Source organism: Vicia villosa, linkage group LG4, assembly GCF_029867415.1.
Source record: "Vicia villosa cultivar HV-30 ecotype Madison, WI linkage group LG4, Vvil1.0, whole genome shotgun sequence".
NCBI lineage: Eukaryota > Viridiplantae > Streptophyta > Magnoliopsida > Fabales > Fabaceae > Vicia > Vicia villosa.
In genome coordinates, this window is record NC_081183.1 from 87,903,975 (window position 1) to 88,048,153 (window position 144,179).

The window sequence follows — 144,179 nt, forward strand, 5'->3', positions numbered from 1 at the left end:
TTTAGTCTGCACTGTGTTTTGTTAAATAAATTTAGAAACACTGAATCTTTAAATGTTTTCCAATACACACTAAATCATCCACTACATGCACTCATGCCTGGAGATTCAACTTAGACCCAACTTAGACAATTGTAATTTTATTGAGTTTTAGTCACCTGCAAGATTTAATTTCATGTAACATGCAACCAACTTTTGGATGGATGCATGGTCTTGGATATAACATTATGACGAAAGTTGATCCATGCAGCCGACTCCACTTAGTGGGATAAGGCTTGCTTGTTGCTGTAAGATGCAACAAACTAGAGGCCCGCTCAACATTAAAAAATTCAAATGAATATGAATGAACTGGTATAAACTTTTCTATGTGTGTTACTTGAAGAGTGATTATAGTCACAGTGATGGATATCAGTTAATTGCTGAAGTGATGCTTGTTCAAATTGCAGTTATGGTAATTTTAGACTCGTGGTTTATGTTATTGATATATTTATGCAAAAAATGCTATATGTGATGATATTCACCAAGTCAATCACAAATCTTTTGGCAAACACTTGACTTAATTTCTCCATTTTTTGTTGTTGAAAATTACATAAAGTAAAAGTACTAGACGGAACGACACTTGTGCTAAGCTATTCCTGTGGGTTTACTTGAAATGTTTTGATAGCTGTAGTATTTTCCTTATTCAAATACTGGGACTGCTGAGATTTACAGTTCCAGAACCAAGACAATAACTACATTTATAATGAAACATGTTTGCACTTTATGATCATCAAGTTTTGCTTGTCATCAATCTCTTATGTGATAGATACATTATTTCTGTTTCTGTATTAGTGTTTTGAATCTGTTATATTTGCATTTTCCTTGGTTAATGCTCTCGTCTCTGTAAAAGATGGCAGTTATACCACGCAATGCTCAGGGACAAGGGTGGCTGAGACCTGCAATTGGTGTTGTTGAGCTTTCTCAATGTATCATCCAGGTACTTAATCTTAGTCAATGCAAATTATTATAACTGAGTTATTTTAACTTCTCAATGTATCGAATGTTTCATTGTAAGCCCCATAGCTAAGGGTTGTGGTGTTACCCTGATCTAGGAACGAGGCCAAGTCCCCTTCTCCTATACTTTTTTCTTATCACAGATATGGAATAATATTTAATTGGTTTTAACGAAAAATGTTATGTATAATGACTGATGAATATTTTAATTACAAATTATAAATCAACATTTTCCTTTGTCTATGGTATAATTTATAATTACATCTAATTTAATTGGATATACCCATGCACAAGACCATTAATCAATCTAGTTCCTCCATTCAATTCATAGTCTACTATTATAGGAGAAGTTGTCTTAAGCTACGGGTGTGCTATTTTACTTAATTAATACAATTTCTATTTGTAAATACTGTTTAAAAGTGCCCGCACTTGTTAAATGCTATCAATTTTTTTTGGATGTTTTCCTCTAGCCCATGTTGATTCATATTCTGATACCTTTTGGGTTATATGCTGCACTAATGCTGCACATATTGATATGTTCTTATTTAAGGAAGAAAGGCTGTCTGGTTGGTTTAATTTTATTATATGTTATTAAGTTGTGCAACTTTCATTTTTGTTTATGTTTGTTTCTTTGTTCAACTAAGCCTTCTAGCCGCTTATTTTACCAACTAATATTTTTGCTTTCTCTCTTTTTTTTAGTTACAACAAAATTTAGATGAGTAATAATTCTGCTTTCTCTATTTTAAAACAATTTTAGTGAGTTTATATTTTGATTTATGAGACCTCCTTTACAGGCTGTTCCTCTCAGTGCTAGAAAGACTACTGGTGGATCACCCGAAGGCATTGCACCATTTCTGCAGCTGCCACATATTAATGAGACCGTTGTTAAGAAGGTGGCCCGTAAGGTGTGTGAACCGACTATACTCATCGTTAAATAACCCTGCTCTAATCACTCGTGTCCATGCTATTTTTTGTGTAGTTACATCTCTAACACGCAAACCATTTATGCACATTTTTCTATGGAATCCAATTGTAGCTAGTACTCATTGGATCCAGTTCAATATGAATTTGATTTATGCCAAGTGTTCTATAGCATCGATACAGATTTATGCTAGTTAGCTAATTCTGTGAAACTGCTATCTCTCTCATTTTACTATAAAAATAAAACTGCAGAGCTATCTCTGTTCTGTACATTTGGTTCGAATTGTGAATTTGTGACTGATGGTTGAAATTTTAATGTCGGATTTCCATTTGACTTGTCATATTGATTTCCAATTTGATCCCATGCCCGTGAGTGTTGGAAGTTGGAACTAAGCATTTTCCTTCATATGCAGAAAGTAAGAACATTTCAGGAACTTTATGACATGGACTCACAGGAGCGAGCTGAGCTACTTACTCAAACAGCAGGGTTATCTTCTGACGAAGTGCAAGACGTTGAGATTGTACTGGATATGATGCCTTCCTTGACCCTTGACATAACTTGTGAGACTGAAGGAGAAGAGGGTATACAAGAAGGCGATATTGTTACTATCCATGCTTGGATTAATATTAAAAGGGGTAATGGCCTTGTCCCTGCCCTTCCGCATGCACCCTACTACCCATTTCACAAGGAAGAGAATTTCTGGTTTTTGCTTGCGGATTCTGTTTCGAACAATGTGTGGTTTTTTCAGAAGGTTAGTTTCATGGATGAAGGTGCTGCTGTAACGGCTGCTTCTAAGACAATTGCAGAATCTAAAGAGGGTTCCGGAGCAACTCCGAAGGAGACCAGTAGGGCAGTTGCAGAAGCAGTGGAGAAGGTGAAGGGGGGCTCTAGATTGGTAATGGGCAAGTTCCAGGCCCCATCGGAGGGTAACTATAATTTGACTTGCTATTGTTTGTGCGATTCTTGGTTGGGCTGTGACAGGAAAACTAATTTGAAGTTCAAAGTTTTGAAACGCACTCGGGCTGGCACTAGGGGTGCTGTTTTGGACGAGGGACCTATCATGGAGGATGGAATTGAGGAGGAAGAGGACAATGAGGATGAAGAGTATGATGATGACTATGAGAGCGAGTATAGTGAAGATGAAGAAGATGATCAAAACTCAAAAAACAAGCAACAAGCTGCTAATGGAACCGGGAATAAAAAAGGCAAAGCTGCTGCTGAAAGTTCAAGCTCTGATGAAGAATGAGAAATTTTTGTTTTTTTCAAAAGATACTAGAACTATAATCTCATCTTTTGTTCCCTTTTGGGTGGTAGAATATGAATTGTAGCAGTAGTCTTTTATACTGTCCATCTTAGTTTATCACTTAGACTACATTTATACTCAGACTTTTGTTCTTACCTTTATTCAGCTGTGATATCATGGTTAAAATGTCATTTTATCTAAACTTTTAAGTTTGGAAGATGAGTTTAAAGATTAAATTTGGATTCAGTTCCAGTTTTCTACATTTTGAAGTTGTGTTGGAAAGTTTTAGTTTTGAGGGAGTCCTAGCATCAGAGTGGTCGTATAATAACTTGCCATCTACTATTTGTAGTTCTGTTTTTGTTTTTAGAATGATGCAATTTTTAAAGGGTTGTTACATGTTAAAGGTTTCAGTTATGGCTGATAACTAAGTAGCCCTTCGGTTTTGCATAATAAGGTGCAAGAGTAGCATATAAATTCCATAGCGTTTCTTATGTGATGCTTTATTTTGTGAATGCAGTGGAATTATGAACGTCTAAATAGGGACTAAAGGAGGACATACTTTGTTGGATTAAAAATGAATCTTGTAACATTTGAGGGGAAAAAACGTATTCAACCGACATATCTAGGGGTGTAAGCGGATCAGAAAAAACCAATTAAACCGACAATCCAAACCAAACTAAATCGAAATAAAACCGATTGTTTATGGTTTGGTTCTAAAACTGAACCGAACCAATGAAAACCGATGTGGTTTGGTCCGATTTTCGGTTTAAGTTTTTAAGAACCGCCAAACCGATGAACCGAACCAATTGAACTAATTACGCTCTAAATTTTTATTCCACTCATCATTAAGCTCAAATTTTGTATCGATCCAACCATTCTCCATCTTTGATTTCACTTTCTTCCTTTTAGCAAAATACACATCTAGAACCAAACTCCAAAACATATAAAGTAGAAATCATAAGTCACGAAAACTTACTTTCACTAAACTACTTCTCTAGCCTCCCTCCTTAAATGTTGCTCTCACTATTGTCATTATGATATGTTATGGTCTCGTTCTTCGTGTGCAAGTTTTCTTTGTTAATTTTCATACTTGTTTTTACCTTTTTGGTTTCATCTTCTTCAACAAAACTCCTTTTAGTCTTGTTACAAAATAACTTTGATGTGTATTTGAGGGGTGAAACATGTTAATTGATGCTTTTTTCGTTTTCTATTTGTTAAGCTTTCAAATCTATTTCCAACATTTTGATGCCAAGTGTCAACTTTCTATTTTATAGTGAATTTTTATTTCATGATGCAATGAAACCATGTCACTATTTCATATGGATTACGAGCAACTTGTAAGTTGTTTGAAAAATAGAGCATGAAATAAATGACATGAAATATATTATTTTAAAAAATAATAGCATAAAATACATCGAAAAACATGATAGTGGAGAATACATTAACGAATATAATGTTTGAAAAAAATCATTGAAAACCGACCAACCGAACCAAACCAAACCGAACCAAACCGGTTAGTTTGGTATGGTTTCATTTTTGAAAAATGTTAAAAACCGAACCAAACCAAACCGATGAAGATATTATCGGTTCGGACCTTTTTTTGACCAAAAACCGGTCCAAACCGATCCTATTACACTCCTAGACATATCTTTGATTGCTAGAATAAAGGCATTTCAAAACTTATCCCACACCACCATGAAAAGTTCATAATATGATTGAGGGCCCGTTTGTTTTGGCTTTTTTTAAAAATGATTTTTATAGTGTTACATAATTTTGTGAAATTTTTTTTTACAAAGGAACTCTTTATAAAAGCTTCAAATGAAAATTTTGTTTGAATAGTTATTCTTAAGATGTGATTTTAGGTATTTCATCTATTTATGGAGAAAAAATTTGGATATCAAAATTTCAAAAAATCACTTGATTTTAAAGCTATTTCAAATAGATTTTCATAAAAATCATTTTCGAAATACAACTTTTTGAAAAAATTGCGATTTTGACTAAGTTTTGGTCTCCAATATGTATGTTTATATTATAAGATGTCAAAATTAGTGTTTCATTTTAGAAAAAACGAATATAAAAAAACTTGTAATATTTTGAAAAACGGTTTTGGAAAATCTATTTTCAAAAATACAAAGAAAAAATCCATTTTTTTTAAAGCTGAAACAAACTGGCCCAGAATCATATGCTTAGCGTATGGAGATGCATCTTGATACATATTTATTTTAGTCATTTTTAAACTAAATTGAAGAGACATTTTGATTATGTTAAAACTTAATTCGGAGATGCATCTCCGTATACGTAAAAATAACGTTCAAAGTTGCATATCTGTAAACATATCGGTGGTCAGGAGATGCATCTCTAGACGTTGTTGTCTCATCTTGCGCCAAACCCTTTCCTCTTCCTCTTTAATTTTCTCAAAAGTTCTAAGTTCTCAAAAAAAAAAAAAAAAAAAAAAAACAGCAACAACATTTGACCTCTCACAACCAGTGAAGCATCTCATCCTTTTATTCAAACTTATATTATGAGAGCTCTTTCTCCTTCTTTCCAGCATCTCATAACATTCAAGTTTCTCCTTCTCATCGATTAATTTTATTTGGTAAGTTTTTCAAATTTTATTTTCTTTTTATGTTTTGATTTGTAGTTAGTTTTTTAAGTTACATTAGATGTTCTAGGTACATTAGGTAGTAGTGTAAACGAAATTGGTAGGTTAGAAGAACATACATTGAGATTTTTTAGGACATATAGGTCAGAAAAAGGGGTTGATACAGCTGAAGCCGCACAGGAGGCACATGACACTAGAGATATGCCCCTCAAATTCTACTTGTAAATCCTCTCCAAGTTCATGAAGTATTTAATGTAGACAACATCGACATAGACCGCAATTTGTTCACGAATATGCTTGTGCTAACCAAAATCAAGAAGTATGTCCTCAATGTACATACTATATGATAAACAACTTGTGCCTCATAACCCGCAGCATCTATAACAACATTCAGGTGGTTAATATAATTTTCTTATAGGAAAGAATCTAGCATGACATCCCATAGTGTCTTCTATCTGTCCTTGGGCTTTACTTGAATCAGCTCCTAATTGTATCCCAATCAGGTCGAGGACCTCAATCTATGAATTCTAGAGTGATCCAACAATCTTCCTATGATCGGAAGATGTAGGAGACGTGATATACATCATCAAGATAGTTGTGTCACCGATTGAAAGATGAAATGATAACGTCTCTATGTGTCATCTCTCAATAAACGCAGACAATAGATCATTGCCAATATAACCATATACAGTCCTATTGAAGTACTTTAACACATATAGCTCAAAGGCTTCCTCAAATCATAGTTCATTAGACTACGACATCTTTGATATCTTTCTACTATGCATTAATTTTAACGTCTCACAGTGCTGTAAAATAAATACATTAACGTCGGAAAATTTAATTAGTATAAAAAATCTTTAAAATATTAAGTAACACAATTATGCTAAACCCCCCACCCCCAACCCACCCATATAAACTGCAACGTTATGTGTATATATAGCATATATAAAGGACAATCTTTAAAAAGTTAAGTAAACATAACCCCCCCTCATATAAACTGCAGTATTATGTGCATATATAGAGGAAGTGGTGAAGTGTCTTCAGGACCTCCTAGAAAACTATCAGATGCATTAACATCAGATTCGACTGCAGGACATGGATCATGTACATTTACATCAACATGAACACAAGGGTATCAGGTGCTTCGTCATGAGCCAAAATACATTACCCTAGGAAGTTGAACCCTCATCAGCACACAAAGATTCTTCAAATGCAGGTCGCGAGCTTTATTCCGGTGCACTGAAGCATGTTAGGCCATATGACCATGTATGTATATATGTTGTTCGTCGACCATTTTTTCTATAATTAAACAAGAAAAGACATATCATAGTCAAAGAAGCAGAAATAATATATTAGCAAACAAAATTAAAGAACATAATGAAAAACAGAGAAATATGGATTTTGATATCCATATAAAGGGCTTGGATTTCAAAGTCTGGACTAAACGCGCCAGAGCAGAACTGTTCATGCACGTACGACCTAACCCTCAAATATCCTAAATTCATACAAATCTTATTAGGAAATAAAAACATACATTTCTATTGGATGTATTCTAAGGAATTGCATGCATCACAAATAAAAAACAAGGATATGAGAAACTTACCTAATGTGAGAGATGAATGTGCTTAACTTGAATAGAGAGGAGTAGAAGTTGATAAAGATTCTAATTTTGAACGAATATGAGTAGAACTTGAGAGAAAGATTAGAACATTGTTGGAATAGGAGTAGACAATGGTGAAATCTCTCTTTTACATTATTTTTTTAAATTTAAAATGGAAGGGAAAGAAGAAGGAAAGACAAGGCGCGGTTACTTAAATTACAACTTCCAAATTACCGCTCTGCCCCAAACATGTCTGGTATCATGCTCTAGATACAGAGGCAACAATGATAAGTCATACGATTCTCCTCATAACTCCTCAGGAACGATAGTAGTAGGTGCATCAATATAGACTAGTGGGGTTCCGGGGCAATATCAGATGACACCTGCCTCTTCCGGTAAGACGAAATCGGAGATGCCAGAACCTTAGAAGTTAACGCATCCGCGTCAAATGAACTGGCATTGATCAATATTCCCGAGAAAGTCAAACTCTTTCCCTGCAAACTGGTGCATGTTGCAACATTCTACCGAGCCTTAATCGATCTTGGTTATCAACCATTTTATGAAGGATACAAAAACACTTAGAAAGGGGGGGTTTGAATAAGTGTGACTTTAAAAACTTGTACGATAAAAACAATGAACACAATTATTTTTATCCTGGTTCGTTGTTAACGAAACTACTCCAGTCCACCCCCTTAGAGTGATTTACCTCAATTGAGGATTTAATCCACTAATCCAACTGATTACAATGGTTATCCACTTAGAAAACTTCTGTCTTCTAGAGTATACAGATCACAACTTGATCACTCTAGGAAATCACCACTTAGAAAACTTCTAAGTCTTCTAGAGTCTACTGATCACAACTTGATCACTCTAGGAACCTTTTACAAACAATGTAAAATAAATGTTTACAAGAGTAATATTGCTTCTTATAAAGATATAATCACAACAGTGATATTTCTCTTAAGTTCTAAGCTTAACACTCACTAAATATTACAAGAGTTTGTGAGGTTGAAGATGAAGTTCGTGAGCTTTGAATTTGACAGTGTTTCAGTATTTTGCACAAGTGTTCTCATTGCTGCTTCTGATCAGAACTTCTATATATAGGCGTTGAGAGAAGATGAATGTTGGGTTGCATTTAATGCTTTGCGTGAATAGTACAGCTTTGCATTTAATGTTTCACACTTTTGTCAACTACCTCGAGCCATGCTTTTGCTGCTTTTACTGACTTTGCCTTTTGTATCTTCTAACGTTCCTTTTGTCAGTCAGAGATTAGACTTAATAGCCTGTCATCTTATACTTGCTTATGAACTCAGATTTGTAGATAACAATGTTTGAATTTCAGAGTCAACAGCTTGGTGCAGAGCATCTTCTTGTCTTTTGACTTTGAAGAGCTTGAGCGTGATACCATTCAGAACTTCAGTGCTTCTGCTTCTGACTTCATGTTCTTCTGATGCTTCATAGTTCATGTTCTGATTCTACTTGACCATCTTCTGATGTCTTGCCAGAGCATGTTCTGATGTAGCCATCCAGAACCTTCTGAGTCAGTGCTTCTGAGCGCTGATTTGTGCATACTCTTTATGTATTTCCTGAAATGGAAAATGCAAAGGATTATAGTACCACATTGTCTTATACAAAATTCATATATAATGTTATCATCAAAACACAGAATATTGATCAGAACAAATCTTGTTCTAACAATCTCCCCCTTTTTGATGATAACAAAAACATATATAATTGATATGAATTTGTAACCAGAATGTCAGATGACCAAAGACAATTACACAGTTATAGCATAAGCATATAATCCGAGTGTGTGAATATGTCTCCCCCTGAGATTAACAATCTCCCCATGAAATTAAGACTAGAAGAATTTTATAAATAAAAGACTTCCCTGAGTATTTTTCCATTTCAGTCGAGAGTTTCACTTTACATAGAACTTCAGAACATTCAGAGCTTCTGCTTCTTGCTTCCATAGGACAGCTTCAGAGCTTTGAATTTCTCCTTTGTAATCAATTGAGTCAGATCATACTTGATTCTATCAGAGCATTCTTGAATGTATCAGAGCATTCTTAAAAAAAATTTATCAGAACATTCTTCTTGCTTCTGATCTAGAAGCTTCACAGCACTAAGCTTGCTTCAAATATTTAAGAACATGTTTCTTCTTAGAATTGCTTTTCCCCATTTATTTGCTTCTCATGTTGAGTTTTTTCAGAATATCTTCAATTTTGCAAAAACTATCAAAAACATAGAACTTGCAAATAATGTTAGGAATGTTGAGACTTAATCCCAGCAACTGATATAATAAATCAATTTCAATTATCATGTTTCTCCCCCTTTTTGTCATAACATCAAAAAGCATAAAAGATTCAAATGAAAAAGACACACAGAGTGAAGAAGATAGAATTTCATTGATTAATCTGAAGATACAAAATGATAGAAGCAGATGCAGAAAACAAAGAAAACAAGCTAAGACCAAAGACAAACTACGACTGGCTAAGCCTAGAAGCTAAGACGGCCAGAAGGTTCTTAATCTCAGCAGAGTCTTCCTTCTGATCCTTGATGAAGGATCTGAATTCCTCATGAGTATCCTCATGCTTGTCCAGACGGGTAGCCAAATCAGCTTGATTATGTTGAAGAGCCTTCATAGTGTTTATCAAAACAGAGATAGAAGGTCCAGCAGAAGAAGCATCAAAGCTATTGTCCATAACAGGAGGATTCTTAGCACTGGTTTCAACCATGAGAACATCTCCAGGATTTTCCTTAACCGAAGTTTTCTCAGCAGGATGATTCTCAACATCAGAGGGATCTCAGCATCTGGATTTTCAAGAGCAAGAAGTATTTCAGCCAGATTCTCAGGAGGTATTGGAGCAACTGGTTCTGGTGGGTATTCAACTTCTGGATATACCATATTTGGTGCTTTAACAGAGGGATTCTCCCTAAGCCAGTTGAATAGAGACTGAAAGTCGCCAGTCAGAACATTGTATTGAGGCTTCCACACAACCTTAGCCAGAGGCTGCACTTCTTCAAGCTCATCAACAAACTCCTTCTCTTCAAAATGTTTCCTGCTGGTGATGGGATAGAAGTAGCTTTCTTCAAAGTCCCGAAGGAATCCAGAGGGACCAGGAGCATCAGCCAAACAAGCTTCTTGAAGCTTCAGAAGGTCAGATTGAATTTCTCTTCTGAAATCTCTCTAGAGATTCCCAGTAGCTACATAATCCGTCTTGGCATTATGTGCAACCTTCAGTGCATCTAAACCGGCCTGTACCTTAAATTTTACAAATTCAAAACGAACACCAACAGAAAGTTCAGAAGGATTGGTTTTGAATTGAGTGGTTGAAGAGTCTCGATTAAGAATGCAGTAAGGTTCAGGTTCTCTTTCAAGAGAAAGAAACGATTCTGCTTCGTTGTCAGAGTCCAAGACTACAAAAACGAGGTCAGGTTGAGGTTTATAATTACAATCATGCAAGAGGTTGTTGAAAGAATCGGAATCAAAAGATTCAGAAGCGGTGGTATTGCAGACCTCAGGATTGTCTACAATAGTGGGATTGGAATGTGGAGGAGGTTGAGAAATGGAGATAGTGGTATGAGGAGGAAAGAGGGTGTTAAGAGGTAAGATTTCAAGGATCGGTTCAGAAACTGGGTGGTCAGAACCAAAAATAGGCGCAATGCCTTTAGTCTTGGGTGAAGGAGGAGGGGTGAGAACTTTGGTGGTTGGAGGTGATTTAGCTGGGGCTTTTTATGGTTGAATATCTGGTTGAGAAATTTGGGGAACTTCTGTTGATACAAATTTTGAAGGTAAAATAGGTACAGAACCACATTCAGAAATAACAATACCTGGAGATCGCTTCTTGAGAGGCCTTTCAGGTTCTTCTCCAACAATCTTCCTCTTCTTCTGAAGCACCACCTTCTGCTTTCCTTTTAACACTTCCTTCTTCCTTTCTTCTTCCTTCTTCTCTTCTTCTTCCTTCTTCTCTTCTTCTTCCGTCTTCTTTTCTTTTTCGACAATTTTCTTTTCTTCTTTCTTTTTCTTGTCTTTCTTCTTATCTTTCTTCTTTTTCTTCTTCTTTTCTTCTTCCTTCTTATCATCCTTCTTCTGATTTTTCTTTTCTACTTCTCCTTCTTTCTTCTGTTCATCAGCCTCCTTTTCATTTCTCTTCACTAATTGATGGAAGGTCTAACCTTCTCTTTGTTCTCCTTTCTTGCACAACTTCTGGAACTCCATCCTTAGTAGTCAGAAGATTTTGCTTGCTTATCCAGATATGGTCACATTCAGAACCAGCTTCCCTGTGCATAGCAAGGTAATGAACCATAACTTCTGGTCGTTCATTCCTGAAGAACACCTCAAAATCAGCCAAAACATGACCTCTTCTGGTTTTAACATTTGGATTTGTTTGAGGAGTGGAATCAATAGTCTGGATAATCCCCATCTTCTTCAAAGTATTAGCATTCAGAGTACTCCCAATAATGGTGTAAGGATTATTGATTATACCAGCAGACTCTAGTTGTTCAACAATTTTAGCTTGAACCAGAAGGTTGGTGATGATCCTCCCAAAAGGAATAATATTCCTCTTTTTGTTTGGATACTTCAGCCTGTTTTCATCTCTAGAGTCATTTACAGCATTCCACAAGTGATTGAATATGATGTAAGGAACATCCACCTTTTTCTGAGTACCAAGGCAATACATAATGTATTGTTGGTCTTTGTTGACGAAGTTTGATGAACTAGTTGATTTCCTGTGGTAGAAACAACCCAGAATAATCTTAGTCCATATCTTGTATATGGTTTTTCAGATCTTTAACCTCCTTTGATTTCTTCCCATTCTCAAAAATTTCTGAGTAGACAGCATTCCAATCAGTTCTTGGAGTTGCTTCAGTAGCACCTTCAGCATTCATCAACCCAAACAACTTTCTCAAAGTGGTTTCAGTGATAGGGAAGAATTCACCATGAACAAGAGAGATAATAGCCTTAGGCATTACGGTTGCATGAATCCAAAATTCCTTCACTAAGTCTGGATATACTGGTCCACAGAAATCATAGAACATTGGCGCCTGTAATACGGTGAACTGACTTTTTATTAATCGGAATGTCGCGGTAAGCAAGAGTCGCCACCGACTTTTATTTTATCCAAACAATATTCGGAAAGGCAAAAAGAAACAGAAAAAAACCTTTTAAGAAATCTAAGTTCGGGGGGTAATTTATGCAAAGGGAAGGTGTAAGGCACCCTTTGCATCCATGGTTTTCCATGGGCTCTTAATTGCTTTGCTTGCTCGTTTGTTTAGAAAATGTAGATGAAAGAGATAGGGACTTTAGCTCGTAAATGAGCGTAGCCCTTTTGAAAAATTATGAGAAAAAATATAATGAAAGTTTGAGCATTGCAAGGCAATTAGGGGCAATTACCTTAAACTCAGATGATAGGTCTCTTTTTAGCCTTTCAGAATGAAAGGGTCTATCCTTGCCATAAGAGGGCAGGAAGCCTTTCGTTTGGAGGTTGAAGGGTCGTCGAAGCATCCTTTGCCATAAGACTGTCTCATGCCATAGAAGGGCAGGTAGTCTAAGGCAAGGATCAGAATAAGCCATTTTTCCGTTAGGCAACCAGAAGATACCTCAGCCATTTTCCGTAGGCAACATCCGAGGGTCGAGGTCATAATTGTGTATCGAAGGCAGCATCATTTAGGGTCGCATGACCTTTTATTATCGAGGCAGCATGGCTGAGGTATCCTCATATTCGAGGGACATAGCTTATTCTGCAAAAACACAAAGGCAACAGGCAACAGGCAACAAGGCAACAGAGAGGTTACCCCAAAAGGGTGCGTGTGTGCAACAATCACGTGGTTAATTCAATATATTATCTTGTAAATTAGTGATTCTAGGTTAATTACAATCTTGCACTCCCTAAATTACTAACCACACAATAATATAAAGCAATAAAGGGGGCGGGAAATTGTAACCAGCGGATCCCTTATCAGGGTTTGACACAAGTAATAATAATAAAAGGCACAAAATAAAATGAGGTTTAGGGTTACCAACAACGTAGCTTTGGCAATTGATAAACCCTGAAAAAGAGAAAGACAATACAGAAAATATATAATGAGTGCATTATCAAATTCTAGAGCAAACCTCATTCACTATAAAAAAAATAGAATAATAAAAAAAAGGGAGGAGGTACTTAGCTTGGCATTTGCCTGACAGGGTTGAGGGCAAGGGTTTGCCAGAAGCGTCGACTTTAGCTTTCGAATTTGATCTGATATGGTTGCTAGGGCGCTTTCCTGAAATGAAACAAGGCAGAAAAAGATGAAAGCGGAACAAACCTAATTCTAAAAATAAACCAAATAGAATTTTAATTAAATTAAACAGAGTACTTAACTTCGTATTTTGGATCAGGCGCGTAGTCGGAAGGAAACCCTGTTGATAACCCTGAAAAAGGCATGGCAAAAGAATTCTCAGTGTAGAATAAATCCTGGTTCAAATTCAAATAGAATATAATGATAAATCGATTTAATTAATTACTGGTCTTGCGACCTAATTAATTAAATCGAGGCAAAAGACTAAATCGAGTGAAAAAGAAATTTTTTGGATTTTTTGGAATTAAACTAAAATACATATGAATTTTAAAAGATTTAAAGGTAAATTAAAAAGTAAATAAAGTGATTAAAAAATAAATAAATAAATTTGAATAAAAAAATAAATATATAAAAGTTTTTTTTTTATAAAATTTTTATAAAAAATTTTATATAGTTTTTACATATAAAAAGGCTATTTAATCAAAAAAGCACAAGTATATATATATTAAAATAGTAAAATAAAGGCTGTGTAATTGAAATTAAAAAAAATTCTAAAATACTTAACTTTCGTTCCAGTGTGGTGCTGCGCGTGAGGACCACTATGCGCCTGTGCATCTAGAGACACCAGATCTATCTGGCAGATGATCAGACGGCTGGAAAGAAAGAGACGCACCGTACGTACGCATGCGAGGAGCACTGAAGTAGTCTGGGTTCAAAATCCCAAACGCGCGCGACTGGCCCCAATAGGAAGAAGACACGTCATCGTCTTCTTCCTCTAGAAACATGAAACACATTTTTTACAGCGTTTCTCGCTGGTGCGCTATAAAAGCTTGAACTTTCCACACCTGTTAATTGCTAAAAACCACCAAACACGCATAAAAATTGCCAAGAAGACCATGGTTCGATTCAGTTTGTCATTGCGAACTCAACCATGGCTTTATCTTAACCTGATTTCACCTGTAACAGAAAACCCTAAAAACAAACCTAACATCCAATAATGGCAATTCATGATACATGCACGAAAAAAAAGCAATTAAACATCCAGAAACACTCTACACACCATAATAAACAAGATTATGCCATTGAAACATGATTATGCATTGTGAATTGAAGCAATCGAAGGATTTTAGAGTTATGCAAACCGTGGCTTTTTGAGGACGAATCTGAGAGGTTCAAGGCCTGGTGATGATCGGTACAGCTTCAGTAATACTCTGAGAATATGTTGGAATCAATTGCACGCCTTGAATTGCCTTACAACACCAATTTGAAGTTTGATTTTTTGTGAATTTTTGTGCTCGGGTTAAGCTCTCTTTGGCTGCAGATTTCCGTCCCCTTGGCATCTGAATGGTTTATGTATATATATTGGTTGATTTTAGGTTAACAATTGTGGAGAAAATCCAATTGAATCAAAGATTGCCATTAGAGAAAATTTGATTGAAAATTTCTTTCTTAAAGTTTCCAATTTTGGCCTAAACTCAATATTTTTCTTCACAAATTGCCTTGCACGAATTTTAAATGAAAATTGGAATATCTTGGTGATTAATGATGATTGAATTTGAAGAGAAAACCAATCTTTCCAATTTTTCATTTAATTGATTAAATATATGATTTTAAATGAATAAAAATTCAAATAAAATCAAATATTTATCATATTTTCGTGGCAAATAGATTTTGGGCTCTAAATGAATTATGGATCAAGATTGAATCAAAGTTACTTAGGCCCATTTGCAAAAATTTTCAAGTTTCTTCACATTTTCCCTCCAAAATAACCTAACTTTGACAAGGCCTATCTCCCCCAATTTTTGAGGTATGGAAGTGTTCTAAGACATTTTGGAAACCTTAGAGAGTCCTCTAACCAATGTCTTTGGTTCCATATCAAAATTATTTTCCATTCTCATTTTATGCCCTTTTGAAAAAAGTGTCTTCTTGTTGACTTTTGAAAAGGACCTATAATGTATGAAGCCATATCTCTTAGATCATTGACCTATGAGCTCTGATTCTTGGGCCATTGGATAGAGGAATGAATTCCCTTCAAAATGAGCTTTGGTGGGAATTTTTCTGATGAAGTATGAATATTTGGTGAATTTTCAAAGTTTGGTTGACTTTTTCAGTTCATGCCCAAAATAGTAACTTTTGACTTTTGACTTTTTCTGATCTTTCAAATCATCATCATGATCAATCCTTGATCAAATGATGATTTTAGGGTTATGAGGATGTTGTGGACCAAATATCTTGAACTTTGACTGTATATTGACTTGAAATGACTATTTTGCCCTTGAGAGTCGACTGTTGACCTAACCAAGATTTGAGGGACTCAACTTGCTCTGATTGATTTGAAACTTTACATGGAGATTCTTTGGGATGTTGGTGACCCTATGGAACCACCTTGAGCCATTGATTCAGTGATTTTCCTTTGAATGACCCAAACCCTAATTCAGGGCCTTTTATAGGAGAGTGTGTCTATGAGCTTTTGCCTATGGACTTGAAGCTTGAATAAGAGAAATAATGTGGGCAAATTTCGGGGTATGACAGCTGCCCCTGTTCAATTATCTTAAACCTGAAGATGTAGAGTGGTTTGTGTGCCAGTCGGTATCTGAAGGTGGAAGATGATTGAACACTAGAATACCAAGAAATTTGCCCTATTTGCAGTAGGGACTTTTTGTCGGAGATGGGCTTGTAGATGCCGTCTGGTAGTTGTTGAAGTATGGATTGTTGCGAAATTTCTGCTTTTGCCGTCTTCTCTTTTTTGTTTGAATGTTGAGGAACCGCCAAAGGTGTCGACTCAAGTCTGTGTTGGGTTATTTAAGGAACCGTCAAAGGTATCGACTTAAATTTGAAATACGTCGTTAAGGAACCGTCCAAGGTGTCGACGTAATTCTTGATGTGGGTTGTTAAGGAACAGTCAAAGGTGTCGACTTAACTTTGAAGCATATCATTGAGGCACCGTCAAAGGTATCGACTCAGGTATGTAGATAGATTGTATAAGGAACCGTCAAAGGTGTCGACTTATATCTAAAGTATGTCGTTAAGGAACCGTCAAAGGTGTCGACTTAACTCTTGATGTGGGTTGTTAAGGAACCGTCAAAGGTATCGACTTAACTCTGAAGCATATCATTGAGGCACCGTCAAAGGTATCGACTCAGATATGTAGATAGATTGTATAAGGAACCGTCAAAGGTATCGACTTATATCTGAAGTGTGTTGTTAAGGAACCGTCAAAGGTGTCGACTTAACTCTTGATATATTAAGGAACCGTCAAAGGTGTCGACTTAACTCTTGATATATTAAGGAACCGTCAAAGGTGTCGACTTAATACTTGAAAATAGAGGTAGTAGTATCCTGAAAAGTAGAGGTTAGTTTTCTTATGTCATGATGCATGTGTTTATGTAATGAGTATCTCAAAATAAATGAGAAACTTTATATGTTATGGATTTGTTATGCAGTGATGTATGCGATGTATGTTTGTGTTAACAGGTAATTGGTGGAACAAGTTATTGATCAGGTAATTGGTGGAAAAAGTTGTTGCTCTTGTTCTTGTTCATGTTGTTGCTGAGAAGAAGAACCAACATTCTGAGTAGAAGGGGAAGCCATGGAAGCTCTTCTGATATTTTTGGGTTTCTTTTTAGGGTTTGTGAAAAGAGAGAAAAGGTTGCAGAAACGCATAAACTTAGAGAGAATGAATGTGTGAAAAGAGAAAATGAGAGTATGAGAGATGTTTAAATAGACACGAATTTGAAACAAAATGCAATTAAGTACTGAGAATGAACAGTTACAGAATGCAGAGAATCAAATGCATTTAATGTTGAGTGACGTTAGGGTAAAACGTGATATTTGAAATGATTTGCACAGTTACCTAGGGCGGCGTCTCATCAACTGCACGCATGCTTGTCCCTTTAGAGTGAACACGTGTTCATCTTCTGGAATAGCTGGTGACAGCTGTTTTGCTTTAAAAGAAATTCTGAATCAACTTAGACATATGTTAGTAATAATAGAATCAGAATATCTAACAGATCAACATATTCAGAACTTCTGATAAGAAAGTAAATAATCATTTCAAATCTAATCCATATATCAGATCTTCTCATCCTTTCACTCTGGGCATAAATCTATACTGATATTCTTTAGAATGAACTTAAACCTATCTTCAGCAAGGGCTTTTGTAAAGATATCAGCCCATTGATGGTCTGTATCAACAAATTTTAAAGATAGAACTCCCTTCTGAACATAGTCCCTAATGAAGTGATGTTTGATCTCAATATGTTTAGCTTTAGAATGAAGAATTGGATTCTTAGATAAACAAATAGCAGAAGTATTATCACAGAAGATAGGGATGTTACTCTCATATATCTGATAATCTTCTAGCTGACTCTTCATCCAGAGCATCTGTGTACTACATCCAGCAGCAGCAACATATTCTGCTTCTGTTGTAGAGAGGGAAATTGTAGCTTGCTTCTTGCTGTACCAGGAGATCAGATGACTTCCAAGAAAATGACAGCTTCCAAAAGTACTTTTCCTTTCAACTCTATCTCCAGCATAATCAGCATCACAATATCCTACTAAGTTGTATTCTTCAGATCTTCTGTAGACTAAACCAACATTAGTAGTACCTTTCAAATACCTCAGAATTCTCTTAACAACTGTTAAGTGAGATTTTCTAGGATCTGATTGGAATCTTGCACACAGACAAACACTGAATAAAATATCAGGTCTAGAAGTAGTAAGATATAGAAGAGATCCAATCATACCTCTGTAAAGCTTCTGATCTACCTTCTTACTTACCTCATCCTTACCTAAAACACACGTTGGATGCATAGGAGTCTTTGCTTCTTTGCTTTCTGAAAGATTAAACTTCTTCAAGAGTTCTTTCACATACTTGGTCTGATGAACATAAGTTCCTTCAGAAGTTTGATTGATCTGGATCCCAAGGAAATACTTGAGTTCTCCCATCATGCTCATTTCAAACTCAGCCTGCATAGACTTAGTAAACTCCTTTCCAAGTATAGCATTAGATGTTCCAAAGATTATATCATCAACATATATTTGAAAAATTAAAATATCCTTTTTAAAGGTTTTACAGAAGAGAGTTGTATCCACTTGTCCTCTAGTGAAACCATTATACAGAAGGAAAGAACTTAATCTTTCATACCAAGCTCTGGGAGCTTGCTTCAGGCCATATAATGATTTCTTTAATTTGAAAACATGTTTTGGAGACTTAGAGTCTTCAAAACCAGGAGGTTGGTGGACATATACTTCCTCATCTATATAACCATTTAAGAAGGCACTCTTAACATCCATCTGATACAAAGTGATGTTATGTTGAGTGGCAAAAGAAATTAATAAGCGAATAGATTCTAACCTGGCCACTGGTGCAAAGGTTTCTGTATAGTCAATGCCTTCTTGCTGACTATAGCCCTGAGCAACCAGTCTAGCTTTGTTTCTTACAACTTCTCCTTTTTCACTTAGCTTGTTTCTGAAGACCCACTTAGTTCCAATGATGTTAGATCCTTTTGGTCTTGGAACTAGATTCCATACATCATTCCTTGTAAACTGATTAAGTTCTTCTTGCATGGTAATTATCCAGTCAGCATCCTCTAGAGCTTGATCAACAGAAGTTGGCTCAATTAAAGATACTAGACCAAATTGACATTCTGCATTGTTCTTAAGGAATGCTCTTGTTCTGATAGGATCATCCTTCTTTCCAATGATAACATCTTCTGGATGAGCAGAGTTGAGTCTAGGAGATCTTCTGATAGTTGGCTCTTTAGAAATTTTGAGATTCTCTAATGAAGCAACAACTTGATCTTCTGACACTTTTCTTCTGGGTTCTTTAGAGTCTGAATTAGAGATTTCTATATCTGCAAAATTCTCAAACTGCTTTGGCTTTTCAAGACCAAGCTTATCATCAAATCTGATATTGATTGATTCTTCAACTACAAGAGTTTCAGTATTGTATACTCTGTATCCTTTAGAGCGTTCAGAATATCCAAGAAGGAAACACTTATGTGCCTTAGAATCAAACTTATGCAGATGATCTTTAGTGTTCAGAATATAACATACACATCCAAATGGATGGAAATAAGAAATGTTGGGCTTTCTGTTCTTCCACAATTCATAAGGAGTCTTATTGAGAATAGGTCTTATAGAGATTCTATTTTGAATATAACACACTGTGTTAATTTCTTCTGCCCAGAAATGCTTAGCCATATTGGTTTCATTGATCATGGTTCTGGCCATTTCTTGTAGAGTCCTATTCTTTCGCTCTACAACTCCATTTCGTTGTGGAGTTCTAGGGCAAGAGAAATCATGGGCAATACCATTTTATTTGAAATAAATCTCAAAGAATCTGTTCTCAAATTTGCCACCATGATCACTTCTGACCTTTAAGATTTTGCATTCCTTCTCAGATTGGATCTGAGTGCAGAAGTTAAAGAACACAGTATGAGACTCATCCTTGTGTTTCAAGAACTTTACCCATGTCCATCTGCTATAGTCGTCTACGATGACTAATCCATATTTCTTCCCTCTGACAGATGCTGTTTTGACAGGGCCAAACAGATCAATATGCAGAAGTTCTAGCGGCCTAGAGGAAGAGACAACATTCTTAGACTTGAATGCAGGTTTTGAAAACTTCCCTTTCTGACATGCTTCGCAAAGAGCATCTGATTTGTATTTCAGATTAGGGAGTCCTCTGACCAGATTAAGTTTGTTAATCTAAGAAATCTTTCTCAAACTAGCATGACCTAATCTTCTGTGCCAGACCCACTGCTCTTCACTAACAGACATAAGGCAAGTAACCTTCTGATTCTTAAGATCTTGAAGATCAATCTTGTAAATGTTGTTCTTTCTCTTGCCTGTAAATAGGATAGAGCCATCCTTCTGACAAATAGCTTTGCAGGACTTTTGATTGAAGATTAAGTCATAACCATTGTCACTTAATTGACTTATGGACAATAGGTTATGAGCTAATCCATCTACTAAAAGTACATTAGTTATAGAGGGAGATTTACCAATACAAATGGTTCCAGAACCAATGATCTTTCCTTTTTGGTTCCCTCCAAACTTGACTTCACCAGCAGATTTAAGCTCCAGGTCTTGGAACATAGACCTTTTCCCTGTCATGTGTTGCGAGCACCCAGAGTCCAGGTACCATGACATGTTTTCCTTTGTCTTCTTGGTTGCCAAGGATATCTGCAACAGGGATAATCTTTTCCTTAGGTACCCACAATTTCTTGGGTCCTTTTTTGTTAGTTCTCCTCAAGTTCTGATTGAACTGAGGTTTAGCATGAAGATTAACAGGAGGTACAACATGATATTCCCTATTCTGAATAGCATGATATTTTCTAGTGTGTGCAACATGCTTCTTGGTGTGTATTAAATGAAAACTCTTAGAGTTTGATGTGAGCTTTATATCATGAGAATGACCAAACTTGAATTAATTATACAGAGGTTTATATGTGATTTTCATCTCATCAACCGGTTCAAGTTTATATGGGGTTTCACCCTCATATCCCATGCCAACTCTTTTGTTTCCACTAACTGCATATATCATAGAGGCAAGTTGACTTCTTCCAATACCTCTAGATAAAAATTTTCTGAAACTCAAGTCATATTCCTTAAGAATATTGTTTACACTTGGAATGGACTTTTATGAACTAGAATATGAATCCGCATCTTTAGATAGCTTTAAAACTTTTTCTTTGAGTTCAACATTTTCTATTTCAAGCTTCTTAGTTTCAGATGCAAAGAGCTTTCTCAGCTTTTTGTATTTGATACTAAGTTTAGCCTTGATTTCCAGAATTTCAGTTAAGCTGGAAACTAGCCCATCTCTAGAAAGTTCAGAAAATACCTCTTTAGAGTCTGAGTCTGATTCTGATGTAGATTCTGATTCATCATCAACAGTGGCCATCAGCGCTATGTTTGCCTGCTCGTCTTTTGGGCCTGACTCTTGATCAGAAGAATCTGAGTCATCCCAAGTAGCCATAAGGCCTTTCTTCGTTTCAAACTTTTTCTTGGGCTTTTCCCTCTGAAGCTTTGGACACTCATTCTTGTAATGTCCTGGCTCCTTGCATTCATAGCATGTCACCTTCTTCTTGTCAGATCTTTTGTGTCCAGAAGATTCTCCTCTTCCAGGCCTTTTGGAACTTCTGAAGTTCTTGAACTTTCTTTGCTTACTCTTCCAGAGTTTATATACTCTTCTGGAGATCATGGAAAGTTCATCTTCTTCTTCTTCTTCTTCTTCTTCTTATTCTGATTCTGACTCTTCAGAATCTTCTTCTTCAGCCTGAAAAGCGTTAGTGCATTTTTTATTATTAGATTTTAATGCAATTGACTTACCTTTCTTCTGAGGTTCATTTGCATCCAGCTCTATTTCATGACTTCTTAAGGCACTGATCAGTTCTTCAAGAGAAACTTCATTCAGATTCTTAGCAATCTTGAATGCAGTCACCATTGGGCCCCACCTTCTGGGCAAGCTTCTGATGATCTTCTTGACGCGATCTGCCTTGGTGTAACCTTTATCTAGCACTCTTAATCCAGCAGTCAGAGTTTGGAATCTTGAGAACATTGCTTCAATGTTTTCATCTTCCTCCATCTTGAAGGCTTCATACTTCTGGATTAATGCTAAGGCCTTTGTCTCCTTAACTTGAGCATTACCTTCATGAGTCATCTTTAATGATTCAAAGATGTCATAAGCAGTTTCTCTGTTTGTTATCTTCTCATATTCAGCATGAGAGATAGCATTTAGCAATGTTATTCTGGACTTGTGATGATTTTTAAAGTCTTTCTTCTGAGCATCACTCATGGCTTGTCTTGACACCTTGACACCTTGAGCATTAATAGGATGTGTGTAACCATCCAACACTAGATCCCATAAGTCACCATCTTGACAAAGAAAGTAACTTTCGAGTCTATCTTTCCAGTACTCAAAGTTTTCACCATCAAAAACTGGTGGTCTATTATAACCATTGAAATTATTGCTTCCATTACCATTGTTGTTTTGTTCAGGTGTAGGAGTAGATGTAGCTGTTTCAACCATATTGACTTTGTGTTTTTCTCCCTGAATCTTTTATCTAACACGGTTAAGTGCTTGCACCTAGAACCAAGCTCTAATACCAATTGAAGGATAGAAAAACACTTAGAAAGGGAGGGTTTGAATAAGTGTGACTTTAAAAATTTGTACGATAAAAACAATGAACACAATTATTTTTATCCTAGTTCGTTGTTAACGAAACTACTCCAATCCACCCCCTTAGAGCATCTCCAATGATGCAACTTACATTTGAGTTCTTTATGGAACCCACTAAGTCACATCATATTAAAATAATTTATTTAATTTTAATAAAAATTTGATATGGGTCTCACAACTTTACCTCATAACTTGATTTGATTGGGTACTACAATCTCTTGGTTGTTGCATTGCAATGCAACTCTATTATGACATGGCAAATGTTTTAAATATTTAATTATTAAATTAATGGTCTAGTTGGAGAACTCAATAAAAGAAACTACCATTGGAGATGGTCTTAGAGTGATTTACCTTAACTGAGGATTTAATCCACTAATCCAACTGATTACAATGGTTATCCACTTAGAAAACTTCTAAGTCTTCTAGAGTATACAGATCACAACTTGATCACTATAGGAAATCACCACTTAGAAAACTTCTAAGTCTTCTAGAGTCTACTGATCACAACTTGGTCACTCTAGGAACCTTTTACAAACAATGTAAAATAAATGTTTACAAGAGTAATATTGCTTCTTATAAAGTTATAATCACAACAGTGATATTTCTCTTAAGTTCTAAGCTTAACACTCACTAAATATTACAAGAGTTTGTGAGGTTGAAGATGAAGTTCGTGAGCTTTGAATTTGACAGCGTTTCAGTATTTTGCACAAGTGTTCTCATTGCTGCTTCTGATCAGAACTTCTATATATAGGCGTTGAGAGAAGATGACCGTTGGGTTGCATTTAATGCTTTGCGTGAATAGTACAGCTTTGCATTTAATGTTTCACACTTTTGTCAACTACCTCGAGCCATGCTTTTGCTGCTTTTACTGACTTTGCCTTTTGTAGCTTCTAACATTCCTTTTGTCAGTCAGAGATTAGACTTAATAGCCTGACATCTTGTACTTGCTTTTGAACTCAGATTTGTAGATAACAACGTTTGAATTTCAGAGTCAACAGGTTGGTGCAGAGCATCTTCTTGTCTTCTGACTTTGAAGAGCTTGAGCGTGATACCATTCAGAACTTCAGTGCTTCTGCTTCTGACTTCATGTTCTTCTGATGCTTCATAGTTCATGTTCTGATTCTGCTTGACCATCTTCTGATGTCTTGCCAAAACATGTTCTGATGTAGCCATCCAGAATCTTCTGAGTTAGTGCTTCTGAGCGCTGATTTGTGCATACTCTTTATGTCTTTCCTGAAATAGAAAATGCAAAGGATTAGAGTACCACATTGTCTTATGCAAAATTCATATATAATGTTATCATCAAAACACAGAATATTGATCAGAACAAATCTTGTTCTAACATTTTAACCATAATTAAACCAGACAAACAATACAAAATAGAAAAAATCAACCCCAGATGAAAATCAAACCAAACAATGCAGATAGACAAAATACAAAAAAGTGCTTCCGTACTCTTTAAAAATCAATTTTCGAAAACATACAGAAGTGCACGTTCGTATTCTTTGAAAATCAAATTTTTTTTTTTGACAAAATTGAAAATCAATTTTTAAACAAATACAAGAATGCACTTCCGTGTTAACCTATAATTTTTTTTTAAAAAAAAGGCAAAAATGCATGGTATAAAAAATGCACAAAACGCATTGTTCAGTTACACTACCTAATAATGACTATAACTACATATATATCTATAATATAAGAAAATAAGTGGCTCTGGTTTTTACAAAATTACCCATCCTTACTTTTTGTACGCCTATTAAAATTGTTGGTTTTTTGGTCTATCCACACAATTGTCCATTATATCTTAATATTTTATTCAACTATATTATAACTTATTTTCACCATTCTTTCTCTCTCTTCACCTTTTTAGTTTTCTACCCCAATCTCTCTATACTCCATTTACTCTTTAAAAAAAATGGTATTTATGATCCACAAAATTTTAATAAAAAATAATATAATGGAAAAAATTATTATTGATCTAAATATTTTTGTATACAAAAATTTACTATTCATTCAGATATTTTTGTAAATGATACCTAAACATAAATAATATTTGCATCAGAAAAATCTATTATTGATCTAAATATTTTTATATAAGAAAAATATTATTTATGATTAAAAAAAAATTTATTCAAAAATGGTATACAGGAAAAAATCTATTATTGATCTAAATATTTTTTATCCGAAAATTTACTATTCACTCAATATTTTTATAAATGATATCTAAACAAAAATAATATTTGTATACGGAAAAAATTTATTATTGATCTAAATATTTCTATATACGGAAAATGATATTTATGATCTAAAAAATTTTATTCAAAAATGGTATACGGGAAAAAAAATCTATTATTGATCTAAATATTTTTATATACGAAATTTACTATTGATATAGATATTTTTGTAAACATTACCTAAACATAAATAATATTTGTATACGGGAAAAATCTATAATTGATCTAAATATTTTTCTATATGAAAAATGGTGTTTATGATCCCAAAAAGTTTAATTTAAAAATGATATGTGGGAAAAATTTATTATTGATCTAAATATTTTTATATACGAACATTTACTATTGATCCAGATACATTTATAAACGATACCTAAACATAAATAATATTGTATACGGGAAAAAATCTATAATTGACCTAAATATTTTTCTATATGAAAAATAGTATTTATGATCCAAAAAAATTTAATTCAAAAATGGTATACGGGAAAAAATCTATTAATGATCTAAATATTTTTATATACAAAAATTTACTATTGATCCAGATATATTTATAAACGATACCTAAACATAAATAATATTGTATACGGGAAAAAATCTATAATTGACCTAAATATTTTTCTATATGAAAAATAGTATTTATGATCCAAAAAAATTTAATTCAAAAATGGTATACGGGAAAAAATCTATTAATGATCTAAATATTTTTATATACAAAAATTTACTATTGATTCAGATATTTTAGTAAACGATACCTAAACATAAATAATATTTGTCTACGGGAAAAGAAAATTTATTGATCTAAATATTTTTCTATATGAAAAATGGTACTTATGATCCAAAAAATTTAATTCAAAAATGGTATACGGGAAAAAGTCTATTATTGATTTAAATATTTTTATATAAAAAAATTTACTATTGATTCAGATATTTTTGTAAATGATACTGAACATAAATAATATTTAAATACGGGAAAAATATATTATTGATCTAAATATTTTTATATACGAAAAATGGAATTTATGATCCAAAAAAAATTTATTCAAAAATGATATACGGGAAAAAATCTATTATTGATCTAAATATTTTTTTATACATAAATTTACTATTCATTCAAATATTTTTATAAATGATACCTAAACAAAAATAATATTTGTATATGGAAAAAAATTATTATTGATCTAAATATTTTAATATATTAAAAATGGTATTTAGATCCATAAAAAATTTATTCAAAAATGGTATATGACAAAAAAAATCTATTATTGATCTAAATATTTTTATATACAAAAATTTACAATTTATCCAAATATTTTTGTAAATGATACCTAAACATAAATAATATTTGAATAGGGGAAAAAATATATTCTTGTCTACATATTTATATATAAGAAAGATGATATTTATGATTCAAATATTTATGATCCAAGAATGATATAAGAGGGAAAAATATTATTATTGATCTAAATATTTTGATATACGAAAAATTTATTATTGATCTAAATATTTTTTCATTTTAAATATTCTATTTAAAATAAATATATTATGTAAATAAATGCGCGTATCAGACCAGAACCCGTGCGTATGCACGGGTTTGTTACTAGTTGATGTATATTACACAATCTATTCCTATTTCTTAATGGATGTATAAAAGATCAAATGTTAAAACAAATTGAATAGTTGATGTTGAACACTTCAATTGATTGAATGTTGAGAATAAAAATTTTTAAGTGACTTGAGAGAGTGAGGGAGTTTGCTGAAAACGAGAAAGGGGAGGAGAGTTTGACGCGTTTTTGATTAAGAACTCATTCGAAGGTGCACTTGCGTAGATTAAACGGAGCTATATTTCCTTGTTAGTTTTTGTTAAAAATGATGACTCACTTATGAGTCAACTAAGTGTGTGTTGGGGTATGTTCGTAAATATATTTATAAATTTTAAAAATGTTTTTAATTTTTTACAAATGTAAGGACCAAAAAGAAATGTTTTCAATCCACTTCACATATCTTATTAAAAATTTAATTGTTTTTTTCTTACAGAATTCTCTGAGATGTATTATATTCATAAATTTTTTCGAAATAGATAAATTCACAATAAATAAAAAATTGTAGATAAATTTATAATTCATAATTTTAAAATGTTAAAAAATTATTAACAAAAAATTATGTTTTTAATAATTATAAACTAAAATATACATTAAACATTAAAGTAATCTCTATAAAAAATCATGTCAAGATATGTAATACAATATTTGGAAACACTAATAATATTTACAACGAAAGATAACATAAATTAATATTATAATTTATTTAATTCAATTTTTACTTTAAAAAAAATAAAATAATATAAATCAAGTGATTATCTTTAATTATTTAATTATAACTATTATTAAAATTTTGTATTGTATTTAAATATTTAGTTTTTTATATACTAAGATTTTAATATAGATAATAATTCATAAACGTTAAAATATATATATTTTTAAAACATTTGTTTGTATTTTTATATAATATATTAATATAAATTAGTAATATTTATAATTCAGTAATTTTATAAATAATAATAATATATATTTTATAAACTAACTACAAATCAAAAGACCGGTAGGAATTCACAGAAATTTTTAGTTATTATAATATTTCTCATCTTAATCTCAAGAGAGGAACGTGTATTACTTTCATTGGCTAAAAGTTTTTGTAAATTTTTTTAAAAAAATTCCTAGACATGACAGTGTTCGTTTAAAAAAAAAGTAAAATCACTCTCATTTCATTTAATAAATTTCATATGAAAGGGTAAAAAACCTATACTTCAATTATCAAGTTGCTTAGGACACAAAGGGGTGTGATGAAGTATGGCAGCAGGAAACACATCCGGGCTGCTGAAAGAGTTGATCCTCGGAGGTTTTAGTAATGGCTCCGTATGTAACCCCGATGAATAAGATCTTAGTTCCAATGATTATATTTGTTCTTCTAGCATGCAAAATATCATGCAGCAATAATCGGTCGCAACACCATCAATCTTCATGAGTTTACAAAATGCTTCTGGGACTATTATCATATATTCAAGTAATCATTCTAGTTCCCTGCTCAATGAAAAATTCAGGTTCCCAGGCCAGCATTCACTTTGAGAAGGCAACACCAAATATGTGCCACCAAGTTTGGGGAAAATTTTTTCGGACAAAATTACTTTACGAGCTTTAACACTTTACCTAGGTACCTTTACATCGCGGGGTTTCACATGGAGGAGGCGGTACACCAAAAACCCAATCGAGAACGTTCAAATATTTGGATCTGAACACTTCCCTCTCCTGTGCATAGCAGTGCATTATGATGGCTGTTGACAAGCTGAAAACTACAACATCAGCTCTCTTGATCCTTCTAGACGGTGGCAGATACCCAGCATCAGCTATGCATGTGAAGAAACTCTCAATAGCTCGGGCAAGGCAGTATAATGATATTTCCATTCGCCTGCTTTTCTTTTCAATAGCTAATCCAAGGCCAGGTGGGAACTGCAAGAGAATGCAAAGTCAATTTTATAACAAAAAAATTATCATATAATACTGTTTGAATTATTGCTAAGCAACATACCGTTCCCATGGCCACCATTGGAATGTTACATCTTTTGAAGATCCTAAACAGAAAGCATGTCCACATCCTGATTTAGAATAGAGCCATCCATATTATACATGTCAGTTTCAAGTTTCAACTAAATTGATACTGTCATAATAACAAGGTTAAGCAAAGAAGAATGAGAAAATGAAAAGGCTACCAGGTGCATAGAATAAAAAAAATTGAACATAAGAAAAGAAAGCAAGTGGTTAAAATAAAGTGGTACTGTTTCCTCTCTTAACAGAATCATTGTAGTTAAACTTTTTTGTTAAGAAAAATAGTTAGAGCTAACTTTAAGCTGGGGTAAAGCAATCATAAAAAATTACTTCAAATCAACCTAATTTAGTAGCAAGACAACCAGCAACAAAATAATAGTGCACAGAACAAGATGCTAACCAGGCAGATGTACAGTATACTGACAGAAACAAGCTTGATCTTGCAGTGCCAATGAGAACCTTTGTTAATATTGTAAAAGGCCTGCAGTTAAGAATTTTGATAACGGACAATGAGAAAGTGCAAAACAATGTAATCTCATAATTATGAAGCACAAAACATGATTTTCAATTAGTGCTAGAATTGAGAGAATGAAAAATATTAAATGGATATTTTAGAATTGATCTTCAATTTGTCCTGAAAACGCCTCTTCATTACAAAATCAGTATATGCGCGCTCAATGGTAATGTATTCATTTTGAAAAACCACCATAAACAGATAACACTTCGGTCATATGAAAAGTAGAATGGTTGCAATGGATTCCAATCAGATCACCTTTGTAAAAGTCCTTTTCTGTGAACTATTAGGGCGGGTATCAGATAAACTGGAAGATAAACAGGTAACGCTCTTTTGTAGGCTTGACCGAGAAAAGAAATGACGTGCCCACCGCATGATTCATTCCCATGTACAATCTGCCAAATTCAGTGATTTGAAACACCAAAAAAAGCAGCACAGGTCACAAGTTTTGTATAATGAATTACAATTTAAATATTGAACAGAGATAGACGAAATGTTTTAAACATAAATTACAGTGTTATACAGGTCAGTCATGAAGAATCATGCAAGAATGCCATAATTGAAACAATCCAAAAGAGAGAACAAGAACTGAAATTCAATACTATTAATATGATTAAACTTGAATGGATAATTTTATTATGGCAAAGCAGACAAACCAGTGTAAAAAAGGATGCTACTGTTATGGTGTGATCAAATTCAACTTAGTGTTAACAATGGCAGAGAGCCAAAAATCCGACATATGGTGCCATGGCGCTGCCATTCCTCACAAATCTGACCATGGCAGAGCCGCCACCGATATACACCATAGCACCACCATGACCAGTATTTGACAACACTAATTCCGCTTCCAAATTTGATATTGAACACTGTTTAATAAGTATGTTTCTTCTAATTTATTTTCTATGGGTTAATTAATAATTAGACTGAGATTAAGAAAAAATGACAAGAATAAGAAAAAAACCGGTATTTCATACCGAGCATGGGACTTTCATATTTGGATCTAATTTCACGTCGACACCCATGGTCTTGTAGTATTTCTTTACTGCATGCAGATTAGTAAAAGGCTTGCCACTGGCTATATCTTTTACACCTTGTAAGATAACTGCATCCTTTCCACCATGTTTATTGAGAAAGGATTTATATGAAGCAGGTAAACTGTCTTGGTGTAATATATAAGCAGACCTGAAATAAAAAGATTCTCTATCATCATTAATCCTTGTTTTATAGAAACTCCTTCAATAATTATAAAAAGGGAGAAAAGAGGGGGAGGAGGAATCATGAGGGACTTAAAATGTGTCTGTACTGTATATGGGAAACATGGCCCCAAAGTGAAACTATCAATGGTGAATCAGCATTTGCACAGTCATGGGTGTAAAACTGGAGCCATTATTTATTTACATGAATGTGTTAGCATTGTATTACACTTATGCATAAAGTATTGAACTTCAGTTGAGCATTCTGGTCACACAATTCTCTAACAGCTTCCGCTGTCTAACTGCTTCTAGTATTGATGTCGAGTATGTCATATTCTGTTATAATTAGCTAGAATCAGTAAAGTGACTAAGCTTAAGTTTGTCTTATAAATAGAACTACTTACATTCTAACATGTAATCAAAGAATTCAGAATTCATTTCACATAAAATATCTTATACTTTATAGCTGTTTTCTTCCATTTTCAATTATATACTAAACTTCCCCACTCACTTGTTTTCCCTTATAATTCTAGGTGGCATCTCAATCTCTCTTATTAAGTTACTAAATCGCGCTAAGATACAACCAAATATTATGAGATTTTTCATATATTTTGACATTTCCCCTCAAGCTATAGCTTAATAAACTTTAAACTTGTTACAAATAAACCTTTTAAAAAGGAAAATATGATACGGAGTTCACAAAACATGGCTATAAAGGCAACATGAGAATGTTGGAAATGTCAAAAAATGAGCGTTTCTGGAAAGACATATGGTTGTGATGATCATCAATCTCAAAGTTGCATGAGCAAGGAAGAAGAGACTTACTAGAATGATCATTAGTTGAAATTTCCTAGCAGACAATTTTACACAACAATGAACTAAAACTTTTCCAAATTCACCAACAATATATGATATCCTTAAAGCACAAGAAAATTTAGGATACCACATAAATATAAATATTAATTAAAACTAAGGATGGTGCACATCACAAGCAAGAATAATTCAATATGACATGACTCGTCAATGAGGTAGGAGAAATCACATTAAGTAAAATTCATTATGGGAGGTTAATATGAATCACAACTTTGTTACTAACCTAGAATAACCAAGGCAAGAATGTATCTCAGATAGCAAGGGCAGAATCAAATTTATGTGAGATAACCATAGAGTGCTGAACACATCATAGGGAGACAAACTGGTTTAAAGCTTCTGAGAAAGGTTGTGTAAGCGGCTGACACAAAAATGCATCAACAGCAAAACAGTGACAAGACAACTGACAAAAGATGATTGTAAATAACGAAGGAGGAAAGAGAAAGAATTAATACTTTTGAATTGTGATTATGATTTCATTTATGAAAGATTAAGCACTAGAACTTATTTCTACTAATACCAGGTTCATAATTCTAATTAAACATGGAAACAAATCATGAGGTATATAAGAATTTCTAACACAATTCTAGGATATAATCTAATACACATTTCTTATTCTAACAATGCACACACACAAATCCAGATATATTCAATCGTATGAGAAATGCTATTGTGTATGAAAATTGTCATACAAAAATAGAAAAAAAGAGCAATTCACAAATTACGGTAGGGGATATACAACTATTCAAAAGCAAGTAAAAGCAATCTAACATGATCCTACAGTAGCAAGCACTTTCATGCAAAATTGTGTGTTTTCCTTTCATACTAAACAGCATTTTCCTAGTAAGATAAGTAGACAGGAAAGAGCCCTGCAGCTTCGGTCCCTATTAGCAAGGAAAAACTAATATAGGGCGAGTAACTAACCACAAATTGATGAGTGATAAAATCCAAGTTCATAGGTAATGGCCCATTTAGTGAACAAGTTCAGCCACTCACATTATGTGAACTATTTAATAAGGCAGGATATGGTTTTACTGAGCACATCAAACTTAAATATTAGCATTTTCATGTCTCGAATTTGATAGCTATCTATTTTAATACATGCATATTTATCGGTGACCTGAACATAACAACAGGAATAACATCATGCATCAAACTTAAACTGTAAAGCCATCAAGTGAAAAACAGACTATCTATTATTTTAAGAGAACCGAAGGTACTGCTATGAAATTCAAAAGACAAAAGAGACTGAGCTAAAAAAAGCATAAATAGCATTGTTACATACAAAATTTGGGAAGATGAGAGACACATGAGGAAAATGTCTCCGTGCTTCCATGTGAGAGGCTTACAAATTCTCCCAAATCGTTTGCTCTTAATCCCACAACGAGATGCTAAGACAGCAGCACGCATGAGAATGTAAATGGCCAAGCTTGTGTGCTGTGCTTCTAACCCCGTCAGAAGCATAGACTGCCCAGCAACTGCCCCTGCAAACAGCGCTCTCCACCTTGCTGTCCTGAACTACAAACACATCAAATAATCAATCACACCAACTCCACAAACCCATGAACACAAACAACACTTTGACAAAATACTTTCCATGATCATATACTTAATTAATCATTTCATTTTATTTTTTGAATATAATTTTTTTTCATTAGAATATAACTTGAACAATATAATAAAATTTAAACAGAAATAGAAGGAAAACGGGTAACAAACTGCGTCGCTACTCCTTTTTTGGATGACAAAATCAATCCTCTTAAAAATTACATTCTTATACCTAAGAGATACAACATTGTTGTTCATAAGTCTTTAGACTCTCTATAAAAGATCAAAGGCTTCGGGTGAATCCTTGAAAGAAAAAAATTGCATAACATATAATTAAACATTTCTTTTGGCTAAAATCTACATGCATGTTAATCTTAGTACTTGAGATAATCCTGATTGAAACTGACAAAATCAATAAGGGTAGGAATAGAACCTCTGTCGAAGGAGTTCACTTAACTCTCTTTCTCTATACAATTCCCCCCATGCAGACCCAAACTTCCACTATGTCAACCGCCTTAAAGAACCATGCCAATTGCTTAATTTACACTTATTCAAATCTTTTACAACACAGTTCAAGGATTCATGTTATTGAGCTTTGAATCACTTCACTTCTAAAAATAACTTTCCAGTTACAGAGCTTACGTACATTTCTATAATAATAACAATAACAATAAATCAATTGCCAGAAAAAATCAAGAGAAAAAGAAGAACATGCCTACGGTGACCTCCAAAAGCACCTATAAACTCATCCATTGAAACAAACGTTCCGGCGAAGGTTCCAAGAAACAAACCATATCTCAACGTTTCCTTCAGAGCCGTAACAATCACTTCACCGTTCGTCACCACAATCTCTTTCCTGAAAAAACAAACTAAACGAAATCAATCATCACTAAACGAAATCACTCAGTACTTCTTCGAGTTCGAATTATTTTTCTCACCTTGGCGGTTTTTTTCGTGCGAATCGCGCCAAGATCGCGAACAGAGCGAGACCGCCTTTGATACCAGCTCCAACCGAGAAACCTTTAGCCGAAGAGAATATGATTCTCCGGAGAATCTCCGGCGGAACTACGATAAACGCGTCGCCGAACGTACTCGGAATCGGCGGTGCCACGGAATTAGCTTTCGGTTTGGAGGATTCGGCGTTGCCATTGTGAAAACCGTTGGTGTCCTCCGGAGTGTAACGGCGAATGACGCCGGAATCGGCGGTTGGCGGCGACATGTGGCGGAGGAAGGGTGAAAGTGGAAAAGTGAAGCTTGGTGGGAGTTATTTCAAAGAGACAGAGCAATGAATGAAGAATAGTTTTTCGTTTTGAGATTGCGATATCGCGTGACACGTGTATGGTGCATGATTAAGTCGTTTTTCATATGCTTCCAAAGAAAAAACTAACTACTCTCAGAGTTAGTTCTTTCCCCATTGATTCAATCATTGTCATGTATCAACTTTTTTTTATTGTTCGAAAATATGGAGCAAGCCTAATACATAGAATTTTTTCAAGATAATACAATGACTCTTGAATAATAATATTGAAACACATTGTTTTTTCTAAGAACTCTATCCTTACAAAATCATTAATATAATAATCAGCAATCCTATGTGGACACTAAAGTGTACACCTACACCGTATTGGTGTATGTACGAACGACACTGTTCATGTACGGACGGTACTATTCACCGTCCGTACATGAACAGTGCAATATTATATTAATTATTTTTTTTTACGTTTTTTATTTATTTTTTTAAATATTATTATTTTTTAAAATATGTTTTTATATTTTTCAAAAATATATTTGACAATACCTGCAGATATACTTCCGGATTTACCTGCATGTGAAATTATTTACGGATTTACCTAAATTCGTAGGTAAATTCGCAAGTAAATCTGCAGGTATTGTCAATTTCGTAGGTAAATCCGCAAGTAAATCTGCAGGTAAAATCCACAGGTATTATCAAATCCGTAAGTAAATCCGAAAATAAATCCGCAGGTATTGTTAAATATTTTTTTAAAAAACATAAAAAAAAATATTTTAAAAAAATATAATATTTAAAAAAATTAATATAATATTACACTGTTCATGTACGGACGGTGAATAGTACCGTCCGTACATGAGCAGCGTCGTCCGTACATACGATGTAGGTGTACACTTTGTTGTACAAATAGCATTATTGTATAATAATATATGAGTCATGTTAACGATTTCTTTGATAGCATTTTTTTAATTATTAAATAAAAAAATATTTTTTACAAAAGTCAATATTTTAATTATTATTTTAATTAAAAAGTAATTTTTTTCATGAACACTAGTTAATATTTCTCTTAATATAGTATGTATTTATTACTTTTTTTTATAAAAAAATTCAATATGCAAAATAGATGTTAGTATTTCTCTTAATATAGTATGTATTTATTACTTTTTTTTTTAATTTTCAATATGCAAAATAGATGTATAGATCCATTATTATTTTTCATAATTTTAATTTTACATAACTCGTTTATATATGTGCTAACAAAGTACACCCTCCGGTCACTATTATAAGCAAAAAAAATGGTCTAATTCTTGGTCACTATTATAAGCAAAAATCAATTATTACTAAATCATTTAATGATGTAATTCCTACGATACCCCTATATTTCATTTTCCAATACTTCATTAAATTTAATAAAGAGGATATTATAGTAAATTTAATCAATATTTTCTCCGAAATCTAAAAAGTTAACTACACTTAATTGAATTTCTTAATAATCGTGAAAACCATTTTTTTTTGCTTATAAATGTGACCGGAGGGTGTATTTGCGTTGGGATTGCTTCGTTCACAAGTTAATGCACATAACGGAATTTAGAGAATTGCAAGAAATAAATAGGAAAAAGAGGCTTAATGATTTAAGTGAATATAATAATATAAAAGAGTTTATATAAAGGAAAAAGTAATTAATTAATTGGATTTTAAAACTGTGATTTTGAGAAAGTTTATTTGTGTTGTAAGTCACTTGCAACATTATTAAACTGTCACTAATTTTGAATTACAATGTCAATACTAATAATTCAGACCAACCAGCCTTCTCATTACCTCAATCTTTTAAGACCTTCAAATCTTGCTTTTTTTCAATGGTTTCATTAGAATATCTGCAAATTGTAGCTTAGCTTTGCAATATTCAATCTTCATCATATTAGCGCTAACTTAGACGCTTAGAAAAAAAGATATTTCCTTTCTATATGCTTTCTCTTTCCATGGTTCATGGATGATTTTCCAAATCAATTGTTGATTTGTTGTCAACTAACAACCTAATCTTCTAAATTTTTTTAAACTTCAATTCTTCCAACATCAATTCCATCCACAATGTTTGGCAAACCGCATAAAAAGCTAGAACATACGCTGCCTCACAAAATAATAGAGTTGTTATTCATTGTTAAGCTCTATGAAATTGGAGTTGCTCCATTCATGAACAAGTACCATGGTGTACTTTTTCTACCATCTTGATTTCTTGCCAAATTTGAGTTAGAATAGCCATAAGCATTGTCCTCCCTCATAGTGTTCCTATGATATGGTATAGTTATATACCATGATCTGTAATGTCTTTAATGGATATGAGGATTCTTTAAGCTTTAAGTAGATGACATGATCTTTGTTTCTCCGTGAATCTACTTACTAAGCCAACACTATAGAAATTATCAAGTCCAGTGTTGCATAGGTATCTTAGTGAGCCATTGATTTGCTTATATAAACAAGGTTGCATCTAGAAGTTCATCACTTATGTCCTTCTTCAAATTTGTATCAGTTTCCATGAAATTATTGTACGGTTGCAACTGCTCATCTTAATGTTTTTCAAGATATCTTCTGCATATTTCTTCTAGTGCAAGAAAACTCCAAATTTTATGTTCATGATTCCCATTCCTAGGAAATAGACCAAATTTCCTAGGTTTAACATATCAAATTCATTTTTCATGATGGCATTGAGTCTTGCCACACCGGCTTCATTTGGTTCGTTTACCAGTAGATCATCTACATATAAACATATAATAAGTTTGTCATCTTCACTATAATCTTTCACATATGCTCCATGTTTTGATGTGCATTTGTTGAATCCTAACTTGATGAGAAAATTGCCATTTCTCTTGTTCCAAGCTCTAGGTGCTTGTTTCAATTCATGCATTGATTTTCTCAGCACGTACACCTTTTTTTCTTGCCCTTTAATTTCAAAACATGGTGGTTGTTGTTGACCAAGTGACTTAAAAAAGAAGAGGTGAGAGGGGTGAGTTACGATATTCAGATTTCCATTTTTTTTTTAATTAAAAACACTTTGATTTAAAATCATTTATGTTAAAGAGATAAATTAACATAGATAAATCAGTGGAATAAAATAGAAGAGAAAAGGAAAAGAGATAAGCAGCAGAAAAGATAAATATTACAAATAAAAAATATAAGGGATATAAATATCACAATGAAGATTCATTCTGGTTTGGGCTAAATCACGTGACCTACTCCAGTCCGTAAGAGTTTCCTCTAGGGATTTCCCCTAAAACAATTTTGAGCTTTTATATAAGATCAGTTCAATCAACCTTAAATACAACTTGAGCTTTTGCATAAGATCATCCCATAAACCTTTTACAAGTAACCAAAGCCTTTACACATGCTCAACTTAATAACCTTAATCAGATCTTTTACACATGCTCAACTCAATAACTTTCACTCAAGTTTTTTTTTTTTACAATTTTAGCTTGCAACCCTCAAATATATTACAAAGAGATCACAAGAAAACTATGGTCTTGAATAAGCAATTACCACATAGTACTAGTATAACATAACTCTTAGATAATTTTTTTTCACTTTTTTTGCTTTAAGGAAACTCTAGTGAAAAAGACTTTTATAAAAGACTACGAGAAAAAAATAGTAGAAAGTTTCTATTTCAGAAAGCTGGTGTATTTTAAAATGAGGAAAAGTCTCACTTATAAAGGAAAAAATATGGCTAAAAAAGGAAACAATATGTAGGACTTTTCACACTTCTAATCGATTAAAAAATGCGTTAATTGATTAACTTAACCAAAAAATAATACTTTGAATTTTGACATTACTTAATCAATCGGGAGCCATTTCATGTTGTTTTAATCGATTAGAAGCAAGGCTTAATCAATTAACCAATGTATTTTTTGTTCCTAATTGATCAACTAAGCTTCTTAGTCTTTTAAGAACTTGGCCATATTGATTTTAAGAAGTTTTATAAAAAAAATTAGAGGTTTGAAAATATGTGTGTGTGTGTGTGAGAGAGAGCTTTTCCATATTACCTTAGTGCTTACTCTTATTTCATTTACAATAAACTTAGTAGAAACTAGATAAAACACTACGCGTAAGGTTAAACGAGTTTTCACACTTTCACATCTTCAAGTTTATAACTTCAAGATCTCAACTTCATATCTTCAAGTCCCTTTACTTGATTAACCGTTGTCTAACACTTTCAATTGGAACTTAAAACATTTGTCTGATGATTCTTGTGATATCTCTTTATTTGATTTAATGTCATTATCTTGAACCATTTGAAGAGTTGTCATCATAAAAACCATTTGAAGATGTTACCTACATAGCACATAGAACCATATTCTCCCTTTTTTTAAGATGATATCACATCTTTAAAGAGGTGATAAAACAAAAAAAGATAGATAAAATATTTGGAGTAGTTAACCCACCCTAAAAAAATAAAGATAGTAACTTTATTCCTGTTTCACGAGGGAACCAACAATGATTAGAGATCTAAGATTGTGGATTGCAAAGATGAACTCGAGCTTCTGGTGCGAGGGAAAGGGGGCTGACCTGCTAGGTTATCACTCTAACACTCAATTTAGTATGAGAGTAAGATGAACAAATGAAGTTTGAAATCAAAATAAACCTGGAAATTTTATGTGCTTCGGTCTTATATAGTAGGGCAATTTTAATGGTTCAATAATCTCCGGCACGGAATTTTGGGATATGTATCACGGATCTATGGTTCATATCACCTGCACTCTAGACCAACATACACTGTGAGTGACGTGATATATCTTGGGTAGACTCTGATGTTTCAGAAATTATTTATATCTTTACTCGCAAAGGTAGTATTAAATAACGATTTCTTTAACACGAGTCCTTCTTTAGAAAGAGGCGTATTGATCTTTGAGGAAGATAAAAGGATTTGCAATGAATATGGAGAGTGTATTATCTCTTTTTATGAGCACATTTATTCAACTCTAGGCCTCAGATTCCCCCTCAATTATTTTGAATTAAAGGTTATTAACCATATGATAATTTCCCACTTGCAATTGAACCCGATGAGTTAGGCCTATATCAAAGTGTTCAAGTATTGATGCGAATATCATGGTGTAAAACCATCCTGGTTGCTTTTCTTCTATCTTTTTAGGGTACAACGAAGTGTAGTGAATTGTGCTCAAGGCCATGGTTTGATTACACTAGAGCAGGTCACCTGATAATTTCCATATGTAGATTTAATGAAGAGTGAGGAAATAATTCATCAAATGAAGATGAGAGTTCAAGTTGTCCCGACGATTACAGGTCCCTCAAATGCTCCAACATCGACTAATGTTCTTGCTATGCTTGGAATGACAGGGAGTTTTACCTAGTCTTCTCAGTCGTGTTTTTGAGGAGGAATTTCCCCAGAGTCAGCCTTTGGTGTTAAGATTCTTGGTATACCCTAAGGATGTCGCATACTTCGAGCCTTTTGACTCCTGTCTTCTTGGCTCGGCCGGGACCTCGTACTCCACAAGGGACTGCTTTTACCTCTCCAATATACTTGGCGAAGCTCTTGAGAAGAAGTTTTCAACCCTAGCATATTACACCCGCCGAACTGCTGTAGTTCTAGCCATTATGGGGTTGTTCGCTGGAACGTTCTTTTAGTTGATAGACATTGTAAGGAGAGATAACAATTGTAGGATAATGTTTGTGATCTGACGCTTTAACATGATACATAATTGTAAGAATTAAAAAGGATTATGCTTCTTTTAACAGGATAGGTGATGCCTTGAGTAATTTCAATTTCCATGGCTCGTTTATTGACTAGGTAAAACTATTAGTGAGGTAAGTGGAAAATAAAGATAAGTCCATGACTTGTGCTCAGACTTCACTATATGGTACGAAGGCTTCTCTTTTAACCGCTCATGAGGATTTTGAGAATGTGTGCCTTGAGAATGTCTCTCTGGCCCAAAAACTGGATGAAGCGACTGATGTTAGCCTCACCACCGTTTCTGAATATTTTGAGAATTCTATACTACAAACAAGGATCATTTTTACTTTCCTTTTCACATCTTGAGGTATCAAGTATGACCATATCACATAATTAAGGATGGGAAATTCGTCTTTCTCAAAGATTATTCATGCTTCTATTTTTTTTAAATGTTCCTACTTAGTTTGCTTAATAAATGTAACACCATGCATTATAGATGCGAATATAAGAACATAAAATTTTGATATCGACATTACCTGATTAAAGTGTGCTTTAGATCCCGAGATGATTGCTTGGGGATTTGCTTTAACTTATAAGGTTTTCTCTTGAATTTTATTGGAAGTCACAACCCGCCATCGCCGCCATTTAGCTTCTCATATTTGGTTTCTGAACATAACAGGTATTAAATTATATAAATTTATCAACAATGTAAATGAATAAACAAAAAAGTATATAAATAAATAAATATAAAACAAAATAACCCGAATGAATACAAAAGAAACAACTAAGTTAAAAAAAATATAAAAATAACTAGGGATAAATAACCTTCACCCCCTGCCATATGGGCGAGTTTTGAGTTTGCCCCCTATTAAAATTTTTTTAAAGGATGCCCCCTTATAAAACTCAGATTACAAACTCACTAACCCCTACACTCATGTTACGCTGAGTTGGCTAATTTAGATCCTTGTTGGCATTTAATTATTTGCTGAAATGGAATTGAATTATATATTGTTGGTAATTGAAAAATTAGGTTACATATTCATTCCCAAAATTGTGTTGTTCATTGTTCATCGTTGTTCTACCTCAACTATCCTGTTCTTCCTCTTCTTCATCGTCTCAGCTGCAATCAACATTGTTGAAAGGATTATGTCGTCTAGGAAATCGATTGGAAGCAGCACAAGCAATACATTTTCGGGTCCCCCCAGATGCGGCTGTGACCTAGCTATGAAGATGTGGGTTTCGTCGACAGCTAGAAACCTAAATCGCAAGTTCTGGAAGTGTCGCAATGCTGGGGTAAGTTTGAGTTTGAATTTCTAGCATTTTTGAACATGTTTCTTTCTTCTCCCCAATGTTTATAATCAGTAGGCTTTGGGTTGTTTATACCTGTTTCCTTTGTCTTTATGCAGAATGAGAATAGCTGCGAATTGTTTATATGGGATGATGAATATGGAGACTCACTAAAATGGAATGGTAATATTCAATGGGACTGTAAAATGTGTGCCAAAACGGAAAAGGAGTTACAAACAGTTTTGAAGAAATTATCGAAGGCCAAGTTGAAGGTTGAAGAAGAGAGGAAGACTGCTGTTAAGCTGAAGATTGCTCTTGTTTTATCTTGGCTATTGTTTGCATTTATGTACAACTTAATGTAATGGTCAAATTTATCTTAGCTTGAAGTTTTATGTAACTGTCAAACAATTGATGTATGAGATTAGCTACAATGTTATGAATGAAATTGTTGATTTATGTTCATTCCAAATTGGTTGAATAATTTGATGACTGTTGTTAAGCTGTTAAGCTGTTGATTTAGTGCACCAAAAGTGTGCAATTGTCATTACATAATATTGTACCAAAAGGTAGATCCAGTCATTACAAAACAAAGCACCAAAAGTGTGCAATTCAAAACAAAGCACCAATTTTACTCATATTCCATGTTTCCATTTCTTGCTTATAAACTGTTGTCGAAGAACCACCCCTGTATACGACTTCACCATCACCCATTCTTACAAACTCTCCCCATGGTGGAATACAACGTTAAAAAGTGACAAATTCTGAAATAAAATGCGAAACTATTAAATATTATTTCAGCGACTCTAATCAATATCCAGTTTAACGATATTTTGAAACTAACCTGACTGTGTTCCCCATCGTCATCGCCGTTCTCAGTCGCCGTCTTCACTTTCGTCTTCTGCGAAGTCTTCGTTTTCTTCTTCGTCATCGTCTTCGTTTTCTTCTGCATTGCCTTCGTCTTCTTCTGCATTGCCTTCGTCTTCTTCTGCATTGTCTTCGTCGTCCCCAAATTGTGTTCTTGCAAGAAATAGTAACCCTAACATTCACCGGGGGGGGGGGGGGAATCAGAAAGTTTATTGAAAAGTATGAAATGTGTATGACCTGGCAACAAAGATAAACAAATTATTTCCATGTCAGGAATTAATTAAATGCCAACAGGGATAATACTGAGCCAACTCAGCGTAACATGAGTGTAGGGGTTAGTGAGTTTGTAATCTGAGTTTTATAAGGGGGCATCCTTTAAAAAAAAATTAATAGGGGGCAAACTCAAAACTCGCCCATATGGCAGGGGGTGAAGGTTATTTATCCCAAATAACTATTGTAATATCTTTACCCTAACTAATCTACTTAATATAAATCTAAGATTATCATGATGGCGACCTAGAAACATGTCATATTGGTAGTGTCATACCCCAAAATTTCCCCGCACTTTTCAAGCTATTTAAAATTATTTTTAAAATTGGATTTTATAAAATATTGGGTCCATTTACAGTGATATCCTGAATTTTATAAATATTCGATTTAAAGTCTATTTTAAAATATAATGATTTACTTTTAAATTATTTATATTTTAAATAAATAGAAAAATGTTGGTCGATTCTTCATATACTTTCAATTGGCTTTTTATTTCAAACAAATAACATAACACAATTGGTAAGGAAGTAAGGCTTGCAAACAAAAGGTCACGGGTATGAATCCCGCTTGGTGCACTTTTGTCATTTTTGACTATTATTTTTATCTTTTTTGCACCTGGACGTACCTGGACACAAGTACGTCCAGGTTCTTAATCTTGGTCATCAAGGAAGGTCCATGGGCCTTTGAGTTGGATCATTTCCTTTTTAGGATTGGTTTTAACCTAATTCTCATCCTATAAATAGAGGACTCTGTACACTCTTTTTTATCAACAATTATCAAATCACTTACAATTCTCTTTTTTTTACCCACACATTCTCTCATAATTTTATAAAACTTCTTTCATATCTTTTTTCAAAACCTCTGTGTTCTTGGCCGATGATTTTAATATGAGGCACCCTTGCATTTTTAATGTTGTCTTGTTTTTTTTTTAATTTAATTTAATCTATTTCTCGCCAAATGATGAATGTCTGATGGTTCAGTTTTTTTTTACTACTAGTTTCAGCTAACAATTTCTTGTTAATACGTTTTTTTGCACAGTACATATACGTGTATATATTTATCAATTAAACAACCTAGTGATTTTTTGAGACATTCAAAAATGTTTTTATCCCTGATTTTTTGAGACATTCAAAAATGTTTTATCCCTGTACATAAAAAGGGCCGATTCACCATGTACAAATTTTTTCCAAAAAGGGAGAAGTCAACTTTTATTCCATTATCAAATTAACACCAATAGGTTCTGTTTTATTTACTAGAAATATGATTTTTGTTAATCTTCTCATGGTTTCAGCGCAACCATTGCTTAAGCATGCGTGAACTTCACGGAACCTCATTCGAATAAATTCACGTCTCAGTTTATCATCAGCAAGAATATGTAAATGGAAGCATAAGTTTTACTCAATAACAACAATATTTTGTTTTCATTTTTTACAGTGTAACATCATAAAACGGAACGAGAATGATAAAGGAAACATCGGAAGATTGATGCCGTCTCAACTGCTCCGCTGTAGAATGATTCTTAAACACTGCCAATCCTCTTTGATCGTGAACCAGATTCAACGATTCTTACACTCACAGAAGAAAAACAAATCGCAACCCAGCAGAACCATTGAACAACCATCTCAGAACAAGAAGGATTGAAATCAAGAGTTGGAAGCCAAAAGCTAAGAACTGTTGCAGCGCGTCACTCCGATGCCGATGATTCCCTCTATTGCAGATCCGACGCATCCGACACATCCGACGCAACAACATCGCCTCCCGGTGCTCATCGTGTCGTCTCCACCTCACCCAGCCGCGCCTCCACTTCAAGCACAACTTCGATGCCCCCTTGTTCCGATTCGTTCCCGTGCGCATCGTTTCCAACTGGTAAATTCCTTTTAGCTCTGATCTTTGATCGATTTCATTATCTGTTGATGTTGGAGGTTTATAGGAAAAGAGATTAGAGTGAAGATCGTGTTATGAGGATTGATGAACGTTTGACTGTAACAGAGGAAGGTTTGAGTGAAATTTTTTATTCTCGCATTTTACCAATTTTTTTTATCTGCTTATGGGTTGTAATAGTAACTAGGACTTTTAATTTCCGCACCTCCTTATTATGTATCTCTCCCAAAGCCATGTAATAGCTTAGGATTTTTACTTTCCGCTTTTACTTTCTGCACCACTTAACTGCTTAGATGTATGCTAATTAGGGTGTGTATGGCAAGATAAAGTAACTGAACGTTAGCTCGCTAATTTCAAGATTAAATATTTGAATCCAACACACTTGCACCCACTCACCTCTAGGGTACGCCCCTTTTGGTTGCCTTCGATTATAAGGTCGTGTCCCTCGAAATGTAGAGGTACCCATTAGCAAAGGTCCCCCGATTCAAAAATCATCACAAAGATCATGGTCCCTCGATGACCCTCGATGTTGCCTACGAATACATGATCTCGTCCCTCGATGGTTGCCTACTAAACGATGATTGTCCCTTCGAATTTGCTAAAGGTACCTCTACTTGTTGCCTTCAACGACCTCCGATGACCCTTCGATTGTCCCGCACATCCAATCAATAGGACTACCTACCCCGAATGGTAAGGATAGCCCTATCTCTCTTAGGAGAGCAAAAAGCATAGAAAAAGACTAAACTTATGGTAGTGTTCTTAATTTGCTTGCTCAATTAAAAAAGCTTTTCACATCTCTCTTTTCAAAGACTAAGGCTATGCTTTTAAGATAAAGTCCTTAAACTTCTTTCCAAAACAAACAAACAAACATGAGCTAAGCAAATTAAGAGCCCGTAGATAACTACGGATGAAAAGGATGCTAATACCTTCCCTTTTCATAATCTACCCCCCAAGCCCGTTTTTCTTAAAAGGTCTTTTCTATTCTTTTTTCCCTTCCGAGTTATTGGATAAAATAAAAGTCGGTGGAGACTCTTGCTCACCGCAACATTGTTGCTTAAGTAAAAGTCAGTTCTCCCAGCGTATTACAGGTAGAAACTCTTAATTCAAACGCTACTTATATTTTTACTAATTTATCCCTATATTAAAAATAAATAATAATAATAATAATAATAATAATAATTTAATATTCATCTATCAGTACTACTATTACATAAATCCAAAGTTGTCATAATGGCAACCTTAGCCACATGTCACATTGGTAGCAACTTTCAGCATAAACCCTATTATATTTTTACTAATTTAACCCTACATTAAAAATAAATAATAATAATAATAATAATAATAATAATATTAATAGTAATAATAATATAATATTCAATTACCAATATTAAAAATCTCTAAATAAAAATCATTATTAAATAAATATTTCAAATCTTAGCTTTAATTCTTACTTTTTAAATTTAAAATTTCTACTCAACAAAAATAAAAAATAAAAAAAGTATTTTTTATTTTAAATAAGTTTTCAAAACATTAAGTGTTTTTTAAATGAGTTACATAATTTTTGTTTATAATAAAAATTTAATAATAAAATATACAATATTTAAAATGAAAGTTATTAGATACAATATTTATTAAGTATTATTGTACTAAGTTTTTTTACAAAACTATTATGACAATCAAAAGAAAATAATTTTTTTATCTATATAATTATTTTTTCCATATTGATTATAATTACTTTAGATATTTCCTAAATTTATTTAAGTATAATTATTTTATATTAATACAATATTTAAATATTAAAATTATCAGTGATAAAATTTATTGTTTTACTAAAAAGTTTAATAAATCATTATGATAATGAAAATAAATTTTAAAAAAACTATAAATCTACATTTTTGCTTTACTTTGCTGTATTAATTTACATACCGGACTAAAATATATTCTATAAATATTCACTATTTGTAACATCAAAAAATATTATAATTAAGAAAATTTTAAGTTTTAAATATAATCATTTAAGAAAAATATCAATTTTATATGAATAATATTTTTATTCTTTATTGTACTAATTTTTAAATATTCTTTATATATTAAATAAATAACCATCACTCAACTACAATAATATTAATTAATGATAAATTATAATTATTAAAATATAGTTTTTTTTATAATTCCATTAATTATTATGTGTTAAAAATTTATTTGTTAATTTTAATTTTGAAAATTATTTAAATAACTTATTTAAATGAAGAATAATTTTATTATATTTAATAATTAAAATTTAAGTTTTATATATATATATATATATATATATATATATATATATATATATATATTTATATATGATTTTAAAATATAAATAGTAGAGATTAAGTGTAAATGAGAATGAATCTGAACTATTAGATTTTAAAATATAAATAATAGAGATCAAGTGTAATTTTTTTTTCTCTCTACTCCATTATTAAAATAAATTATGGAGGAAAGAGAGAAAATATTGACATTTAATATCCACCATTTATTTTAAAATCTAATGGTTCAATTTCATTTTCATATTCTCACATAAAAATGTCATTCTCATATGATATATATATATATATATATATATATATATATATATATATATATATATATATATATATATATATATATATATATATATATATATATATATATATATATATATATATATATATATAATATATATATATATATATATATATATATATATATGGGATAGGATCAAATGACACCAAGGTGTCAAAGTTTAATTTGACACCAAATCTCAAACGTTAAAAGAATTGATCCAACGGTGATACTAAATGAAATAAAATAATAATAAAAAAATACATAGCATATTTTTCTCCTAAAAATAGGCTATCTAGTATCACCGTTAGATTAATTCTTTTAACGGTTGAGATTTGGTGTCAAATTAAAGTTTGACACTTTGGTGTCATTTGATCCTATCCCATATATATATATATATATATATAGGGGACGACTCAAGTGAGAACACTTGGTTATTATGAGAAATGAGAACAATGAATCACGACCGTTAAATTTTGATTTTGTTGATTTTAATGGACTAGATTGATTTCTCTTTCTATGATCCTTAATATTTATTTTAAATCAATGTAGAAAGAGAAACCAATCAAGTCTATTAAAATCAACAAAATCAAAATTTAATGGTCGTGATTCATTGTTCTCATTTCTCATAATAACCAAGTGTTCTCACTTGAGTCGTCCCCATATATATATATATATATATATATATATATATATATATATATATATATATATATATATATATATATATATATATATATATATATATATATATATATATATATATATATATGTGTGTGTGTGAGAGATTTAATCACTAAATAAACTAATACAAAATCACTATAATGAAAATTACTAAAAGTCAAGACAAAATCACTGTAATGAAACTCTGTTAGTTACAAATAGAAATATCAATCCACAATACACAATATCAATTCCATTAATTTCCTTTAAGTTTTTTAATTTCATTAATGATCACGCATTGAAAATATGTCGCTCGATTGAGCAAAAGAAATATTTTTATCTGTTACTCAATCTTAAAAATCCTTTTAAATTAATTCATTCACTCTTTCGTATCTTTGAAGAATTCATATCTACTTAATATAAATCTAAGGTTGTCATGATAACAACCCTAGACACATGTCATCCTAATAACATTTCTAAAACCAACCTAAAAATATGTCATCCTATTAACTACTCTAACATTAACCCTATTTTTAATTCTTTATCTTATGTATCATATAAAATTTACATATTTCATGATCTACTTAATATAAAACTTCAATAATATAAAATTTAAATTAATATATAATAGTAGAAAAAAATATTATTAACATTATTTTTATATACTAAAATAATTTTTTAAATCGATCAACTACTAATAATATTAATATAATATTTATATGTTTCATGAATAATATAAAATTCTTAGCATTGTATAATAGAAAAAAATTATTATTAACAATATTATTACTATTATTATTATATATTATTAATAGTGATCTTTTGATTTCTAAATAATTAAATTAAAATATTTATTATAGTTAAATTCGCAAGACCAAATACCAAGATTTAAAAAAAAAACAAAATTGAGATATTTCTTCAACATTTTCTATTCCATAACTACTTCATCACCCACTAAAAACCTTTTTCTTTAAATAAAATAATAAAATTTCACTATTTTTTATTCTATTTCAATGTAATATTTATAAATATACAATTAATATAATATAAAAATAAATTATAATTATATACACTTAATGTAAAAGTAAATATATTTAAATTAAAATACAAAAATGTTAAAAAATAAATTTATATTAATAATAATCATTATGCTCTAACCTTTAAATATTTTTCATTTCATATTCCATAACTACTGCATAATACTAACTAATGATAGATTTTAATCATTGAAATTATAAGTTACAAATTTTAATATAATTTATTATCATTTTATTAATTATTGTTGTTGTGTATATAAATACATAATATATAGATGATTTTTACATATTTTCATTTTTATCCTTCAATTTTCAATTTTGTATAAAATTTTAATTAATAATATAATAGTAGAAAAAATTATTATCAACAATATTATTATTTTTCATATATTATTAATAGTGATCTTTTGATTTCTAAGTAATTAAATTAAAATATTAATTATTGTTAAATTCGCAAAAAAAAATACCAAGATTTCAAAAAAAAATTGAGATATTTCTTCAACTTTTTCTATTCAATAACTACTTTTCATCACCCACTAAAAACCTTTATCCTTAAATAAAATAATAAAATTTCACTATTTTTTATTCTATTTCAATGCAATATTTATAAATATACGATTAGAATAATAAAAAAATCAATTATAATTATATAGAATTAATGTAAAAAATAAATATATTTTAATTAAAATACAAACATTTAAAGAAATAAATATATATTAATAATAATCATTATTCTCCAACCTTTAAATATTTTTCTTTTCATATTCCATAACTACTCCATAATACTAATTAATGATAAATTTTAATTATTGAAATTGTAAGTTACATATTTTAATAATATTTATTGTCCTTTTAATAATCATTGTTGTTGTGTATATAAATACATAGTTTGTATATGAGTTTTTAATATTGTCCTTTTCATCATTCATTTTTCAATTTCGTATGGATACTTTTATTTCTTTTTGTACTCTATGATCTAACTATTATTTGATTTATATCTAACTCAACTTCTATTATATTAATTATTATCTATATTTTAGGTACACTTTTAAATTTTTGATGGTAGATCTTTGTTTTTCTTTAAAAACAATGCAAACAAGGTACCTATTTTTTTTTTTTTATTTTGTATTGATATTTTTATTATCTTTCTTAATTTTTGACACATATTTGTAATATTTTTTAATTTATGTGGAAGGTTTATGGCTTAACTTACTATATTATATCCATTACCTAAATATTGTAGCTATACTTTTTTAATAATTTTCTTATATTATTTCGTTATCTATTTTCATAGATTTATCTTCTATTTATTGGTTAATTTCAATATAATTATTTGTATGTGAGTGTAAAGAAGAAAGCAGATTCGCATGGTTCCTTTTGCATTTTTATTAATTGAAAATCATGTGAAAAATGAAAATTCATGTAAATAATTGTCTTTAAATATAATGTGAAAAATGAAAATTCATGTATATTAAAAAATATTGCATTATTTTTTTTAAATAAAATCTCTAAACTTTAATCATAATAGTTTAGATATACTTTCATTTATTCTTATAATCTACATTATGTATATTTAATTAAAAATATAACTATCAAATTAAAAATGCATAATATTGAATAATAAATATATATTATTATAATGATGATAAAATTAAAGTTATGCATAAATGAATAGAAGCGTTATGTTAAATTCCTATAATAAACTAAATTGATAATAAAATGGTACCCTTCTATATTTTTTTATGGTGTGTAATTTAGTTTTTGATGTTTTTTTATAATGACAAATTATACTAACCCTTTCAATTTTGTCAATTAATAAAAAAAATTATTCAATATAAATAGGTCTTATCTACCACTCCAATCTATATGGAAATGAGATCATCTTTTATTTCTCTTATCTTTTAGCTATCTTTTGATTTATGTTATAGGCTAATGATCCTTTATTTATGTTGTATGTCATTGACTCAACTTAATCTATGTATCAATTATTTTAATATTTTATCATTATTATTGTGATAGTTCATCTTCAAATTTTTTTAACATATTTTATCATTTGGTAAGATTGAAGTTAATGGATAAATTGTAAGAAAATTTTAAATGATTTACAAATTTAGGTTTTTAATTCTTATAGTGAAAAAATATTTAAATATCTTAAAGAAAGGTGTGAAACTTAATCAATTTTATACCGATAATAATATTTATTCTTTATTGCACCAACTTATAAATATATACATTTTTATAATTAATAACTACTTTAGCACTCAAATTACTATAAGAATAATTAATAACAAATATTATTGTACATATAAATAGGTACTTGATGAAGGAGTTTTACATATTTATATTATACATTTTGGCTTTCTATGATTTAAATTTTTTTTCGGACTTCACATTGAATAAAAATAATTTCTTAGATTTTGTAAATATAGACTAAACACTAAAGAATAATTTAAATTTAGATTGATCTACACTTATATGTATTATGAATTTAATGATTAATCATAAATATTATCTACATATAATTTAATATAAAGTTTTTATAATATTGCATTATTCACGTAAAAATGAAAAAAAATATAATTTAAAAAATATAATTAAAATTATATATATATCGATATAATTTATAAGGGATTCTCATTTTTTAGAATTTTATTTATGTTTTATATAATTTTAAAATACATTTAAACATATGATATAATTTGTATATATAAATTTTTAAAATAAATTTTTTAATAAAACCCGTGCAACGCACGGGCTATAAATTTAGTTTTTATAATTTCAAAGAATTTTAGGTTAACCAAACTCATTCATATCTTTGAGACATCCACCATTAATTCATTCATAAAAATTAGTGTTAGGTATAAATTTTTATATTACTGTTTTTTTCAAATTCTTCATACTAACTCATTAATCAAATCATATAAACTAATATAATATAAATATAAATTCATATATTAATTAATATTTTATAACACCCACGTATACATTAATTTAAATTAATTATTTTTTATTCTTTATAAATACAAATTTTATTATCTCTATTTGGTTATCTAATCACACACGAGTTTATGTTTGGTCATTTCATCCCACAAGGTAATTTTACAAACAATTATATTATCAAAATTAGTCAAAATGACTTATAATGATTAGTATTGAAAACATATCTTCAATATACTATATTTTGTATTTTTATTTTACATGATTAAATTTATGTTTTGTTGTTATTTTGTTGTTTGTAGGTATTATTTTATGATAACTTTTTGGTTGGCAAGATTGAAATTAACTTGAATGTTGAAGTAATATATCTATGAATTATATATGATCACACAAATCCAGCATAGAGTGAAAATCTCGATATGCTTTTACATATTTATACATATTGTAAGTCCGTGTTTATTCATTCAATAATATTAATTTTTATTTCCTTATTATCTCTTTTCCTCCTCATTAAAAATGTCTCACGCACTAATAACTCCGTAGTGAATATGAATGAAGTGTCGATATAATACTCCACGATTTTAATTTTATATATTATAAATAGATAAATAAATTCTCCGTCAAAATTTCTTGGAATAAAGTTATGAATTTTTCGATTCAAGCATTGAACTTTATGTTGTATACACAAAAGTGCTACATTTATAAAAAAATAAAATCAATTGTACAATCCCAAATTAGCTGGAACACCAGTACCATTGATCCATGTTCCTTGCAAGAAAGTTTCCACAGTATAAGTCATAGCCTCTTCCCTATTAATATCTTTGCGTCCAATCCACTTAATTCTAGCATTAGTGTTAGCACCAGCACCAACATTGTTATACTCACCATAGTACAAGGTTTTTAGTGCAAAATCACCTTCCCAATGTAACCAACCATCAGGATGAATCAATCCACCTATGTCAGATTCCATGATAATTGTTCTTGAATATTCTTTCCATGGTCTTCCAATGTAGTTCTTGGTTGTTGGAGGAAGGCCATCTTCTCCCTTGATCACACATTTTTGTAGAACAAATCCGGTATTTTCTGTTTTCTCGATTCTTCCTTGCGCTGTCACAATGTTTTGTTGGTTCTCCAATGGCTTTCTAATGACCATTTCGCAGTTTTGGAACACTGCTGAAGCGTCTCCGAAGATGAAATCGATTGTGCCTGAAATGACACAGTCGCGGTAGAATTGTCTGTGAGTTTGCGCGTATAACGTGTCTTGGTAACCCTCGAAGTTGCAGTTGACGAATACAGCTTGATCTGCTTGGACTCTGGCGGCCACGGCTTGATGCTTTATTGCACCGGCCGTGTTTCTGAATCCCATGTCTCTTCCAACAAATCCTTCTCCAAGTGCAACTGCATGGGAAAAAAATTAGGACTTATGCAACATAATATATAAAAAAATTGTCAACAACTGCAATTGCGGCCGCAAAATAAATATTTTAGAGATGTATATCGATATGTCATAAATGTATATACATACCGAACGATGCAGTTTGGAAAGTTCTAACTCCATCGACGTAATTTTTATTTCCAGTGATGATACTCTTTAAACCTCCATCACCATACATGGTAAGGTTCGCCATTTTCTTTGTAACTGTAACCAACTCATCATACACTCCTTCCTTAACATAAACAACATACCTACATGTCCAAATTTGAAAATATATTCTTAGCATAATCATGAATAAAAACCCAAATTAAAAAATTATTTATCATCTTTCTAAAAAAATTCTCAACCAAAATGGTTGAATCCTCAACAGCCGATTGTATGGTGCAGCCTGACGTAGACGGTTAGGTTAAGAGACATAAGTTTGATATCTCTCTTAATCTAACAATATACAGAGTGCATCATATAGTGGCTCTAGAGGATCTATATTTACGAAACAAACAAGATTATGTTAAAAAATATAACTACAAAGGGACTTATATTATACCTTCCTTCATAGGGTAATGGAATAGCGGCCAAAGCTTCGGAGATGGTTTTGAAGTCTCCACTACCATCTTGCGCAACGGTGACATTAGGAGTAGGTTTCTCAGTTGTTCCAACATACTCAAGAACCGGTGCAGCCCAAGCAGGAGGAGTGGCAGCATCAATGGGAGCAGCGCCAGGAGCACCAGCAGGAGCTTCAAAAATTGGATAATCCACGGGAGCACCAAAAGGTGCAGCACCAGGCGAACCAGCAGGAGCAGCAGCACCACGAGCAACAAGGGGAGCGGGAGTTGGTGCAGCAGATTTACCCCAAGGAAACTTGAATCCAGAAAGTCCACCTTGGAATACATTAACAATTTTTGAAATTTGTGAAATAATAGCAAGTGTATTGCTCAAAAGTTGCCTTGATTCAGTAAATATCTTCTTCAATTTTTCCTTAAACTCTCCTTCGGGGAAACCATCAATGCAAGTTTGTTGGTTAGATATAACAGAACTAAGCCAGTTGTTCAATTCAGCTTCTTTTTCAGCTAATTTGGACACATCAACTTGACCAACTTCATTCATTGAGAATCCCATATCTTCTTTAGAATCAGCAAACACTAGTTTACAATCTTCATAAGCTCCCTTTTCTTCCTCGTTAGCGAATTTCAAGTTCGCAGTTTCGTTAAATGCCCTGTTAATTTCATTCTCGGCGAGTACCATAGAAATCATTAGAAGATCCTTTGGTTCTGTCAACTTAGGATCTTTTTTCAATGCCTCAGTAAGTGTGCTTTCACATTTTTCCTTGTAACCCGAATTGCTACATAACATTTTCACAAGCCTAGAGTATTTATCAATATGCGCGGTTTCTGAATCTGCGGTCGGAACTTGCTTCATATTATTGTCAGATCCTGAATGTCTCACGATAACAAAAGCTGCAGCTGCTACAACACATGCTATGAGAAGGGCGGAAGTAACACCGACCATAATTTTTTTTCTAAGGTGTGATTTGGCATTGGTTTTCCGCCTTTCAGACACAAGGTCGAAATCTTGGAACGCCATTGCGGTCTAAGGCAGAGAGAAAAGTAAATTTTTCTCTGCCTCAGACTTAGGGAAAAAGGACAATGAAAAAACGAAAAAGGAAACTAAATTAGTCCTAAAACGTTGTTGTTAATTATCTGTTTCCTCTTTGTTTTCATTTGTTCCATCATTCAGATATTTAAATGTTGTGTTTCTTAGAGAGAGAGAGAACCTAGGAAATGTGGTTGAGAGACATTTCTGGTTTTCTATTTTTGAAACTTGGTTAACAACTTCACAATATTTACTCTCTTTTTCTCTAACCGTACGTATATTTCTTGCAAATGCCAACTTTGTATAACCCTTCATGACAAATTTTTCAAAGTTGAAAAAATGAAAGATCTAATAAAACATGGACAATCCACATGGCGTTGGAACACTCTATCCATATAATTTCCATGAACTTGTACGTGTGTATGAGATGTAACAGTTAGTTAATATCATTCATTGTTCGTATTAAGTTTCTTCTAAATATAGATGGTGTCTAAATATCATTCATTGTTCGTATTAAGTTTCTTCTAATTTAAGTTTCTGCTAAATATGTTATGTGCATGGCGTTGATTGAGGAAAGTGTTGTATAAAAGTAGTTTCATACGAACACTTATTTTTTCTACACATGCGAGGTTAAGCATATTCATCACTGATATTAATTCAGTTTAATATATAGTTAATTTTTTTTTTAAGAATGAAACACTATATCAAAAAGAAAAAAATTTGATCTCCACAGCTGCGATTAGAAGGAGTATGAACCATGGTTTTCAATTGCAGTCCGCAACCGCAATTGTCCCTGCAATATTGTGGATGTGGTTGCTTCTGCAACCGCATCGAACCACAATTCCGATGTGATTTTAAAATTACGCCTCTGGGTGTGTTAAGAACCACATCGGACAATTTTAATCATGTTTATTCAAGTATTTTTATCAAAAAATTAATATATTAGAGTTCTAAAATTCAATTTACTTAAAAAAACTTAATATTAAGTGTTTTTCAACATTGCATTTCGAACATGGCGCATCGCAACAACCACAAAGCAACGCCCGCAGCTGCAATTTAAAATCATGGTTGGAACAATATGATGTCAGAACTAACCCTCGAATCAGACTAGATTCTCACAACTGCGATTGGGAGAGAGTTGAAACCGCTTGATGCTAGAATTGACCGCGAACCGGACTATACGATGGTGAAAAGCCAAAAAAAAAAAACTAAAGAAAAACAAAATAAATACTAAAAATAGAAAATGATCATCCTTATTCCAAACAGAGAGCTAAAACTTTGGAGTGTGTTATCAAACTTGTGTATATTGAAATTCAGAAGCTTCATAGGGATAAATGATCTGTAACCAGGGACGGACCTACATATAGTCTTGTGTAGGCCACTGACCTCAATAAATTTTAAAGTTTTTGCATTAGTATGTATAATGTGTAATAAGTTAAAGAGATCATCATGAAAATATTTGAACAATAGGCACTATAAATCACACATGGACACACAGGAAAAAGTTATCAAATTTAAAATTTAATTTGTATGTACTATATGCAAGTCTATCATGCAAATTAGACTATTATTGACATTTTAATATTTTTATAACATTAAGAAATTTACTTGTGACTTATTATTCACACCATATTTTTTTTGTAATTGATCTTTTTAAAAAAAATTTAAAAGTTACTTGTGACCTATCATTCACACCATTTCTTAGTGGTGAAACGCTTGGGTCTTGATACAAATTGCCTATTAAAAAAAATTTCACACCATTTCTTTTGTAATTTTTTTTTAAAAAATAAAATAAAATTTTGTTAAAATTTATTTAAATTAGAAAGAATTTATCTTTAATATTTTTTTTTTAAATATATAAACTTTTAAATTTATGTATATGAGTTGCCCCCACAATATAAAAGTTCTGGGTCCGTCCCTGTCTATAACGCTAAATTTTGGAGTGGTATTTGCACGAGCATGACATGCTTGAATATAACTGCATGTATTATACCAATATGATCTTTCTTCTTTTTCTCACCCACCAGATTCAACTGTTTACAAAAGGAAATATTAGGGCCAATGATGCCCATTGTCAGTAAAACTCCAGCATTGTTCATATACCAATGTAACTTTGAATGAGAATTCGTGTCGTTCAACCAAATATATCATCGAAAACACGCCTCAAGAAGACATATATGCAAAAATTGAATTTTATTGATTGCTATGCAGTAATATTAAAATTGAATTTTATTAAGATCGAAGGCAACATTCAAAAAACATAATGATTAACAATTACACAACACAAACTACTGTCACTTCTAAAACTAAAAGGACAGAAGATTGCCAGGAGACAACAGCCAAGACCCTATACAAAGCGCCAGTTCAAACTGAGTCAGCCAAGACAGATTGAAGGCAGCAGCCAGCAAACCACGACATCAATCGTTCACCAACACACAAAAAAACAGCCCCATCTAACTCTGAACGCGAACAACAACAAAACAACCAAAATTTAACACTGGGACACCTGCTACAAAAACCTTCCTACTTCAAAGTACACTCTTGATACACCAACCGGTTCGGGCCGCAAAAACCTCCCGCGAACTCGCCGATTAAAATACGAAGCCTGTTGGACACGTCAAGGCCAACAGAGCCCTAAACTCAACACAATTGAAGCACACAACTAGTCCAAAACGCCATATAGAAACAATGAAAGATACAGCGAAAGGTCAACCTCCAAAACACTCAACGAAACTTGATTTCACCACTGCAGCAAAAATTGAAGGTGCTTCCTCCAAAGAAACTGTCAACGTAAAAAAATTGCACACCTAAACTCATGAAATGTCCCATAATACAGCGGCAGAACATGCAACGGACCAACCACTACGCCATAACCTGACAAAACACCCTGATGGAAGACTCCATTCCTCGAAAACACACCGACGAGACCCGATCAACTGTTTTCCATAACACAACGGCAGAACCTGCAACAGACCAACCACGACGCCACTCCTCAATTGTTTTCCTACACTATTTTTGGTCCTTAGTGTCGAGGGAATTTGATTTAAGCCCAACAACATTTTTTTTCTAAAATTCTCCAATAACTCAATAAAAGCCAAATAATTCCAATAATTAATTTAAGTTCTAAGTAAATTAATAAATTGAAATATGGGGTGTTACAACTCTCCCCCACTAAAAAAGTTTTCGTCCTCGAAAACATACCTCAGGTAAACAGCTCAGGATAAGAGTCCTTCATCTGACTCTCCATCTCCCAGGTAACATTTCCACTGGCTGGTCTTCCCTAAGCTACTCTGACCAATGCTATCTCCTTACCACGCAGTTGTTTCAACTCCCGGTCTTTAATCCTCACAGGCAATGCTTCAACCGTCAAGTTGTCTTTTACCTGTACATCATCTACTTGGATTATATGAGACGGATCCGCAATGTATTTCCTCAACTGCAACACATGGAATACATCATGCAAATTCGCAAGTGTAGACGATAACACAATGCGATAAGCTACTTCTCCTACTCTTTCCGTAATTTGAAATGGACCAATGAAACGCGGCGTCAACTTCTTTGACTTTAGCGCTCGACCAACACCAGTCATAGGAGTCACTCTCAGAAATACATGATCTCCCCCTTGAAACTCCAGTGTTCTCCGCCTCTTATCATGATAACTCTTCTGACGACCTTGAGAAGCTTTCATCTTCTCTTAAATAATCTTGATCTTCTTTGTAGTCTCTTGCACAATTTTCGGTCCAACCATTGCACTCTCACCAGATTCATACCAGCATAATGGCGTCCTATACCTCCTACCATACAAAGCCTTAAATTGAGCCATACTAATACTTGAATGATAACTATTGTTGTAGGTAAACTCAATCAAAGGCATATAACTATCCCAAGTACCACATTTCTCTAATACACAAGCACGCAACAAGTCTTCCAACGGTTGAATTGTCCTCTATGTGTGACCATCAGTCTGCGGATGATAAGCAGAACTCAATATCAACTTAGTACCCAAAGATTTCTGCAAACCTTCACAGAATTTGGATGTAAACCTTAGGTCTCTATCAGACACAATACTCGAAGGAATACCATGTAGACTAACAATCTTCTCAATATACAATTGAGCTAACTTCTCCATTGAATAATCCATTCTCATCGGTATAAAATGAGCAGACTTCGTTAATCTGTCCACGATCACCCAAGTAGCTTCACAGTTCTTAACGGTCCTCGGCAAACCAGAAACAAAATCCATAGATATGCTATCCCACTTCCACTCTGGAATAAATAACGGTTGCATAAATCCATACGGTTTATGATGCTCAACCTTTGATTTTCGGCATGTCAAACAAGAATAAACGAACTCAGCAATTTCCTTTTTCATTCCAGGCCACCAAAACAGCTTTTTCAGATCATGATACATCTTGGTAGCACCAGAGTGAATACTCAATCCACTACGGTGACCTTCTTCCATAATACTCTTCCTAATCTTAGCAACATCAAGAACACAAACTCGATCACCAAACCTTATAACACCATTCTCGTCAATTTTGAAATCACCTCCTTTACCTTGGTTAATTAAAGTTAATCTACCAACCAACTCAATGTCAACTTTCTGACCCGCTCTAATCTCATCAAGAATACTACTTGTCAGCTTCAACATACCCAATTTAACACTATTAGGAGTACCTTCATACGCCAAACTCAAATCTCTCAATTGTTCAATTAAATCCAATTCTCTCACCATTAGCATAGACATATATAAGGACTTCCTACTCAAAGCATCAGCAACAACGTTCGCCTTACCCGAATGGTAATTCAATCCAAAATCATAATCCTTAAGAAACTCTAACCATCTCCTCTGCCTCATATTAAGCTCCTTGTGATAAAAAAGGTACTTCAAACTCTTGTGATCACTAAATACTTCAAACCTCGAACCATACAGATAATGTCTCCATAACTTCAACACAAAGACTACCACTGCCAACTCTAAATCATGAGTCGGATAATTCCCTTCATGAAATTTAAGTTGTCTCGACGCATAAGCCATCACATGTTGATTCTGCATCAAAACACCACCTAATCCCATTAACGAAGCGTCACAATAAACTACGAAAGATTCTGCTGGATTCGGAAAAATCAGAATAGGAGCACTAGTTAACCTCCACTCCAGCTCTTGAAATCCTTCTTCACTCTTCGAATCCCAAATGAATGCATGACCCTTCCTAGTCAACTTAGTTAACGGTAACGCTAACCTTGAGAATCCTTCGATAAACTTCCTATAATAACCTGGAAGACCAAGAAAACTACGAATCTCGGAAACAGACTTCAGAGCTTCCCACTGAGATACCGCTTTTACCTTCGTAGGATCTACGACAATACAATTCTTGGAAATCACATGACCAAGAAAGCTTACTTCATTGAGCCATAACTCACAATTTGACAACTTTGCATAAAGTTTATTCTCTTTCAATAATTCCAACACAACTCTATGATGATCCGCATGTTCTTCTTTGCTTTTGGAATATATCAGAGTATCGTCGATAAACACCACCACAAACTTGTCGAGATAAGGATGAAATATCCTATTCATATACTCCATAAAGACACCATGTGCATTAGTTACTCCAAATGGAATCACAGTATACTCGTAATAACCATACCTCGTTCTGAACGTAGTCCTCTAAATATCGTCTGCTATCACACAAATTTGATGATATCCAGACCTCAGATCAATGTTACTAAATACACATGCTCCAACCAGCTAATCCATCAAATCATCAATCCTTGGCAACAGATACTGATTCTTTACAGTAACTTTATTCAGCTGTCTGTAGTCCACATACAACCTCACGGAGCCTTCTTTCTTCTTTACCAACAACACTAGCGCACCCCACGACGAAACACTAGGACGAATAAATTCCTTCTCTAGCAACTCTTCTAATTGACTCTTCAATTCAGCCAACTCTGATGCCGACATACGATAAGGCGCCATTGACATAGGACTAGTTGCAGGAATCAACTCAATATCAAATTCCACTTCTCTCTCAGGTGGCAATTCCCTAACGTCTTCTGGAAAAACATCCGGAAAATCACACACTACCGGAAAATCGTTGCTAACCGATTTTCCTATCACTTCCATTAATGCAAATAGCATAAACACAGCAGCCCCGTCCTTAACCGCATCTTCCACCTACCTAGCAGTCATTGCCAAATCCCTAATACCAACAGCTTCTGGAAAGATAACCGTCTTCGTAAAGCAATTAATATGAACTCGGTTGAATTCTAACCAGTTCATTCCCAGGATGATATCAAGCTGTTCTAACGGAAGGCACACTAAGTCAATCCCGAACTCTCTACCAAATATATCAATAGGACAATTCAAACAAGCGGACGAAGTAGTCACTGAACCCGACGCAGGAGTGTCAATGACCATACTTCCATTAATCTCAGATATTTCCAAATTCAATCGTTTGGCACAATCCAACAAAATAAATTAACGAGTGGCTCTAGTATCTATAATTGCAATTAAAGGTGTGTCATGGATAAAACACATACCTTTAATCAATCGACCCTTAGGAGTATTCTCTGACCTAGACAAAGCAAAAACCTTTTCACCAGATTGGTTCTTCTTTGGTTTTGTGCACTGTGGACTGATGTGACCTTCTTCGCTGCAGTTGTAGCAAGTCACTGTCTTCATTTTACAATCAGCAGCCACATGACCCACCTTAACACACTTGAAGCACTTCTTCTATTCAACCTTACACTCATTCCTACGATGTTCGACTTCTCCACAGTTATAACACCTAACAAAAGCACTGGAGTCTCCCCCACTAGGCCTCTTCCAGTCACCAGCTTTAGGAATTCCTCTATCATATGGCTTTCCTCTTGTCAACCAAATCGCGAGAGTGAGATGACTTCAGCTTAACGTTTTCCTCCTCAAAAATACTACTACAATCCACCAAATCAGCAAACCTATGAATCCTCTGATATCAGATACCGTTCTTGATCCCATCACGAAGACCATTCTCAAATTTTATGCACTTTGAGAATTCACTAGCTTCATCATTGTTATAGTGAGTATAGTATTTCTACACCTCAACAAATTTGGAAGCATACTCAGGCATCGTCATACTACCCTGCTTCAGCTCCAAGAATTCAATCTCCTTTCTTCCCCGAACATCTTTAGGAAAGTATCTCCTCAGAATTCTCTTTTAAATATAGCCCAAGTGATTGCTACACCATCAACATCCAATTCAGCTCTAGTAGCAACCCACCAGTCATCATCTTCCTTAGACAACATATGCGCACCATACCTCACCTTCAGATTCTCCGCGCAATCGATAACCCGAAAAATCCTTTCAATTTCCTTCAGCCACTTCTGAGCACCATCAGGATCGTGAGTGCCTTTGAACAATGGAGGATTGTTCCTCTGAAAATCTCCTACTTGCCTGTTAGCACCAATCCTAACTCCATTGGCATCTCCTCCTAGTGCGCCAGCAATCATACCCAGAGCCTCTACAATAGCATCATCATTCCTTCCACCTCTTCCAGCCATTTTTCTGCTAATTACAAGACAATCTCCATTAGAAGAAAGTATCAACAATGATAAATCACACTAGTCGTATACAAGGGAAAAATAACAAGACTCTGGTCACAACGACCGACTATGCTCTAATACCACTATTGTAACACCCTTCTAAACCCCACGAAATATATTAATTAATTCAGAGTAACATGTGAAAAAGGATGCTACAATTCTACAAAAACATATTTTTAAAACACATGTCATGCCAACATGAGGAACTCAATTAATAACATTCACCGAAAACATGTTAACACAGCGGAAAAGATTCATAATTTGAATAACATTAAACCATCGTTCATCATCTCCAAAACTTAACAAGTTATTCAATCAAAATAAAATTAAGAGTTATTAAAAAACTCTCAAGTAAACGTTTCCTAGTGTTACGTATTAGAGCATGACACCGACACTATAAATAACAGATTAGCCTATACGCTATCCTCACCAAAGCAAAAGCATCTACTCTTCAATCTGAAAAACATCAATAGTAAGGGTGAGTCTCATCACAATTAACAAATATTATGTACTCATAAACAATAACATTTCATAAGTATATTAATCACCCAATTGTAATATATTCAGATTTTCAGAAAAGCATTCATCAACAACAACACATCACAAAAATATAACACTGGAAACCATCCAATCATGTTATAACAATATGCATATGCAATATACTGACACTATGCATGTGATACCAAACATGGTATTGGCCCATATGACTGATCCAAACATCACCAGGATACGGCACTGCCAGCATAAATTCCACACAATGCGAATTACGCTCTCCACTGATCCAACACATCACCTAGATTCAGCCACCAAAATGATTTATGAATTGAATGCACACATATAACATACTTACAACATCACCGATATGATGAATCACATCGTCTCATCATAACTCACCATTATCATCACCAATAAAGTATTTACATGTCACACCATCATTTAATAATCAATCACAACAATCATCACATCACAATATAACCATATCATAACCACATCAATCACATTTTTACATAATACTGCATATGTCTACAATCTATAACATCACCAAATAATTTAATCAGAGTTTTTGAATAAAATTGACTACTGCCCAAAAATGTCACTTAACTATATAGGATTTTTAATTATTGACACAATGCTCGAAATAGCGCTCAAAACGGACTCTCGGTTACAGCATGGCTGCTACCCGGTTAGAGCATGCACAAAACCAAAAATATCAGTTATGACAGCATCTCAGCCCCTTTACTCATCACCATTTCATTCCAATACGAATTCCACACCAAAATAGAGCCAATTACAGCAATTTAACATATGTCTAACATAACATAAATTCATCTAACAGCCATAATCGTTCATACGCATTTTATTGCATCAAAACACACAATTGAACCTAAACTCCAAAATCCCAAAACCTAGAACATATAGAATTGAGAGAACTAATCTACCCAGTCAATCATATCATTCATGAAATCATAAAATATGATAATTTGAGAGTCCCCCCTTACCTTAGCAAGTGGTATTGGTTCTCCCCCTTCTTCCTTCAAGGCTCTCTTTCACGTACTCTTCTTCTCTTCTATGACTCTTTTGATTTCCAATTTTTCCTTCTTTTCTTGTTTTATGAAATTAGAGTCCTTAGTTAGTAAAGACCTACCCAAATAGCACCTCCCTTCTACTAACTACACCACAAGCCCAACACCATTATTTTTCTAAAATTCTCCAATAACTCAATAAAAGCCAAATAATTCCAGTAATTAATTTAAATTCTAAGTAAATTAATAAATTGAAATATGGGGTGTTACAACACCTTCTACTTACCAACTCTAATTTTAAGTTAGGCCCAATAACACTAATCTTACTAAATCATGTTATTTCTACTAATTCCCAATAAAATAACATAAAACCAATTAATCACATAATTAACAATAAATCACACAACACACAATAGAATAAATAATTAAAGTAAAAACAGGCGTTACAATCTCTCTAACATTTGATCCATGAACGGTAAAGGGAAATTATCTTTCCTAGTGGCTTGATTAAGCTTTCGGTAATTAATGCACATTCTTCAAGATCTCGCAAACATTCTTCAATCTCTTTTTCTTCATCTTCATTAAGAACTTCAAGAGCTTCGGTCAATGTTTTCTCGAGAGGGGTAAACAAATGAACTTGCCTTTCAACTTTCATAATAGCTTGCTCAGTAGCATCAATTCTAAAACAATCGCCTTTATCATTTGGATGTTTCATAGCTTCAAAGAGATCAAAACAAACTTCTTCGTCTTGGAATCTCAACTTCATTAAGCCATCATCAATATCGATCATCATCCTTACCGTTTTCATGAAAGGCCTTCCAAAAATCAAGGGTGTAGCAATATCTTCCTCCGTGTCGATCATAACAAAATCAACGGGAAACAAGAATTTGTCCACTTTCACAAGTAAATCTTCCGCAACTCCATTAGGACGAGTTGTGGACTTATCATCCAGTTGTAATGTCATTCTTGTTCCTTTTAAGTAAAAAATGCCTAACCTATTCACCATGGACAATGGAATAATATTGATACTAGAACCCAAATCAACTAAACCTCTTCTAACATGAATATCACCAATGGTAACCGGCAAAGTGACTCTTCCTGGATCGCTTTCCTTTCTCGGTAAGGTACTTTAAATAATTGCATTACACTTCGCATCAAGGATGAAAGTTTCAGGCTCATTGTACTTTTTCTTCTTTGTAAGAATATCTTTCGTGAAATTTGCGTACTTCGGCATTTGCTCCAAAGCTTCAAAAAAAGGAATGTTAATTTGCAATTGGCGGAATATGTCCATGAATCGAGTATAGAGACTTTCGTTGTCCTTCCTTAGGAGCATGAATATACGGTAAGTTACAAACCAGTGGGCTTACTCCTTTCTTCTTCCCTTCTTGAATTTTTTTTCTTCTTCCCCTCATTTTTTTCTTTCTCTGGCTCTTCTTTTTCAACTTTCTCCTTTTCAACTAAAACTTCCTCATTTTTATTTTTTTCTAATTCATTCTCTTTTTCTATCATATCCTCCTCCTTATCAACCTCCTTTTCAACTACATTCTCAATTACTCTCTCACTCCTTGTTACAATTGCTTTGCAGTTCTCCTTCGAATTAGGTTGAGTGTTTGCTGAAAATGATGGTCCATTTTTCTTTTCGGCCAATTGCTTGGCTAATTGTCCCACTTGAGTCTCTAGATTCTTAATCGCCGCTTCATTACTCTTTTTGGTTCGTCATTGAAGCTTGCATAAATTGATTAAATTTTGCTCCAACTTTGAAGGCTTATCTTGAGGAGGTGGTTGTTGATAAGGATTTTGTCTATTGAAATTCTCCGGTCTCCACCATTGGCCATATGGTTATGCGTTTTTCCTTTATTGATACCCCCTTGATTTTGGTAAGGAGCTTGCCTCTGTAACACCCCATATTTTCATTAATTGATTTAAATTGGAATTAAATTATTATTTGAAATTATTTGGCAATTGATTGGATTTAATTGAAGAATTATGGAAAAGGAGGTGATTGGGCCAAATGTGGTGTTAGTAAAGAGGGGGTGCTATGTAAGTAGGCCTTTTACTAAATTAAAAATCTATTTTCATAAAAATAAGGAATTGAGGAAAAAAGGAAAATAGATGTGGAAGAGGAGCAGAAGAGTAGAAGTGTTGATACGTGAAAGAGGAACAGAAGAGGAAGAGGGCTAATCAAGATCCTTGGCTAAGGTAAGGGGGGACTCTTCCGGTTAATATCTTTTATCGTATTATAGATAATAGGACGGATTTAGATGCATTGTTTGTGTCAATTGGTTATATGATGAATTGGGGTTTTGGGATGATTTTGAGGGGAATTGTATGATTTGATGAATTGTATGATTATATGATTGTTATGGTGATTAAATGATCCTCTTTGTGTGTTATATTTGTGTTATAACATGTATGCGGCTGATATGGTGGTGTTTGAGGTTCATGACATAACTTGGTTTGGGTTTTGGGGAGTTTGGGGTAAATCCCGTAATGCTGTCAATTGCGACGAGAGCTCTGACTTTTGCCAGTTCGCGCCGCGAAGGTAGGTGCGCGCCGCGAAGGCTTAGTGATTTTCTCGTTCCGCGCCGCGAACCTTTGTTTGCGCCGCGAAGGCGTGTTTCCATTCGTTACACGCTGCGGACTGTGTGTGGCGACGCGTGCTGTAGCGATAGTTGTTTTCTTTGAAAATGTAAAGATGTGTAACTTTCAAACCGTAAGTCCGTTTTAGACGCCGTTTTGGACGTTGTTCCTTAAATTGAATGCTCTACCATATGAAATAAAGAAAACAACAATAACTTGATTTTATTTTGAAAAGTATCGTTTTCTCCAAATGTGGTTTATTCTTATTTTGCATAGTTGATGAGGTGCAATGGTTTGTTGTTTGCATAATTGAATATGTGCAATGATGGGTGTTGTTATAATGTGATTGCTCCTACTTGTTATGCAAACGGATGTTGTTCATGGTAAATATGGTTATCATGTGTTTTGATGAATGATGAGGTAAATGCTCGGTTGTTGATGGGTTGTTTTGTTGTACTTGGTACACGATTGTGAGATGTGCTATTGTTGTTGCACTGTGTGGTGGTTTATGCGCACAGGCATATTAATGAATGATTTACCTGTTATGATTTTGTGGTTGTAATTGGTGTTTTGTTATACATATATTGTTGGTGTAAAATATGTATTTATTTATGGTTGAGAAATAGCATAACTGTGTGTGGCTATGGATTATCGTGGTGGTTGATGATTATGACATTTGGTTGTTTAATGTTGATGATGAGCATGTTATGGTTGATACATGCATTTCATAATCATGTTGTGGGCTGTATCCCTTTTGGTGGTGGGACAGCGGTAGCTAATTCCCATTGTGTGGAATTGGTGAGAGAAGTAGCCGAATCTCTATGGTGGTGGATCGGTGAGATGGGTTATCCCATGTTTGGTACCACATGCATATAGTTGCATTTGCATTAGGCTACTTGTATGATTATAACATGAATTGAAGATAGTCCAATGTTATAATATGTGATGATGGTGTAATTGTTATGATTTGTTTGGATGAATTATGGTGTTGTCTTTTGGTAATGTATTCTAATTGTTGTTGTGTGTTGATGAGTACTTCCTGACAATCTGAATATAATGAAATTGGGTGAATAATGTGACTATGATGTGTTATTGTTTATGATTCGATAACATTTGTTAATTGTGAATGAGACTCACCCTTACTGTTGATATTTTCAGATTGAGGATAGCGGCTTTCGGCTCGGTGAGGATTAGCTCATGAGTCAGTTTGTTTAGTATATCGTCGGTGTCATGCTCTGATATTGTAACACTGGGGAAACGCTAGTTTAGAGTTATGATGATACTCTGTTTTGTTGTTATTGGAGTAATTTGTGAGATATTGCATAGATGATGTTATGCTTATCTGTATGATGAATTTTTCGCTGTGTTAACATGAGATGTTTATGTATTATGATGAATTGTTCCTTAGTGAAAGCATGACAATGAATTTATTATAAATTTGTTTTAATTGGAATTGTGGCACCCTTGTTTTCATGTTTTACTCTGAATTATTTTATTAATTTTCCGCGGGGTTTAGAAGGGTGTTACAATAGTGGTATCAGAGCAGGTCGGTCCGTCCGGCCAATTGTCGAGTCAGTTGAGCTGCGCGACAGTTGTATACTGTCGGTGTTTTATCCCTTGGTACACGATATGTGAGTGAATCACTGTCGGTACTTGTTTGTTTTGTTGTAGGTGTTGGATTGAAACAAGTGGGGGAGAAGCTTGCCTTCTCGGTTATGTTTCAGTTGTGAGATGATTGATTCAGTAGGCCGTTGTTGGCAACAGTGCAAGCATTGTTGGAGTTTGTTGTTTCCTGAATTGAAGGTGACTTGGAATTAAGATTTCACTGGTAATTGTGTTGGAACATCCTGAAGGAAGATGATTCGAGGTATTTGGTGATTAATTGTAGCAGAGGAAAATTAGAAAGTTGCGATGTGTCAGCTCTGCTGATGTGTTGCGAAGATGTCAGTTGTGTAGCCTTACACCTCGGAAGAGATTCAGCTGCAAGTTGCAAAGAGGATTGATGTTGTAATGTTTCAGAAATCGCACTTCGGCGATAGGTGTAAGACCCGTAGTTTTAAATAATTATAAGTATCATGGTGTAGGTTTAATAAGGGAGTTAGAGGTTTTTCGATTATTAATCCTTATTATGGTCTATAAATAAACATCGAGTGGTTAAAACCATACCGGAGCATTGTCAAAAATTTAGTAATATTTTCCACGATACTCTAATAGTTTTAATTATCTATGAAAAAGATTCGTCACTTTTATCAAAAATTAAGTAGAAGTTTTCAGGCATACCGGTCGAAACAAATCATCATTATACGAAAATTAGCGAGCAAAATATTTCGAATTTTGATCTATACCAGATTATTTTATTAATCCATATTACGCATAGAGCGAGTAGGTAAGCTCGTTTTATTTTTTTAACGCAATTTACGGTTATACTTTTACCTGTCAGAGCTTATTTAACCGGGTATGTTTATTTAAGATTTTGATCATTTTCAGCCTGTTTTATTAAACTTCGCACCGCGTAGATCATTTTAACATATTCATTTTTATTTTTCGATAAAATGCACGTTCGACTGTTATTCGTTCCGGGTATTTTTCTATACCTATATCTCGGTGAAAAAAAATAAAGATATGACATTGTTCAAGTTTGCTTACGTATGCATGAGGTAACTACTAAGCATCACCAACAGAAAAAAATATCATGATATTTTCTTCTTTGTAATCATGACATTGCATGTGTGAGAGATATCTAATGGCTAGGGAGTATAGTTTATTTATCCAATGATTCTTGATCCATGTTAGAGTTTATATATAGATATCAAGGTAGAACCAACAGTTCACACCATCACACATTTCTCTCTCTCGGCAGAAACACATCATATCACCTTTTCACATCCTCTCTTCTCCTCAACACCATTTCTTCATCTTTAAAAGCTCAAAAAAATTGAATTGGGTATGATTTCTTTCACTTAATTATATATCTTGTTTCTTATGATAGTGACTTAGAGTGTGAAAGAATATGATAATAAATTGATAAACTTGAGACTCATCTCTATTCTCTGGAAAAAACAAAACCATTCATGGAACAAGACTATTAAATTGTAAAGAGTTATGACAAGAAGAAAAAATTTCTAAAGATATACGTGTTGAGGAGTAAGTATTAATTGAAATATAATTGTATTTTCTAGTACTTGCTTACTATGAAATAAAAAGAGAACTAAATTTTAACTGAAGGAGATTTTGTTTAGAATGTATCCTAATGTTACCATATTAAGCCAATTTATTTCATATTAGATTTTATTTATGTTTTGAAATAAATAATTTTATTATGGTTTTAATTTAAATTGAGATTTAAATTAATATATATTAATAGATGATTTATCTACTTTGTTTTAAATAAAATAATTTATATAAATCTATTTATTTTTGATGTACAAAATTATATGGAATAATTTTTGTTTATAAAATAGAGAAAGCATATTTTGTTATGATTCCCGAAATATAATCTGGTACATTTTTAAATTAATATCACATTTCGGATGAATTTATTGTAATATAGAAAATAATACTTTTTAAGGACTTTTAAATTTATAGTAATGTCTTTAAATTAAAATGGAAGAGATATTTTTATATCATGATTGGTAAACTTAACTCTTACATTCTCGACTAACCTTCCATTTGAAATACAAATTTTGATAGATAAATATGATATATTATAAAACTATGTATTAAGAATCAGTTACTTTTTGGTGAAATTTGTTTTGTTTTGATCCTAAAGATATTTATGCAATAACTATTTTTTTGTCATGGATTCATATATATTCACTATCAGATTATCTTATTTAAAATTTACCAGGTTTCTATGAATCAAAATTTTGGAAGTTAATATAATTTAATAAACTTGTCTTTATATTAATATTTTATTATTATTTTTAGAGAAAGATATTTTAATTTAAGAAGAATCTACTTTAATTTAGAATGTTCAAATCATTGAAAACCTTAAAGTAATTTTACTAGTTACACTAATATAAGTTACGATTAGAATTATTATACACGTGCTCGTGCTTAGAATTATTCAAATAGTAAAGAAAAAACTTACCCCACTAAAATTATCAAATATAAAAATTAGAATTGCCAATTTATTTTGTGAAGGAAAAAATTATATATTTAATGGTAAAACGCTACTTGGTTTAGGGTTTGATAAAACTCAGTCGGTGGAAAGTAGAGATAATCGAAAAGCTCGCTACGGTAAGGGCACTTTCTAACGATATTATATATGATCGAATGCATATGTGCTGGTATGAATGATTGTGTGCCCGGTTGGGGATGTGTGTTTCTGCTGTGATGCTAAACTTGAGAATGTGTTTTCATATGATTTGTTGAAAATATATGAAATGACTTGTGGTTATGATTACATGTGTGAAGATTATGTAAGTTCATATGATTTTTGAAAATATATGAAATGACTTGTGGTTATGATTACATGTGTGAAGATTATGTAAGTTCATATGATTTTTGAAAATATATGAATTGACTTGTGGTTATGATTACATATGTGAAGACTATGTAAGTTCATATGATTTGTCGAATATATGAATTGACTATTGAGAAATGTTATGATGCATTTGCATATATGTGCTCATGCATATCATAGTTGCGTGTATGTCGAGAGGACTGCACCGGGTGAGGACTCTAGTAGATTGAGCCCACCTAATCCTGCGGGATTTTATTGAGTCGGTGTCAGTGGAGAATACTGCACCTTTAGTGGAAAGAGGCCACGACTCTCTGCGGAGAGGTTAAATTCCGGAATTCATGCATGTGAGGAACCCGGTTAAGGGGATCACACTCATGTTGAGTCTGCATTAGGCTATTCGTGTATTATTTATTGAAATATATATTGTGACTGTTGTATATCATGTATTACTTGCATGTGTGTATTCTTTCGTATATGCTATTTTTAGATTGTGACCCTCTACTACCTATATGTTGCGGGTTAACGCCCACCCAGACCATGGCACAGTACCCGATGCCACCACTGGAGATGGTGACATGGACGACGTGGGATTTTACTGATAGGGACAGGCTTAGTGCTTGGAGTTTATACCCAGCTGCAGGCACAACATACTATCATGGGCAGGTCGTTATCACTACTTATCTTGACGCACTTCAGATACACCAGAGTACAGTCTGGCAGATACCTCCTTTTCCTGTTTCTATTCATATCTTGGGTGCTCCATGGTATACTCCACTAGACCCTCAGTCTGAGACGCAGACGAGTTCGGTAGGGAGTACCGCACCATTCGGTGGTTTGGGAACCACCGCTCAAGGAGGATTTGAGGTTGGTGGACCTTCGGTACCGGTGGAGACATTGGAGGAGGCGATGCATAGGGCAGCAGCTGCTGCAGGACTAGGATCTTCAGGAGGTCCAGAGGTACCTCACATGGTATCTCCTTCTGGAGTTTCTTTAGGAGAGGACAGTTGCTATGAGATTCCAGCTCCCTCGGTCACCCCGACCATGTGGATTGATTTAGTCACCACTGAGTCAGGTGATGATACTAGTACAGAGGTGTACGAGGCGACATCCCGAGTTCGGGCCCCTTCCGAGAGCTCTTGCCTGGTTTGTGGCGAGCACCCCTGTGTTTGTCCCCTCTAGTTCCTGCGGTATTGTATAGGCTCACCATGACTTGACTACTCTGACGTAGATGATGTTTAGCCGTAGTTATTTTGGTACCCTTTTGGATGACTGTATTTGATATTATTATACTTCTAGTGAGTAGCTCATATTATGTTTAGGCTGTATTATGCCCTAAGTCCATGACACACTTATGTTTAGATGTCATGAACTAGGTGCTTTATTTTGGGGATTTGTAATATCCAGGTATATACACTTTGCTTCCTTGAGGAGCACTACCGATGCATATAGTACTATTCAGTTTTAAAAACGGTTGTCATTGCTTTTAAAATTATATGCAGTAGTTCCTTCGAATATGTTAGAGTCGGCTTCCCATTTAATTTAGCATACACCGTTGTTTTAAAAATATATATACTTGCTCTTGTTTTTTAAATAAAAAAAAAACGAGGTGTTACATTGTGGTATCAGAGCACGGCTTTAGATCTTTAAAGGGAGAGTGAATTAGGAAGTCATCGGACTAGAGTCCTTTAGATTAGAATAGTGACAAGTCAGTTCTAACGAATAGTTTATTAGGATTACGATAGTGAGCTGATCCAATAAGATGTTTCCTTGGAAAAACGGAGGAGGATTCTAATCTAAGTATTGGGTTTTGTAGGAAGAAGATGCCTCCCCGAAGAGCGCCAACATCCCCTAGGAGGAATGATCTCTCCATAGATCAAATGGCTCACGCAATGAATGCTATGGCAGCAGCTGTGACCGTGCAAACCAATGCTAAGACGCAATGTGATACAGAGAAGAGAGAGCGAGAGATCCGTGCTGCTGGGTCTCGTACTCTCACTCAATTCCGTCACCAAGACCCACCTAAGTTCCATGGGGAAGGAGGTCCTGATGCTGCTGATTTATGGCATCAGGCACTAGAAAAGATATTTGGAGCAATCCATTGCCCTGAGGGGGAAAAGGTGACTTTAGCCACCTATCAATTACTGGGAGATTCCGAGTACTGGTGGAGGAACACTAAGCTTATGATGGAAGGTGCTTTCGAGGAAATAAATTGGGAAACCTTTAAACGAAAATTTCTAGCCAAATACTTTCCTGAGACTGCTAGGGAAAGGTATGGTGAAGAATTCTTGAAATTGCGCCAAGGAGGTATGACCATCGAGGCATATGCAAACAAGTTTGAGTCCCTGTCAAGGTTTTTTCGCTTCTTCAGAGATGGTGTCGATGAAGCTTACATGTGTCGTCGTTTCCAAGATGGCCTGAGGTATGAGATGCAGGATGCAGTGGTACCTTTGGGAATTCGACAATTCCAAACGCTGGTGGAAAAATGTCAAGAGATTAAGGATATGAAGAATAAGAGGGTGAACCGTGGTGGAAACTTTACTGCTGGAGGACCTAGCCGTCCAAATAATCTTAATAATAATCGTGGTAAACAAGGAATGAAGCCTTACCAACATCCTCAAAAAAATCGCGGACCAAATCGTCCTACAAATTCACCTCAGGGAAATCAAATAAGGAGGAAACAAATGTGCTACCATTGTGGTCAAGAAGGACATTATGCTAATGAGTGCAAAGACAATACACCTTCCTGTTACAATTATAAGAAACCTGGTCATCATTCCCGAGATTGCAAGGCTCTAAAGGTAGAATCAACGCTAAATGCAACACATGGGGCCCGACCCATTGCAAAAGGGCGTGTCTACACTATGGATGCTAAAGAAAGTGGTCAGGCCAATAACGTGATACAAGAGGAATGCCAAGTTGCAGGTAACACTCTAACTGCCTTGATTGATACTGGGGCAACCCATTCATTCATTTCCTTAGACTGTGCAAATCGTTTGAACATAAAGATATCTCCACTGCTTTTTGATTTACAAGTTTCTACACCTGCCAAGAACTTAGTTGTGAGTTCAGCATGCTTACACTGTTTAGTAGTCATCCAAAATAGAGAATTTTTGGTCAATTTAATTTGTTTACCCCTACCGTCACTCGAGATCATTCTCGGGATGGATTGGTTATCCTATCATTATGTCATCTTGGACTGCACTCGCAAGATGGTATTCTTCCCTGAACCTGGAGTTATTAAATACTTGTCTGCCAACCAACTTAGAGTGACTTTGAGGGAGGGAGCTCAAGAGTTTTTGTCACTATACAACGTAGAAGTAACCCCAGATATTCAGACAGAGAATATACATGTGGTTCAACAATTCCAAGATGTGTTCCCATTAGAGATCCCAGGATTTCCTCCGGTACGTGAAGTGGAGTTCTTTATAGACCTACGTCCTGGAACAGGACCAATTTCGGATCCCACTTACCGAATGGCACCAGCGGAATTAGTAGAGCTAAAGAGTCAAGTAGAAGATTTATTAGAGAAGGGATTCATCAGGCCAAGTGTGTCCCCTTGGGGAGCGCCAGTGCTCTTGGTGAAGAAAAAGGATGGACGTTCACGCTTATGTGTAGATTATCGGAAGCTTAATAAGGCAACTATTAAGAACCGATATCCCTTACCACGAATTGATGATTTAATGGATCAATTGAAAGGGGCGGCAATTTTTTCAAAGATTGACTTAAAGTCTGGTTACCATCAGATCAGAGTTAGGGATGAAGACATTCTAAAAACGGCATTTCGTACACGTTATGGGCATTATGAATACCTTGTAATGCCATTTGGAGTGACGAATGCACCTGCCATTTTTATGGACTACATGAATAGAATTTTCCACCCATTCTTGGACAAGTTTGTGGTAGTTTTCATCGATGATATACTCATTTATTCGAAAAACAAGGAGGAGCATGAAGAACATCTTCGCGTGGTTTTACAAGTGTTGCGTGAGAAGAAGTTGTATGCAAATCCTTCAAAGTGCGAGTTCTGGTTAGAAAAAGTGAATTTTCTAGGCCATGTCATATCAGAAGAGGGAATAGCAGTGGACCCAGGAAAAATTGAGACCGTACTTGCGTGGGAACAACCGAAAACGATCACAGATATATGAAGCTTCGTAGGATTGGCTGGTTACTACCGGAGGTTTATTGAGGGTTTTGCAAAGATTGTGGCACCAATGACGCAACTTACCAGAAAGGATCAGCCATTTGCCTGGACTGAGAAGTGTGAAACTAGTTTCCAATTGCTAAAAGAGCGATTAACGACTTCACCAGTGTTAGTTTTACCACAACCAAATGGACCTTACGAGGTTTATTGTGATGCATCACATCAGGGACTCGGATGTGTGCTAATGCAACACAAGAAAGCAGTAGCAAATGCATCACGACAGTTAAAAACTCATGAAAGGAACTACCCTACCCATGACTTAGAGCTTGCCGCAGTGGTCTTTGCCTTGAAAATTTGGAGACATTATCTTTATGGATGTACTTTTATTGTGTTCAGTGACCATAAAAGTTTGAAATATCTTTTTGACCAGAAGGAGTTGAACATGAGGCAAAGAAGGTGGATGGAAACACTCAAGGATTTCGACTTCACACTACAATACCACCCTGGAAAGGCGAATGTCGTGGCAGATGCATTGAGTAGGAAGACTGTTTCCGCATTATCAACCATCATGGATAGTCAACAAAATTTATGGGAGATGTTTCAAGATCTACATTGGAGTGTCGAATTTGCACCAGGAGCTTTGAAGTTTGGAATGATTAAAGTGTCAAATGGATTGTTGGAAGACATTGCCAGTTGTCAAGATGACGACTTAATTGCAGAGAAAAGGAATTTGATCCTGCGAGGCACCACCACAGAGTTCAAGGTGGGAGAGGACAATTTTTTGAGATGTAATGGAAGGGTGTGTGTGCCAGATACAAAAGAACTAAGAAAAACGATCCTTGAAGAAGCTCATAAGAGTAAGTTGAGTATTCACCCAGGGGCGACTAAAATGTACCAGGATCTAAGGCAAGATTTTTGGTGGCCTGGTATGAAGAAAAACATAGCAGAATACGTTGCATCATGTTTAACCTGTCAGAAGGCAAAGGTGGAACACCAGAGGCCTGCAGGTATGTTGCAATCATTAGACATACCAGAATGGAAGTGGAACAGTATTTCAATGGACTTTATCACTGGTCTACCCAAAACTAAGAGGAAAAATGACTCAATCTGGGTTATAGTAGATCGTTTAACAAAGTCTGCTCACTTTTTACCTGTTAAGATGACTCATACAACTGAGAAGCTAACCGAGATTTATATAGCCGAGATTGTGAGGCTTCACGGAGTACCAGCAAGCATTGTGTCAGATCGGGATCCTAAATTTACCTCCCATTTTTGGAAAACACTACATGTCGCATTGGGTACTAAGTTAAGGTTGAGCTCGGCATATCATCCACAAACAGATGGCCAGACGGAAAGGACTAACCAGTCACTAGAGGATTTACTAAGAGCGTGTGTGTTGGATGACAGAGGAAGTTGGGATGATGTCTTGCCACTGATAGAATTCACGTACAATAATAGTTTTCATGCAAGCATTGGGATGGCCCCATATGAGGCTCTCTACGGAAGGCGATGCCAGACTCCATTATGTTGGTATCAAGATGGAGAAAATATGATAGTGGGACCAGAGATGGTGCAACAAACTACCGATAAAGTTAAGATGATTCGTCAAAGAATGAAAGTTTCCCAAGATCGCCAAAAGAGCTATGCAGATAGGCGTCGTAGGCCTTTGGAGTTTGAGGAAGGAGAACATGTATTTCTTCGAGTCACCCCAACCACCGGTGTAGGTAGAGCTTTAAAGGCGAGGAAACTGACCCCTAAATTTATTGGACCATACCAAATCACAGAGAGGATTGGGAAAGTTGCATACAGAATTGCACTACCACCGGTACTATCAAAAATTCATGATGTGTTCCATGTGTCTCAATTAAGGAAATATGTTTCAGATCCCTCGCATGTGATCACACCCGATGACATCCAGTTGAAGGAAAACTTGTCATTTGAAGTACCCCGGTAAAAATTGGAGATAAGAAGATAAAGCGCCTCAGAAACAAGGAGATACTACTAGTTAAGGTAATTTGGAACGAAGCCACAGGAGATGCAACTTGGGAACTAGAAAGCATGATAAAGGAACAATATCCAGAGCTCTTCAACACCGTCTAAGTTTCGAGGACGAAACTTCTTTTTGGAGGGGAGTAATGTAAGACCCGTAGTTTTAAATAATTATAAGTATCATGGTGTAGGATTAATAAGGGAGTTAGAGGTTTTTCGATTATTAATCCTTATTATGGTCTATAAATAAACATCGAGTGGTTAAAACCATACCGGAGCATTGTCAAAAATTTAGTAATATTTTCCACGATACTCTAATAGTTTTAATTATCTATGAAAAAGATTCGTCACTTTTATCAAAAATTAAGTAGAAGTTTTCAGGCATACCGGTCGAAACAAATCATCATTATACGAAAATTAGCGAGCGAAATATTTCGAATTTTGATCTATACCATATTATTTTATTAATCCATATTACGCATAGAGCGAGTAGGTAAGCTCGTTTTATTTTTTTAACGCAATTTACGGTTATACTTTTACCTGTCAGAGCTTATTTAACCGGGTATTTTTATTTAAGATTTTGATCATTTTCAGCCTGTTTTATTAAACTTCGTACCGCGTAGATCATTTTAACATATTCATTTTTATTTTTCGATAAAATGCACGTTCGACTGTTATTCGTTCCGGGTATTTTTCTATACCTATATCTCGGTGAAAAAAATAAAGATATGACATTGTTCAAGTTTGCTTACGTATGCATGAGGTGACTACTAAACATCACCAACAGAAAAAAATATCATGATATTTTCTTCTTTGTAATCATGACATTGCATGTGTGAGAGATATCTAATGGCTAGGGAGTATAGTTTATTTATCCAATGGCTCTTGATCCATGTTAGAGTTTATATATAGATATCAAGGTAGAACCAACAGTTCACACCATCACACATTTCTCTCTCTCGGCAGAAACACATCATATCACCTTTTCACATCCTCTCTTCTCCTCAACACCATTTCTTCATCTTTAAAAGCTCAAAAAAATTGAATTGGGTATGATTTCTTTCACTTAATTATATATCTTGTTTCTTATGATAGTGACTTAGAGTGTGAAAGAATATGATAATAAATTGATAAACTTGAGACTCATCTCTATTCTCTTGAAAAAACAAAACCATTCATGGAACAAGACTATTAAATTGTAAAGAGTTATGACAAGAAGAAAAAATTTCTAAAGATATACGTGTTGAGGAGTAAGTATTAATTGAAATATAATTGTATTTTCTAGTACTTGCTTACTATGAAATAAAAAGAGAACTAAATTTTAACTGAAGGAGATTTTGTTTAGAATGTATCCTAATTTTACCATATTAAGCCAATTTATTTCATATTAGATTTTATTTATGTTTTGAAATAAATAATTTTATTATGGTTTTAATTTAAATTGAGATTTAAATTAATATATATTAATAGATGATTTATCTACTTTGTTTTAAATAAAATAATTTATATAAATCTATTTATTTTTGATGTACAAAATTATATGGAATAATTTTTGTTTATAAAATAGAGAAAGCATATTTTGTTATGATTCCCGAAATATAATCTGGTTCATTTTTAAATTAATATCACATTTCGGATGAATTTATTGTAATATAGAAAATAATACTTTTTAAGGACTTTTAAATTTATAGTAATGTCTTTAAATTAAAATGGAAGAGATATTTTTATATCATGATTGGTAAACTTAACTCTTACATTCTCGACTAACCTTCCATTTGAAATACAAATTTTGATAGATAAATATGATATATTATAAAACTATGTATTAAGAATCAGTTACTTTTTGGTGAAATTTGTTTTGTTTTGATCCTAAAGATATTTATGCAATAACTATTTTTTTGTCATGGATTCATATATATTCACTATCAGATTATCTTATTTAAAATTTACCAGGTTTCTATGAATCAAAATTTTGGAAGTTAATATAATTTAATAAACTTGTCTTTATATTAATATTTTATTATTATTTTTAGAGAAAGATATTTTAATTTAAGAAGAATCTACTTTAATTTAGAATGTTCAAATCATTGAAAACCTTAAAGTAATTTTACTAGTTACACTAATATAAGTTACGATTAGAATTATTATACACGTGCTCGTGCGTAGAATTATTCAAATAGTAAAGAAAAAACTTATCCCACTAAAATTATTAAATATAAAAATTAGAATTGCCAATTTATTTTGTGAAGGAAAAAATTATATATTTAATGGTAAAACGCTACTTGGTTTAGGGTTTGATAATACTCAGTCGGTGGAAAGTAGAGATAATCGAAAAGCTCGCTACGGTAAGGGCACTTTCTAACGATATTATATATGATTGAATGCATATGTGCTGGTATGAATGATTGTGTGCCCGGTTGGGGATGTGTGTTTCTGCTGTGATGCTAAACTTGAGAATGTGTTTTCATATGATTTGTTGAAAATATATGAAATGACTTGTGGTTATGATTACATGTGTGAAGATTATGTAAGTTCATATGATTTTTGAAAATATATGAAATGACTTGTGGTTATGATTACATGTGTGAAGATTATGTAAGTTCATATGATTTTTGAAAATATATGAATTGACTTGTGGTTATGATTACATATGTGAAGACTATGTAAGTTCATATGATTTGTCGAATATATGAATTGACTATTGAGAAATGTTATGATGCATTTGCATATATGTGCTCATGCATATCATAGTTGCGTGTATGTCGAGAGGACTGCACCGGTGAGGACTCTAGTAGATTGAGCCCACCTAATCCTGCGGGATTTTATTGAGTCGGTGTCAGTGGAGAATACTGCACCTTTAGTGGAAAGAGGCCACGACTCTCTGCGGAGAGGTTAAATTCCGGAATTCATGCATGTGAGGAACCCGGTTAGGGGGATCACACTCATGTAGAGTCTGCATTAGGCTATTCGTGTATTATTTATTGAAATATATATTGTGACTGTTGTATATCATGTATTACTTGCATGTGTGTATTCTTTCGTATATGCTATTTTTAGATTGTGACCCTCTACTACCTATATGTTGCGGGTTAACGCCCACCCAGACCATGGCACAGTACCCGATGCCACCACTGGAGATGGTGACATGGACGACGTGGGATTTTACTGATAGGGACAGGCTTAGTGCTTGGAGTTTAGACCCAGCTGCAGGCACAACATACTATCATGGGCAGGTCGTTATCACTACTTATCTTGACGCACTTCAGATACACCAGAGTACAGTCTGGCAGATACCTCCTTTTCCTGTTTCTATTCATATCTTGGGTGCTCCATGGTATACTCCACTAGACCCTTAGTCTGAGACGCAGACGAGTTCGGTAGGGAGTACCGCACCATTCGGTGGTTTGGGAACCACCGCTCAAGGAGGATTTAAGGTTGGTGGACCTTCGGTACCGGTGGAGACATTGGAGGAGGCGATGCATAGGGCAGCAGCTGCAGGACTAGGATCTTCAGGAGGTCCAGAGGTACCTCACATGGTATCTCCTTCTGGAGTTTCTTTAGGAGAGGACAGTTGCTATGAGATTCCAGCTCCCTCGGTCACCCCGACCATGTGGATTGATTTAGTCACCACTGAGTCAGGTGATGATACTAGTACAGAGGTGTACGAGGCGACATCCCGAGTTCGGGCCCCTTCCGAGAGCTCTTGCCTGGTTTGTGGCGAGCACCCCTGTGTTTGTCCCCTCTAGTTCCTGCGGTATTGTATAGGCTCACCATGACTTGACTACTCTGACGTAGATGATGTTTAGCCGTAGTTATTTTGGTACCCTTTTGGATGACTGTATTTGATATTATTATACTTCTAGTGAGCAGCTCATATTATGTTTAGGCTGTATTATGCCCTAAGTCCATGACACACTTATGTTTAGATGTCATGAACTAGGTGCTTTATTTTGGGGATTTGTAATATTCAGGTATATACACTTTGCTTCCTTGAGGAGCACTACCGATGCATATAGTACTATTCAGTTTTAAAAACGGTTGTCATTGCTTTTAAAATTATATGCAGTAGTTCCTTCGAATATGTTAGAGTCGGCTTCCCATTTAATTTAGCATACACCGTTGTTTTAAAAATATATATACTTGCTCTTGTTTTTTTTAAAAAAAAAAAAACGGGGTGTTACAATAGGATGTGTTGCTCAAGTCATAAGAATGTTTGGAAGTGAAGAGATACGATAAGGGGCTGTTTGGAATGTGATAGAGTTGAAGAGAATGAGTTTTGGAGAGAGATTTTCGTAAGCAAAACGCAGGAAAATTGCTGAATAGCTGCGGAACTTCGAAAATTCATAACTGGAGTTCTGGACATCCGAATTGAGTTCCGTTTGAAGCGTCGGAAAGCTAATGAGATGAACTTTGTTATAAAAATGGTTGCAGCAGCTGTAACATAATTAATTGTGACAGGATGACGTTGGAAAGAGGTGAAGTTGCGGTTACTCTTGTTCTTATAACTAGACTTGTTTATTGGTACTGCACAGGATGTCAGTGTCAGTGTTGAACGGATTGAAGGAATAATTAGAAGGTTTGTTGAGGAGTAATTTTAAGAATTGAATGTACCAATTGAGGAGTTTTGGATATATCGTATAGAGTGTCGCTGCATGATGTCGGTGTTGCATTTTCGGACAACGTTGGAAAATTCATATCTTGAGTTCCGAGTGTCGGATTAATGTGTCGTTTGAACATACGAAGAGGAGAGATTATGTTCTACCTTATGGGAGGGTTATAAATATAGTAGGGTGATCCTATGAGGAGATATTTTAAAGTCGTTTACGGAAGTGTGAAACTTGTTGAATAAGAATGCCTACTACCGCGATTGTTTGAAACGACGTTGAGTAGAATATGTTGTTGATGAATAAGCTGATTAGATATTCGGTAATAAAGATGATTGAGTACCGATGGATTTTAGTGAGAAGTGAATTAGTAGTAAAGATGGAATAAACTTTGGAACTCTTGGAGTCGTATTTGTGATGACAAAGTAACGATAGGTATAAAAGAAGAATTGTAGAGAATTTCTAACACCTATTGATGTGAGGAAGGCTTGTTGAGATTTCGAGTGGAATGATATTTGGGCGCGACAGATGTCATGGAATTTGGGGTAAAACCACGAGTTATGAATGTTGTATTACTGCGTTGAGTAGGAAATCTTTAAATATGTCGGTGCTATTGGTGAAAGAGTTGGATTTAACTGAACAATTTAGAGATTTGAGTTTGGTATGTGAAGACACTCCTAATAGTGTTAGATTGGGTATGCTAAAGCTGACTAGTAGTATCCTTGAAGAGATCAGAGAGGGTCAGAAAGTTGATGTTGAATTAATCGATAAGTTGACTTTGATTAATCAAGGTAAAGGCGGTGAATTCTGAGTTGACAAGAATGGTATACCGAGGTTTGGTGACAAAATTTGTATTCTTGATGTTGCTGAACTTCGAAAGAGTATTCTAGAAGAAGGACACCATAGTGAATTATTGGACTACGACAATGTTAATGAGTTTAAGTGCTAACTCAGAAAGGACACTATTATGTAGTAACGACAGTTTATGCTTAAATATGATTGTCGGCTATCTATTGACAAATTGAGGACTTGATCACCCTTAATCTCTTGTTGGTATTAGACAAAAATCATATAGATGGGATGAACTTGTTTTGTTACCTTAATGGTTTAAGATGTGATGAATACTAAGCCGTGAGAATAATCACTCACTATGTTGTGTGAACTTATGAAGGAGTGAATATGAAAGAGTGCAACATGATGGAAAATGACTTAAGACGGGTAATCAGAGTCCACAGAGAAAGTGTGATGTGGAGTAGCGTTATGAGTACTACTCGTGGGAAGTGAGGAATTAATATGTCAGGAGCTTACATGGAGAATATGTGTCGATCTATATGTTGGATTTAGAATCCAGTGGATGTAAGGATGTCGTGTCGAAGAATTATAACTCTTTTGAATAATTGCCGAGATGATGAATATGTTATTACGGTTGTACGTAGTTAACGAGTATGTATTCGGCGAAATTAAAACGAAGAGTTGATGCTATATGATGTTGTAATAATTTTGTGCTGTCATTAAGGTGATATTGTAGACTCCATATATAACGAGGAATTATACTCCATGAAGGACGAAGTTGATTTAATTATTAGAAAAGAGCGAGACTCAGTTTAAGCTATTTTGTAAGCGATGGTATATTAAGGTTGATGAATGTGATTATAACTACTTGGGTGTACTCGTTCCGATGGTTGGAATGTTTTAATAGATGTAGTAACTCAGGAATTTGTTTTTGAGTGCGAGTAAGTATTGATAAGTGGTAGATTAGTACCATGAATGGTAAAGAATGATTCTTGAACGAATGAGTAAAGAGAGTTGGAATCGGGTAAAACTCAGAAATCTAATTGGTGTAGATGATTGTAATGAGTAATCGGAGTAGTGTAGAAGTAGAATGTAAAGTGTTGGATGATTGATGGAGTGACTTAAGAGGAGCCAGATAATTGGAATTCAATGATATAGGAATACGAGTATTGAGTTTCTTGAAGAAAGCAGTTGGTGAAAAGTGTAAGTGTTATTTTATCGCTCAGATGGAAAAAGTGTCTAAGGATGGTAAGTTCGGTAGATGGGATCCATTACTATATTGTTGATCAAGTGTGATCATACTATAAATTGTGTAATTGTATTACTCGGATGTTGAGCGTATTGTATAGGTTGTACCTCAATGTTCTGTTGTTGTTAACCTTTTGGAGGTATAGCGAGTGATATACTTTTGAATAGTCAAATGCGACGTAAGAACTGGAATTTGAATGTATGGAACATGTTTCCTGTTGGTTATGTCAGATGGATTTTCGAGGAGTGACTGATGGTAATGTTGATTGGGAGCTGGAGAGTCAGGTGAAGGACTCTTATACGAGCTGGTTACTTGAGGTATGTTTTCGAGGACGAAAACTCTTTTAGTGGAAGAGAGTTGTAACACCCCATATTTTCATTAATTGATTTAAATTGGAATTAAATTATTATTTGAAATTATTTGGCAATTGATTGGATTTAATTGAAGAATTATGGAAAAGGAGGTGATTGGGCCAAATGTGGTGTTAGTAAAGAGGGGGTGCTATGTAAGTAGGCCTTTTACTAAATTAAAAATCTATTTTCATAAAAATAAGGAATTGAGGAAAAAAGGAAAATAGATGTGGAAGAGGAGCAGAAGAGTAGAAGTGTTGATACGTGAAAGAGGAACAGAAGAGGAAGAGGGCTAATCAAGATCCTTGGCTAAGGTAAGGGGGACTCTTCCGGTTAATATCTTTTATCGTATTATAGATAATAGGACGGATTTAGATGCATTGTTTGTGTCAATTGGTTATATGATGAATTGGGGTTTTGGGATGATTTTGAGGGGAATTGTATGATTTGATGAATTGTATGATTATATGATTGTTATGGTGATTAAATGATCCTCTTTGTGTGTTATATTTGTGTTATAACATGTATGTGGCTGATATGGTGGTGTTTGAGGTTCATGACATAACTTGGTTTGGGTTTTGGGGAGTTTGGGGTAAATCCCGTAATGCTGTCAATTGCGATGAGAGCTCTGACTTTTGCCAGTTCGCGCCGTGAAGGTAGGTGCGCGCCGCGAAGGCGATGTGATTTTCTCGTTCCGCGCCGCAAACCTTTGTTTGCGCCGCGAAGGCGTGTTTCCATTCGTTACGCGCTGCGGACTGTGTGTGGCGCCACGTGCTGTAGCGATAATTGTTTTCTTTGAAAATGTAAAGATGTGTAACTTCCAAACCGTAAGTCCGTTTTAGACGCCGTTTTGGACGTTGTTCCTTAAATTGAATGCTCTACCATATGAAATAAAGAAAACAACAATAACTTGATTTTATTTTGAAAAGTATCGTTTTCTCCAAATGTGGTTTATTCTTGTTTTGCATAGTTGATGAGGTGCAATGATTTGTTGTTTGCCTAATTGAATATGTGCAATGATGGGTGTTGTTATAATGTGATTGCTCCTACTTGTTATGCAAATGGATGTTGTTCATGGTAAATATGGTTATCATGTGTTTTGATGAATGATGAGGTAAATGCTCGGTTGTTGATGGGTTACTTTGTTGTACTTGGTACACGATTGTGAGATGTGCTATTGTTGTTGCACTGTGTGGTGGTTTATGCGCACAGGCATATTAATGAATGATTTACCTGTTATGATTTTGTGGTTGTAATTGGTGTTTTGTTATACATATATTGTTGGTGTAAAATATGTATTTATTTATGGTTGAGAAATAGCATAACTGTGTGTGGCTATGGATTATCGTGGTGGTTGATGATTATGACATTTGGTTGTTTAATGTTGATGATGAGCATGTTATGGTTGATACATTCATTTCATAATCATGTTGTGGGCTGTATCCCTTTTGGTGGTGGGACAGCGGTAGCTAATTCCCATTGTGTGGAATTGGTGAGAGAAGTAGCCGAATCTCTATGGTGGTGGATCGGTGAGATGGGTTATCCCATGTTTGGTACCACATGCATATAGTTGCATTTGCATTAGGCTACTTGTATGATTATAACATGAATGGAAGATAGTCCAATGTTATAATATGTGATGATGGTGTAATTGTTATGATTTGTTTGGATGAATTATGGTGTTGTCTTTTGGTAATGTATTATAATTGTTGTTGTGTGTTGATGAGTACTTCCTGACAATCTGAATATAATGAAATTGGGTGAATAATGTGATTATGATGTGTTATTGTTTATGATTCGATAACATTTGTTAATTGTGAATGAGACTCACCCTTACTGTTGATATTTTCAGATTGAGTATAGCGGCTTTCGGCTCGGTGAGGATTAGCTCATGAGTCAGTTTGTTTAGTATATCGTCGGTGTCATGCTCTGATATTGTAACACTGGGGGAACGCTAGTTTAGAGTTATGATGATACTCTGTTTTGTTGTTATTGGAGTAATTTGTGAGATATTGCATAGATGATGTTATGCTTATCCGTATGATGAATTTTTCGCTGTGTTAACATGAGATGTTTATGTATTATGATGAATTGTTCCTTAGTGAAAGCATGACAATGAATTTATGATAAATTTGTTTTAATTGGAATTGTGGCACCCTTGTTTTCATGTTTTACTCTGAATTATTTTATTAATTTTCCGCGGGGTTTAGAAGGGTGTTACAGCCTCTGTGGGTAGCCTCATTAGTTCTGATTTCCCTTGTTTTCATATATTAATCATCAACCAATTTCATACACAAAAGATTAAAAGAAATACATATTTTACAAGCTAGCTACCTCTAATCTTGACACAAAAGGGGTCTCGCTCTCCATAGTCATGAAAGCTTCAATAACAAGGAACATAACAAGATTCACTAGCATGAAAACTCAAAGAAAATGAAGAAATATGCATGGAAAATCTTGAGTTTTTTCTCTTGAACTTTGTTTCCTCTTCTCTTCTTTTCTTTCCCTAGGTGTGTTATGAAAAGTATGAGTGATGGAAAGGATAAGAACACTCAAAAATATCTTCCAAGTGCCTAAAACCACAAGTCCCCAAAAAGTAACTCCGCTTAGCGGACTAGGATCGCTAAGAGAACTACCCAAAATATCTGAAAAGTAAACAGACCTTGCTTAGCGAGATTGGCCCGCTAAGCGGACTTCAAAATTTGTCTCGCCTCTATTTCTAGTTCAACAAAGCGCACTTGAAGCTGGGTTAATGAAAGTGACCTTCTCTAAGCGAGACTGGCTTGCTAAGCGGACTTGAAATAGGCTTCACTTCTGTTTCTAGTTCTGCAAAGCGCGCTTGAAGGTCGCTTAACGGACTTGTTAATTTTCAACTTCTTCATTTTGAATCCAAGCCTCTTCTAAGCCAATTCTTTCCACAATTTCCATTCCACTCTTGCCAAAAACTCAAACACCTATAAAAAGCAAATAAAAGTCAAGAAACTTAATATTTACAATCAAAACAAAAATTTATGTATTTACAAGAGTATCATGCATAATTGATTAAAAACTTGGGAAAAGAGTTAAAGAATACCCCAAAAGCTATGAACAAAATAGGTACAAATTGGATTCTAACAGCAGTCGAAACATAAAAAGAAAATGGTGAAATTTATGTACCTTGGGACCTACAGTCCCAGGGCTAGAGTCTCCACTCTTAGCCTGTTATAGAATTCGATCAGATTGGGGTATAGGATAAATCTCAAATACCGCTGGAGGAGTAGTTTTCTCCGCCTTAGTCTTGAGGGCCTTCGACGCGAGTTGAGTAAGGACCTCATTAATATTTTGTTTCTTTTTCACCTTTTTCAAAGGATTGGTGGTATCTGGTGAAAGATCATCATCAGAGAATTCAACTTTAGGTTCTTGTTGTTTGCGCTTTCTGGGTGTTGTTGGTGGTTTCCTGGTTGTTTGGAAAAGAACACGTCTAAAGGTTAGAAATCAAGAAAGAGACTATGTGTAAAGTGTACCTTTGGTGTTACCATTTTTTTGGAATCCTCAACTTTTATTTCGACAGAGCTTTTGGTTGTAGAGGATGTTTTCTTGGGAATTTTTACAGCTGCAAGAAAACCAAAACAATTATCACGAGAAAAGAATGAAAAATTGAAGAAAGAGGTTAGTAGAAAAACCTCTCATTCCACACCTTTAAGTATCTGAGAAAGAACTCGAACATGTTCTAGACCAATATGAAGGTGCTCTTTGAAACTTTTCAAAGTATGCTTAGTTGGAACCACTAGTTGAGCATGCTTTTTTGATTCTTCTCGAAGGTTATTTACAAAGTCCCCACATACGAACCAGTCTGGAAATGGAGGGCTGAAAGCCACACCAAATTAGTAGTTGGTAGTCAAGGGAATTTGGGAGGATACATGTTAAAAGTTGTTTCTTATCATTTTTCAGGTGTAACGCACAAAGACAATTTTAAAGTACCTATTATCTTGATAAATTTTTCCTTAAAAGTAATTGCGGCTTCACGAATGGTTCGACTAAGATCATCAGGCCTGTAGGCAATTTCAAATTATTTTTGGAATGCTTGAATTTCTTGGATATAGGTCGAATTACCTTTCTTGACCTTCTCCTGCATAAAAGCAAAAGCCTTGGTGAGATGCTGAGTAAATGCAGCAACATCAAAAAATTCCTCGGAATAATAGTCATGCCACCAGGTATCGAACTCTTGAGTGCAGAGGAAGTAGGGTTTAAACCCCACAGGAGTAAGTTTGGTTCAACTTGAGTATCTAGATAGATACTTGTTGCTATCAGCCTCTGAGTGGATCTTGTTGTATAGAAAGAGGGCATTCATCTTGGTGAAGAGAGGTTTTGGTAGAATTTGAATCAGGTCAAACTATTGGGACACCCTGTTAAGTTGGTAACTTAGCAAGGTGATTTGGTTTTTCGATGGACATAGGATAGGAGGTAGTACTCTAGGAGTAAGAAACGATGTCCATATGGCAATAGATTTCGCCTCTTGATCTTTCGACGGAGCAGGGAATTTGCGTGTGAACCATTCAGGTCCACATTTTCTGGTGGCGAAGGGAGCCATAGACGGAGTGAATTTATAGCGCTTCTCAGACACCATCACATAACTGGTGAAGGTTTGTTGAAGATTACGTCCTTTGTCACTTGGAGTTAGTTGAGCCAAACGTGTTCCTTCGACCCTCCTATTCTTGATTTCATCCGATTCTGCATCAATAGGGTTGAGGTTTGGTAAAGATGCTTCGAAAGTGGCATTCACCCACAGTTGAAGCAACCAGTAAACAATAGACTTCCTTTTTTTCTTGGGGTTCTTGAGGTCATTTACTCCGTCGCCCAAAGACTCATAAAGGTGTGCCAAAATCATTTCGATTAGGCAGAGGTCATGCCTAGCATGAAGTTGGTTCGCCACTTGAAGGGATCTCGAGCAGAAAACATAGCGGGTTAGCCATAGAGAAGGAACACAATATGCTATCGATCAGATACTTCGTCAGACTTTTTTTCATGGTAGTGTTAGATGTAAGTGTTGTATGCAGCTCTAGAAACGTCGAAGTCAATTGAGTCCTCATCCATATAGGTTAGGTCAAAAGTATCACCAGTGGGTTTAAGCCCAACAATGATAGCTACGTCGAAGAGGGTTGGTGTCATCATTCCACAAGGAACATGAAAAGTATGGTGGGTGTTATCCTAGAAATATAAGGAAGAAACTAGAATGGATTGGCAATAGACAGGTCCTACTTTCGACAACTTGATCAAGTCAAAAATGCCCATATCTTTCCAAATTTGGGATTCTTCTTTTCTACTTTTTCTAGCCAACCTAAGTAATCAGTGGGGTCTTTATACAAAGGGCATGATCGAAAAACCCTAAAGCCATTATTCATATATGTCAACTTAAAAGGCTCATACGTCAAAAGATTGCCTTGTTGATTAGGGTGAGGGTTTTTCTTATTATGAACCTCATCTTTGGCCTTAGGTTTTATAGTGTTCGCTATGGGTTTATACCTATAGTAAGTTGAAAAAAACCGCTTAAGTTTCTTAGGATCAGTATTTGGGTCATCTATAGGTCCTAATATTGAATGTGTTTTATGAGTAATAGAAATAGGAAGCAATACTTGGGATTGATAGATTCTCCATTGAAGCAGTAAAAAATTGCAGAAAAAAGGGTGTGAGTGGAGAGGAAGATGAAGAAAAGAGAGTTGGAGCTTGCAGAAAATCGAAAAGGGAGAAAAGTGTTTGAAATAAAAGGAAGAGATATTTATAGAGTATGAAAGAAGAGACTGTTTCACTTCAGCGATGATGGATGATTTATGAGTGGGACGCGTGTCGATCGGAGGGTCTATGATGAGATAGTGGCAGCTATAGCTACCCACAATCTCCTAGGAACTAGGAGTATCATGATTGAAAAAAAGATTCACATGTGAGGTCTAAAGAGACATTTTGAGAAAAGCGTCATAATGACTAAGATGTCATTGGAGCTGATGGGTTTATGACATCAAAATGAACATTCAAAAAATGCATTTTTCTTAAGTATGTCGAAAATGACATTTTTGGGGGGCAATTCGTTAGTTGGAAGATTTCAACGCCAAGTTTGTCTTAATACAATAAGGAAGAAAAGAAATGTCTTGAATGATGTTATGAGCTTTTCGACAGGAAATTCCATTGGAAAAGTCTAGTCGAAGTCACCTCTACACAAGAGGGATATGTTGGATGGGAATTAGAAATATTTTCTAAGTTTAAGCTGTTATTCGACGAATAGTACAGTACGTTCGACGGAGTTGGTTTGGATTTGTAAAAGGAATAACTGAATTTTGTCCTTATCCTATTTCGGTAGAAGACGTGTGGAGCCTCAGGGTGAATGAAAGACTTGTCGAGCGAAATGTGTTTTGTTTTGGGAGAAAGACCGTTGATGACGGCTATTTCGATTTAGTATATATATGAGCCTTAATGTTAGGAATCCCCCTTATTCCATCATTTGTATAAAATCTCACAAATAGTCAAAGTATCTGCGTTATTGAGAAATAGTCACTGAGAAATGTACGTGTAAGCACCATGTTTTATCTAGTTTGCAATTTACTTTACATTTCCATAATTCATTACTTCTTGCAATTTATATTCAAGTGTTCCTTACTGCGTTTCTTTTACAATTTTGCAAAGTTACATCATAATAACTTAAGACAAACAATCTTAAAGGAGATGAATGATGTCGGTGTGTTCTTACTTCAAGAAATAATAGTCTAAACACAAAAGCACATGTCATAGGATTTACTGGTTGATCCTTCGAATAAACCATGTCATTGAAGACCAAAGATTATTTACCAATTTTCACTGCAAACAATACCCCCTCTAAACCGTTCCTCTCCTCCATATTCCTACCCAACATCATGTAGTTGTATTCTAAATAAAGTTACAAATTTGATAGCTAAATTATATTATGAAGTACGGTTGAATTCTTTCATGTCTTTGCCATTTAATGCAAACTAAAAACAAGTCATATCAAAGATGTGGAAAAGTAACACCTCATCCAAGATCAATGTGTTCGGGTGGCAAACCTTACTTGATAAACTCTCAACAAAAATCTTTTGGAAAAGAGGAATATTGATTGACAATGAAGACACAATGTGTTCATTCTTTAGGAATTCAAATGTTATACAATCATAAATAAATATTATACAATCTAAACAAAAATTCATCACTGTAGTTTCTTGAAATTGAAATTTCTCATCTCCCATTCACTCATTTATTAATCTTCTAATTTTATAATTCTCTTTCCAATGTTATCTCCATTGAAGAGTTCAATAAAACCAGAAGGGATGCTTTCCACTCCCAATGACACCTCTTCAATCACCTGCAACTTACCAGCACGAAGGTAATCAAATGTTTTAGCCAAAAAATCTGCAAAAACATCCATAAAGTCACTACATAAAAATCCTCTAATGGTGATTCTCTTGTACACAACATCCACCATATTTGGTGAAGCTCTCCTTCCAGCATCCGTGTACTCAGAGATTACACCACAAATAGTCACTCTACCGAATGCCTTCATGTTAGCAATTGCTGCTTCTAGCATTTTTCCTCCAACATTGTCAAAATATACGTCAATTCCATCAGGAAAGTACCTGTAAAATCACTTTTTTATTATTTGAAAAGATTATTATACTTTAGATTTTATCTTCTATCGCTAATCTACAAACCTTTTGAGAGTAGATTTTAGATCTTTTTCTTCCTTGTAGTTGAATGCATCGTCGAATCCCAATGTTTCTTTGAGTAATGCAACCTAAGATAAATCATTCAAGGGTTTCTGCTTAATCACATATTAGAAATACACTGAAACTATCATACTAAACCTCACCTTCTTATGGCTCCCAGCACTGCCAACAACGTAGCAACCAAATAGCTTTGCATATTGTCCTACCAAATTTCCAACTGATCCGGACGCTGCCGAAACAAATACCTTTTCACCTTTTTGGAGTTCGCACAGTTGGAAAAGACCTACATATGCAGACAATCCACTGCAACCTGAAATAAAGAAGGAAAAAAAAAACTTGTAATCATTCCAATTTCATATTTATGGAAGTTCAAATTGATTTAAGTATATAACAACAACAACCAAGTCTTTTGTTATTAAGTCGATATCGGCAACATAGATCAAATAACGCTATAATGTTTTATTTAAGTATATAATAGTTTTTCTTAGTCGTCATCTATTTCTGGTTGTTTGACTTTTTTTTCCATCTTACAACAGAATTTACTGGTCTTCTCTCTACATGCTCAAACCAATTAAGTCTATTTTTCACCATTTAGTGGCCAAAAATGTGTCAAGTATAATTACCTCTAATAAAGAAACATACCTAGAACTCCAAGATAATAGGAGAGTGGAAATTCAGTGGAATCTATTTTATTGGTTATGCTTTGTTCCTTAACCACACTATACTGAGCCCAAGTGAATGATCCCATAACCAAATCATCTTTCTGAAACTTAGGATTTCCAGAAGCCACAACTTTTCCAATAACAGGAGCAACAATAGCCTGGAAAGTGAAGTGTCACTGTCAGGTTATAACAACGTAATACATTTTTCCATTCAGTTTTATAACAAAATATAAAAGATTACCTGGCCTGGAATAATTTGAGCTGCGGCAGTAATAGAATTCTGAGAAGGACTGGAGGGTTTCATGCGGTTAATCTGATAAGGGTCAACAGATATATACAGATTCTTGACAATTATATCATCAGATCCTTGGTCAACAGATAGAGTAAAATCCTCTTCTGTTTTAATCTCAAAATGGTACTCTTCAGGGGGACCATCAAAGCTGTCCTTAATCACTACGTATTTGTTGCTCACTCCCATTTTTCTACTCAATCTGATTTCTATGCACTCAGATTAGTGGGATAAGAAGTAATTGATTTCTATGCACTCAGATTAATGGGATAAGAAATTTCCTTATCCTTTCTTTTTTCTATGGGTCCACTCATAATCTTTATTAGTCCACTATGTAACTATATAGAAAAGTCATAGGTCTCAAAATTACTTCTCTATAATTATTTGCCAAAAGGAACAAATAGCGATCTAAAAGCCTATCAGAGTTGCTATTTTTACACTAAAAAACTGACACCGTATCCCTACACCAACCAAAATACATCAAGCATGTGTGTTTGTTATTGCTATTTATACACTAGAAAAATGACATCATTGCTTACACCGTAGAAAATACTGTCTATTTTGTGTTGTTTTTGTCAAAAGCAAGAAAAAAAATTACTTAAACAATTAAAAAAAAAAGCAAAACCGTATAATGATACGGTGTAGGTGTCGTTAGTGGTGTACCAATAACATTTCCCTTGTTTGTATCAAAAATAAAAAAGAGAAATGATATAGGTACACTATATTTGACACATACACCATATGGTATAGTCTACTTATTTTATTAATTTATAAAAATTAAAATTTGTGTCATGCATAAAACCAAGCATGGAAAATACGGTGTAGAGCTAGGTGTAACATTTCTGGTGTCATGATAGCATGACTCAATTTTTTTTTTAAAAAAATATGATAAAAAAACAAAACCGTATATTTGTACGGGGTAGGTGTCATAGGGGTGTAAGCGGATCAAAAAAATCCAATTAAACCGACAATCCAAACCAAACCAAACCAAAATTAAACCGATTATTATTGGTTTGGTTCAAAAACCGAACCAAACCAATAAAAACCGATGTGGTTTGGTTCGGTTCTCGGATTTTGTTTTTAGGAACCGCCAATCCGATGAACCGAACCAATGGAAATAATGACGCTCTAAATATTTTATTCTACCCATCATTAAACTCAAATTTTTTATCGGTCCAACCATTATCCATCTTTGTTTACACTTCCTTCCTTTAAGCAAAACACGCATCTAGAATCAAACTCTAAAGCATAGACAGTAGAAACCATAAGTCACAAAAGTTATGCTTTCACAGAACTGCTGCTCTTGCTGCCCACAACTATTGTTCCTTTCACTACCGTCATTATGATATGTTATGGTCGTCTTCTTCGTATTCAAGTTCTCTTTGTTAATTTTCATATATTTTTGTACCTTTTTTTCTTTCTTTTTCTTCATCAAAACTCATTTAGATCTTGTTACAAAATAGTTTTGATGTGTGTTTGAGGTGTGAAACATGTTAATGAATGTGCGTTTTGTTATATTCTATATGTTAAGCTTTGAAATCCCTTTCCAAATTTCTGATACTAAGTGTTAACTTTTATATTTGATAGGAAACTTATTTCATGATGCAAAGGAAATCATGTCACTATTTCGTATGGAATAAGAGCAACTTGTAATTTGTTTGAACAAATATAGCATGAAACATATTATTTTAAAAAATAATAGTATAAAATACACCAAAAAATACGATAATGGAGAATATACAGATGAATATAATGTTTAAAAAAATAATAGTATAAAATACACCAAAAAACACGATAATGGAGAATATACGGATGAATATAATATTTTAAAAAATAAACATTGTAAACCGATTAACCAAACCAAACCAAACCGAACCAAACCGATTAGTTTGGTTCGGTTCCATTTTTGAAAAATGTTGAAAACCGAACTAAACCAAACCGATGGAAATATCATTGGTTCGGACCTTTTTTTCAACCAAAAACCGGTCCAAACCGATCCGATTACACCCCTAGGTGTCAATTAATAAGGTAAGAATAACATTCCTCAAAAGCCTATTATAGAAAAGAGGTCTAAAGGCCCTGCTTAAATTGAAAATTTTATTCTCTCATAACTCATTCCTCTTGATTGATTAATAAATAAATAAATAAAGACATCACAAATCTAAGATTTAATTATTGACAAAAAAATTTATTGATAACTATTAAAAATATATATCATAAATACTAGGAGATAAATATTTATCCCAAATAAAAATTAAAATTATAGAGTGAAAATTTATTATTAATGTATAAAAAAAGTATAAAATAAATATTTGTCATTAATTAATTCTAAAAAACTTAAAATTAAATGTACTTTTAGTCCCCTATTCATGTGATTTTAACTTCTTTTTTTTCCTATGGATTTTGTTGGTTCCCCTCTACTTTTGTATAGGGCTATTTATGGTATGGCTAGGTAAGAAAACTGAATTATAATAAAAGGTCATCCGAACTGAATTGAATCATTTTAATTTGTCTAGAATTGAACTGAACTAAAATTATTGGTATGATATAATGGTTCGAAATTCCAAATCGTACTGAACTATTAGAAGATAATATTTTCTCAAATCGAACATTTGTTAAAGAATCGAACCGTTATATTTATTTTCGAATATATTTTAATTAAAAAATCATTTTAAACATGTTTTTAACAATTTTTTTGGTTGCTAAACATATTTTTAATATATTATTTTACAGATTTTTTTACAATCAAAATTACTAAACGATCGAAATCAAAATCACAATGCAAATCCATTCAAAAATATATTTGCATATATAAAAATATATTTGCAGAATAAAGTATAATTAGATGCTCACTTACTATATTGTCTGTATATTTACAATAAAGAATATTTAAAAATATAAATCGAGATTTTCTTTAGTTACTTTCTTTAAAAATCATTTATATCTTAATATAACCAAAATATTTTTAAACTTTTTATCATTTCATGTTAGTTAAAAGACCAGACTAGTGCTATACTAGTAATTGCTAATATATTTTTCAGTTTTCTTGTTTTAAAAATAATGATTCAGTTTTGGTTTATGTTTGGTTATTTGTAATTTGGTTTGATTTTGTTGGAACTCCGACAAACTCTAAATTTAAGTTGAGTATTGATCAGTGTCCCAGTACTGATGTCGAAAGAGCTTATATGAATAACATTTCATATACTAATATAGTAGGTTCTTTGATGTATGTTATGGTCTGTACTAGAACCGACATAACATATGCAGTAAGTCTTGTAAGTATAATTTCGACTGCTTTCTATCTCTTCGAATGTCAATTCCAAGAATCTTAGATGCAACTCCCAGATCCTTCATATCGATCTCCTTATTGAGTTCAGCCTTCACCCTCATCACATCTTCGACATTGTTGCTTTCTATGAGAATATCATCCATATAAAGCAACAAAATAACAAATGAGTTATCAGGTCGAAATCAGAAGTAAACACAGTGGTCGAACTGGCTTCTAACAAAACTTATGCATGCCATTGATTTGTCGAACTTCTTATTCCACTGTCGAGGAGATTGTTTCAATCCATATAACGATCTTTTTAGTTTGCACACATAATCTTCCTTCCCCTTTTTTAACATACCCTTCAGGTTGCTTCATCGGGATTGTTTCGTCTAGATCACCATATAAGAACTCAGTCTTCACATTCATTTGTTCCAGTTCAAGATCGAACTGTGCCATTATGGCAAGCAACATTCGAATAGATTTGTGCTTCAAAATAGGAGAAAACACATCATTGAAGTCAACACCTTCTTTTTGAGTAAAACCCCTTGCGGGCAACCTTGCCTTGTATCTTTTCGATGCCACTCCTTCAATTCCTTCCTTAACTTTAAAAATCCCTTTAGAGCTGACTAACCTTGCTCCGGGAGGCTTCTCGATCAGATCTCAAGTGTGATTATTATGAAGAGATTTCATCTCATCATTCATGGCATTCATCCATTCAGTCTTATTTCGACTCCTCATAACTTCCTTATAGTCTCTAAGTTCTTCGTCTAGAACCTCACTTACAGAGATTGAGGCATAATTTATGAGATCTGCATACCCAAGTCTCTGAGGTGGCTTGATGACTCTACTCGACCTATCTCTTGAAAATAGGTAGTCATCGACAATTTCATAAACTTCCTCAGCATCTTCTGCTTTTTCTTCGACTTCATTTGGGGTATGCAATTCAACATCAACATGCTCCACCTCAACATGAATCTCTTCCTGCTCCAGCTCTTCGTCACATATTTCTGCACTTCGACCAATATCATCAGTTTTCATAAAAGCCATTTCAGCTTCTTTGAAAACTACATATCGACTGGTGATACTCCTCCTGTGACCTGGCTCTAGGCACCATAGCCTATAAGCTTTAACTTCTTCAAGATATCCCATGAAAATATATTTCAGAGCTCTAGGTTCGACCTTGTCTTGCGTAATGTTAGCGTAGGCTAAATATCCAAATACTCTCAGTTTGTTCAGATTTGGTGGATGTCACGACCAAACTGCTTTAGGTGTTGTCGCACGCTCGCGAAAAAAGGAACAGAGTCGCCACCAATATATTTATCCCATAAGGGAAAGGAATATCAAAAAACCTAACAAAGGAAGGAACAGGGTCTTACGACCAGAGAATCAAGGTACGGGAGTCGGTTACGCGAGGGGAAGGTATTAGCACCCCTCGCGCCCATCGTACTCGATGGTATCCACCTATGTTTGTTTCTATCTAGAGGGGGTGTATTAGCATTTTTTCTATGAACTAAAATTAGTGTTATGAAGATCTTGGGCCAGAATAGGGGGTGGGAACAGCATGGCGTTCTGGCCCATGTTCACTGAAGTGTGGTGTGTTGGCGAAATAGGGGTGTGATTCAAAAAGGTAACAGGGCCCATAGCGGTTGAGGCCCAATGCTGCACTTCCATTTATTGTATTATTTGTTCATTTTCAGCATATGCATTACATGATTTACTAAATGGTTTTTTCCTTATCAAAGAATAACGTGACATGCACACACCTAATATCAATTGGTTCAGGTAGAACTTTAAGTATAATATGACAAAAAATGACTCACGGACCAATCACCACTTGCCACGCATTCATTCAAATGATTGTAAAAGAAAGAGGAGCCAAAAGCTTGGAGTGACACCGAATGAGGTCGTGCCACGTAGGATAGAGGGACGAAATCCTATGCACACACAGAGACGCCGGAGTGCCGCCTCCGGTCGTCTTCTCCGGCCACGACGGCGGCGGACAGGGATGAAATTTCCCAGAAAATCAAAAAGCTTATGCCTTTCTACTCGATTTTCATCGCTGATCATGAATCTAGCCCTAGATTTTTCTAAAACTTGCTCTAACATCCAAACCGAAGACCGATATAAAGCCCTAGATCTCATGAGCTTCACCAAAATTAACAGCAAGCATATCAATCCACTCCACTACACGCGTGGAGTTCGAATGCGATATCAAAACACCAGAGATCAAAGGTTAACATCATACATCGAAGCGGGTAAATTCACAAAATCATGCATATGCACATACACTCGGAACGCACAGTAATGCTGAATCCAACATCTTGATGATTCAATCTCACAGGCCTAAAGATTCTACTGCGTGCGATGGAATTCGGAAGCTTACCTGGAACAAGTTCTTGAGTTGGTGAAAGGAAATCCTATTAAGCTGCGATCTTCCTTGGTTCTCGATGATAATGATCCGCTATGGAATTTGATGAAGATCTCCGAGAAACAAAATAAAATGATCCTTGTTGTTGAAGCTTTATCTTGGTGATAATGCAACTTTAATGAAGGCAACGATGAACTCAAACAAGTTGCTTTTGATCCAAGGTGAGGGAAGATCGGAGATGATGATGCGGATTCAAGATTAAATGAGTCTTGAGGTCTGAAAGTAGCTTGATGATGATGCTGGCCAAAGCTTGTTATGTGATGAAGATGAAGGTGGCGTTGTGGTGGAGATGGAGGTTGCAATGGAGGTTGGCAGTGGTTGAAGATGAAGAACAATGGAGGTTGATGGTTGAGTTTGTTAGAGTTTGTTACAGGATGTAACAAACTTTTTGAATGTGGGTGATGGAAGAGAGAAAAAGATCCGAGAGAGAAGAGAAGAGAATGGAGAGGGTTTTTGAAAGTGAGAGAATGAGAGTGAATCCGTGAGCTATGAGGAGGTTTTGGTTTTTATAGTGTGAGTGAGTGTGCATGGAGTTAAGGTGTGGTGTTGTTGCAGTGTAGTATTTGCATAGGCATGCTGGCTTTTGTAATATTGCTGCTTGTCATGTAATCCCTACACTAGGACGCCAACTTTGCAATCATATATCTCTCCTCATGGGCCATGGTTTGATTCAAACTTATACTCAACATAAAGATAACACATAAAAGAACAACATTGATGTTGAGGAACTTTTGAAACGACACCTGGAATCATGTGGAAATTGCTTGTAAACATAGCGACACACATTGGATTTATGGGCATGCGCATGACTGGTCCTGACTCCACATTCATGGCCAAGATATGGCTTAGCCAGGGCGCGACTTTGAATGTCCATACCTTGACATATATGTACCCAATTGTTGCAAATTTAGGCTCACTGGAAAGATGACATGGCGTGGAAGAGTTTGGTATCAAGTTTAAACCAAATGGAGGCTTATGGAATCCCTGAATCAAGCTTATATTTCGCTCACCACATGTTTGACAAAAGGCCACGCGCGTGACCTGGATCCTGGCTTGACTGGATGCGTGATATGAGCCTTGCGAGGGCACGACTTTGAAGACTCACACTTGGTTCAATACTCACCCAAATGGATTAATTCTTGTTTTATTGTGTAAAGGGCATGGCAAAGAATAGATACATCCCAAGTTCAAATTTATGGGGTTCCTAGATTGTCCTAGAATTAGCTTCACATATGGCACATCACGTGTTTGATGAAATGCATGCGTGCTGCCCAGGATTTGGCTTGGTAATCTATCAATGCGTGACTTGGCAAGGGCTTGACTTTGGAGCTTCATCATTGATTCAATACGTGTCTAAATAACTTGGTTCTTGGCTTATTGAAAAGAGAACATGGGGGAGAATAGAAGCATACCAATTTTGTATTTCAAGGACCCTTGTATTACTCTAAAATTAGATTCCATTATGGCGCACCACATGTTCGATGAATTGCTTCACGCGTGCTCAGCAATCTGCCCAGCTTTGTGACTTGAACAAATGAAAATCTTTCACTTCAAACCTTAGTAACTCTTGATTCAGGCTTCAAATGGAAAAGTGTTCAACTACAAAGTTGTTCTCCTCCATGAGGGGAACAACTTTGATGTTGTAAATTTCTTCAAAAAGTTCCATTTGCCACATGTAAAATGATGATGAAGTGGGCTGCTCACTAAATTTTTAAGAGCCAAAAATTTCTCTAAGTATAAAAACTTCCAATTTTGATATTATTCTATTTTTGGCAATTTTCTGTCAAACTTCCGATTTTATCCGTTCTTTGACTTTTCTCGACCGATTTTCCACCAAAAGTCAATATTTGAGTGATTGACCTGATTTTGACCCAAAAGTCAACTGTTCTGATTTTTCCCGATTTTAATGAAATCCCTGATTAATAAGTTTCTGACCAATGGTGATCAGCTGAACATCTCCACACAGTCAATATACCATCTCCCTTCATAGAATCAGCTCTTGATCAATGTATTGACCAAAAAGTCGACTGTGTTGACTTTGGTCAAGAAACCCTAATTTGGAATAATCAGATGAACGACAGGTTTGTATTGTCTAATCACTGCTCTGACTTGGAGGTGAGGAAACCCTGATTCAAGAGTGCCCTCAAAGGAATAATGCCACAAGACCAGACGTCGGATCTTTATATTTAATCAGAAGTTCTTTGTGCCAGGAACTCTTTTTGGAACAGTAACCATGATATGAATGCATGAATTGGGCTATGACCTAAGTGATGTATGTATATGAATTATAAGCCAGATAAATAAGGGTAGGACAAATTTGGGGTATGACAGGTGTCTTCATATTTAATGCAGTCGAAGGACATCTGTTTATCAGATATGTTGCTGTCAAAACAACCTCATCCCAAAACACCTTCTTTAACCCAACAGTAGTCAACATGCATCTAACTCTCTTCAAAATAGTGCGATTAAACCTTTCAGTCAAACCATTTTACTATGGAGTACTTGCAGAAGTCTTATGCCTTGCAATACCTAAGGCAGCACAAAAGTTGTTGACCTTTCTGCCAATCTAATTTTCGACCAGAGACTTCCAACTTTTGAAATTCTCAAAAGTTTCATCATTAGTCTTCTGGATGAATACTCATAATTTTCTGGAATAATTATCTACAATGGATAGAAAATACATTGCTCCTAAATGTGATGGACACCTTGCAGACCCCCAAAGATCAGCATGGATGTAATCAAGGGATCCATGTGTTCTTGGTTTTCCTTTTTTGAACTTCACTCTGCAAGATTTACCAAGTACACATGGTTCACAAAAGTTCAGCTTTTCGACTTTGTCTCCACTAAGCAGATTTTGTTTTCCCAATTCGACCAGACCCCTTTCACTGACATGGCCGAATCTCATGTGCCAAATTTCTGTCTTCGACAAAGGTTTCGTGGATACAATATTTGTCGAACCACTTACAACTTCAGCCTCAAGGGTATACAAACCTTTTTTTATCACGCCTCTCAAGACTTCCTTCGACCCCTTCATGACTTTTAGAATACTTTTCTCTCCTTCAAACGTATATCCTTTCTTGTCGAACTCACCAAGAGAAATCAGATTTCACTTCGGATCAGGAACTTACTTGACTTTAATCAACAACCTTATTGACTCATCATGGAAATTGAATCTCACAGATCGAACACCTGCAATCTTGCAAGCTTTATTGTTTCCCAATAATACAGATCCACCATCTTGATCATATAATTCCTCGAACAAGTCTTTGTTTGGAGTCATGTTCCAAGTGCACTCCTTACTCGAGTCATGTTCCATAATCCACTCCTTACTCGAGTCACTACTTGAAACCAAAAGAACATGAAATGATTCAAAATCATCTTGAACAATGATTGCGGTGCCATTATCCTTACCTCCATGATCTTTCAGGAGTTTAGTGCATACATTTCTTGTGTGGCCCTCCTTCTTACAATGATAGCATCGAATACTATATGCTTCGCCACTGTAAAACTTCTGCTGATTTTTACCTTTTTTCTTATCGAACTTACCATCCTTTCGCAAGAATTTTCTCTTAACAGCCAAACCGCCACCAACCATCGAAGGTTTATGCTCCTTCCGTTTGTTTAAGTCCTTAGAATACAAGGCTGATTGAACTTCTTCGAATGTCGGGGACTCTCTTCCATACAATAGAGATTCTTTGAAGCGAGCATATGACCTAGGCAAAGTGCACAACAACAATAACGTTTGATCTTCATCATCGATCTTCACATCAATATTTTCAAGATCAAGAATCAACTTTTTGAACATATCCAACTACTTAGACAACACTTTGTCTTCAATCATCTTGAATGAATACAAAGCTTGCTTCAGGTAGAGTCGATTTACTAGCGATTTGGTCATGTACAAAATTTCAAGTTTCATCCATAACCCTGATGTCATCGTCTCCTTTGATACCTGTCGAAGAACCTTATCACCAAGACTCAACAGAATTGCGCTCAAGGCTTTCTCAATCATGGCCATCTTTTCTTTTTCCGTTAACGCAACGTCCATAGCCACCGCTCCCTTCAACGCTCCGGTGAACTTTTCAATCTCATACTTTGTTGAAGGCATCTTCTCCACGCTCACCAGATCGATTTTTTGTGAAAATCGATACCAAGAACAGAGTATAATAGGGAACACAGTGGGAAGCAAGAGGAACAACAAGGATTGGTTATAACTGTTATTTTTTACATTCTCTTTGAAACAAGATTACAAGTGTTACAAGAATAACAAATAACCCTCTCACCTAAATTAGGATTTGCAGTGTGCAATAATGATAGACTAGTATGTTATTTATAATAAACCTAACATACTAAACTAATGGGCTTTTTCACAAATACCCATTACCAGCTAACTTAGGGTAAAAGTTAACTTAAACATTTGGACAAAACAAATAGGCCCAATTAGAAATACTAACAACCTTAACATTTTGACTCCCACATACCATAATACCCTTCGACTACATTATGTAGGTCTTCAATACTAGCATGTGAACATACTTCGATGACATGTATAAATCCCGTCGAACTAGAAGCTACCCTTCGACCCACTAGAGTTAGATCCAATATCTCACAGATTTTAAAAACGTTAATAAATTATTTGTTCAGTTTATTAACCAAACATAATAATTTAATTATTTTATCTTCAAATCAATTCGATTCAATGATTTAATTTGGTTTATAATCTTATCTTAATCTTAATCTTAATATATATATATATAATATAAATTCAAGGTTGTCATGATGGCAACCCTAGCCACATGTCACCTTGGTAGCAACTCTAAACACAAACCTTAATTGTATTTTTACTAATTTGTCCCTATATTAAATATAAATAATAATAATAATAATAATAAAATAAAAATAACAATAATAATAATAACAATAACAATAAGCATAATAAAATAGTAATAATTATACTTATAACTAAAATAATAACAATGATAATAATAATAAAAATAATAATATAATATTCAGCCACCACTAATAATAATAATATAAATAATAAATTATAATATTAGATTCATCTAATAATAAAAAATAAAATAAAATAAAAAATAATAAAATATTCAGATATAATATTATTATTTATAAAAATTAAAATTATTTATCGATTATACACCCAACTATAATATTTAACACTATATTAATAATTATTAGAAATATATGAGGAATAAATGAAACAATTATCTAACAATATAACAAATATATATATATATATATATATATATATATATATATATATATATATATATATATATATATATATATATATATATATATATATATATATATATATTAAAGAATTGTAGCAAAAATATTATCAAAATAATAATTTAAAAACAGAATTAAAGGTTAATTGATATAATAGTTTAACATTTATTAAGATGTTATTTTAATACTTTATAATATGATATAATAATATTTTTTTATTATTGTATTTAAATATAAGTTTTATTCATAAATAAATTAGAGAATTTGACTTTTGAAGTGATAAAATAAAAAAAGAATGTTAAAAGGAATATTTTAAACTATTATTATTTTTAAAATCGACAAATAATATTTTTTGGTTAATATCAATAAATTTTTTAATAACCGTTTAATATGGAATGAATGGACGAACTATTCTACATCGATTCAAAAAGAGAATTGATTTTTATATCTTTATCTAATATTCTATTCCAAAATCTCTGGGATGGTTCATCCTTTTCATATCTATTCAAATCTATTTCATGTCCTTATTTTTCTTAATAAATTTTATTTTATCCTTTTGATCATATTTAAATTTATCTATCTATAATATAAGAAAATTAATGGTTGTGGAAAAGTCAGAAATACCCTTATTTGATTTTTTGCCACCACATTAAAATCAGTTTTTAAAAACAGTTTTTTCAATCATATTTTATCAATCATATCAAATCTCTATCCATTCTCTATTTTTTTCTCTTTCATCACTTGCTCAATTCTTTCTACCAAAAAAAAATTCTATTATTGATATATATTTTTTTATATACGAAAAATTGTATTTATGATCAAAATATTTTTTAGTAAAAAATGGTATACGGGAAAATTTTATTCAAAAAATCTATTATTGATCTAAATATTTTTATATACAAAAATTTAATATTGATCAAACTATTTTTGTAAATAAAACCTAAATAAAAATAATATTTCTATACGGAAAAAATGTATTATTTACAAAAAATGAAATTTATGATCCAAACATTTTTTTTTCAAAAATGGTATACGGTGAAAAATCTACTATTTATCTATATATTTTTATATGCGAGATTTACAATTGATCCAAATATTTTTATAAATGATACCTAAACAAAAATGAAGTTTGTATACGGGAAAAAATTTATTATTGGTCTAAATAGTTTTATATACGAAAAATGTTATTTATAATCCAAATATATTTTATTCAAAAATGGCATAGGCAAAAAAATCTATAATTGACCTAAATAATTTTATATACGAAAATTTAATATTGTCCCAAATATTTTTGTAAATGATACCTAAACAAAAATAATATTTTTATACGGAAAAAAAATCTATTATTTACGGAAAATTGTATTTATGATCCAAATATTTTTATTCAAAAATGGTATACAAGGAAAACATCTATTATTGATCTAAAAAAATTTGTATACGAAATTTACTATTGATCCAAATATTTTAATAAATGATACCTAAACAAAAATGAAGTTTGTATACAGGAAAAAATCTATTATTGATCTAAATATTTTTATATATGAGAAATGGTATTTATGATGAAATATTTTTGATCAAAAAATGGTATCCGGAAAAAAAATCTATTATTAAACTAAATATTTTTATATATGAAAATTTAATATTGATCCAAATATTTTTTAAATGATACCTAAACAAAAATAATATTTGTATACAGAAAAAAATCTATTATTTACGAAAAATGATATTTATGACCCAAATATTTTTTATTCAAAATTGGTATACGGGGAAAAATATATTATTGATCTAAATATTTTTATATACGAAATTTACTATTGATCCAAATATTTTTGTAAATGATACTTAAACAAAATTGAAGTCTGTATACGGGAAAAAAATCTATTATTGATCTAAATATTTTTATATACGAAAAATGTTATTTATAATCCAAATATTTTTATTCAAAAATATCTTAGGCCAAAAAATATATTATTGATCTAAATATTTTAATATACGAAAATTTAATACTGATCCAATAATTTTTGTAAATGATACAAACACAACATTAATATTTATACACGGAAAAAAATAAATTATTTACGAAAAATGGTATTTATGATCCAAATAATTTTATAAAAAAATGGTATACGGGAAAAAATCTACTATTGATCTAAATATTTTTATATACCAAATTTACTATTGATTCAAATATTTTTGTAAATGATACCTAAACAAAAATGAAGTCTGTATACGGGAGATGTAATATCCCGATTCTTCGACCCAGGTAATTATCATTTAATTGATAATTGGTATGCACAATAGACTTATTCTATAATAATCTAAGGAGGATTATTATAAGAGTAAGTGGATTAGTAGAAAAATCCAAAGTAAGTTGGAATAGAAGAATATGGGTTAGAAACCAACAAGATGGCAACTTTGTGATTATGGCATAGTTAGAGGGTATTTTGGACAATAGACATCTTGCATGAGTCATAAGGAGTTGTTTGGATTGAGGGATGCATATCTTTGTTAGAGAATCATTTCTTTTGGAGAATAAAGAGATTAGAGCCAAGGAGAACTCATAACTCAAGTTCCATTTTCGTATTCCATGATAGCCTCCACTAAATCAGGTATAACTCTCAACTCGTAACTCCAATCGTAACGATTCTGGTCCCATTGGAAAGCTAACGAACTTCTCTTTGATTTGCACCTATGGTTCGCATTCATAGCTTCTGTTTTGGAGGAGAAAACTGATCTTGAAGTTGTGTCAGTTATGCTGAATGTGTGTTATGGAGAGCTACGGATTTCTTGATGATGGAGATGGAAGTTTGAGCAAGAGGAAGATGCAATAGTAACAAGAGCACCATCTTAACCTCCATTTGATCCAAGGTGAGTCCTTAGATAGTGACTTGGGGTTTACATGTAAGGATTTCTCTTTTGGGGTTTAGGGATTGTGAGTAAATTAGGGAATCAATGATGCTAATTATGTTTATTCTGCTATAATCCTTGCATGCTGATGTTCCTAAATGTGTTTATATGATGCAATTTCGTTGGGACTGTATTGAGAGTGCAGAGAATCAATTATAGGATGTTTGGAACTAGTTTAGAATCCTTAAAAACGCAAAAAATTAATTCTGCTACAGGGTATTCGGTTACGGGTCTTTTGGTAACCGATTACTCTGTTAAAAATGAAATTTTGGACTGTTTTTAGTGCCAGTAATCGGTTACTGAGTTTGGGTAATCGGTTACCCTGGGCGCAGGGGGGAAAAATCAGCAAACTTTGGAAATTCGTAACTTTCGGCTCGGGTATCGGAATTGCGCAAACTTTATATCGTTGGAAAGCTAGCGATATGTACTTTCTAATAAAATTGGTCCCCAAACCAGAATGTTTGATTTAATAATAGTGGATCCCCACTTAGTGAATCAATGAATTAGTATGGGAACTTATGTCTTTACCAATTGATTAATAATTATTATGTCATGCATTGAATAGAATGCCTATTGCTACTATGAATAGTATATCCATGTTTGAAAATGTTATGCCATTATGTATGATACATGGAACCTGTGGACACCGTCGTTTTGGTTAAACGAACGGAATTGATTGTATTGTGTGATTGACGCTTGTTATGCGTGTGGTATGCTAGGATCGAAGTGGGCCACTACTAGGTGGTAAGACACCATTGTATATGGACTAGTTTCCAATTACCATTGCGATGTGCTCGTGAGAGTCTATGAGGCGTGTCTCACTTGCAGTTAACACATTGGCGTTCTTGGTATGATTAACACACCTGAACTACCGTTGCAGTATGCTCGTGAGTTTCCGTACGGGGTTTTACTCACTTGCCGTTAACACACTTGCGTGCTCGGTATGGTGGCGTTATGCGGCTAAGTAAGCCTACGCATAACAGGTAAACCATCTCTAGTGATGCCAAGTAGGCTATATCATTAGGTTCCTTCCCGGATGGGCTCATGCGTCGAGACGGCGTGTTGCACTTGCCGTTAACACCACGTGCGTACAGATGGTTAATGGGACGGTGTCGCCTCTTAGGCAAGGTCATCTCGCAGCCATGTAGGCCTGTGCGAACCCATTTAATCACTCTTGTAGGGTGCTTGTGCAAGTCTCTTGGCAAATAGGAATGGGTGAACCCACCGAGGGTGTGTGTGCAGCCTTGGTAGTTTGGTTGTTACCACTTCTGGATTCCCCGTACATGGGTATGGGTCTGCATACATGTTTGAGTACTATTTGTGTACTTGTGATATGATGACTCCTATGGTGGACGAATCATGTGTTTGCTCCGTATTTGTATCGGATGTGAGGACAACCCCGGATCAATGGTGGATTCGATTTTGATGCATGTACCCTGTAGATCCGAGTGGACCCATAGGATAGGAGGACTCACTGAGATTTAGTAATCTCACCCCAATCAACTTATATTTTTCAGGTGCAGTTTAGTAGCGTTTGGTCAGTAACAGGTTTGGACTGAAGACTTGGAAGTGGTGTTGGCTCGAAGACCTCGTTGGTTTTGACATTCCACTGTGCGAGATCCATTGAAGACTCGTGTATTATGCTTCTTAGTAGAATTCCATGTTATATTTTATATGGATCTTTCTATAACTATAGCTTTTGTATGTACTCAATATCAATTTTAACATTTCATGCATAATATACTAGTCAGTTATGTATGGGGTGTTACAGTTGGTATCAGAGCAGGTCGATTCTCGTCCTCACATGTGTGTGTTGCTGGTCTGATTTTACTGATATCTCATTCAGTTGTTGAACTTGATCAACTCATCGACTGAGTGCGAGACTGTAGGAATACGGCAGAGCCGCCACGAGGACTCGTAAACCTGTAAGTGTTGTGAACCCAAGTAGTTGGAGTGGGACGAGTAATGGATTTTTGGACGTTGTAAGTGGATAATATTGGAGTCGTCAAGCTTAAGGGGAGCGTTTAACGCAAAGTAGTGTTACCTGAACTGTCAAGATGTGGATCAAGACAACTAGAACCCCCCAGGAATTTGACTAAACGAAGTGAAGCTTTCTCTAAGTCTTGGTAATAGCCAGGGAAATCCAAAAAGGATTGAGATAGGGCCTTGTAAGTGAGATTCTCCGAAGGTGTTGAGCTGGGATTTATTAGGATTCAGTACTGATGATGCTGTCGGTGTTAAGTATGACTGGTGAGCTGATAGGACAGGATGACCTTTGGAAGTGCGGACACAAAATTCAGACCTTTCTGATTGCGCTGGTACGAACAGTAATTGGATGGGTGAAGTATTAGATCTTGATTTAACTCTAAGTACCCTAAGCGAGAGTAGTTACCTAGTAAATGTTGGTGGAAGGTACGAGTGTGGTAACTTACGATTGGGCGAGGTTTGAATACCCGGTCGATAGAAGAGGATATGTATTTATGTTATTATCATTTTATATTTAAGTTCTAGAACTACGCTAGATAGAATATGAAATGATGAAGAAGCGTGAAATGCAGTAACCTAAGTTCTTGTTAGTTGTTGTTCGTCTGACCCCGAGTGAAGCCATAGAACTACGCTTGGCGTTGGGCGTTCAGGCGAGTAGGAACTAAGATCTATCTGGAACGTCAGCAGGATGATCGCAGTTTCGTTGGATGTTAGGAACTATAGTATTCCTATCTGAACTGAATTATCCTTGGAATCTCATGCATGCGTGGAACGAGTGGGTATGCGCACTGCATGGTAATTCGAAGTTGAACTTCAAATCTTTGTGCTTGTCATTTTGGCCTTCCGAGTAAGTAAACCTTGATGTGAAGCACTCTCAGGTTTTAGCATCCTGAGGAGTGTGATCCAAAGGACATAAGGAACGATGAGCCTATTGGAGGCCTGTTCAGACACTTGTCGGTTGTGACTTTAGGATACGCGTGGAGATCGTTATATGCCACGGAGGTAGGTTACTTGGATACATGGCCTCGGAGTTGGACCACCATGTTGGTACTACCAGACGGGTATAATGCCACAGTATCGCTATCGTGCACAAGATGCATGAGTCATCCTTTTTCCGACATGTGTGGGACAAAGGTGATCTGAAGCTCAAGGTAGAATTCTGATTCGGCACTCGTGAGACACAGATTCAGACTCTCATAAGGTATGTGGGATAAGGATCCATACGTCGCACTCGATAGTAGAGGAATAACTAGGCCGACGATGGTGAAATGGATCAAGATCCAATACTATACTTATGGAGACACTGAGTGATCGTGATCGCGTGAGTTAGTATCAGATTGTACCTTGGGGACGTCCTTGTTTCGTGAAGTGTTAAGTTGGAAATTTTGCATGAGTGTCTAGGGTGGGACTCATGTGGGGTCATGATATCCTGGTCAGCATGGTGAGTGGCTATCGTGTACCATTGGCGACCGGTGATGGAATATGTAAATTGTATCTGGGAATAGTTTGATGTGTGACGTATCTGGTAGAGTGTATGTAGATACTCTGGGTGAAGAAGTCTCAATTTTGGTAAAGCATAAACATTTTTGGTTTGAGAACTTCTGAGGAGTCTATAAAAGAGACGTTCGAAGTACAAGTGCAATTTCTTGCATTGTGGCTACACTCAGACCGTTGGAAGCAGTGCAATGAAGGATGCAGCCGCCGAGGAAGTCAGTTTAGTGTCTGATTCAGAGGTGGAACATACATTAGATGACTATGTGAATGAAGTGTGGCTATGGGAGGATTGTTATATCAGTAAGTCGCATGAGTTATCAGAGGTGATACCACACTAAGAGAATGAAGGTGTATGGTTGGGTAGAAGTTGTGTAAAACTGCTAGAGCTATCATAAGCTGCAGTACATCGTTAAGGATTCGATATACCGATTAAGCAACAAGGATTTGTGGAATGAAAAACATAGAAGTTATACGCTGTGGAAACCAAGTGAATTATGGATATAACGTGATTCAGAGGATTTCAAGGTGTGTGGCTTGTTGGAATCAGAGTAGCGCAACGGATCAAGGAAGAATCAGATAAGTCAGAGGTAGGAATGAATGGACTATTTTTAGGATTTTATGTTGGGATGAAAGTATCTTCCTAAGGGAAATTTTTGAAGCGGGGTTTCGTTCATTCCAGTCACTCGAGGATCCACCATAAACTCGAGAGGTGTTGTCAATGGGCCAGCTTGGGAATACTTTTTGTGGATGGCATGCAGTCCGACGTTCGTAGGTCATCAGTTTAGCTTGCAAGTCACAAGGGTTGGACTGAGTATCAGACAGTCGAAATGCTGAAGGCTAGAAAGGACATTCAGTTGACGCAAGTTCTTTGTGGTTATACCTTGTGCACTACGATTGTGCAGGAAAGCTTGGACAATAGTTACAGGTCAGCCGTTGAATTTCGCTTTAGAATTTGATATGAAGGGGTTTGAAGGCTTTTTGTATGGCCTATCGTAGTTTGAATTTGATCTCAAAGGCATTTTGAATTGCCTAGGATAAAAATTCGTAGTGTCGTGGTTTAGTGTATTTTGAATGTTTGGGCGTACAACCTTGATTTGATATGTCACCGTTAGATGCAGTGACCAATAGATTTGGTTAGTATAGCTAACGGATTAAGAGGCATTGCTGGTTACTCAGATCGATAGATTGATCGTCGCGGGCAGCAAATTAAATGTGTTTTGTATTCGTGTTTTTATCTCTCGTCTAATGCGACTAATAGATTTAGTCGGGTCGAGGAGAGAATTAATCGTTAATGTTTTATTCTCTTTATCTCTCGTCTAATGCGACTAATAGGTTTAGTCGGTTCGAGGATAGAATTAAACTTGAATCGATTATATTATTAATAAATAAATTAGAATTGATTATATTAAAATCAATTATATTATTAGTAAATAAATTAAATAATCAAAAATTATTTCTCGTCTACTGCGACTAATGGATTTAGTCGGTTCGAGGAGAAAATTGTATTAAATCATCAAGAGGGAACAAATAATTAAATAATTACAATTTCACAAAATTGATTAATTAAATATTATTTCTAATCTTTGTAAAAGAGGGTGTATGTTGCATTGATATAGTAAACCTGGGTGTGCAATTAGCAACAGAGCCTGGCCCATTATAATTAGAGGTCCGTTGGGATCTAGTGTATGCGAGAGTATGGCATGGAGGGTGCGCGCTCAGGAGAGTGTGCGGTTGAGATCTGTTTGGATCTTCATCAATGGCGTGCATGTATTGATGTCTTAGGGTGTACAACATGGATGTGCACAGCGAATCATGTTCGCAGAGTCCAACGGATGGCCATGAAGGAGGCCACGCGTTCATCATCCGTAGACACAGAGAGAGAGTTATCTCTCGTCTGTCTCCCTCCCCTCTCTCATTTCTTTCCTCTCTTTCTCTCTCTAGCTTCTCTCTCTTCGCTCTCTCCCCTCTCTAAACACTCTCCCCACCTTCAAACGAAAGTCCCAGAACCTAATTGCCACCACCGTGACCTCACCCACAAAACCCAGAAAACAACCTTGCTCCGCCCTTAAACCCACCGTAAATCACCAGTAAAGCCCAGAATTCCGATTGATATTCAACCGGATTCTTCATCCAAACCCAGCGCCTTCAAACATCCCTCCCCAACCTATGAACACAAACCCTAAGATTCAAGAGCCCTAACCTAACCCTAACCCAAAGACGAACCCTAACCCCAAATCAAAACATAGATTTAACCAAAACCAAACATAAACATGCAATCTAAGCTAAGTCCGAATCGATTTGTACCTTGTGTCTTATATTCTGGAACGTATTTGCTCCCTCCGCCTTCTAATCCCCTCTTCTCTGTGTGTTTGCAGGCGAAGGTGAAGATGAAGCTCCAAATGAAGAGGTCTTCGTATTCGCGGCGTTCTTTCCCTCTCTCCAGAAAATTTTCGTCCCCAGCCCTTGTTTCTTTCTTTTTGATTTATAGTTAGGTTAAATTATTGTTTAGGAAATTAGGGATTAATTTAGATTCAATTAGTTTTAAGAATCTTCAGATTAGATTGTATTCACCTTTGATTGTAAACGATTCAGTGAAATAATGGGAAAAATTATTTGATCTCCTTTTTGATTTTGTTAAGATTAGATTCAATGTTTTAATGTTTGATTGCGATTGAAGCCTTGTTTCGCTTGTCTTTGTGATTAGTTCTGGATCTGGGCCTGATTCGTTTGCAGATTAGGGTTGGAGTGTTGGCGTAGAGGTGAGGCTAGGGTTTGCGTGAGGTTGGTGAACAGGACCCGAGTCGGTCCTTGACCCGGTCCAAACCCAATCCAGCGTGGCCCAAACCGGTCCATGGTCCAGCGCTCCAATCAATTCATTTCCTCTTTTTATTCACACAGCAAACAACAAAAAGAACAAACAAAAAGACAGTAATTTCAAATAATTCAATTAATTAGTTAAGTAATCAACAAATTTAATTAATATATTTACTTGTTTAATTAACCTCTTAATCACTTAATATTATTATTATTAAGTTTAATACAATTAACTAATAATAATATCTAAAATAATACTAATATTTATCTTAGACACTAATAATAATTAACTTAATTAAACCAATAATAACATACTAATAATCTCAAAATTAGTAAGAAAAATAATAAAATGATTAAATGAAAAGATACAAATGGGCCCAAAATAAACTGGATCCCAAATGCTTGCTACCCACACCTCACTTTATTTTAATCGATTTACAAAAGGATTTTATAAGAGATCGAGTTTAATAATAGATATATTAAACCCTATGGCTCTTAATTTTTAACGCCCTTAATAAATTAAAGCGAGAATTGTATCGGGTAAATTTTGGGGTATGACAGCTGCCCCTATTTAATTACCTTGGATTGAATGGCGTGAGAATACGCAGGTCTCACGCTTTTCGAATCGAAGGGTTATTAAATAATGGAAGACCCCTAAATTTACCTTGTGCTCGAGTGTTAGAGAAGAGAATCGTCTCGCTAAAGCCTGGGACTTACATAGCGATGACTCACAGTTAGTTGTGTGATCAGCTTGCTATTATTGCTAGCAAGCTTTCCATAGTTTGCGAACCCCACTTACTATAGTTCTAGTAAGTTTTCATGATCTGTGAACCCCAAAAGGACTACTTGTCATAATTCTGACAAGCTCACCTGTACCATTTGGATCATCTGCCCTTAATCGGACAGATTTCACCTGTATAGAGGATTGTCTTGTAAATGCGTATGCATAATGCGTATGATCCTGTTGTTTGTACGATGCGAATGTATGCATGTTCACATATGTAAATGCTGCGTGCACGCGAATGAGTATGTATGATAGTGCTTATGTATAATGCCTATGTGTAGTTTATCTATGAGTATAATGAACGGCAAGGTTGTTATCATCGGTAAGGTTACCGGGAACATCAATCGGGTGATTGGAAATAATATCTCAATAAGGTGACTGGCATCGGTACGGTTACCGGAAAACATCAGTCAGGTGATTGGGAAAAATATCTCAGTAAGGTTACTGGCATCGGTAGGGTTACCGGGAAGCATCAATCACTGGCATCGGTTGGGTTACCGGGAAGCATCAATCAGGTGATTGGAAAGGTATCTCAGTAAGGTTACTGGCATCAGTAGGGTTACCGGAAAACTCCAAATTGTATGGTTTAGGTATTGATTTCTTTGGAAAAATTCGTATTTGAGGGGATAAAGTGGCATAAGGTCGGGAATGCTTGCCGACAGCACCATTAAGAATAAATGATTTGTGGGGAATACTGCTCAGGATAGTTGAGGAATAAAGAGTTCTTCTGGAGAAGTGACACTGACCTAACCGGGGATGTGAAGGGTACTTGATAAGACTTGAATCTGGTTTATGCTTCGATGCATGTTTTTTTTATAAAACTAAACGTAATGCTCCACCTGAGTGGAAATGCTATGCATTTTGGAGGATGCAATGCGATATGCAATGATATCTATCAGGAGCTCAAAGGCTGAAGTCTTCTGACTATTGAGGAACGCCAATCATCTGGATTTAAATCTCGATTCTTGTTGAGGATAAAGATCCAGACTTCCCGACATTCTCTTCGTATACACAAGTTGTTTAGCCTGCACCTGAACTTAACTGGATCAAATAGTTGAAGAGGAGGAGATGCCCCTGCCTGTTGTCTAGCCCCAGTCTGCAGGGCTTTTGAAGAGATCGCTTCGAGAGGATTTTCAGAGATCTGTGCCATCGAGATAGAATGCCCTAGTGTCGTGAACTGTAACATCCCGATTTTTATTAATAATTTTATTAATTATATTAGTAATTATATAATTTGGTGTTTTTAATAATTATTTGCTTAATTTAGTCATTTTTGATGTTTATTGAAATTTTCGTGTTTTGGGACGATTTAGTCAGTATTAGTTTGGGATAGCGGATCAATATTTAATCGAAAATTTTAATATTTTTAGTATTAGAAAATATTAATGAGTTAATATTTAGCGTTTTGGAAATTTTCCGAGTAATTAAGATTAGACCGAAAATATGAGACATTGAGTTATTAGAGTATTTTATCCATATTTATTTTATTATATTAATTTATTTTACTTGGTGTGCTAAATAATTATTTAATTGTTATGAGATATAATAATTTATTGAATTAATTAACTTTGTGTGTATTGGTGTTTATTTAGTTTATTGAACTAAATAGAGATATTAAGAGACTATATTTCATTGGGCTTATTTATTAGAGTTAGAAATAAATAGGGGTGTTATTTTTAAGCCCAAGATGACATAAGACAGTAAAGGTGGGAGAGAGTAGTCATAACATTTCATTTTTCATTTGCTGAATTTTTTGAGAAGAGAATAGAAGGAGAGGAGAAGAACAAGAACACAAGCTAGGGTTTGAAGAATCAAAGAGGTAAGAGGGAGAATCCTTATTATTATGGGTTAGTATAATTGGGTCAATGGGTAGAAACATGTTAGGTTGAAATCCCTAATTTTTATGGGTTTGAAATGGTTAGGTTTTGATGAATAATTTTGATTTGTGAAATTGTGTATTGATGTGTGTTGTAATGTTGTACGTATGTATATGTGTATGTATTTGCATAAAAAAAATGTCTGTTATGTATGTTAACGGTGAGATTTGATTATGTGTGCTTGTGATACTTGCAGTAATATGTATGGATAATTATAGTATACCGTAGGCTTGTTATCGTTTCCAAAAAATTTGTGATACTGTTAGCATAGTGGTAACAATTGTGAGTAATGGTGCCTCAGTTTAGAAACTCATAAATACCTTATATCTATGTAAAATTAGAATGGTACAGTAAGCAATTGGAGAGTAGGTGCATTGTATCACTTGTTATCCTACTGTAGCGCAAATGAAGATAAAAAGTAGGTACCATGTTATCTTATTTCAATCCCGTTTGACCGAAATAGCTGAATTAAACGGTATAATTAGTTGTCCGGAATTGGATGAAAATTTACGTGGTAACTAAGTTTAATTAGTAGATTAACGTGGTGTTGTTATTTTGTTGAAATTGTGATATTTTACGAATCGACCAAAATTGTGTTTTATTTAAATATTCTTTATAAATAAATTATAACAATTTAATAGAATTGTCAATAGAGTTGTTAGAGCTGTCGATAGAGTTGTTAGAGTTGACAATAAGTTGTCAGAGTTGTTTTGAGTTATTAAGAGTCATACTTTTATTTGTTTTGCGTAATTTTGACATGTTTAGAGTTGTTAGTGTATGATGTCGGTGTTTGCTTTTTCGTTGAAACTTTAACAATTCATATCTTTTGAACCGTAACTCCGTTCAAGTTTCCGTTCAAAGCGTTAGAAAGCTAACGTGATATTCTTTTCAATAAAAATGGTCTTGAGCAATAGAATGCTAAAAATTGGAAATAGAATAGAAATAGAAGTGAATTGAAATTAATATAGTGTAATATTAATTGGTTGATTTAACTTATAGTTGAATTAATTTCAATAAGTTTAATTTTTTGGAATAAATTTGGAATTAGATCAATTATTCGGTTTTGTCGGTAGAATACGGTATCTTGAGAATTTAACCGTAATTGTATTTTGACCAAATACTAATGAATTGATACTTGGTTTAGAAGTGTACTCTTATATTTTGTTACGATATGAATTAACATGAGATAGTATGGTTTGCTAGTGTTAATTGTATTTTGGTGAATCATAATTGAATATTGTTTCTATTATGTGGATTGATATCAATGTGTTGTGAATGTTATGTACAGTTTGATATATAATTCATAGAGTTGAATTATTATGGGTATGCGATAAGTTAAGATTGATGAGATGATCTTAAGTGCATATGGTTGTTAACATTGTACATACATTCATGTCATGGTGTGCCTTGAAACAAAGGTGGTTTGCTTTGAAACAAAAGCGAGGCTTAGATTCTAGAGTGAATCGGAAGCGGTAAACTATATGTTTATATTTTGGTGGGCTTTGGTCTTGTCCGGATCGGAAGCGTGGCCTAGATTCTAGATATTGAATTGGGAGGCGGTGAAACTTTGGGTTCACAACTCGGTACCACATGCATAGCGTCACATATCTTGCATTGAGTCACATTAGAATTATGCGATAATTGAATATGTGAAGTTGATGTTGTTGTGAAATGTGTATGAGCTTGATAATCTAAATGAGTGATGTTTGAATACATATTTGATTAAATGTGTGAATAGGTGATAATTATGGTTGTGTGCGTAATTGAGAATATAATGTTGGAGTTGAAATATTATACTCTTTATACTTGTTGTATACTTAATAACATGTGAAATATTAGATCGATTATTATCATCTACATGGTTATACATAGTGTGATTAATTACTTGAATTGTTGATTTAACCATTGTATCTTATTATACTTCTTCATAATGATTCGTATTCTCACCCTTCTGTTTTAATGTTGCCCTCGTTTGGCGACATGCAGGTTCTGGAGTTTAGTAGCTCGTGCGATTTAGCCGGAGTTTTCTTCCGTGTTTGTTGGAGATTAGGTAGTGAGTCGATGCTCTGGTCATGTAACACTGGGTAGACTAGGCGTGTTGAACTCGTGTTTCTATTTGGTTATGTATTATGTTACAACTTGTGAACTTGTTATTTGGCTAATTGTTGTTTGAGAGGCTTTCAAGTCAAATATTCTGATTATGGTTTATTTTAAGTTGAGATGACTATTGAGATATGATCATGGTATGGGACATGAAACATTTTATGAATACATGAGTATTTAGTATTTTCCGCTGTGAATGCATATTCCGTATGAATTGAAATTAAATGTTTAAGTGTTATTTGGAATGACCAGGTGTATCGTATATTGTGGATAAATGCTGTCGGTTTTTAAAAGCTTTTAGTTTTTGAAAACGTCGATGTGACGCCCTTTTGAATTATATGCATGCTTATTCTCTGATTATATGCTTATTTATTTTGGGTTATAAAAGGGGTGTTACATGAACTATGAAATAGTGCCCCTGACCAATCATAGTTAGGGATGGTTTCAGTCATTCTGGAGTAACAACCCCTGATTACTCAATACTTTGAGACATTCTTCGAACCTTGAGTGATTGCCCCATTTTTGGATTTGTAAAAGATATGCTCCTGAGTGTTATTGCTTCGAGACTCGACCCAAGTCAATTGGATCTTAGGGTGGATGCCCCTAGTCAATAGGATATATGTATACCCTTGTGATCATTGGGATTTTGCCCTTGGTTAGTGTCGCGGGGAAAAATCGTTATCTTTTTTCGGGATGAGACACCTGATGCCTTCTTTGGGCTCGAGTGCTCAAAAAATGATTTTTCTTTGTTTCGACCAAACTTTTTATTGTTTCCAAAGTAGGAAAAGGAAAAAAGCTGCAATAACCTTAAAAGTGGGGAGAGAGATCTTTGGGTAAGAGGGTTGGTTATACGAAGGGAAGGTATTAGCACCCAACGTATCTATAGTACTCTATAGGTTTCTTTTCTATGTTTTTCATTCCATGTTATTGAGAGGTTCTGTTGTGAAATAGGTGGGACCTAAGGTGTTTGTTTGATTATGCTCGCAAAGATCATCACGATCCTCTGCATACATATCCCTTAGAGGGAATCAGAGCATCTGTAGCTCGGGGTCTACGGGTGCTAAGGTTTGAGTGGTTTTTTGTTTTGTTTTGCTCGCCAAGGATACGACCTTGTGCCTACGTATTCTCAAAGGGATGTTGAGAAAGTCAGAGCAATCGTAGTTCCCACTTATGCTAGTGGAAGCAAAGGAAAAGAGACAAATGTCATCTAAATGTTCGATGTATCTAATCTATATCATCACATACATCTGTATGATTTTGTTTGAAAATCTTTTCATTATAAGCCCTGGGCCATGCCACTTATGGCGCTTAGAATGATAAAGATGTTTTTTGTTTAACCAGCCTTGTGGCAAAAACTTTCAATGAAGTCAGCCTTGTGACAAAAAGTTTTGATTAATCAGCCAGCCTTGTGGCAAAAGTTTCAATGAAGTCAGCCTTGTGACAAAAACTTTGATTAATCAGCCAGTATGGTGGCAAAACGGTTTGATTGATTAGTCAGCCTTGTGGCAAAAAGAAGTTTGATTGATTAGCCAGACTTGTGGCAAAAAAAGTTTGATTGATTAATTGTTTGTGATGATATAGAAGAGATACTCCTATCATAGAGATGATAAATGTCTAATCTCCTAGGGTATTTGTTTTGGATATTGGGGATGCTTATAAGAAGCCCGTGGGTCCTTGTACGAAGCCCAAGAGGAGGCTATCCGAGGGTCCTTGCATTGTAAGCCCAAGAGGAGGCTATGGGAGGGACAATCCAGGGTCCTTGCATTGTAAGCCCAAGAGGAGGCTATGAGAGGGACAATCCAGGGTCCTTGCATTGTAAGCCCAAGAGGAGGCTATGGGAGGAACAAGTCGTTTGTACAAAGCCCAAGAGGAGGCGTGGTATAGTTGGTTTGAGCTCTTAGAGCGATTTCACCGGGAAACCATACTCTATGTCCTAACCTAAACTAGGGAGATTCTTTGCACGAAGCCCAATAGGAGGCTATGGGGAACCTAGTGTTGTACTAAGTTGAACAAGTATACACAAACACAAATACATGAACAAGTATGAACAAACATGTACAAACATGAACAAGTATGAACAATTACATATATATGACAAAGTGTGTGTATATAATGGAGTTTATGAAGGAAATATACCTGTAAGCATGATCCATTTGTATACACGGGGGCTCGGGACTCATACTCGGGGAGAGGCCCTTTTGAGTTTATTCAAAGCTATGTAAACAGGTATTTACAATGGGGCTTGGGACTTATACCTATGTGGAGGCCCATGGTATTTTTGGGAAGATTTAAAGAAAACCTTCATTTTTGATTTGTTATTCAAGGTTAAAAAACAAACTGATCAAGGTATGTACAAAAAGGTGAATGTACAATGAAATACCTAATTTCATGTACGGGAATGGGACTTATACCTATGTGGAGGCCCATGTTTTATTTTATAAAACATGGTTGATTGTTATTAACAGACGCGTCGTTTGAAAAACTGTTTGAAAGTTTGTTTTAAAAGAGTTTTCTGTACAAAGAAAAACTGTAAAAGAAAGAGGAAAGGGACTTATACTCTCTAATATTCGAGAGGCCCCACATCGTTTTGAAAATCGATTGATCAATCAAAAAGATTTAATCAATAGTTTCTTTTGAAAAGAAAAAAATCAAAAAGAAATGGTTTATAAAGAAGACCGTGATCGCTTGTCTTAAAACGGTTTGAATTTTAAAGAACTCAACTTAAAAACAAATTTTATGCTTAATTAAGACCTAAGTGATTAGGGTTTGATCACAAAAAATATTTACAAGTGATTAGGGTTTGAAAAATAATATTTTAAAGTATTTAAAAACACTTAAAAACATGTCATTTTAAACCTATTTAAAAATGTATTAAATAAATATTTTTTTGTGATTTTTTTTGGTATTCATAAAATAAATATATTAAATGAGGAGTATACAAAAAATGAAGAAAAAATGAATCAGTTTGGTTAATTAATTAATTAAATGAAGTTTGTGAAGAAAATAAAGAAAAATAGTGTTTAAAAAAATGTTTTGTCTCCACAAGGGTTTGAACCCACGCTCTCTCTCTCACCAGCCAAAACACTTACCAACTGGGCTGCGCGCGCAGCTTGTAAGTATAACGCTACCATTTAATTATATTTAAAAACGAACATTCGAAATTTATGAACAGAAAATGGCGCCAAGAACACATCCCCAATTTGATTTTGAAATTTTTGAAAACTGAACCAAATTGATCAAGTGAAGGGTCTATCTCACTCGGTTTTTCACAAGGATCATGATGGTGCCCTCATAATTCATTTATTTTTGCTCTAAGGTGATCAATTTTGTGATGAACACGAAGAACCCTAAAACTGAAATTTAATGTGAAATCGTGTATGTGCAAGTTATGATGCAATTGATTGAGGGTTAATGATCCTCATAAGTGCAGAAACAAGATGGTATGTTCATATTTCATTTATGATGCATGGAGAATAGAGTTTGAAGTTCATGAGCACTTACCTTAAAAACGGCACAACTGAGGATCGAATTCTGCAAATGAGGGATTCCAGATGTTGTTTCTTGATCTGAACACCTTCAGTGGACCTTATGGAACATGTTTGAAGTCTTGGAATGAACTGGAAACCTCTTGATCAGTTTGTGGTACCCGATCTGCAGAGCTATGGTGTGAGGATTGAATTTGATGATTTTGATTTTTCAGATCATGGATGATGATTGGGATAGTTCATATATGGTACATGGATGGTGTTTGGATAATTAACTTGGTCAGAAATGAGCTTGTGTGGATTTTGGCATGATAAGGCTTATTATGTGCATATATGGAAGTGAGGTAGTGATTCTGAGATTTGAAGTGTTTTGGGGTGTATGAATGGATCAAGCACATCCCATATGATGTTTATGAGTTGTGGGAAGCATTACTTTGGCCAGAACTTCAAGGGTTTAGAGGTTGAGTTTTCTACCTCTTTGAAACTTAAGAAACTTGCAATTCAAGAAAGAAAGAGAAAACCTATCTTTTGTGAGGTTTTGGTGTGAATTTGAATGAAGTTTGGACCTCTATTTATAGGCCAAGAGTTCTGAATGCAGAGCTTAGCAAGTTGATCAAAGAATGGTGAGTTGGCTTAAGAGATAAAAAGGAATCTTTTACATTTAATGCAAAATGGTTAAAGTAACTTAACCATGGTCATTCTTCCAAGCTTCTTATCCTCTTCCATTCTGATCTCAAACCAGAAAAATATCTTCCAATTATTGCATTGGTGTGTCATCACTTGAATTATAGGCCATATAGTATTGAACTTAGTGAAAATGGCTTGTAATTTCATGCATAATGACCTCTAATGTCAAAATTCAAAACCATGGCTACACTCCATGTTTTTTCATGCTCTTGGACATTTTGGAAAGCTCATATTACACACTTCAAAACCCTAGTTGAAAGTTTCTTCAAGACCTTTAAGGAAGTGGGTGAAAAAGATCCATGAACTTTGAAGAAAGTGAGATTTTAAGTGAAATTTTCAAAAGATACCAACTTTGAAGCTCCATATCTCTTAAATGGTTGATCTTTTGGAAAAAAATTATATGTGACAAAGTTGTTCATTGGATCAAAATCTACAACTTTCATGTTGGAAGTTTTTTTCAGTTTGTAGGTGAAATTTTGAGAAATTCCCTTCCAAAGATTGGAAAAAACCATTGAAAAACACTTAGAATTTTTCTAAGTATGGAAAGTCAAACTTTTGACTTTTTGATTCTTGATTGATTTTCTTGATTTTTCTTGATCAAATGACTTCTCATATCATATATTGATGATTTAAAACTTCAAAAGTCATGGTTGACCAAAATTCCCCAAAAGTCAAAGGTGATCTTGTGCAGTTGACTTTTTCAGACGATTCGCGTTTCTGGAGATTTCAAATGAATCAAAATATCCTTACCAAATGAATGGTATGAATGGATCACATTGAGTCATTAAAGGATATTGAGCCATGGTTTGAGTTGTGGCACCATGTCCTGATTAAAAAGTCAGTTGTTCAGTGAATTAGGTCAAAAACCCTAATTGTCGACCTGATGAAATTGATGACTGTGGATCTTGAATTGAAATGTAATTTCCATTGGATATTGTCATAGGGATTATTTGAGGATGATTGAAACCTTTGATTGACTCCCTGGGGATTTTTAGGGTTTCCCAAATGTGATCCCTGATTTTGGTCCCTGATAGTTCAAAACCCTAATCTGATGATTTGCAATTTCACTGTTGATCAATCCTTGTGTAAGAGATGTTCTGAGCCAATGGATTAAGTCAAAATGATGCACTTGGGGTCTTGAGGTCATGTCCCAAGTCATTAGGTCAAATCCTAAGCAAAAGTCAGGAGTATCCTATCTTCAGTCAAAACCCTAATCTGGTTGGTTCAGAGCCTTTGAGCTTGTTGAAATGAATCTCTGAGGACCAAATGTTGATTGTTGATGAAGATGATTCATTTGAAATTAAGGGAGAACAAAACCCTAATTGATTTGTTACTTGTACTGATGAGTGATTTCTTGTTTAAATCCTGCTGAGTCACAAGTAACAAACACAAGCTATGCAATTTGTTAGAGATGCAAATGATGCATATGCTATGATATGAGGTGGTATCTTAGGTAAAAAATTGGGGTATGACAGATGCCCCTATTTAAGTTTCTTCAACCTGAGATATGAAGATTGAAAATCTTCGTTTTGATAGGGTGGAAGAGACTTAAATATCAGAAGACGCGAATTTTGGACCTAAGATACCAAAATTGCGAATGATTGCAAGGATATCTCTACTGAGGGGATATCAAGAATTGACTCCGCTGGGGACAAGAGATCGAGAAGGATGTCTCAATCCATTTTAGGAAGAGAGTCCGTTTTTTCCTTTTGCGGGAAAGCAAGTGTATGCTTTACCGGGGAATGATAGCTTTGTAAGAAAAGCTTACCTAACGGCATTACCGACTATCAGCACAGGGATAGACTTGTTAATAATGCGAAGGTGAAAGGTATGAAACTGCATTACCGACTATCAGCATTTTGATAGACTTGACAAGGTAAAAAGAGTTTCAAAGGTTCGGTTAATATTACCGACTATCAGCATGGTGATAGACATGTTTAATAATATAACCAGAACAAAAGGTTACCGACTACCAGCCTCGTGATAGCGGTTTTGAAGACATGATCAATTATCAGCCGAGTGATAAAATGATTCTGGAGACTTTGCTAGGGAAATTACTGGTTATTCAGCCTTGTGAACAGTAATAAGGCCCTGATTGTCAAATGGTCTTCATGATTGATTTCCTAGAGAGGAAAATCTTTTGAAAGAAACATAAACCGCTCAGATGATGAGGCTATTGTTTATGGTTCGTTTTTCACGACTCTGTTTGGGGAATTGGAATTTGAATCTTTTGGTAAAGACAGGGTTCTAACCAAGATGAATTTGGAAAGAAATAGTCAAACAAGACTTTGTACCCAATGAGGAATGAACTCAAATGGGATTTTCTCCTTCGTTTTGAGAGGAGAAACTGAAGCAACCTTCTTCCACGAGGAATGATCTCAGTGGGGAACTGGAGAAAGAATATGTTCTTTTTGCTTATGGGTGACAATCTATTGGAGAGATGACACGCCCATACCTGCTTCTTTTCTTCTTTTTTCTTTTCTTCTCTTTTTTTTTTTTGCTTTTTCCCTTTTTTTTTGGGATAGATATATCCTGAACAAGTGATTTTGAAGCAAACATTGAAAAATGCAAGAATGCATAAATGATGCAAATATGTATGAATGATGAATGTCATGAATGTCATATGCATGCTGACGATACTGACAGACAAAGAAGTATATACTAGAGAGGGACCGACGTCGCAATACAACCAGATACTCGGCAAATGTTCTTCAACACGGTGTAGATAACACAGGTGATGAATGGTGCTGCATGCTTTAAACTTCTCTGGGGAAGATAAGCATCTTTCCTTATTGAGATGGAAGAACCTTTTCACTAGAGATGGAAAATCTTCGTCACTGGGGATAAAAGACCTTCTTCACTGGGGATAGAAGAGCTTTTCCATTCATAATCTTTGATTCATCTTATGGAGATAGCTGTTGATGTTCCTTCCGTTGTTCACCACTCAAAGGAAAATTTCGCTTTTATTTTGAAAAAGTGAAGTAAATTCATTTAAAACTTTTTTTTTTCTTTCAAAAGTGAATAACATAATTAAAGCGTCATTTTGCAAGCTAAAAGAAATTAGAGATTGCAAACAAATGGGCACAAGGCTCTAAATTATTTAATAGGATGGTAATCAGCTAAAGGCGTGATTCCACGGAGCATTTACAAAAGTTGGAAATGGTAATTATGCGGAAAAGGCTACATTGAAAGCAATAACCATTATTCCCCCTAACAACTTTGAGTTCCAACTGTGCTTGTCGCTTCAGATTGGCGATGATTTGTTTGAAGATACTTTGATGAAAAAGACTCCTCAGGTGACGAAGTATGGACTGATGCAGTTACTTTGTCATAAATCCTTAATTTTTGCCTAGATTGCCCTTTCAGGTTTTCAATCTACCAGGATGAATTTTTTCTGTTTATTGTCTCTAATTTTTGCCTGGACCGCCCTTTCGGGTTTTCAGTCCACCGAGACGCTCATTTTTGCCTAAGTCGCCCTTTGCGGGTTTTCGACTTACCGAGCTGTTCTTTTGTTCTTTTTTAGACAAAGTATTTCTTGACTGCATCAGCATTCACAGGATGTGGGAGTTCATCACCATCCATGGTTGCAAGAGTCATGGCGCCGCCAGAAAATGTTCTTTTGACAACATACGGGCCTTCGTAATTAGGAGACCATTTGCCCCTAGAATCTGGTTGAAAAGACAAGATCTTTTTAAGCACGAGGTCGCCTTCTTGAAATTCACGAGGTCGAACCTTTTTGTTGAAAGCTTGTTTCATCCTGGCTTGGTATAACTGTCCATGGCATAGAGCAGTCATACGTTTTTCTTCGATTAAGTTCAACTGATCGTATCTGCTTTGACACCATTCAGCCTCTGATAACTTAGTCTCCATGAGGACTCTCATTGAAGGGATTTCAACTTCTACGGGGAGCACAGCTTCCATGCCGTATACTAGAGAAAAGGGAGTTGCCCCTGTTGAAGTACGCACTGAAGTACGGTACCCATGTAAAGCAAATGGCAGCATTTAGTGCCAGTCTTTGTAAGTGACGACCATTTTCTGGACGATCTTCTTAATGTTCTTGTTGGCAGCTTCGACGGCGCCGTTCATTTTTGGTCTGTAAGGAGAAGAGTTATGATGCTCAATCTTGAATTCCTCACACAATTCTTTCATCATTTTGTTGTTCAAGTTGGAACCATTGTCAGTAATGATCTTGCTGGGAACACCATATCGGCAAATGATGTTATTCTTGATGAACCTCACAACCACTTGTCTTGTAACATTGGCGTAATCAATTGCTACCAAGATGAAACGATGACCGTTTGAAGCTTTCGGTTCGATCATTCCAATCATGTCGATACCCCACATGGAGAAAGGCCACGGAGATGAGAGAACGTTGAGTAGAGTCGGTGGCACATGGATCTTATCTGCGTAGATCTGGCACTTGTGACATCTTTTCACGTGTTTGTAACAGTCAGATTCCATTGTCAACCAATAGTATCCTGCTCTTAATATCTTCTTGGACATCGCATGCCCATTTGAATGAGTTCCAAAGGACCCTTCATGCACTTCATGCATTAACATGTCTGCTTCGTGTCTGTCCACACATTTGAGCAAAACCATGTCGAAGTTTCTTTTGTATAGCACATCTCCGTTCAGGAAGAAACTGCCAGAAAGCCTCCTTAGAGTTTTCTTATCTTTGTTTGATGCCCCAAGCGGGTACTCTTGAGTTTGAAGGAAGCGTTTGATGTCGTGGAACCACGGTTTATCATCGATGACTGCTTCGGTTGCAAACACATAGGCGGGCCTTTCAAGGCCCGTAATTCTGACTTTAGGCATATCATTCCAATGACTGACTTTGAACATGGAAGATAGAGTAGCCAAGGCGTCTGCCATTCGATTCTGATCTCGAGGTATATGATGCAATTCCACCTTGTTGAAGAAAGTCAACAGACGTCTTGCATAATCTCTGTAAGGAATCAAGCCAGGGTGGTAAGTTTCCCACTTGTCTTTGATTTGGTTGATCACGAGGGCTGAATCTCCATATATGTCGAGGATCTTGATCCTTAAGTCAATGGCTTCTTTGAGACCCATGATACAAGCTTCATATTCTGCGATGTTGTTGGTACAATCAAATAGCAGTCTGGCAGAGAACGGGATATGAGTACCCTTGGGAGTGATGATGATTGCCCCAATTCCATTGCCAAAAGCGTTTACTGCTCCATCAAAAATTAGGCCCCATCTTGATCCAGGATCAGGACCTTCTTCAGGTAACGGTTCGTCACAATCTTTCATCTTCAAGTACATGACATCTTCATCAGGAAAGTCAAACTTGAGAGATTGATATTCATTAATTGGTTGATGCGCCAAATGATCGGCGAGAATGCTTCCTTTGACCGCTTTTTGAGCACGGTATTCAATGTCATACTCAGATAACAGCATTTGCCATCGGGCAATCCTTCCTGTTAAGGCAGGCTTTTCAAAGACGTACTTGATCGGATCCATTTTGGAGATTAACCAAGTAGTATTGTTGATCATGTATTGGCGGGGACGTTTTGAAGCCCAGGCCAAAGCACAACATGTTTTTTCGAGCATGGAGTAACGAGACTTACAGTCTGTGAATTTCTTACTCAAGTAATAGATGGCATGCTCCTTCTTACCGGTTTCATCTTGCTGTCCAAGCATACAACCCATGGATTCTTCCAACACAGTAAGGTACATGATTAATGGTCTTCCTTCAACTGGAGGAATCAATATTGGTGGTTCTATCAGGTACTCTTTGATACTGTCGAACGCTTTCTAGCAATCTTCAGTCCATACAACCCCTTGATCTTTGCGGAGAAGCTTGAAAATTGGCCCACAAGTAGCAGTCATTTGAGAGATAAATCTGGAGATATAGTTCAATCGTCCGAGAAATCCTCTTACTTGCTTTTCAGTCTTTGGTGCAGGCATCTCTTGAATAGCTCTGACTTTGTCGGGATCTACTTCAATACCTCTTTGGCTGACAATGAACCCCAAGAGTTTTCCAGATCTAACCCCAAAAGTACATTTGTTAGGATTCAAGCGAAGCTGATATTTCCTTAGTCGTTGAAACAACTTCGAAAGGTATTCAATATGTTCTTCTTCTGTGCTGGACTTGGCTATCATGTCGTCCACATAAACTTCAATTTCTTTATGCATCATGTCATGAAAGAGAGTACTCATCGCCCTTTGGTAAGTTGCGCCTGCATTCTTCAGTCCAAACGGCATCACTTTGTAGCAAAAGGTACCCCATGGGGTGATGAAAGATGTCTTCTCCATGTCTTCAGGAGCCATCTTAATCTGATTATAACCGGAGAACCCGTCCATGAAGGAAAAGACGTTGAACTTAGCGGTGTTATCAACCAACATGTCAATATGTGGTAATGGAAAGTCATCTTTTGGACTGGCCTTGTTCAAGTCACGATAGTCAACACACATTCTGACTTTGCCATCTTTCTTCGGAACTGGCACTATGTTGGCCAACCATTGAGGATACTCAGAGGTGACTAGAAAACCTGCGTCGAGCTGTTTTTGAACTTCCACTTTGATCTTGTTAGCCATATCAGGATGAGTCCTTCGCAATTTCTGTTTAACTGGCGAACATTCTGGCTTCAATGGCAAGTAATGTTGAACAATATTAGTATCCAACCCAGGCATGTCTTGGTAGGACCAAGCAAACACGTCGACATATTCTTTGAGAAGGTCTGTCAACTTACTCTTGATATCAGCATCAAGCAGCGATCCAATGGTCACTTCTTTTTTGTCTTCTTCAGAACCCAAGTTTATCTTTTCTAAAGGCTCTTTGTGAGGCGGAATGGCTCTTTCCTCGTGCTTAAGTAATCGAGAGATCTCGTCCGGGATCTCCTCTTCTTCCTCTTCTTCGGCTTCGAACACAGGAAACTCAAAGTTGGGAGAGGGCATATGGTTATTGCATTCAATGGGTTTATCAATATTAAATCTGCACATGTGATTTATATTTATTTCAGAAAATTTATGAATGCAGGAGTGTATGCAGATTTTTTTTGAAAAAGATTTTTTTTTTATTGGTTTTTTAGGATTACCATTTCCAGAAAAAAGCAAAAATAAAACATATAATGTATGGAATTCAAAATGACACTTTATTTATGATTCATTTTTGAAACAAAGCCCTAAACACAAACTCATTTGTCTTGGGCAGGACAAAGAGGGAAACTTTTAAAACAAAGCCCTATACACAAAGTTATTTGGGCGGAACATTTAAAAGCGAAGCCCTATAAAACATCTCTCCGCTTTGGGCAAGGCAGGAGGTCAAAATAACAGCGAGGTGATTACTTTGAGCAGCGAACAACGTTCGGAACGTCGACAGCTTTCCAGTAGCAACGAACTCCTCTATGTATTATGTTTTCAGGAAAATTCCCCTCGGAATTATCTTCAGTATTGACATTGACCGCTGGTCGAGCAGGATTTGAAGGTCCTGGTTTGTCAACCTTGTTCTTTGTAGAGTTGAAACCGTCTTCTTCTACTTCTTGAAGAGCATAAGATGAGTCACAATCTTCAGAATTTTCAGGATGTATTTCCCAGTCTTCAGGATGAAGAGACTCATTGTCAGCGACACTTTCTGAGTCAACTGCGGGGCCATCTTCCCCTTCATCTTCAAAAATGGCATTTATGTGATAATAACCATCTTCAGGATTATAAATCTTGGCAGATGCATTGAAGCTGAAACCTTCAGTAATTTCAGGCTGCTGAGAAAATTGACAGGGCTGATAAGCCTCTTCTGGTTGACTATTATATTTAAAGGAATCTCCCCATCCAGTTGGTTGGATATCTTCAATCGCAATCTTTGAACTTTCAGGTGCAGTGTATTTCACCATATAATCAAACTTGCCACTTGGTTGTCCCAAGGTATCCCAAATTTCTGCAGGAATAGGCTCTGTTTCTTTGCCTTTGGATTTCTCTGAAGGAGGATGGAACGGTGCATACTGTCCTTCCTGAGATATATATCCCGAGTCATTGAGATAACATTTCCATTCTTCTTTAGTATCAGGTAGACCTTCTTCGATACATTCTTCGATAAGGACATTAACCTCTTGAGGAATTGGGTTAAGGAATCCTCCACTAATGAATGTTTCTTTGATCGGACGAAGGGTTTCATCCTTCTTGGTGCAGTTTGAGAATGTTGGTGAACATCCGAGCCCTGCTCTGGTTTCATTCTTGGTAGGGATCACAACTTGCCCCCAGCCAGTGGTAGTTCCATCTTTTACTACTTTTACTGCCTCTTTGTAAGAAGAGATCGATGCTTTTTTCTTGGAAGATTCGTCTTCTAAAGAGAGACCTTGGAACTGAGTTCCTTCCACATCATCAGCACCAATGAAAGAGAAATTGGACAAATGAATCACCATCAAGGCTTGTTCCCCACTTATTGTTACCAATTTTCCATTTGTTACAAATTTTAACTTTTGATGGAGCGTAGAAGTTACTGCCCCTGCTTCATGGATCCATGGTCGTCCTAATAAACAGCTATAAGCAGCTTGAATGTCCATGACCTGGAAGGTGATTTGAAATGTATGTGGACCAATTGTCATGGGAAGGTTGATTTCGCCGATAACAGATTTTCGCGATCCATCAAATGCTTTGACTATTACACCACTGAACTTCATAGGCATTCCTTGGTAAGACAAGCGAGCAAGAGTTGTCTTTGGCATCACATTCAAGGAAGATCCGGTGTCTACCAACACATTGGACAAAGAGTCTAACTGACAGTTCATAGAAATGTGCAAAGCAAGATTGTGATTTCTTCCCTCCTCGGGGAGTTCTTCATCACAGAAGCTTAAATTGTTACAAGCTGTTATATTGGCTATTATCCCATCAAAGTGGTCAACAGTCACATCATGATCTACAAAAGCTTGATCCAAGACCCTCATCAGGGCTTCCCTGTGGGCTTCTGAGTTTAAGAGCAATGAAAGTATTGAGATCTTTGAAGGAGTCTGCATAAGCTGATCCACAATCTTGTATTCACTTCTTTTGATAAGTTTCAAAATTTCATCAAAGTCAGGATTGACATTGGTTCCACTGGATTGACCAACATCAGTGTTTGTATTACTGACAGGAGTTTCCACAGGATTCCCTACTGGTGTATTGACAGGATTTTGCCCGGTAGCAGGAACAACAGGCTGCTTTGGAGGTAGTGGAGTATACACATGTCCACTTCTTTTTACTCGACTCACATCAGCGATGTTCACGACAGATGAAAGAGTAGGTAAAGGAACTTCTTGTCCATTCTTTATCATTGTTGCATTGTAGTTGTATGGAACTGCCTTGTCAGAGTCATAGGGAACAGGTCCGGGTAGACAAATGATCAAAGGAGCAATAGGAACCTTTGGTTTGTTGTAAGTGACTTCTATGCGCTCAGGCATGTTGAAATGAGGAACGATGACGTTAACTTTAGGCATTTCCGAGTTGATATCTGAGACTAAAAGCTCATGCGGATAACATCCTATCATGTTAACTTCATTTTCATCCCTATTTCTGTAGATCTGAATAGTACCATTATCCAACAGAACCTGGAGATCTCTTCTCACAATCGAACATCCGTGAGGATCTACACAACATATGCTACAGGAACCATAGTGATGCTGGCAAAAACTCGGCCCTCGACAGAGAGTGGCGTGCATTTGTACCAAATCGGCTCTTGAGTAATTAATATTATAGACTCGGTACGGACCAGGACATCCATACACCATGTTCACAACATGCCCTCCATGATTGGGCAGCGGATTTGCTTGCACATTTGGATTCAAATTTCTGAAAGAGAGGAGATTAGATCTAACCAACCTCTGAACTTCATATTTCAAGGCTATGCAATGCTCAAGATCATGGCCAGGCGCTCCTTGATGATAAGGGCATGAGACCTCAGCTTTGTACCACCATGGGAGTTTCTCAGGTACGGGTGGTGGTGCTCTAGTTTGAACAAGACCTCTTTCAATCAAAGTAGGGTATAATTCTGTGTAGGTCATTGGAATCGGATCAAACTGTGGAGCTCTTTGCACACGATTCTGATTATTGTTAAACTGCTGAGCCTGTGGTCGAGGCTGTTGTTGTTGAAACTGCGGGGTAAATCCCGGATTCGGTGCTGTATTAACGGCTGGTGCAATAGCAGCTACTTGTCGTTGATGATTGACATTTCCTCTTGGCCTCCCTTGGGATACCATGTCAACACTTTGTTCTTTCTTCTTTGGGAAACCACTTCCAAACTTTTTGGTTCCGCTTGAAGATCCACCTTCTTTAGTTAGACGTCCGGTTCGGACCCCTTCTTCTAGACGCATCCCCATGTTTACCATTTCGGTGAAATCACTTGGAGCACTAGCAATCATGCGTTCATAATAAAACGGGCCAAGAGTATTCAAGAAGATCTCTGTCATCTCTTTCTCTTTTAACGGTGGATTAATCTGAGCAGCAGTTTCTCTCCATCGTTGGGCATACTCTTTGAAAGCTTCATGGTCTTTCTGAGCCATGGATCGAAGCTGGTCTCTGTCGGGAGCCATATCCGAGTTGTATTTGTATTGTCGGACAAAGGCCTCACCTAGGTCATTGAAAGTCCGAATATTGGTGCTATCCAAACCTGTGTACCACTTCAGTGCGGCACCAGTCAAACTGTCTTGAAAGTAATGGATGAGCAACTGATGATTATCTGCATAAGTAGACATCTTCCTAGCATACATCACAAGATGGCTTTGTGGACAAGAACTACCTTTGTACTTCTCAAAGTCAGGGACCTTGAATTTAGCAGGTATTTGTACACTGGGAACTAAGCATAGCTCCTGGGCATTCTTTCCAAACAAATATTTTCCACGAATAGCTTTAACTTCCAGCTGCATCTTGTTAAACTGCTCTTGGAGATCTCCCACAAGATTACGCTGATTTATGCTATCATCCTGATCATGATAAATCTCATTGCCACCATAAGGAACTGTGTGAACCGTAGGGGTCGAAACTGTCATAGTGGGTTGAGAAAGTGCCATAGTGATTTGGGAAAAAGTTACCCCTGAATGTGGGATAAACGCCGAACCTTGCGTTGCAGGCGCTTCAGTTGTGGTTGTTTGAACCCCAGAGAAATTATGGCGGAAACCTGTACCAAAGCTGAAAGGCGGGCCCCAACCTTCTGGCATGGAGAAAGATGGAATACCGAATGCAACTGTAGAAACTGGAGTAGTGACTTCAGATGTTACCGTCGCTTGACTGTTGGGTGGCGGCGGCTGATTCTGTGCGGTCATTAAGGAGTCAACCAGAGTAGTGAGACTTTCCAACTTTTCCTGAAGGGTGGTCACTGTACCACGGAGCTCAATATTCTCTTGTTCAGAGTGTTCCATTACTCTTCTTCTGCTTGAACGAGTATTGTATCTGTGATCTGATTGCGAGCGCGGTCGAGAAACTTTGTGACGCGACAGCTTGACGATCTATTGGAGAAAGATCCAAAAGATGAGACTCTATACAACAGACTCGATATGCAGAATGATGTATGTAAAAAGAAATTTATGATTTTTCCAAATATTTTAAAGATTATTTCCTTGCAAACATTGGAACACAAACTATTCTTTTATTGAAATAATGGGAAAATGTTACAACATTGGAGCGTAGCTCCTTACAAAAGAAAATGATAAATAAAAAGCTAAACAATCCTAAGCATCTTCATCAGACGAAGAACCAAATGCGTTGTGCAGCTTGAGCTTCATGATTTCTTTCCCATAGTAAGCTTTCAATTCGGCCTTTTCGGTCCTCAGTTTGTCAACAATATTCTTCCAATCATTAGGAGTCGGAGCGTTGCTTGTTGAACCTTCAATCTTTTTCTTGCTTTCTTTGATGTACCTCTTGATTGCAGCGTCTTTCTGACGAATCTTCTCATCTTTGCTCATGAGCCATCCATCTTGATAATAGAGAGTTTCTTCGTGATCTTTCACTCTTTTCTTCAGCTTTCTATTTTCCACATCAGTTCTACGAAACTTTTCTTCCCAAGCATCTTTTTCTAACCTCATCTTAGCCGAAGTGTCTTGGTATTCCTCCATAGTGGGAATGTTGGGTCGTTGAGATACTGCAGGAAACATGGGTTTTTCATAAGCATAAGGCATTTGAAACTCTTTTGCTCTTTTCTTTACCCAGCAGGTGTAGGCGTCCATGGCAATGCAATTTCTTGCCTCACCTTTTTCTTTCCATCGGACGTCGTACCAAGCTTTCACCATTCTTGCTTTCAACCTTTGAGGAATATCCCCTTCTCGGTAGAAGTAGCCTTCCACTAAGGGACCAATGGGTTTAGTTGAATTTGCATACCCGAGTTGTCGTCGGGCTAGGACCGGGTTGTAGTTAATTCCTCTTTGTGTACCAATGAGGGGTACGTTGGCGAACTCTCCACAACTATCAATGGTTTCTGTACCACAGCGAGCCAAGGTATACCAATGAATATCATTATTAGTAAGAGACATAAGTCTTCGAAGCCAACGCAAACCTTCTCGGTTTTCCGTGAAAATAGGAGACTCAGGTAAGTGTGAAACAATCCATTTGAACAACAAAGGTGCACAACATACAATGATTCCACCGCCTTGGCGATTCCTATGATGAACAGAGAAATACATGTCACCAAGTAAAGTCGGAACAGGATTTCCAATTAGAAAGATCTTTATGGCATTGATATCAACAAAGTTGTCGACGTTGGGAAACAGAACCAACCCATAGATGAGCAAGGCTAGTATAGCTTCAAAAGCTATCAGGCTACCAATTTCGATGAAATCAAAGGCTTTCCTTATTAGGAAGTGCGAAGTCAAACCCGGGAGGTTTCCTTTGGTAGTCCAATTACTCTCTACTTCAGACTTTTTCATGTGGATACTTGCTGCAATGACGTGTGACTTAGGAATGGCTTCCAAACCATTGAAGGGTATTTTGTCAGACACGGGAATACCCAAAAGATTGGCATATTCTTCCAAGGTCGGTACCAACTGGTAGTCTGGAAAGGTAAAACACCGGTAGACGGGATCATAGAACTGAACCAGAGTTTTGAGAAGTCCTTCATCAACATGAGTGTTCAGGATAGGCAAAAGCTTTCCATAACTTTTCCTAAAATTAGAAGGATCTTGTACAGAAGATGCTAACTCTCTCAGTTTTTCCACATCAGGCGCTTTGAAACCGTACTTTTTGGTATACCTTTTTACCCCTTCCATAACTTAATCCTATAATGTTTGCAAAGAAAATTTCTCTAAATTTTTTGGAAAAAATCATGTTTTTATGGGAAAAGATGGGATTTTTAATGAATGTATGAATGCATGGATGCGTGGATGCCACATATTTAAACATGGTAAAGCAAACATGGTGCGACAAACATGGTAGCGCAAACATGGTAATTCAAACATGGTAACGCAAATATGGTAACACAAACATGGTAATTCACACAAGTTCAAAGGTCCAGCGTCACGAGCATGAGGTCAGAGAACCAAAAATGGGATAGTTCTAGTTAATCACCTGCACAACATGTTCTACTGATACGTCAGAGTCTACATTTTTCTTTCGGATATTACCGGCTTTCCACAATTAAGCTCATGAGCCAGCAATATTCTCAAGAAAAACTCGTCTGAGTGTGGTTCTCCGCATGACAACTAATCCAAGTCTTCACCTGAATAGTTTCTGCACCACAACCTAATAAGGACAGGATGGGTTGGGGTTCTACGACCAACTCAGCTTCTACAGTTCAATGAAAGTAATAATGTCTTTGCTACGAAACATGCTAAACATATATTACCAACAAGGAACCTCCACTGAGCGGAAGGATTCTCACGTACGCCTGTACATGACTATACCCTCCACCTAATTCTTATGTGTACTTAATCCGGGTTAGGATTTGTCCATAATGTATCACTTGTAACAGAACCACACAAGTAACAGAACCACACAAGTAACAGAACCACACATGTAACAAAAATGAAATAAAAACAAAACAAATAGAAATAACCCTTCCTTTGGAAACAATAAAAAGATGGTCCCCAGTGAAGTCGCCATTTTTCTGTCGCGGGGAAAAATCGTTATCTTTTTTCGGGATGAGACACCTGATGCCTTCTTTGGGCTTGAGTGCTCAAAAAATGATTTTTCTTTGTTTCGACCAAACTTTTTATTGTTTCCAAAGTAGGAAAAGGAAAAAAGCTGCAATAACCTTAAAAGTGGGGGGAGAGATCTTTGGGTAAGAGGGTTGGTTATACGAAGGGAAGGTATTAGCACCCAACGTATCTATAGTACTCTATAGGTTTCTTTTCTATGTTTTTCATTCCATGTTATTGAGAGGTTCTGTTGTGAAATAGGTGGGACCTAAGGTGTTTGTTTGATTATACTCGCAAAGATCATCGCGATCCTCTGCATACATATCCCTTAGAGGGAATCAGAGCATCTGTAGCTCGGGGTCTACGGGTGCTAAGGTTTGAGTGGTTTTTTGTTTTGTTTTGCTCGCCAAGGATACGACCTTGTGCCTACGTATTCTCAAAGTGATGTTGAGAAAGTCAGAGCAATCGTAGTTCCCACTTATGCTAGTGGAAGCAAAGGAAAAGAGACAAATGTCATCTAAATGTTCGATGTATCTAATCTATATCATCACATACATCTGTATGATTTTGTTTGAAAATCTTTTCATTATAAGCCCTGGGCCATGCCACTTATGGCGCTTAGAATGATAAAGATGTTTTTTGTTTAACCAGCCTTGTGGCAAAAACTTTCAATGAAGTCATCCTTGTGACAAAAAGTTTTGATTAATCAGCCAGCCTTGTGGCAAAAGTTTCAATGAAGTCAGCCTTGTGACAAAAACTTTGATTAATCAGCCAGTATGGTGGCAAAACGGTTTGATTGATTAGCCAGCCTTGTGGCAAAAAGAAGTTTGATTGATTAGCCAGACTTGTGGCAAAAAAAGTTTGATTGATTAATTGTTTGTGATGATATAGAAGAGATACTCCTATCATAGAGATGATAAATGTCTAATCTCCTAGGGTATTTGTTTTGGATATTGGGGATGCTTATAAGAAGCCCGTGGGTCCTTGTACGAAGCCCAAGAGGAGGCTATCCGAGGGTCCTTGCATTGTAAGCCCAAGAGGAGGCTATGGGAGGGACAATCCAGGGTCCTTGCATTGTAAGCCCAAGAGGAGGCTATGAGAGGGACAATCCAGGGTCCTTGCATTGTAAGCCCAAGAGGAGGCTATGGGAGGGACAAGTCGTTTGTACAAAGCCCAAGAGGAGGCGTGGTATAGTTGGTTTGAGCTCTTAGAGCGATTTCACCGGGAAACCATACTCTATGTCCTAACCTAAACTAGGGAGATTCTTTGCACGAAGCCCAATAGGAGGCTATGGGGAACCTAGTGTTGTACTAAGTTGAACAAGTATACACAAACACAAATACATGAACAAGTATGAACAAACATGTACAAACATGAACAAGTATGAACAATTACATATATATGACAAAGTGTGTGTATATAATGGAGTTTATGAAGGAAATATACCTGTAAGCATGATCCATTTGTATACACGGGGGCTCGGGACTCATACTCGGGGAGAGGCCCTTTTGAGTTTATTCAAAGCTATGTAAACAGGTATTTACAATGGGGCTTGGGACTTATACCTATGTGGAGGCCCATGGTATTTTTGGGAAGATTTAAAGAAAACCTTCATTTTTGATTTGTTATTCAAGGTTAAAAAACAAACTGATCAAGGTATGTACAAAAAGGTGAATGTACAATGAAATACCTAATTTCATGTACGGGAATGGGACTTATACCTATGTGGAGGCCCATGTTTTATTTTATAAAACATGGTTGATTGTTATTAACAGACGCGTCGTTTGAAAAACTGTTTGAAAGTTTGTTTTAAAAGAGTTTTCTGTACAAAGAAAAACTGTAAAAGGAAGAGGAAAGGGACTTATACTCTCTAATATTCGAGAGGCCCCACATCGTTTTGAAAATCGATTGATCAATCAAAAAGATTTAATCAATAGTTTCTTTTGAAAAGAAAAAAATCAAAAAGAAATGGTTTATAAAGAAGACCGTGATCGCTTGTCTTAAAACGGTTTGAATTTTAAAGAACTCAACTTAAAAACAAATTTTATGCTTAATTAAGACCTAAGTGATTAGGGTTTGATCACAAAAAATATTTACAAGTGATTAGGTTAAAATCAAATGAAAAATAATATTTTAAAGTATTTAAAAACACTTAAAAACATGTCATTTTAAACCTATTTAAAAATGAATTAAATAAATATTTTTTTGTGATTTTTTTTGGTATTCATAAAATAAATATATTAAATGAGGAGTATACAAAAAATGAAGAAAAAATGAATCAGTTTGGTTAATTAATTAATTAAATGAAGTTTGTGAAGAAAATAAAGAAAAATAGTGTTTAAAAAAATGTTTTGTCTCCACAAGGGTTTGAACCCACGCTCTCTCTCTCTCTCTCACCAGCCAAAACACTTACCAACTGGGCTGCCCGCGCAGCTTGTAAGTATAACGCATCCATTTAATTATATTTAAAAACGAACATTTGAAATTTATGAACAGAAAATGGCGCCAAGAACACATCCCCAATTTGATTTTGAAATTTTTGAAAACTGAACCAAATTGATCAAGTGAAGGGTCTATCTCACTCGGTTTTTCACAAGGATCATGATGGTGCCCTCATAATTCATTTATTTTTGCTCTAAGGTGATCAATTTTGTGATGAACACGAAGAACCCTAAAACTGAAATTTAATGTGAAATCGTGTATGTGCAAGTTATGATGCAATTGATTGAGGGTTAATGATCCTCATAAGTGCAGAAACAAGATGGTATGTTCATATTTCATTTATGATGCATGGAGAATAGAGTTTGAAGTTCATGAGCACTTACCTTAAAAACGGCACAACTGAGGATCGAATTCTGCAAATGAGGGATTCCAGATGTTGTTTCTTGATCTGAACACCTTCAGTGGACCTTATGGAACATGTTTGAAGTCTTGGAATGAACTGGAAACCTCTTGATCAGTTTGTGGTACCCGATCTGCAGAGCTATGGTGTGAGGATTGAATTTGATGATTTTGATTTTTCAGATCATGGATGATGATTGGGATAGTTCATATATGGTACATGGATGGTGTTTGGATAATTAACTTGGTCAGAAATGAGCTTGTGTGGATTTTGGCATGATAAGGCTTATTATGTGCATATATGGAAGTGAGGTAGTGATTCTGAGATTTGAAGTGTTTTGGGGTGTATGAATGGATCAAGCACATCCCATATGATGTTTATGAGTTGTGGGAAGCATTACTTTGGCCAGAACTTCAAGGGTTTAGAGGTTGAGTTTTCTACCTCTTTGAAACTTAAGAAACTTGCAATTCAAGAAAGAAAGAGAAAACCTATCTTTTGTGAGGTTTTGGTGTGAATTTGAATGAAGTTTGGACCTCTATTTATAGTCCAAGAGTTCTGAATGCAGAGCTTAGCAAGTTGATCAAAGAATGGTGAGTTGGCTTAAGAGATAAAAAGGAATCTTTTACATTTAATGCAAAATGGTTAAAGTAACTTAACCATGGTCATTCTTCCAAGCTTCTTATCCTCTTCCATTCTGATCTCAAACCAGAAAAATATCTTCCAATTATTGCATTGGTGTGTCATCACTTGAATTATAGGCCATATAGTATTGAACTTAGTGAAAATGGCTTGTAATTTCATGCATAATGACCTCTAATGTCAAAATTCAAAACCATGGCTACACTCCATGTTTTTTCATGCTCTTGGACATTTTGGAAAGCTCATATTACACACTTCAAAACCCTAGTTGAAAGTTTCTTCAAGACCTTTAAGGAAGTGGGTGAAAAAGATCCATGAACTTTGAAGAAAGTGAGATTTTAAGTGAAATTTTCAAAAGATACCAACTTTGAAGCTCCATATCTCTTAAATGGTTGATCTTTTGGAAAAAAATTATATGTGACAAAGTTGTTCATTGGATCAAAATCTACAACTTTCATGTTGGAAGTTTTTTTCAGTTTGTAGGTGAAATTTTGAGAAATTCCCTTCCAAAGTTTGGAAAAAACCATTGAAAAACACTTAGAATTTTTCTAAGTATGGAAAGTCAAACTTTTGACTTTTTGATTCTTGATTGATTTTCTTGATTTTTCTTGATCAAATGACTTCTCATATCATATATTGATGATTTAAAACTTCAAAATTCATGGTTGACCAAAATTCCCCAAAAGTCAAAGGTGATCTTGTGTAGTTGACTTTTTCAAACGAATCGCGTTTCTGGAGATTTCAAATGAATCAAGATATCCTTACCAAATGAATGGTATGAATGGATCACATTGAGGCATTAAAGGATATTGAGCCATGGTTTGAGTTGTGGCACCATGTCCTGATTAAAAAGTCAGTTGTTCAGTGAATTAGGTCAAAAACCTTAATTGTCGACCTGATGAAATTGATGACTGTGGATCTTGAATTGAAATGTAATTTCCATTGGATATTGTCATAGGGATTATTTGAGGATGATTGAAACCTTTGATTGACTCCCTGGGGATTTTTAGGGTTTCCCAAATGTGATCCCTGATTTTGGTCCCTGATAGTTCAAAACCCTAATCTGATGATTTGCAATTTCACTGTTGATCAATCCTTGTGTAAGAGATGTTCTGAGCCAATGGATTAGGTCAAAATGATGCACTTGGGGTATTGAGGTCATGCCCCAAGTCATTAGGTCAAATCCTAAGCAAAAGTCAAGAGTATGTTATCTTCAGTCAAAACCCTAATCTGGTTGGTTCAGAGCCTTTGAGCTTGTTGAAATGAATCTCTGAGGACCAAATGTTGATTGTTGATGAAGATGATTCATTTGAAATGAAGGGAGAACAAAACCCTAATTGATTTGTTACTTGTACTGATGAGTGATTTCTTGTTTAAATCCTGCTGAGTCACAAGTAACAAACACAAGCTATGCAATTTGATAGAGATGCAAATGATGCATATGCTATGATATGAGGTGGTATCTTAGGTCAAAAATTGGGGTATGACAGTTAGGAGAACCCCCTGGACGTGGTTCCCCCATCCATGAGTCTTTATTAAAAATGATAACCTCTGTATTCTCACTCAACGGAGTATTCAACTCCTTCTCCGCCCCTTAGGGTAATCCACTTTGAGATATTTTGCTCCCAACTTGACGGAGTTATGAAGACAACTTATTCTTGGGGAAGATGCACCTTTTTATCAGAAATTCATTATGGAATCTTCTTGGATGTCACGCACTCGTTCATATGCCAAGGATGTTTATTATGAGAATGATAATTCTAATACAAAGTTTATGTTTGTCTTGAAACTTGAAATTTTTTTTTTGAAATGATGTCGTAACATCGATTTTTTTTTATTTTTATGAAAGGTGGTATGATGCCAACTCAAAAGTTTCAGCAAGCCTCGCAGGAGTCAGATTACCATACTCTCGTTTAGTATGCTTTCGAATAAACCCTACTTCAATTAGGACTTTTGAAGGTTGTAACGTGGCCGGGTTCACGGTTTTAGAAAAAAGATTTAAGGCTCAAAAATATTTGGTGCCCACCCTCTCTCCGTGATGTTCTCCAATCCTAAGTTCAATTAACTCGACCTGAGTGTTCATCCCTCCAAAGGAATTTTGGCATGGTTGAGGAATCAATGAGGATCTTCGGGAATGGCAGTCGCTCACCTTTTCTTCCTTGATTTTATAGTCACACGACTTTGTCCTCACCTGGCAATTTTATTATTATTATTTATGCCTTTCACTTTTTCTTCTTCTTTTTTTTTTAACAAGTCGCGTGACTTTGCATTTGTCTTTGATTTGCTGGAAGTGATTGCGACTACCTCATTCCATGATTGATGGAGAATTACCATTGTGGGATTGTCATCTTTTGACCTCTTGAAGAATAAAGGATAAACATTGTGGTTTTGACATTCCCCAACCTTTTGACAGATAACCATTGTTGTATCTTTAGATGCATACCCTTAATGAGTTTTGAACACTCGGTCAGATTAACCGAACACTACCCTGCCCCTGGGTTAAAAATGAAGGTTTTTTTCTGAATAGAAATGAAACTTCTACTTCAAGGCTCAAAGGGGTTGACGAGGGTCTATCTCCCTTATATCTCCGGTGTTTGGGGATTTGAAACAATGCCTGTACATCATCAGCAAGGTTTTATTCAAAAGTGCACCGTTTGAAATTCTTCGTATCATGCTCATCATCCTCCCTCCAGAGTTACTTTCTTTTTTTATTTACAAGAGTTGAGTACAACAAGAAAATAAAAGCGAATGGATTGTTTCAAGACAAAAATATTCAACGTATTATGATTATTATTAAAAAACAAACGAGTTTTGCATACGAGAAAATGCTTAACGAAACAAGAAAATTACAAATGAGAATGCTGAATGAAACACAAACTGCCAACATTGAAGAGACTTGACTCCGTCTGGATCTATTGCTTTAGAAGGTACATCTTGCAATCTCGACCTCTGCTCAGGCGTGGGAAATTCAATTTATGCGCAGACCGTTTGGCGTGAAGCAAATTGTCTTGGAATCAATGAGGTTTTGAACTGTGCCTTTGAATACGTTGCAACCTTCAATCGAATGGCCAGGTGCCCGTGAATGGAACTCACAATAGGCGTTGGGATCATATCCTTCAGGATAAAGAAAAGGAGGAGGCCCAAGCTGTTTTAATTCCACTAAAGAATTTCGGAGTAAATGAGAGAGCAACTGACTATGTGGCATTGGAATCGGTTCATATACCTTTCTTGGCCTTCTTTGATTCTGCCCACCCTGTGGTCGGCGATTTTGTCTATATCTCTGCTGTTGTTGCGGAGCATACTTAATTGATTGATTATACAGAACAGGCTCTTGTTGCACAAATTGAACTGGTGGCTGGCTAATAGTTGCAGCGCAGATTTGTGGAGCATCCTGATCAGGAGTAATTTCTGTCATTTGATAGCAAGGGATCTGAACTGGAGAATAAGCATGATCTTTCTCTTCAACTTCGGAAATTGTACTTGTTTCTTCCCCATCTTGTTATGGGAATTCAAAATTAGTAGCAGTGTTTTGAATCCTACCAGTCATAAGACCGTGCTCAATTCTTTCTCCGATGACAACCAAAGTTGAGAATTCAGAAGCGGATCATCCAACCATCCGATTCAGATAGGGGTCTTATAAAGTGTCCATGAACATGTCTATAAGTTCACGTTCCAAAAGAGGAGGTTGAACCCTGGCAGCTAGCTCCCTCCATCTTTGTGCATATTCTCTAAAGGATTCGTCAACCTTCTGAGTCAAACCCTGAAGGTGAACTTGGGTAGGAACCATATCACTGTTATGTTTGTAATGCTTGAAAAAGGCTTTGGCTAGATCTTTCCAAGTGCAGATGTTGGTCCTTTCAAGCTAGGTATACCATTCAAGAGATGCCCCACTAAGACTATCCTGAAATAAGTGCATTAGAAGTTTATCATTTTCTGCATAAGGAGCCATCTTGTTGCAAAATGCCTTGATGTGTGTTATTGGGCAAGTGGTACCCTTGTACTTCTCAAAGTTGGGGGCTTTGAACTTAGGAGGAATCTTGATATCAGGCACCAGGCATAAACTAGCAGCATCTAAACCAAGGCAATCACGATCCTCGATAGCTTTCAATCTCTTATCCAAAAGACGGAGCTTACCCTCATCTTCATCCATTGGGAACTTAAAGGTATCATATGACGAAACAAAAAGATTTTCACGGTACGGAGCCTCGTTGACGGGAACTCGCATAGTGTTTCTAACATTCTGATTTTAAGGGACCTCTTGTAGGATTGACGAATTTCTAATGAACGCCACTTGGATCAACAATAACATCCGGCCTCTGAACAGGTTGCCTTAACTCTCCTTGTCCACAGGTAACGGTTTGGATAGCTTCCAAAAATTGACCCATAGTAGTCCCTATCTGAGCCTTAATCTCTGCCATGTCTGTCTGAATTTGCTCCATGATTAACCTCGAATGTCGGGAAATCAATTTTGCAGTCTCTGATTCCAGATACAAGTTAAGATGCAAATAAGCTCCTGGTAGAAATGCATGTCATGTATGAATGATAAACTCCTATGATGCAATGGTGTATGAACATATTTTATTTTATATTTTTTCATGCAATGCAATGTGGTATAGAGCGGGGGTTACTATAAGGATACCCCACACATTTTAAGGGATAAACCCAAGGAAACCCCTCAAGGGCTGGGATAATGATAGATGGATGGAAACCCAAATCCTACAAGTTAGAGGGTGCGCGGGAACAAGCATGGAGTGACCGTTCAGGGCGGTCACTAGATCTCATAGCCATCGAGAGGCCAATCGAACGCATGCTAACGAGGTTGTCCTTCGTATGAGGGATGTGATTGTTTTTAGAAATAGAATCCCTACAGGCTAGGGGACACATGGATGTAGGCACCGGGTGACCGTTTAAGACAGTCACTAGGTCTCATGGCCATCGAGTGGCCAATCAACGTGCATAATTGGAGGTGTCCTTCGTGGGACGAACATGGTCTTAGGAATGGGGTCCCTGCAGGCCACGGAATGTGTAGGAATACCTGCAAAAATTAAAACGCAAGACATTCGCAGTATACAAATTGTGAGCACATAATAAGCACATAAGCACATAAGCCCTAGGTTCATAGGTTCGATGTAGCGGCTTAGGGTGCCTACCCTTCCCATTGGTATGTTCTAGAAGGTCTCATGGGGTCGTTCGTAACCGCCGAGACTTTTTGTCTCTTTGGATTTTAGAACAACTCAGTTTATCCATGAGGTTCGAGTTTTTGGGGTAGGTTCCCAGAGAGATCAGCCAAATACCAAGTCCAGCCCTCAACAAGGTCAAGCCTAGTATCAGACCTTTCCGGATATTCAACCCACTCTGAGTGGAATTAT

At 35.1% G+C, this 144,179-nt stretch overlaps 4 protein-coding genes across 7 annotated transcripts in view; 1 reads left to right on the top strand and 3 right to left on the bottom strand.

Annotated features, from left to right (window-relative positions):
• The window catches only part of LOC131594964 (dnaJ protein ERDJ2A-like), a 6,157-nt gene extending 2,766 nt beyond the window's left edge, over positions 1-3,391 (top strand). For both annotated transcript variants that reach the window (XM_058867173.1, XM_058867172.1), the window contains exons 9-11: positions 887-973; positions 1,785-1,895; positions 2,325-3,391. In XM_058867173.1, coding sequence (XP_058723156.1) covers positions 887-973; positions 1,785-1,895; positions 2,325-3,158 — 1,032 coding nt within the window. In that variant the 3' untranslated portion in view covers positions 3,159-3,391. The remainder of the gene's footprint in view (positions 1-886; positions 974-1,784; positions 1,896-2,324) is intronic.
• Positions 3,392-27,789: 24,398 nt separating this feature from the next.
• On the bottom strand, positions 27,790-34,108 carry LOC131594965 (uncharacterized). 3 transcript variants are annotated; one of them, XM_058867174.1, is made up of 8 exons: positions 33,720-34,108; positions 33,497-33,637; positions 32,519-32,746; positions 30,145-30,352; positions 29,429-29,565; positions 29,057-29,137; positions 28,640-28,706; positions 27,790-28,560 (listed from the first exon to the last, which is right to left on the bottom strand). In XM_058867174.1, exons 1-8 carry the CDS (start codon positions 33,998-34,000, stop codon positions 28,261-28,263), a joined length of 1,443 nt encoding a protein of 480 aa, XP_058723157.1. In that variant the 5' UTR covers positions 34,001-34,108; the 3' UTR covers positions 27,790-28,260. The 3 variants fall into 3 exon arrangements, with proteins under 3 accessions (XP_058723157.1, XP_058723158.1, XP_058723159.1); XM_058867175.1 differs by lacking the exon at positions 33,720-34,108 and having other exon boundaries at positions 32,519-32,751; positions 33,497-33,632; XM_058867176.1 differs by lacking the exons at positions 33,497-33,637; positions 33,720-34,108 and adding an exon at positions 33,215-33,481 and having other exon boundaries at positions 32,519-32,751.
• A 17,747-nt stretch (positions 34,109-51,855) lies between these two features.
• Positions 51,856-54,384, bottom strand: LOC131599320 (putative pectinesterase/pectinesterase inhibitor 45). Its single transcript, XM_058871722.1, has 3 exons — positions 53,209-54,384; positions 52,755-52,915; positions 51,856-52,627 (listed from the first exon to the last, which is right to left on the bottom strand). The coding sequence occupies exons 1-3, from the start codon at positions 54,243-54,245 to the stop codon at positions 51,945-51,947; spliced, it is 1,881 nt and encodes a 626-aa protein (XP_058727705.1). The 5' UTR covers positions 54,246-54,384; the 3' UTR covers positions 51,856-51,944.
• Positions 54,385-90,419: 36,035 nt separating this feature from the next.
• On the bottom strand, positions 90,420-92,633 carry LOC131599321 (2-alkenal reductase (NADP(+)-dependent)-like). Its single transcript, XM_058871723.1, has 5 exons — positions 92,145-92,633; positions 91,884-92,061; positions 91,385-91,551; positions 91,227-91,309; positions 90,420-91,151 (listed from the first exon to the last, which is right to left on the bottom strand). The coding sequence occupies exons 1-5, from the start codon at positions 92,379-92,381 to the stop codon at positions 90,776-90,778; spliced, it is 1,041 nt and encodes a 346-aa protein (XP_058727706.1). The 5' UTR covers positions 92,382-92,633; the 3' UTR covers positions 90,420-90,775.
• Between the last annotated feature and the right edge of the window lie 51,546 nt (positions 92,634-144,179).

What these genes read in the sequence shown, in the direction of transcription:
- LOC131594965 (XM_058867174.1), bottom strand. Translation starts at nt 34,000, where the DNA reads ATGTCGCCGCCAACCGCCGATTCCGGCGTCATTCGCCGTTACACTCCG. An exon ending in AGAAAAGGACTTTTACAAAG is followed by an intron (nt 29,138 to 29,428) that starts GTGATCTGATTG and finishes TCTTAACTGCAG; the next exon opens with GCCTTTTACAATATTAACAA. An exon ending in GTATACTGTACATCTGCCTG is followed by an intron (nt 28,707 to 29,056) that starts GTTAGCATCTTG and finishes ATTCTAAATCAG; the next exon opens with GATGTGGACATGCTTTCTGT.
- LOC131599320 (XM_058871722.1), bottom strand. Translation starts at nt 54,245, where the DNA reads ATGGCGTTCCAAGATTTCGACCTTGTGTCTGAAAGGCGGAAAACCAAT. An exon ending in CCATTACCCTATGAAGGAAG is followed by an intron (nt 52,916 to 53,208) that starts GTATAATATAAG and finishes TTGGACATGTAG; the next exon opens with GTATGTTGTTTATGTTAAGG. An exon ending in TTTCCAAACTGCATCGTTCG is followed by an intron (nt 52,628 to 52,754) that starts GTATGTATATAC and finishes TTTCCCATGCAG; the next exon opens with TTGCACTTGGAGAAGGATTT.
- LOC131599321 (XM_058871723.1), bottom strand. Translation starts at nt 92,381, where the DNA reads ATGGGAGTGAGCAACAAATACGTAGTGATTAAGGACAGCTTTGATGGT. An exon ending in CTATTATCTTGGAGTTCTAG is followed by an intron (nt 91,552 to 91,883) that starts GTATGTTTCTTT and finishes TCTTTATTTCAG; the next exon opens with GTTGCAGTGGATTGTCTGCA. An exon ending in GTGCTGGGAGCCATAAGAAG is followed by an intron (nt 91,310 to 91,384) that starts GTGAGGTTTAGT and finishes GATTTATCTTAG; the next exon opens with GTTGCATTACTCAAAGAAAC.